Genomic DNA, 144,179 nt, shown 5'->3' with positions numbered 1-144,179 from the left:
TGATAAATCTTACCCAGAGTTTAGTGTGACCAAATACTTTCGCCATCCTGAAAATGGCCAAAGTGGGTAAGAATAGCCTTGAGAACTTTTATCCACTTGGTTAGAGCATGCCTAGGAATCATTTTCACCCATTAGCTTGTGCCAGGCATGAATGTGGCACCTCCAGCAACAGACTTCAGAACACTTTTTGCATCTGAGGAAAAACATAAGAGGACTGAGGTCTGTGGTCTGAGCATGGTCCTGAAGGACACGGCCTGCTCCCCCTTGTACGTAGGATAAAGAAGTAGACTTCAAGGATCCGTTGGCTCTCTTGTGTATGCTACAGGGCCATAACAAGCTGCAAGAGACCTTTTCCTGAAAGTACCCATCTGACAAGTGCCAGCTGGACCTGGAGTAGACCCTGCAGTTGACCTCTGCCTGACACACTATTAGTCTCTAACTGCCTGCACTGAGGTCCTTAGGAGTGTATTCCTGTGGTTGGTTGGGACTTAAGACCTTGTCAGACTGTAAATTCTTTGACCAGGACGAGCCTGGTTGGTGTATCTAACCCGTGCTGCATCACAGTTTGCCCCAAATTGTGCCTTGGTCCTGGGCTACTGTGATCATTGATTATAATTGTCGCTTTGTGCTTACTGGCACTATTTCTATTTAATATATTTTTTTTTAACCCCTTCGACGCTGATGACGAGCTGGGCTCGTCATGGCGTAGCCTCCTCGCACGCTGATGACGAGCCCAGCTCGTCACGCAAAGTGCGATTTAGAAAAACTCAGCGCAGGAGTGGAATTCCGCTAGCGCGCATGGAGTTAAATCACATCGCTCATTGCCTATTTAGGATATTTGCCATTTTGTTCATAACATTTTACTCCATTCTTCTAATTTAGCTTGGGATTTTTATTGTTTTTCATTTTGACTTTGTTGCTGTTTTTGTATGCATAAATACTTTAAACATTGCCCTAAGGTGAGCCTGTTTGCTCTTTGTTATGGCTCCCAGTGGGTGGAGCTCAGGTTAATTTAGTGACTTTGAGGGTTTGCAGTGACACTGGCTGTGATTATTCATTTAATATGATAGTGACCCACTCGAAATAATAATCCAATTTCTTACACCCACCAAGTAATTGTTGTAAAAGAACCATAGCAGTGACAGGATTTGCAAAGAAAATGAAAGGTATACAGTGCTGGTAATGGGAGCAAGCATTGGTAAATGCAACAGGTTTCGCCCATATGATTAATAATAAGCTGTTTATTTGTTGTAAGTTGTAGCTTGGTGAGCAGTTGTGCAACATAAGTTACTGAAACTCTGTTAAAGTGTTATGGCTTGTATAGTGAGAAAGGCAATATATTATGCTGTTACTGGCTGTATTATAGTTTGGGAAAGTTAGGTAAATGGGGGAGAACAAAGAAAACAATCATGTACCTGATTAGTACAGTGTGAATGCAGATGGGGGCAGGGGCCTAGATTAGGTGAGACTGTGCCGCATGTCACTGGCTGTGCCTTGCTCTGACTGGAAAGACATCTTGCAGCGATAAGTGCTAAGTTTTGCCACAAGGACTTAATGTTTATCACTGTAGTCTGAAGGGAAACTATTAAAAAGAGAACTAGAGATTTGTTTTTTGAATGAGGGCAAATTATGTCAAAATGATGGGAGCTGTATCTGTGGAAACAAAAATAAATAAAACCAGGGGGGAAGCAATGAGGAGTGATGTGGGAGGAGGGTTCAAGACACAGGGAGGAGAGAAATGGCCTGCATATGCACCTGTCAGCAGTGCTTGTTGCGAAATTCAAACAAGAAACACAAGTGAAGACGCTAAGTGGGCTTCTGGAGGGAATTCTTTGTTCTTGGTTCTCCCAGAACACACATTAACGAGTAGAGAATAAGATGCGGTGTAGCTGCCAGAACTACTGACTTCGGACTTCAGACTTGGTGGCCATGGTTCAACTGTCGGCATCAGCTCAACATCCTTTGATTCTGGGCAAATCATTTACTCTACCTACAACTACAAAAAAATGAATGTGTAATGTAACTGGTGCTCAAGTGAAAGCACATAGTACATGTTACAAAACTGCAAGCATGAGAATTTAACTCATTATGAATGCATAACAACTACCCCTTCCTCACACGACAAACCACAGAAAACGTGGTGAAATCAAATTACTTGCCGGAGGCTGTAAACGGTGCTTTTTTAAATGACAGCCCATTTTTGGGAGTTTTGCAGTCGCATCTTTTGGTTTTTAGCATTGTGTAACAGCTCGGGTGGACTGAGTAAACAGTTTGAAAGAGGTGTGATTTGGGTTGAAGGAGCACTGCATAATAAAGGTGTAAAACAGCCTACCTTGGCACTCGCAGCACGATCATGCCACAGCTGAATCCAAATCTACCAAAAGGGCTGAGTTCCGTGTTGGGTGGAGGGCGAGCAAAAGGCATGGAGTGGGCAGGGTAAGAGGAATGCACGTACCAACAATGAGGAAGCAAAGATGACAGGGGAAACAAGAAGAAAAAGCGCTTGCTGATGGATGCTGCTCAAACAAAGTGCTTATCAGAAGGGGACAAAGCTGTTTTTTTCGCAAATTCACATGATGCCAAAACTCTAACAGCCTTATTCATGAAGGGGCCGTTTTGCGAGCCCCTAATAGCGAATCATAGCGATTCGCTATTAAGGACTCGCAAAACGGTAATCATGTAGGAATCGCATAATAAAATGCGATTCCTACTGATTCCTTATTTGCGATTAGCAAATTGCTAATCGCAAATAAGGAATAACTCGCCATTCATTCCTATGGGCCAAAAGGCCCATAGGAATGAATGGGGAGTATTCCTTATTTGCGATTAGCAATTAGCTAATCGCAAATAAGATTGCGATTTGAAGGGTGCCAGGGGTGTCCACAGGACACCCTGTAGCACCCCTCAAATGAAATTTCACACAGGTGTTGCACACACACATGTCCAAAGGACATGTGTGTGTGTAACATGCAACTCAGAAAAATGCATTTAAATGCATTTTTCTGAGTTATCGCAATTTACCGCGAGGTCTGACCTCGCGGTAAATTGCGGCAAGAAATTGCGAATTCGCAAATTTAAATTGGATGTTGAATTGCATTTAAGGAATCTCTAATAGAGATTCCTTAAATGTAATTCCTCGCACATTTGCGACATCGCAATTAGCGATTTTTGCATTTGGGATGCTGAATCCCAAATGCAAAAATCGCACTCGCAAAGGGCCGGATTCTCAGAATCCGGCCCTTTGCGAGCCGATTTAGCCTTCATGAATAAGGCTGTAAGTTGTTTTGAAGTTCAAAATGTAGCCAGCTGTAGCCATTTATAAGCCACTGTAGAAGTCTTGTCTTGGGGATAGATGTTATAAACGCCTAAGAGCAATTTAAAATAAAATAATGTTCACTTGCTAGGCAATTGGTTTGGTTATGTGCAAATCCACTGAAATTAAAGGGCGTCCCATGATGCAGTTGAGTGGATTGTATTTAGGGCGTATGACATCCTTGCCATGCCTCTGATTGATTTGCCTAAAGCACCCTCCATTCTGACAGCTGAAGAAAGAAAGGCTTAGAGAGATGGGAGAGGATGTGGTGTTGTGGCAAGGGCTGTAGACTGGATAGCTGGGGAACCCGATTCATGATTAGGCTTCTGCCCAACATCCTGTAAGCAAATCGCTTAATCTTCCCATGCCTACAAATATAAAAGCACAGTGTCACCAAGAAGTAGGTCGAAAAAAGTGGTGTGCTTTCTCGAAATCAAAATAACAAAGAAGTTCAAGCAGATGGAAAGGTCTACTTCGGGCTTGGGACACTGATAAGAAGAAGACACAGAGAACAACAGAGAATGGTATGCTACAACCAGTAGAAATGGATAGAAAGTAAGTGGCATGCACACAAACGAATGAAAAGGAAGTTCAGGATGCCTCTTTTAAGATTTATATTAAATACAATAGATTTCACAAGCACAGCACAAGCGAAACCTAAAAAGTACCTTTGTTACTCACAATGGCAAAAAGGGATTGTTGGAGGCTGCTAAGGACAAAAACAACAACCAACACTACACAGCAGAGCCATGGTCAGACTGGGACTTAGCCTTGGTAAACATGCTTAGACTAACTCCAACATGCAGTGCTCAAGTGAAAAAAGCAAGTTTGACACTCCCTGGTTATCTCAAAGACACTCCCCTCAAAACCTGTAGGGGAAAAAAAATCAATTTTACAGCCATATTTTTAAATATTTTGTTTAAAAATAACTAGGTTAGACAGACCATTCTCAAGGAGAGCCAAGGACATTCTGTATTATTTCAGAGTCTGCCAGACTCCTTTGGACCACTATGTCTCACTAGCATCATATCATGCATGTTCCTGTGAGAAAATGTTATAGCACTACAAAATACTGGGTGCACAGTTGATTACTATATTTGTGCCACAGAAAAGCATTGCCTCTGAGAAGAAAATCACTATCAAGAAGCCAGTGCAAGGAGCAATAATACCAAACTACGCATTTTGCTCTTTGCTGTACCAGTTAATGCTCACATATGTGAGGCTGGTTACCAGACAATAGGACTGCTCACTGTGTGGTGTTGCCGGTGGACATACGTGAGTTGCCCCATGCCACAAATGCTAGGGCATTGCATGTAATACACTATCCTCATGTTATTAATCATAGAGGCTCAGGCGTTGCTGTGAAATTATCATGGCAGTGGAAAATAGGTGGCACATTAGCATCTATGCTACCCGCCACCTGTATATAATATACTCATGGTCAAGCTAGTATTCACATTTCTCCACAATGTTCCAAGCATTTATCCTTGTTACTATATATTGTCATACTTGTTTCAACTCTGCATTTTCCCTGTTAAGCACAAATGTACATTCTTTCCCCCATATAAGTCCTAGAATTGAAATCTTCTTTATCTTCCAGCTTGTAAAGCATTGGTGTCATAACAGTGTCTTTTTACCTATAGTGTGTAAAGCTCAACCACCCCCTTCTAACATATAAATCTCCAATTCGGAATCAATTTTCTAAATATCTGTGGTGAGAAGTTTGACATGAGTATGTGGTAACCGCCTGGAAAAGGACTTTGACTGTCTAGAGTGGGGTTACCTGTCGTCGGTGTTGGAGAGATATGAGCTGGACGTAAACTTCCTGCAGATGGTTGACCTCCTGTGTCGAAGCCCAGTGGTTCGTGTGAGACTGGGGCCATATGTCTCGGAAGGCAGTTGCGGGGGCAGGGGCACCAGCCAGGGGTGCCCTCTGTCCCTATTGCTTTTCGCACTGGCCATGGAACCTCTGGCTGCGGCCATGAGACAGACCCTGGGTGATGGCATCCATCAGGTATCACTATATGTTGACGACCTGTTGGTATTCTTCAGGGATGTGGGTCACATACCGGAGCAGCTGCCCAACTACTGTGCGTTTCGCTGATCTCTCCGGGCTCCAGGCGAACGCAGGCAAGTCCTGCCTCTATGCATTCAGCAGTGAGGTTGACGATCCAGAATACCACCTCCATGGCATGAGAGTCCAATGGGAAGCAGACACATTTAAGTACCTGGGGATCCAGATTTACCATCAGCCGGCTGATCTATTTGACGGGAACTTGGGACGAGCGGTGGCAGCCCTCAGATCTGCTTCTGGTCCATGCTCCTGCTAACGCCCAAGGGTAGAGTGGCCCTTGCCAAAATGGTCATGCTCCCCCGCCATCTGTACCACTTTGCTAACCTGCCCTTATTTATACCTGCTTCATTTTTCTCCATGCTTAACAAGGTCCTGCGTGACTTCATTTGGGGCACGTCCCAACACCGGCTGGCGCTTGGGAAGCTATTCCTACCCACAGACAGAGGTGGATTAGCCTCTCCCTGTTTTGAGCATTATTACTTGGCTGTGCAACTCCAATGGATCGCCCGCTGGTTAACAGACAGGGAGAGAGGACACTGCCACGGGCACGCCGCCCTACACCCTGAAGCGGGTCACTACGCTCTTCCACCCACTAACGACGCCAGCGCGTCCTGCCACCGCTACTGCTGGCGGTGGCATACAAATGCATCCGTAGGGCACTGCTACTCACGTGAACAGTGCTCCCCTACGCACCTGCGGTGCCACTGGAAGGCTCGCCGGGAGATGAGGGGGTTCTCACGCGCCACATGTTGGAGCAATATTTACAACAAGGGGTGGTGAGGGACAGAGTCTCTGAATTAAACAGAATACTCTCACCCAGTCAAGAGATCAGGGCTAGATCCAACACCGTTTTTTAGCTCACTGCACCATCCCAGTTTCAGAACCTGGCTGTATGCAAATTAGTCTGTTCCTGTCCCAGTGCATGATGGGAACAGGGCAAACCAAACTACAAAAGCCAATTCTTACACTGGGAAGGAAACAAGCTACCGGGGACCGGTTTCTGGCATTTCAGCCTCTTCGGCCCGGCTTGCTTGAATCCTGATGGTGCAATGAGCAAGGGACTCACATCTGAGTATACCCTTCCACGCTTAGGGTGGACAAAAATATTTACAACAAGGGGTGGTGAGGGACAGAGTCTCTGAATTAAACAGAATACTCTCACCCAGTCAAGAGATCAGGGCTAGATCCAACACCGTTTTTTAGCTCACTGCACCATCCCAGTTTCAGAACCTGGCTGTATGCAAATTAGTCTGTTCCTGTCCCAGTGCATGATGGGAACAGGGCAAACCAAACTACAAAAGCCAATTCTTACACTGGGAAGGAAACAAGCTACCGGGGACCGGTTTCTGGCATTTCAGCCTCTTCGGCCCGGCTTGCTTGAATCCTGATGGTGCAATGAGCAAGGGACTCACATCTGAGTATACCCTTCCACGCTTAGGGTGGACAAAAATATTTACAACAAGGGGTGGTGAGGGACAGAGTCTCTGAATTAAACAGAATACTCTCACCCAGTCAAGAGATCAGGGCTAGATCCAACACCGTTTTTTAGCTCACTGCACCATCCCAGTTTCAGAACCTGGCTGTATGCAAATTAGTCTGTTCCTGTCCCAGTGCATGATGGGAACAGGGCAAACCAAACTACAAAAGCCAATTCTTACACTGGGAAGGAAACAAGCTACCGGGGACCGGTTTCTGGCATTTCAGCCTCTTCGGCCCGGCTTGCTTGAATCCTGATGGTGCAATGAGCAAGGGACTCACATCTGAGTATACCCTTCCACGCTTAGGGTGGACAAAAATATTTACAACAAGGGGTGGTGAGGGACAGAGTCTCTGAATTAAACAGAATACTCTCACCCAGTCAAGAGATCAGGGCTAGATCCAACACCGTTTTTTAGCTCACTGCACCATCCCAGTTTCAGAACCTGGCTGTATGCAAATTAGTCTGTTCCTGTCCCAGTGCATGATGGGAACAGGGCAAACCAAACTACAAAAGCCAATTCTTACACTGGGAAGGAAACAAGCTACCGGGGACCGGTTTCTGGCATTTCAGCCTCTTCGGCCCGGCTTGCTTGAATCCTGATGGTGCAATGAGCAAGGGACTCACATCTGAGTATACCCTTCCACGCTTAGGGTGGACAAAAATATTTACAACAAGGGGTGGTGAGGGACAGAGTCTCTGAATTAAACAGAATACTCTCACCCAGTCAAGAGATCAGGGCTAGATCCAACACCGTTTTTTAGCTCACTGCACCATCCCAGTTTCAGAACCTGGCTGTATGCAAATTAGTCTGTTCCTGTCCCAGTGCATGATGGGAACAGGGCAAACCAAACTACAAAAGTAAATCGATTTTGGCCACTATAGGTGTGGCAGGGTATACTCAGACATGAGTCCCTTTCTCACTGCTCCATCAGGATTCAAGCAAGCCGGGCCGAAGAGGCTGAAATGCCAGAAACCGGTCCCCGGTAGCTTGCCTCCTTTCTGGTAAAGAATTGGCTTGGTAGTTTAGTCTGCCCTGTTCCCATGATGCACTGGGCCAGGGACAGACTGATTTGCATATAGCCAGGTTCTGAGCTGGGATGGGGCAGTGAGATAAATAACGGTGATGGATCAAGCCCTGATCTTTGGACTGGGTAAGAGTGGTCTGCTCAATTCAGACACTCTGTTCATCACCACCCCCTTTTGTAAATCTACATGTTGGAGCAATGGCATGAAGCAGACGTCCAGACGCTGGGCGACCTATACAGAGATGGAACACTGATACCATACGAGGCACTGGTTGCTGATGATGGGCTTCCCACCGGGGGGTTCCTAATGCATCGCTCCCTTATGGCACACATGGCGGCTAAGTGGGGGGATATTACGGTGGAACCTAAGCAACACCTGACCATGCAATACCTTCACGTGATGGGTAGGGGTTGGCACGTGATTAGGTGGTTCGCCGCATCCTTGAGGGCGCATACAGAACTGGATCTGGCCCCACTGCGAGGCAAATGGGAGCAGGACTTAGGGCGAGCACTCGCCGTTAAAGAGTGGGAAAAAATCCTTACAAGTCCAGTGCGTATTCCAAGAAATATGCGCTTTCGCCAAATCCAAGTCTATATTGTTCACAGAGCCTATCTCACTTCTGACTTAATAAACAAATACTTCCACAGAACCGATGCGTCCTGTCCCAGATGCGGTGAGGTAAACGCAGATCTTCTCCATCTTCTGGGGAGCTGTCCAGGGCTGGGCACTTACTGGAGGGACATTGGCGAGCTACTTAGGCAGTGTACCGGACGCACCATCCCCTGTAATTGGCCTGAATAACTCTTGCATCATTTTAAGAGAACACCCAAAGATATGGTATCGTCTCGCTTCCTAAATCTGGGGATGGTAGTGGCGATGCAGCTCCTCACGAAGAGGTGGAAGGCGCACGATCCACGTAGCGTGCGGGCATGGACCCTGTCCCTCCAAGCTTGGGCGGAATGGACTGCCATACGACGGGGAGAAACAGTGGGGCTCCGCAGGGAACCTATTGCGGAGCACTGGGAGCGCATGCTTAACGCCCTACAATCAGCAGGAAGAACTGTGAGTGAGGGGGTGGCAGGGGATTAGAAGGGCACATTGGGCGATGGGGGGGTGCGCTGCGGGTAGAACACCTGGCTTCTTGATTGGTGCACTACACAGTGCTGCAGCGCAGGGAAAATGGAAGTTGGAGACGCGGGGGAGGAGGGGGGGGGGGTTGACGAGGGGCCGGGTGGGGGAAGGGGTTACCACGCAATGTATATTTGTGCACATGCCGCTGTTTGCTTGTTCGGATTTGATACAAATTTTCTACAGTTATATAAAAATCACTTTTGTACACAAGGCTGGGGTATTTAGGCTCCCCTATGTGGTGGACATGCCCAGGCGCATACTCCAAACCTTGTAATATCTATGTGGAACGCTGCAGCGCCTACAGAACATATTGTTCTGCCCATGCACGGACGTTTGAAATAACTAATTAGATGTGATGTATGAACTGTCGCACTTATTGTAATGCCTAAATAACATAAATGCCAATAAACAGATTTGACAACAAAAAAAAATCTCTTCCTGACCGCCTCTAAATGACCGGGACAAGAGCAGAGGCTACTGGTACATTAAATGTTATGGACTGGAACTGCTAAAGGATATTGCGGTCCTCCCGATTCATATTGAAACATCACTGTAGGACCTGCTCTCCTCTCCACCCTCTCTAGCACACAAAGAGGCACCCAAACCAGCTGCCATCCCAGCAGCCCCACAGAAGTGCAGCTTGACTGGCAGGACATTAAGATCATGAAGTGGATGGCATTGCTTTATAGGACTGTGCAAACATTCTTAGGAGGACTGTTATTCTTGTCATTGACAGTACCAGCACTTGCCAGTTGTGCTGCCTTACTTAAAATAGCAGTAGCACAGTATTACAATTTGAAGTGTGACTCAGCATATGAGATTTCCGCTAAAGGTTGCCTTAACTTGTACCATAATGGCATAGCTGTGCATGGCACTTAATCCCACGCTGCAGTGTTCCTTGTTGGCTAGTACTGGTATTATTACCAGATTTAAAGGTACCCAATTTAACAAACTGAAAAATATGGAAGTCAGAGAGGCATTGTCAGGATTTGAACCTGTTATCTGCAGGTCATATCAGATGGATGTCAGGGGTTTGTTAGGCTCTTTTCCAACGTTATTAAGACAACATGGACCACCCCTTCTCAGCAACGGCTGCAGTACCTTTTCATACACAGTATCAGTTCTGCCCAAAAGGGTTGCTATGCTTTCATGGATTATATTACAACTTTTCATATGGGCTACAAAAAGTGTTCATGAATAGTAGAAACACCTATCAGAAGGCTACTGTTCTGTTTGGGACAGTGTCTTCAGTTCCAAACATGGTGGCTAATCATACAATGGGACCACAATGCCATTGTTTAATAGGAGATTATAGGAATAAAAATCCCTAAACATAAATACATTTTTGATAGTACTCATGGATAAAAATAATCATTTCAACTGAAAGTTCCAATGATCAGAAAATGTTTAAAATGTATTTAAAAAAATATATTCAAACAGAAAAACATATATAGAAAAACCAACCCACTAGAGTGAATTGCGAGCAGGTATTTAAAAACTAACAAAACAATAAATTTACAAAACATACAGGCAAGAGACTGTGACCAATAAACATGTACAACACTCGTGTCACTTATTTAGACAAAATAATACACTTCTACACCTAAAAATGAAAAAGGTTTTAACATAATCTAGGGGGTCAGAGTGTGTGTCAATAAAAGCGTGCCCGGGCAAAGCCCGTCTGCGCCCTTCGGATGCTGGGCTGGGCCAGGTCTCTTGGCTCATCTTTTCAGGACCCCTGTGGTCAGGCGAAGATTTTCCTAGAACACGGTTCGTTGGATTGAGGCCTTAAGGATAGGAACAAGGTATTTGCATGACTCCTTTCAATGGTGATCGTTGACTGTGTTCTTTTTAGTACTGTTTTTAGCCCTATGATTTAAGCCCAAGAAGTGCCCCCTGTAACCCTATTTGTAGCTGAAGAGTCTAAAAATGTGTATTGCGGGTTTACTTAAGTCAAAGCGACTCTTGACTAATTAGCAATGGGCAAAAGGAAATTCGTCGTTGGGGGCCCTCCAGGGTCTAATGTAGTAGGGTCAGTAGGGACGATAGACTCCTTTTTAACCAGAGCGGCAAATGTCATTATGAAGGAGATATCTCTGACTGAGATAAGGCTCTCCATGGAAACTGAGAAATTAGCAAAGGGGCTCTGTTGGGCATGGAGTAACACAGGAGGAAATCAGGGCTCCAGTAAGAGAAAGGTGCCCCACTATACCTCATTGACGGAAGGCCCAATGGATGATCTGGAATCATTTACTTGTACTACTGCAGCCACCTTGACAGTAGGTGATGATCTGGACTGCCCTCCAACCAGAAGAAAGCGAACCAGTGGCAATAGACCCCTGAGGAAGTCTCTGCGGACAAAAACAATCCCGCCACCAGCTGAATATAGCTTGAAACTGCTGTTGGATAGTCTCTTTGTAAGGCTAGATACTATGACCAAAGATTTGTTAGCACAGAAAGGATTGAGCTAAAATTGTATTCTTTCGTCTCCACACATAATAAGTGGCTTTCAGGGCACGACATAGCAGTCGGAGGGAGGGGGGGGGGGGGCTGTCTGGCATCTGGTGGCTTTGCCCATGTTCCTCAGGCAAGTAGTACCCAAGTCCTCCGGACAATCAGTACTCAGGTCCCAGTGGGGTGTCTCAGCCTAGCAATAGACACTAATCACATTCCAGGGGAGCGGGGGCGATCATTGCATCTCGGGTGGCCCACAGGGAAGGGCAGGAAACTGCCCATGAGGATCCAGCACCCACACATACCCTTTCCCACCCTAAACTGGTTATGAATGAAAACCAATGTATACTTGATCTCCCTCCCCAATCAGCACCCTTAGTTGCTGTTTTATTAGGGTTCCTCCACTCACACTGGGCAACAAGGAAACTTCCTTGGACCTTATCCACAAGACCACTCACTGGTGTAATAATAATGTGATCAATGTTTCTAATATATCTCCCATCGTTATGGCCAGAAGAGTGGGTTGGATTGGCCACGAGACTAGGAAAAACGTTGCGGGGGACTGCATAATTGTCAACCTTAGGCATTCCGCGCAGGTTAAAGCGCTAGCAGGTTGCCAATACAAGAATGGCTCCAAAACTAAAATTAGAACAGTCTCCCTACAGTCTTTTTATCCTATTTAATATCCCCTAGTAAATTGCGAATGGCAGTTGCCATTCAAGCTGATCAAGTCCCATCAAGACAGAACTGTGAACCCTACACTACTTTTAATTAATCAATACCTACCCCTAGCCAACCCCCAGGGCCTTGACGCAAACGAATGACTAGTGACCACAGCAGGAAAAATACAGGTTAAGAAGTCGCCATCTAAGGCTTCTACTGAGCCAATTGTACCTACTCCCATATTCCAACCCCCGCTGGTTAATCTCCAAAATCCCATCCTTACCCTAGCAATACTAGATGATCCTCCCATGAATTGCAATGTATACTGGAAACACGTTCTTGCTACACACCATATTATTGCCTTACAAGAAGCGTGGCAGTCCAATTATTGTTTTTATTTGGATGGCTTTATTTCATTTTGCAAACATGCAATTTCTTCTAACATGGGAAGAGCTGGGAGGGGGTCTTCTTTTAATGTTCTCTCTTAAATTTTCCCACCAAGCCAAATTGATTGACTCCCGTTCACCCCATGTGCTAGCAGTGGAATTGTCAGGAAAGAATCTCCCCACTTTGTGAGTGGTAAATTTCTACAATTCCTTCTCCAGAACTCATGAGACAGAACATCTGCTGGCCTTAGAGGATTTTCTGGAAAGCTATGGAGAAGGAAGAAAAGCCTAGCATGACACGTTAATCTTAGGGGATTTTAACACCCACCAATGATGCCTTAATTGCTTCTCAACGTTTGAGGAGGAGGATGGCTCACAGTTGTCAAATCAATTTGAGCACACACCATCAGGCATCTTTTTAGAAGGCCTCCTCTCAACCCATAATCTGCACTGTCTACAGCAATCAGATGCGTCTACCCTGGTCCCTACCTACGCAGGCAATGGTAGCTCAAGCACAATTGACCACATTATTAACGCCGGCTGTAAAGAACTTAAGCGTTACGTGGAACTGCCATAGTGATCACAATCCTCTAATACTGGTTCGCCTCCTCTCGACTGTCCTAAAAGGGGGGGTTGAGAGTCAAATCTCTAATATTAACATTAGCTTCAAAGACTAAGCACGAAGATTGAAGTGGGAAAGTATTACCCCAGAGAGCTTTTTAGAGACTTTGTATACTACCTGCGCTCCGGAGTTTTAAGAATGTATGGATCCCGCCCCACAAGCCAGAGCTATCCTAGATGCCTTTGATATAATTACCAAGCAGGTAGCCTCCAACCTAACCATCAAAACCAGAGCAAGATGCCCAAAACTTATAAGGTGGTTTGATGACACTTGTTCGGTTGCCCATAAGGAGCTAATGCAGGCCCTTAAGCGAAACCTGAGGGACGTAACATTAACTAGGAGCTGTAGGAAGGCCCACAAATCTGCAGTTCAGGAGAGGAAAAAGCACATGAGGGAGCAGGCTTAGAAGGAGCTCAGTCAAGCCAGTGTCTTGGCAGACAGCTCTAGATATTGGTCTGTGGTCAATAGTCCTCTCTTCTCTGACTCTGCAAATTCCAGCAGAGACTGCACTATACCTGCCGAGAAATGGGTCCAGAATTTGGCAATATTTATAGTGATGCTAACTCAGCAGAAACCGTGGGACAAACAGTTCCCGGTCTAGCAAGTACCTCCCTCCATTCTAGAACAGACGAGGTTCACAAAGCTATCACTTCAACATCCGGTGAAAAGGCCCCTGGCCCTGATGGGGTATCAGCGGACTTTTACAAGGCCGATCCTAAAGTCTGGGTCAAGATCTTAACTCACGTTTTTAACGCAGCATGCTCCTGTGGACTCCCCTTGTCATGGGCAAAGACGGTCATTATCCCCATTTTTAAAAAGGGCGCCCGGGATGACCCGGCATGCTATAGACCGATTTCGCTCTTAGATACCGCTGCAAAAATCATGGGGATCGCCTAACAGTCTGGCTTGATCACTCTGATATTATTTCCGATCTCCAGTATGGATTCAGACAGAGGAAAGGGACACTGGACCAATACCTTAACCTCCATCTGGTGATCGGGAAGTATACTTTTGCCAATGGGGGGTGGGAGGTTACATCGGACCTTCATGACTCTAACCTCAGCTTTTGACTTTGTTAATGGGTCTAAGCTGTGACTGATCCTACGGGACATGGGGCCAGATGTAGAACTGATTTCTTTCCTGCACACTGCCGACATGAACACCATGGCTGTGGTACGGTTCAACATAGACGGCAGCCAGACAGATTCCTGAGTAGTAGAAAGGGAGGTCTGGCAGGGATGCATTCTGGCCCCCTTGCTGTTTACGCTATATATCAACAAATTGTGGGACTCTCTAATATCCAGTTGTAAAGACATACCCAGAGCTGGTACTAAGATGATCCCCGTACTCCTGTATACTGATGATGCGGTTTTACTGTCCAGAACCGCAATGGGTCTGCAACAACTTTTAAATTGTTTTATAGATTTTATGGATTCACTAGATTTAAAAACAAATTTTAGGAAGTTACATGCTATGACCATAGGTTCTTGAAGGGCGGCCAAGGCCAAATTTTATTGTAAGGGGTCCAAACTAACCAAGGTGTCCACGTACCCATACCTAGGGGTACTTTATGATGACCAAGGCTCTTGGTGCGCGCATAGAGCACTTAAAAAGAACATTTAAGCCAGAGGTGCGGGGGCTACTGTGGACTACAAAAGATTAGGGTCAAAGCCCCTTCCTGCACTATTGAGGGTTTATAACGCAAAATGTATCCCCATGGCTACGTATGGATGTGACTTCTGGGGCTACAAGGATGCAAAGGGAATTCAGGGGGCCGAGAATAATTTTATGCATAAACTCCTTGCAGTCCCTACCGCTACACCTGTTTTTAGGTTTAAAGCATTTTATTAAGCATTCACAAATGAAAAGAAAAATAAACAGTTGTCACAAAGAAGCAGTGCATAGGATGCAACCATATAGTAGCGCACCAGCGCGTCAGGGCTCTGCAAAACGTAACGTTCATCCAAATGTGATGGTTGGTGCGTATGCTGCAACAAGATGCTCCAAAATGAACAAACCCCCCCAAACTTCCCCACTCCTCCCCGACCCCACAAAGCCCCCCCCCCCTCCACCCCCGTCCAGTGCCTCAAACCTTCACCCCCTCAGCCCCCCAAACCGCCCCTCCTCCCCAGCTGCTCCCGGGTCTAGGCACGCTGGCCATCTGAATCTGCTAATGTAGTCAACCTCAACAAGCGGAGATATCTGGGGCATGTAAGTTCTGTGAATTCCCCTACAAGCAGTGAGTGAATCGGTTGCCACAGGTCATTAAACTGCTCCACCTCTCCCGCCACCATAAGCGACAATTTTTCCATTCCCAGGACATGCCATAATCTATGCAACCACCCTGTAGTGGAGGGGAGTGTGGTGGTGCGCCAGTGAATAAGTATATTTTGCACAGCAGAGCCCAGTGCTATCGCAATTTGCCTCCCTCTACGAGACCTCAGAGGATACATCAGCCCATTGGGTAAGCCCAACAGTACGTATGCTGGCAAGCGGGGCAATTCAATATTGAAATTGGAGTCAATCTCATCCAGGACCTCTTTCCAGTAGGGGGACAGCAGTGGGCAGTCCCATAAAACATGAGTGAGGGTGCCTATCTGCCCGCAGGCCCGCCAGCAGGTGTCGTCGATATTGCGATTCATCTCATGCAGTCTCTGAGGCGTGTAATACCAGTATGTGGACACTTTAGTGAATGTTTCCGTAAGCCCAGTGTGATATGCGGAGTGGCGAGCTCGATAGGCGATGTGGTCCCAGTCCTTGTGGCTTAAGGGTCTCCCCAGTTCTCTTTCCCAGCGTTCCCTACCAGGGTTATAGAGGTCAAAGGAGGAAGGCTGCAAGAATTTATACAAATCTGAGATAAGTTTTGTATTTGAGGTGCGTGTTACGAGCCATTTCTCGTAGGGAAGGAGCTTCCTATCTGCCGACTCACGTACCTGTGGCTGCAGCGCCCAATGGCGCACCTGCATGTAGCGCAACCATTCCACTTCAGGCAATTGATATTCCTTCCTGAGATCTGGAAACGGAATGATGCTGTCCTGACCATATACATGAAATAGTGCTCTGCATCCCGTAGCCCGCCAGCGCGCGAAGGCCCCTGGTTCCATCCCAGGATGGAAATCCGGGTTGTCGATCAGTGGTGTGAACGGTGAGGGGAAGGTGGTGAATGCGTGAGTCGCGTTTGTGGCGTCCCACACTCATCGGGACCCGTGTGATAAAAGACGCGTATAAGTTGGGTGGGCGATGTGTCCTACGTAAAAAGGGCACCTCCTGCAGAGTCCGGCCCGCCACCGCCTGGTCTTGGAAAAGCAAGTGTTTGTCGGACTCCCACTTGCTCCACTCCACTAGGTATCGTAATTGTGCTGCCTGAAAATATTTGCGCAGGCCCGGTACTCCCAGTCCTCCCGCCTCAGGTGCCAGTGTAGTCAGGGACCTCTTAAACCTGGGTTTGCGACCCTGCCATATAAAGCGCGCAATGTCCGCCTGAATCTGCAGTAGCCATCCTTTCGGGGGCTGCAGCGGCAGGGCACGAAACAGGTATAGCGCCTGCGGCAAGATGGTCATCTTCACCGCCGCAATTCTGCCCAGCCAGGACAAGGTGCCTTTGCTACAGCGACCCAGTTCCTCCTTTATTTTCGTACCTAGGGCGGTATAATTCGCGGTCACCATAGCGTGCAATGTGGGTGCCAGAAGTATGCCCAGGTAGGGCACCAGATCTTTAGACCAGTGCATGGGGAACCGGACCTGCAAGTCAGTTCTGGTGGCCGCAGTCAGCGAAAACTTAAAGGGCCGCCGATTTCCCCATGTTCATCTTGAAGCCTGCGATGGCAGCAAAGGCCTCCAGTTCATCAATGCACGCAGGGAGTGCCCTCTCTGGATCAGCTAGTGTCAGTATGATGTCATCTGCATAGAGACTAATGGTATGAGTGTACTCCCCCATCTTAATTCCCAGCGCATTCGGGTTCTGGCGTATCCTCTGGGCCAGGGGTTCCATATAAAGTGCGAATAGGAGCGGGGACAGCGGACAACCCTGCCTAGTGCCCCTTTCTATCGCGAACTGTTGGGAGCTGAAGCCGTTAACTCGCACCACTGCCGATGGGAACTTGTAGCAATTGAACACTAGGGTGCGAAATTTCTCGCCGATACCGGCTTTTGCTAGAACCTTCTCTAGATATGGCCAATGCACCAAGTCAAAGGCTTTCTCCGCATCAACTGCTAGCAGCATCCTCTCCCCGGGTATCCGGGAGGCTTTCTCTAGTATATGGACCACCCTCTTGGTGTTATCCACCGTTTGCCTCCCGGGGACAAATCCGGCCTGATCCGGGTCCACCAGTCCCGGTAGATGAAGCGCCAGACGGGCCGCCAGGATCCCAGTATACAACTTGAGATCGATATTCAAGAGAGAGATCAGTCTGTAGGAACTACATTGCGTCTGATCTTTCCCCGGTTTAGGGATGACCGAAACCGTTGCTTGCAGCAGATCTGGGGGGATGGCTCCAGGAGCGGAGAAGGAATTAAAGAGGCGCGTGAGGATCGGGGCTAACGCAGGGCAGAATGTTTTATAGAAGAGGGATGTGTAACCGTCCGGGCCCGGAGCCTTCTCGTGTTTAAGCCTGGAAATGGCTGTAATCACCTCCTCAACTTGAATGTCCCTTTTGAGGTATTCCGCCTGTTCCGGAGTGAGAGAGGGAAGGTCAACCGAGGCTAGATGGTCCGCCTCTGCTTGTGCCGACGGGGGTTCGCCTTTATAGAGGTCAGCATAGAATCGGCGAAAGCCCTCAGCTATTTGGCTGTCCTCTGTAACCGATACCCCCGTAGGTGTCGATAGCTCCTTCACCAAGTGCCTCTGATGTGCTTCCCTGAGTTTGTGTGCCAGAAGCCTGCCACACTTGTCCCCACCCGTATAATATGCATGCTTCAAGCGTAATGCAGCATATTCCGCCATGTCCATATCTAAGGCTGACAAAAGTTTCCTCGCAGCCTTAAGTTGCTTCCAGATTCTGGGAGCTCCCGTCCTCTGGTGAACCTGTTCCAACTCTCACACTTTGCTGGTGAGTTCATCCCGCTTCTGCTGTCGTTCCCTATTCTCCGCGGAGGATATGGCAATAAATTCCCCTCGGAGCACTGCTTTCAATGCCGCCCATTGTGTCGCCTGGGTGGTGTCATTATTATCATTGTGCTCCTGGTAATCCCGTATCGAATCATGAATATGCTTCACCACCATCTTTTTATGCAACAGGGTATCCCTGAGGCGCCATACCCCACGCTTGGGCGACATCGGTGGCAATTGAAACGTCCCCGTAACAGGGGCGTGGTCCGACAGAGAGAGAACCCCTATCTCAGAAGCTGTGGCCAAGTCGCAGACCGGCCTTGTGACTAATAGGTGGTCAAGACGTGCATAGGTCTTGTGTGCATTGGCGTTTGCCCGTCTGCGAGATCTCCCCAGTCTGCGGGTACCTCTGCATTGACCTGTCCAAGGAAGAATCGAAGACCATGTTCAGGTCTCCCCCTATGATTATGTGCCTGTCTGGTGTGGCGGTGACATCCACCACGACCAAGTGAAGGAATCGTTCTTGGTTTTCATTGGGGCTATACATCGATCCGATGGTGAATATCAATCCTCCGTATTTGACCCTATAAGCGAGGAGTCTACCTTTCTGTTCAGCAAACTTATGGAGGACCTCTCCTTTAAATGTTCTGGACACTAGAATTGCTACCCCAGCGGTCTTAGTAGTATTGCAAGAGAAAAATTGCGTGGGGAACTTGTGGGAGCGCATCCTCTGACAGTCTCTGGCTAGGAGATGAGTCTCCTGTAGGAGACAAATGTCCACGCGGGTATTTTCCAGTAAGGAGAGCACTGCCTTCCTCTTGACAGGGTTATTTAACCCCTTTACATTAAGGGTGACTACTGTAAGAGCTGTCATCTGTGTGAGTGAAACCAAAGTTCAAGCAGTGGGTCACAGCCCAAGAGGGGCGGGTGCGGTGCAGATAATGTGTAGGAGCTCGGCGAAGCTGTAACGGCTGGTTCAATAGCACTGGACGATCCCTGTTCCTCCCCCCCAACCCCCCTCGAACTTCCCCCAAACCACCTACCCTCTCCCTCCCTCTTCCCCAAACCCCCTCTACACCCCAACAAACCCCTCATGCAAACAACCAAGCACCCTCCTCCCCTTCCCTCCAGCAAACCCCTGAAATCCCAACAATTGTCAGTCCCAGTCATGCCCAGCGGGAAAGTCTGTGGTGATTTACTAAAGTGGACGTCCGGCCACTTACTCCCTCTCCCTCCTCCCCTCCACCCCCCTCCCTCCAAGACCCGAACCTGCTGCATCAGTAAGGCTGTGGTGTTCTCCCCCCGGAGCGTCATTATGCTGTCAGCGCCACATCACCGTTGGAAGCATCGTCTCTGGCTGCTTTGGAGATTGCATTTGACATGCCAGCTCTAATGGTGAGCGAGTCCGGCCTTCTGGAGCCGGCAGACACTCGTCTCCGTGATACCCTCTGCCAGCCGTCTCTGGGGCCGCGTCTCTGGTTTGGTGTGGCCATGTCTTCCTCCTCCGCCGTGATCCCCAGAACCTCACACGTGTCTTGTAGCGATCTAAGTTGATGCATCGTGCCATTCCATCTAAAGATAAGGCGGAAGGGGTGACCCCAGGCATAGGACGTTTCATGCTCTCTCAGAAAGTCAGTGGCGATCTTAAATGATTTCCGTTTTTGAAGAGTGATGGCGGACAAGTCCTGATACAGTCCCATAAAGTGAACGCGGGTTGTTTCCGGGCCTCTGCCATGATGCGTTCCTTCAGTGGGAAGTCTGGGAGGAACGCTAGGATGTCCGGAGGTGGTGCTGATGCTCGTCGCGGCGGTCCTACCCTGTGCGCTCTATCGATCTGGACTGGGAACTCCGGCGGTTCACCCAGGATAGCCCGAAACAGGTCTCTCAGGTAACCAGCCGCATCCGAGCCTTCTTCTGCGGACGGAATTCCCCGGACTCGGATGTTGTTTCGTCGAGACCGGTTCTCAAGGTCCTCATTGTGCGTTTGCAGGTCTAAATGCTGGTCTCTGAGGTGCAACACCTCCTGTTGCAGCAGTACGATGTCCTCATTGAGACGGTGGTTTGTGCTCTCCACTGTGGCCACTCGCTCCCCCAATTCTTCCACCTCTCTGCGCACCTCCCGAACTTCACCCGCTACTTCCTGTTTCAATGTCTGAAAATCGTCTCTGAGGGTGCTGAACAGCGAATCAAGGAACGATCTGGTGACAGGCGGTTCCCCTCCATTCGCACTCTGCGACCCTCTGGCTGGGCTTGAGGATGGTTGCCCCCTGTGTCCTCTTTGCTGGGACCTGTTGAGCATTTCGGGGAGGGTGCGCTCTCCCCGCTTGGTGCCTCTGCCTGACGCCATCTTGGATCGAGTGTAGGCCAGCTCTCCCGTCCCCTCGATTCGACACTCCCTGCTCTGCCGGTGCTGTCCTGGGCCAAGCAGGGGACTGTCGCCCCACTAGGCTCCAGGCGTGGCCACTATGGCAGGCGCCATTACGCCGTTCACTCTTCCCGTAGGCCCTGCCGGTCTTCGACTGCCGCGGGTTCTGCCAGGCGCGGGTGTCGCCCCCGTGATCATCTCCTCCGCATGACCTCGATCACACCGGACGGGGGAAGCGCTATGTGGCCCTTCGGTTCGACTCAGGACCTCGCAGCCTTGGTCGCCAACGTAGGCCTCTCAGGCTGTCCCCGCCATCTTCCACCTCCGCCCAGTCATGCCGCGTGTGACGGAACCAGCGGCTGAGGATCGTTCAGTAGGCATCAATGCAAGCTCCGGGACCTCCAAGGCCACCGGATTTTCTTCAGTGCTTTATGGGCGCCCGCCGAGCTGGGGGACCCCCTCTCTGGGGGGACCGGGGAAGCAAGACGCAGCGTGGGGCTCCAGGCCTATACCCTTCCCACTCCGGTTCTCTCCCAGCGGGTGCTCAGTCGAGTAGGCCGAAGCTCATGCACTGCTCACCGCTGCTCCCACGGGGCCGGCCCGGTGGTCTCCGCCGGCATTCAGGGCCGTCCGGGCGTGATGGTGCAATACCTCCTCTGGCTGCGCACTCCAAGCGGCAATGGGCGCAGCGTGCGTCCGGCCGACGTGCTTCGGGATCGGCCTCCTCCTCCTTCAGCTTCCCGGGCCGGACCACCAACGCCGTCCGGCGGGCTGTCCTGAGGCTAAACGGAGATTAGGACCAGACCAAGGTCTTCACGTCTGGTTCCGCCACCTCTCCCAGTGCCGTTAAGCTCCGGCGGGGGGAGAAAAGGCTATATTTCAAGGCTCGGGCCTAGTCGGATCAGGGAGCTGTGAGAAGAAGCGTCCTCTCACTCCGCCATCTTGGCCACGCCCCCCTACACCTGTTTTTAATCTACATGAAGAATTGGTGGTGGGTTACATCTCGGATCAGACTGCGGTCGCCCCCCTATTACGCTGGCTGAGAATCTGGGCCCGACTGATCCTAAATTTAAACCAACTTATAATATCTGATTGCACTGCGCTGGAGGGGGCTTTACACATTCCCTGGTTGAAATATATAAAGGAATAGACAAGATGTCTCTGCCGTCCCGAGTTGTTCCTGACCCCCGGGCCCCTGGGCAGGACCGCCATTAGAGATTTTAAACAGCAGTTTATAGACAGGCAGCAGTAAATACTTTTTCCCAAACTATGAAATGTACTTTTAATGAGACAATATTTATGGTCCTGGTTCACTGTAAAGCACTGCTGCACTTTACATGATGTATCATTTGTAGGTTTTTTATGTGACCATTGAAACAGTAATGTTAGATGCCTTTTATCGCCTAGTATAGATATTTTTAAATTTTTTTTTTAAACTGTTTGCTTTTATGGCTCTTGGCTGCTGAATAAAATACTTCTGACTTGACTTGCATGGTAATCTGCATACGCGTGATAAAGAATACCATTATGGGGCACCCTTAGTTATGTGGTGTAAAACCGGTCACCCATATCATCCTTAAATGACCCAAAACTGCTAGTCATCCTGAGGTTCGTGGTATTATAATGTCATTGATGATTTGGCAACTGAAATGTATAATGTTTTAGATGTCTGGATCATCTTACAAAGCTGCCCCATGGGATATAATGTCTTTTTTGAGTTTAGACACCCATTGTTGCTCTTTTATATAATGGGCTGACATCTTTGTAGTAGTCCTCTCGCAGCGTACATTGCTCCGTTGCTCGCAAATCCAGTCTTAACTGTCCTGATGGTCATCCCAATGTAATTGAGACCACACGGGCAAGTAACCATGTACATTACTCTCTCAGCGTTGAAGTTCGTAAATTTTCTGAGCTGCCACTTTATTTTGTTGCTTAGTGTCAAGATCTTGATTGGTGGCAGACATTGCCATTACCACAGGGGTAATGACCCATCATGGGAGCTAGGGTCCCTTGAGTGGTCATCCTTGTGTTTGAGTTCTTATTTGGACGTGTATGCACCAGGTTGTCTTTCAAACCTTTGCCTCTTCTGTGGGAGAACATTGGGCGTGGTATTGTCATGGAGCCACTGTTCAGAATATCCCCGTGCTTATTGATGATTTTGAAGACCGCATTTGCTGCTATGTTGTAAGTCATTATACAAATGGGCCTGTCCTCCTTCTCTTTTGAGACAGTTGGCTCTAGGAGAGACTCTTTGTTATTGTTTTATGCCCTCTTTTTTCGCTCGTGAGATCATCTTGCTGGGATATCTCCACACAAGTAGCTTTTCAGCCAGATGATTTGCCTGAGCCTTGTAGTCTCGTAATTCAGAACAGTTTCTCCTGAGTCTCAGGAACTGTCCAAAGGGAAGATTCTCCTGGAGGGGGCGGGTGGAGCTGTCCTAGAGTAGAAGACAGTTTTTTGCAGAGGCCTTTTCATGTGTTGTTGTTCTCAATCTCCCATTTCCTTCCACTATGATGTTTAGGTCCAAAAAGACCAGTTCTTTTCTGCTCATAGTACAGTTCAATTTCAGGAACTCATTCTGTGCCAAACTAATAAGTTCCAAGCCGTTTTCTTGTCGCCTTCCCAGACCACCAGCACATTATCAATATACCTCTTCTAAAGCTTTATATGGTGCAAAAAGTGTTGGGAGGTACGAGTATCTTGTGGTTTTCCAGATGATGAACATAGAGTCCTGCTATGCTTGGGGCAAAGGTACTGCCCATACTGGTCCCGTGTTGTTGGAGATACACTGTGTCTTCGAAGAAGTTCTGGGTAAGTGCCCACTTGCAGCATGCCATGATCAGGTTTCTAGGTGTCTGATAGGTCCACTCTTCCTCAAATTGTACCTCTTCAATATTGTTATGGGTTTCTGTATGCGGGAGACTTGTATAAAGGCTTTCCACATCCAAAACCATAAGGAGATGTATGTCAGGGTTGTACTGTAGATCTTTTAATAGATTTAGCACTGCCTTGATGTCTTTCAAATATGTCCCTGTTTTCTGTAGCATGGGTCTGAGGAACGCATCTGCAAATTTTGAGAGAGGTTCCAAAATCGAATCAATCCCCGACACAATGGGGCGTCCAGGAGGTTTTCTCCAAATCTTTATGGATCTTAGGTATTTTTCAGAAATAGGGGGGTTCTAGGGTTCTTGTTGTTTAGAAACTCCCCCTCCATTGCTATGATTCAATCGTGTACTAAAGCCTCCTCAATTATACTGGTGAACTTAATCCTGAGGAATTCCATCGGAACTAGCGTAAGTGGCATGTAATTCCTTCTGTCCCCAAGAAGTCGTGGGCACTCCTCTCTGTATGCTACGGTAGTCTGTATCACTGTTGCACCCCCTTTATCCGCTGGCTTGATCACAATGCTGTCATCTCTTGACAAATCATGTATTGCTTTTTCCTCTTCTCTGGAGGTGTTATGAAATACCCGTATTGTTCTGTAAGGTTGCGATATGGGACTCAATCTACATGTTTACAAAGCACCACTGCCTTGATAGTTTGGTCTGGTAGAGGGGAACTTAGTGTGTTTTGTCCTGCAGGACTATTTAGTTTGAGCCACTACACAGACCCACCACCTTAAGAGGTATTGCTTTGATATCTATTCACAAGGTGAGGAATCTGCGATTAGAAGTATCCATCAAAAAAACAAATTAACTACCTCCCATAATACTCTTTATTGTGGAAACCCAGTTTAACCACAGATTCATAACCACCCTCCCACATTCCTCATTCTGTGGCATGGCCTCTTTTTTAAACTATAAAAAGGTCCCAAGGTACAGATCTACACACGATCACATCTGTTCAATTATTGGGCTCCATGTCCGATGGCATGGATAGAGTCAAAAAAGAAACTAACATCAGTATGCAGGGGTGGTGCTTATATGCGGCTCAGATGTCCCATTTGGGGTAGGACAAAAATGCATGGCACCACCTGCTGGCATGCAGGAGCAATGCTAAGAAACATCTCTAGATCCAGGAGATTTACAATGTGAGTAATCTGTGATTATATGGAGTATCCCCCCAGAAAGAGCATTACAGGAGGTAAGTAACTTGTTTGATGAGGTAATCAGGACCATCACAAAAGAAAACCATTTGTTAAAGAGCATTCTTTGAGGTGCCTTGTGACAAGCCTTTGTTTCAGTTTACATGGTTCCTGGGAGTCAGAGTTATACCTCCTCTAGGCTTACATACGAAATAGACATTTGAAAGGGTGTCATCGCCCTTGCTTAAAATGAGCATGCGTTAAAGACATATTCTGGAATGTGGACAAATTAATAATTGCTTTGTCACTTTTTTCCAAGAAAGTTTTTATGAAAGGATTCTGTTTTTAAATAATGGCATTCCAGTTCAAGAGAGGCAGATTATTAAACTGATGTACAATGGGCTAAACGGCATAAGAAATCATCTAAAATGTAAGGGCTTTCATCGTGAGCTTCTTCATAGGGTGTTTGTCAAAAGTAGAATGTTTTGCCTGCTTTTTCAAAACATTGCATGATTTGACCAAGTTGTTTTTATTTGGAATATGGGTTATGTCACACTAAACTGCTAGGTTCTTTCTACAGATGCAGTGGCATAAGTAGATTCACCCATGATAGTGAGGGAGGGTAGGTTACTGACTGGCCTGATCATCTTGAGAGTTAGACACGTAGTTGATGGAGAACCCATTTGTTCTCCTTTTGGTAAGTTTAAATATTCAAATATTATATTTTCCCTGCCCAGCTCCTGCCTAACATCCCATCTGGCAGCCATCGAAACACGTCTAGGAATGCAGATGATACACTCAAGGGACTCCTGCCTGTAGACACATACAGGCTCTGAAATGGAAACTGACTTACACGACTCCTGTGAAACATCACAAACTGTGAGTGAGAGACGGTGAAAAAAAACTAGCTAGTTTGACCTGTTGTGCATTTGGCAATAAAAAGGCAAAACAAATTTAATGATGTTTTACACAATTCAAATCCTCTTTTCTATAGTCGGAGGTAGGTGGCCAGTAGTAAGTACCAAGTGTGTCACACAAGTTCAAGACCACAATCGCTGTCCGCTCACCATCCTAAAGCAAGGATTCCCTTCGGTCTTTTAGCACGGATTCTCTGCCATGGTTTGATATGAATACTCATTGTTTAATGCACAGTAGTTTGATGCACCTCTTCTATGGGAACCCTGATTTGTATGCAACCTACATTTTATCCCTTTACCTACTGAAGCACCTTCTGCGCTTTCAGCAATAGATTACTGATGGATGCATGGGGGACTGTTACAGTTACCAGCAGTATTTTCACCTGCATCAGTTAGGGACCTTTCAAAGAAGAAAAAAGAAAAAGCTTTTGGTACTAGCTTCATTATATCCTTAGCTGCTGTTTCACTAAATGGTGTCAACCATTGGGGGCCTCTGGGACGAGAGCTTGTTACCCTATTTTTGGAGGGTTTAACTGTGTTCCTTGTTCTAACCTAAAAGTAGGTTGCTATGCAGTTTAACAAGTCCATTAAAGTGTGTATTTTGTTCCTGAACTCCTTTTGGAAGGTCCTAAAATCTTATTATGTTACCCTCCAGCAAGAATGTTATGCTTAGTTACAAAAAGAATTAATTGATTTGTTTCAAAATTTGAGTAGAGTTATGCTGCTGAGCCTCCGCATAGTTACACCCCCTCCTTTCCCACTGGATGAGCACCTGTGATGTTTACTCCTGCCGTCTTCCTGAAGGCTGTATGCTTCTTTCTGATAGAGACTTCTAACTGCAGATTCCTCGCCTTGTAAATTTCCCATGTGTCAGACTGCACCCAGAAACGTTAATAGCAATTTCCTTGCAGGTGGCATTGCCAGGTGGCATTGTGCGGTTCTGCCGGTCTCGGATGTGACGTCAGGGCCACTATATGACTGCCACCTCTGTACAATGATGTCATTTCCTTTCATTCCGAGTCTTCCAGCTGTCTCTTAATAGGTACTATTCCGCAATAAAATTCGTTTTCCCCCCACAAAACTCTTCAAAGTGTGGAGATATGGACCCAATACCATAGGGTTTAAAACTGTTGTGACGGACACACAGGAAGTCTGCCTCTAGTGCCTCAGCGCCATGAATGACATGAAGTTTGTGTCACTTTTTGGTGCCTAAGAAGGGTGGAGCCATCCTTCCCATTTCAGATTGTTGCCCTCTGAACATTTTCCTCTGCAAGAGGACACAGTCAAGATACTCATGCTGGCCCAAGTTCTGTCTGCTCTGGATCCAGGGGACTGGATGGTGGTGCTCGTCTTACATTAACATACTTTTCACATCCTTGACCTGCAGTCCCACAAGGGTTGCCTGTCATTTCAATTAAGTCATGAGTACTTTCAGTTTTCCCTGCTCCGCTTTGGCTTGACCAGGGCACCTCAGGTGTTTACAAAGGTGATGGTCGCAGCCCATTTGCAGAGGTTGGTTATGCCAGTCTTCTCATACCTCAATGAGTAACTACTGAAGGGGGCATTGCCTTAGACAGTTGCAAACCACCATCAGACTACAGCCAACTTGTTAACATAGTTGGGTTTCTCCACAATGTACATAAGGAATCGCCTTGATGACACCCTGAGGACTTTTACAATTCCTACCTAGACGTGGTTTAATCACTTCAAGGCCCAGGGCCGGTCCTAGAACTCCTGGGGCCCCGGGCGAAAGGGAAGATGTGAGGCCCCTCTAATTTGCATGTAACTTCCAGTCGCAACCAGCATGACTCGCGTGTGGAGGGTCTTGCGGGAGTTCGGGAGGTAGGGAACAGGAAGCAGGCAGCCTCCCTCCCCTCCCCTAAGCCAATCCCAATGCTGCAATGGCATTGCAGCCTACATAGAGAAAGGCCAGAGTGTGCATGACTGGTTTGGTCGAACAGTCAGCACCCTTAGCAGTTGGCAAGTCACTCCTCCCCTGCCCTGAAGCAGACCCGCCCCCAACCAAACACTTCTGCTTTCTCGCAGTGCTAGAAGTAGAAACATAAAACGGTCATTTTAGCATTTTGTGTTTCTGCTTTTGCGAGAAAGTAGTGGGGCGACGCTCCTCCGCCCTAGTGGAGGTCCCGCCATTGGTAACATCACAAGAAGTGACATCTCAGAAAGTGACATCGCAGGACTATTGATCTTATTTGACATCACTGAAGAGACCTAACGTGGATATCAGTAACATGGACAAAACGCTAAATATACAAATGAAATAAGTCCATATATTTTAAAACTGTTAAATGGATTACATTTGTCTCATTAGATGGAAAAGATAGGTGCAGGTCTCACAAAGATGTATATTATTTACTCCTCGTTAACTGATTGTTTCCAGATGAGCGCATGATACACTTTCCAGTTCTGCCTCATAAAGGGGGAGATCCTGTTGAGGTAATGAGGGGCGGGATCATTCAAAATATAAAATTACACAAGAAAAAACCTCTCACACCATGGATATAATTGCACATTTCAAAAGGCTCCCTTATCTTTCTGTGCCATTATTGTGCTACCTTAGGGTGACATTAATACTTCGTAATTTGTTTTAACGTAAGTCCTCTCACCAGAATCCCACACTCCCATGCTAAGGGACGTAGGGCAATTTTTTTTGTGTGTGTGGCCAGAATTATGTTAAGTGCAAAAACACAACACATATAGTACAAAATTACAAGACACCATTGCAAACAAATAAAGATTGTACATAAACAAAAAAAGACTTAGAACAACCTAGACCACTGCTAAATCATACATTGACATGAAGGTATGCTACAGATTCAAGGGGTTGTCAAATCAACGTTTTTGATTTGGTGGTAGAACTGTAGGAAGTAGAAGTGGCCAGCTTTAGCACTGGTGGAGCCCTGTGCGACAATGTTGGTGCCCCCAATGACTTGCTCTGCCACGGATTCCCTCACTACCACCCATTAACAGTGCCCCTCAAGTCTCCATAACTACACTCTCTCTCTGATGCATTTAATTTGCACCGTCCCTCGTTTTAGCTCTGTGCGCCATGCACGCACCTTAGCACTGAAGCGCTAGGGTGTGTGCATGAGTGTAGCATAGGTTTTGTACAGAAGGGTACCCTTCTTGTGCAAAATACTATGCTGGGTATGATACAAAGCTTTTCCCACTTTGCATACGTGCTGCGCAGTGTAGCGCGCATGCAAAGTTGTAAAAGCATGGAGAAATGAAAGCATTTCTCTTGTTAGCTCCTCCTTTGAAGAGGCGTTAACTTTTGTCGCAAAACCATGTTCATAGATCTTTGTAAATATGGTTTTGCGTCAAAGGGTATGGGTGGTTACATGGGAACGCCCATGTACCACTCCCTCGGCGCAAAGTAACGCAAAGCAGTGCTTTGCACTACTTAGAGGGTGCTTTCCAGTGCAAAACAAGTTTTCACTGGAAAGAAAATAGCAGCAAAAAAAAATTGCGCTGGTTAGCGTCACTCTTGTGATGTTTGTGAAGGTTTGAAAATCTCCCCCTTCATGTTTTATCTCTCTCTCACCTCTAGCCTCCATTCACTGTTTCTGCCTCTCAAGCTTCCACCTCTCCCCTACATCCCTTGCTATTCACCACTCTTCTCTCCGGCCTCTTACCTTGCTTCACCTCTTGTGCCAGGACGCAATAGAACAAATAACAAAAGAAATGCCAGTGCTGATGACATTTATTCAATTATCACTCTTAGCATCCACACTAAGAAAGCTAATTCAAAATGGGGTATTTGCTTATTACTTGCACTTTTTATTTGAAAATTAACAATTTTTTACACAATTTTTTATTTTATAAAAAGAGAAGCATATAAGAAATTAGGACACATCAACAAACTACATTCGATAGAAACTTCATGCATTCTAAGCCTTCAATCATATCACAATCGCCGCAACATTCCTCACAATCATACCTCAATCAATCATACCACATACTACCACTATAGTAAAACAGAAAGTCTACTGGATCAGCATAAATTTGTCAAACATTTAGTGCTGTTTTAAGAAGTCACATTCCTATCTGTAAGTGAATTTAGACTCATACATTAGAACTTTATACAGTCCAAGGTAATGTGCATGGGATGGTGAGAGATCAGGGAGAGAGATGCCCCCTAGATACTCGAGCAGACCAGTAGAACAGGGGCCTACGCGTTTCAAATCCCTTATTGGTCGTCAGGGATTCTCATCAGGGCCTCAGGCACCAATGACTGAATTTATGGCCTAATGAAGGCATAGACTGGAGGCTTCTCAGGAGGGAAGGGACCTTTTTAAATGCAGGGCACTCGCCAGAAATGAAAGGACTGTGGCTTGGATGGCGCTTCGTGTTAAAATTTAGTCTTTTATAATTCGCTGGTCGATGTTCTAAAAAGGAACATTTATCTTAGAAGACTGACATCAGTTTGTAGCGTGTTATGCAGGGGCAGCGTCAGCACATACCAGTCTGGTCAGCGTGTGCTTAAGAATATAATCCTGTCGAGTCGCTCACGGGTTGAGTGGCCGGGCGTTACATATTCACACTGAAGTGTTCGCAGTGAACAAGGGGCAGCGTCAGCACATCCCCGTGTAATCGGAGGTTGCTTAGAGAGTCAATCCGGACGGCTTCTCCACAGTCTGGCGGCGTGTACCGGGGTGCTATTCTCCTGCGCAGTCGCGTTCAATAGAGGCTCCTGCAGCACAGATGGGCCCACAACAATTCTGAGGGCCCCATATCACCAGGGGGCTCCCATTCAGCCTAGGGCCAATGAATATCTGTGAGATGTGGGAGACTCTGGGGCTTATCACATTCTGCAGAACGGGGACCCCATCATTTTGTGTTACACAACTGCTCTTGTGTTACTTTTCAGATGTGTAAAGCAATGAATGGTGAGTGGCTTGAGGGGTTTTATTACTTTGGTGTATCTTGGAGGGTTCATTGCACTCCCCTTGGGGTGATAAGGATGAGTGTGGGATCACCCCCCATCCCTCCCCCTAACTGAATGTTCGCATCTCCAATAAACTTTTAAAGACCAAATTGCTCATTCCTTGAATTCATGTAAATTACATGAAAATAAAAAACCAAGCGCTTATAACTATAACTGGAGTTTATTATTTATGTTTAACTCCTTTTATGTTTGTTTTGTGTGAACATGCTTGTTTGAGAAAAAAACCCAGTTGCAAAAAAGAGAAACAAATAATAAGCCCTTTATCCATTTTCTGTCTTCTCCCTTCCATGGAAGGAGCAGCGCCTTTTGTGATGTGTGATCACTCTGTGTTTTTGTGTTGTGAGCCCTGCAGGATGCTCTGCGTTTCATTCATGCAGGGCTCACTTCACACCTCGCAGTTCAAGTAGCTGCCTAACTGCTGGTATGGAGATGCAGCGATTAGGCTGATCACGGCCACAAACACAAACCCGCCTTGCCCACACTGCAGCATCTGAAAGGATGAGGTGTCATATTGCTTTTTCATTCCATGGCAGCCGGGTGAGGTCAGGGCGGCCCCGCCGTGGGCCTCGCACACTACACCATGGCTGCAAACCCCAAGGAAGGCGGCTCCCTCCTTGTCACTCTTACAATGGCACAATTTCAAAAGGTTGATGGGCTCGTGGGGGGCCCCATCACAGTTAGACAGCCGCGAGGCCCTGGGCAGCCGCCCACTCTGCCCATGCCTAGCGCCGGCCCTGTCAAGGCCCTATACTCAGCAGTAGAAGGGCCAATCAATGAGCCATTCTCCCTTCCCCCATTTTCACTGGATAGAGCCACCGACCCCTTTACTGCGCGGGAGGTTACGAACATTATTAAATCCTTGGTACCCCTGAAAGCAGCTGGCCCTGATGGGCTTCCAGGAGACTTACTTCGAGCCTATCGAGTGAATGGGGCACAATGGTTTCTGCTCTCCTGAACGCCATCTTAGAGGGAGGTCCATGTCCCAGAGTCTTGGAAAGGGGCAGAGGTTGTTCCAATTTTCAAAAAGGGCTGTCGGGACCAACCAGGGAACTACAGGCCGATAAGCCTCATAGACTCAACCCAGAAAGTGGCGGGAAAGGCGATCCTGGGGAGGATTCTTCATTGGGTGGACGAAACCCACATATTGTCCGACCTTCAGGCAGGCTTTCAATCCAGTACGGGAACTATTGAGCAAGTGTTCAGACTGATGCTTCTCTATTGGAAGGTGGTGGAGCTGGGCAAAGGCAGTCTCTACTTGGCTTTTATAGACTTAAAGACTGCCTTTGACCTGGTTCCTAGGGAGGAACTTTGGAGGGTCCTGCAGGGTCTCGGGCTGCCCCCTTACATTCTGTTGCTCCTCATTAAATTACTTAATGAAAACTATGCACAGGTGCGATGGGGCCAGAATGGGGAAAAGACCGATAGGATCCCGGTCAACAGGGGCATCCGACAGGGATGTGTATTAGCTCCCACACTATTTCCCCTGTATGTGAATGGTGTGGTAGAGCACCTGCTTGACGAACCAGCAGATGCACCCTCCCTGGGGGGCGTGCGGATTCCAACCCTGTTGTTTGCCGACAACACCCTCCTCATTTCAAAGACTCCCCAGGGCCTACAGAAGCTTTTGAACCGCTTCCAGGATTTTTGCTCAAAAAGAGGGCTGGTCATAAATGTGGATAAAACGAAATATTTGATCATGCACCCTCCACGTAAACTTGGTCGTCCACCTGTCCTGAATTCTGTTCCTCTTGAGAGAGTCTCCGAATTTGACTATTTGGGGATTCGCATGAGCGATGCCATGAGCTGGTCACCCCACATTAACAAAATGACCCTTAGCCACAAAAGAGTGGGGGGCGCATTGTTAAGGGAGTATCACAACTCATCTAAGCAATGTGTAGCTCCAGTAATTGACATTTATAAAGCTAGAGCTGTCACGGCATCACTTTACGGGGCTGAGTTATGGGGCCTTGGTAACTCGGAGGCTCTATCCAAGGCAGAGAATACATTTTTGAAGGACCTTCTGGCCATCCCCCTGAGCACCCCAACAGTCCCGGTGCTTTTGGATGCGGGATGCAAATCAATTAAGGACCAGGCTCGCCTCCGGCCCCTCCTCTTATGGGCTCGCCTGTGGAGGGTCCCTGAACTGAAAACTTATGCGGATGGGCTGCTGGCATAAGATCAAGTGGCTAAGGGACATCAAAAACCTCTTGGGGGACTTGGGTCTGGGGTCCTGTTGGACTACAAAATCTGCCCCACCGAAGGCAACCCTAAAAAAACTATATTGGGAGTGGGTCTCTGCCCAGCTCATCAGCAATCCACGTCACTGCAACTCCACCGCAGCCTATTTGAAAATTAAAGACGTTGTTGCCCTTGAGCCTTATTTGGACCTGATTACAATACCTCTTGACCGGGCACTTTACATCAAATTTAGAGTGGGTACCTTACCCTTAGGAGACCTGCTCTCAAGATGGAATATGCCTGTGCAGGTATCACCACACTGTGCCCTCTGATCAACTAGCCCCGAAACTGTCGCACATTTCTTCTTTGAGTGCCCTGATTACTCTCACCCAAGAAGACGCTGGCTCAAACCTCTTTGCCGACAATTGGGTACTCGCCAGCATACGGTGGCTTTACGGATTTTACTAACTGACACTTCCTCCCCCATAGTCTGTGGTGTTTCTAAATTTTTTAAATGGGCATGGTTGATCCGCTTAAAAAGACTGTCTATTTCAATTTAATTCCATTTAATTAATTTATTTGATGTACAAACAGAACTCTTTTATCTCACCTGTCTTTTAACTTGTAATAGTTTTTTTCTTCTTTTTTTACGATGTGCTGTTTTATATACCCTTGTAATGCTTTTATGATATCTGCATATCGAAATAAAGCTATCAACCAACCATAAGCAATTCCTGACTATTTCACACCGGCTTCTTTTCATTGGATTCATCCTGGATACGGTCCTCTTCAGAGCTATGCTTCCACGTCAATGAGCCTAGAATATTCGGGCAATGAGGCTGATATTTTAACCATTGACTCTGGTTTCAGTGCGTGCGGTTCTGAGATTTCACGTGGAACATGCGGGCTCTGCAGTGGGATCTGAAGTCTCAGTGGGCTCCGCACCAAGGGGATCTATAAGAGTCCATCCAGTTATCGAAGGAGACTGCAAAAGATCTACAGCGATGAATGCTCGGCCACAATTGAATTCACGGCAGACCTCTCTCTGTACCTCACCCAGAGATAAAGGTTGTGACGAAAGGATAGTTCTTATGTTGGGGAGGCCATCTGCGAGAGGAGGAGATCAGAGGACTTTGGTCTCCAGCAGTAGCTCGACTCCACATCAACTGGTCACTGAAAGCATTCTTCTCAACCATCAAGTGAGAACAGGTGCAGGCTATCATGGACAACACAACCGCTATGTGGTGCTGCAACAAACAGGGCAGAGTGAGTTGTGGGTCCTGTGCCAGGAGGCTCTCTGCCTGTGGAAGTGGCTGTACGCTACTGACCACCCAGCTCCTGGCAGGATTTTTAAACACTAGGACATACAAACTCAGCTGCTGTTAATTAGCAGACACAATTGGCAGTTACACTCAAATGTTGCACTGGTAATTCCAGCACTGGGGAGAACCCTTGCTCCATCTATTTGTCATTGCATAGAATGCTGTGTTCAAACTTTTGTGCGCTGGAGTTCCCAAGGCCGTCCTCCCTGGGAGATGTCTTCCACCAGCATTGGGGATTGGGACTACTGTATGCCTTTCGCTGCTCCTTCTCCTGCCCAGAGGGCTGAAAAAGACAGGAAATACTGTGCCCACCTACCCCATGCTAGTGGCCCAGACTGGGCAAGAAGAATCTAGTACCCACATTTTTTGGCCATGAGCACCTGTCCTCCAATCTGGCTGCCCTTTTCAAGAGAACCTCCTATTGACGCAGCAGGGTCGGGTCCTTCATCCAAGCCTACCCAACCTATACCTCCTGGCATGGAGAATGAGTGGTGATAGTTGATGGCTTTTGATCTTCCTCCTAAAGTAATTGGTGTCATTCTAGCAGCCAGGTAACCTTCCACTAAGGCACTGGGAGTCCGTTGCTTGGTGTTTCCCTGTCATGTTCTACCCCATGCAAGCAAGTTTGTCAGCCATCCTTCTGTTTTGTCTTTCATTGGTCCAGCATCCCTCTCTGTGGCCACAGTTAAAGGTAATTTATCCGCCCTTTCAGCCTTCTTATGACTACTGGATCGGCCATCCCTTTTTAAGTCACCTGTTGTGATGTGTTTTTTTAAAGAACTGATCCACATGTTCCCACCAACACCTTTTGTGATGCAGCTGGATCTTAATTTAGTTCTCACTTATCTAATGTGTGCGCAAATCAAACCTATGCACAGTCGCCCTTTACACTTGTGAACAATCAAGTTGGTGTTCCTTGTCGCAATCATATCTGTTAGACAAGTGAGTGAACTCCAGGCATTGTGTGTCCACCAACCAAATAGTTAATTACAGACAAACTAATCCTTTAGAGAAATGAAGCTTCATTGCTAACTCTAGAGAAACAAGGAAGGGAGCATTAGTATATCGACCCCCAGGTCCACCCGGGAATTTTTCTCTCCAACTTGTTGAAATACTGGCCCCACATATACAGATGGACTCTGATTTCATCTTGGTAGGGGACTTCAATGTCCATAGTGAACTTTCCTCCTGTGTGGAGGCACAGACACTCTTGGCAGATCTAACCACCTTAGGTCTGCACCAAGTTAATCAGGGACCCACGCATATAGCCGGTCACACTTTGGACCTTGTGCTATATAATTCCACTTCTATAAAGTGTCTACCTCCCTGCCAAGTGGATTGGACTGACCACTCGATCATTGAGTTCTATACTCGACCCAATCAGGTGTCTAAGGGTGTACAGAAAACCTTGGCCGATGTTAGAAGACCTTGGAATAAACTAACGCCTGAGAACTTCAGGGAGAAATATATCGAACCTAATTGGGTTGAATGTGGCGACAATGTCACTGCGGCACTGGCCGCTCTCAACGAAGCGGTAACTATCTCCATTAATCATGTTGTTCCTTTTAGAACATACAAACCCCGACCTGCCCCAAGACAAGAAGTCTGGTACACAGACGGTCTCAGGCAATTAAAAATCACGGCACGGAAATTGGAAAAACGATGGAGACTCACACATAAGGCTGAGGATAAAGACATTTATAGGACCTCCCAGAAAAATTACCATAAAGCCATTCGATCTGCCCGGAAACATCATATAGCAGACCAAATAACAGCTGCGGGTAAAAATGCGAAAGTCCTTTATCAGATACTACAGACCTTTGTCAAGCCTGCAGCCTGTGAAACAGAGGGGATTGAGTCCCAAGAACTCTGTAATAACATCTCGCAGTTCTTTGTAAGGAAAATAGAAGGCATTTATGCAAAGATCTTAGCCCCGAACTCCTCCTCTAACATCCTGAGAACTGTTGATAGTATGGCTCCCCCACACCTCTGTTCAACAGAAAATAATGCTAACAAGCTTGTTGAATTCCCCCCCATATCAATCGAGGATATAGGCACTCTAATTAATCAAACCAAGAGTGGATGCCCGTCAGATACTGTTCCAGCTCGTATCATGTCTCTCTTAAGGGATGATCTAGGAGCAGGGATTCAACGGGTGCTTAATCTATCCTTAGGATCAGGTGAAGTTCCTCCTGATTGGAAGCGTGCTTTGGTGAGGCCTCTACGGAAGAACAACTCCATTCCATGGACTGACCTCACTAACCTGAGACCCATCTCGCTTCTCCCTTTCCTAGGGAAGCTTGCCGAGAAGTTTGTTAACCGGCACTTATCTAATTACATCGAGAGTGCAGGGGGACTAGATCCCTCTCAATCGGGTTTCAGACCTAGGCACAGCACCGAGACCGCCTTGCTGTCCGTCGCTGACAATCTCCATATGCTTCAGGATAAGGGGTACTCTGTGATCCTGGTGTTATTAGATTTGTCAGCGGCGTTTGACACGGTGTCACATGAGATCATGACCTCCAGACTAGTTAACATCGGTCTGGGTGGCAAGGCGCTGGCATGGCTAAGGAGCTTCTTCAGCAAACGCACTCAGAGAGTAATACTGGGCCCCTACCAGTCAGAGGAGGTGGAGATCTCAAAGGGGGTGCCACAGGGCTCCTGCTTAAGCCCAACGTTATTTAACATCTATGTGGCACCCCTAGCTAACATCATGAGATCCCACGGGTTTATCCCTGTATCGTATGCAGACGATACACAACTCCTCTTCCCGTTTAAAACCATGACTCCTGAAGTGCGTCACTCCTTTGCCCAAGGGATGAAAGAAGTAGCACATTGGATGGCAGCAAACCTCCTTCAGTGCAACGTCTCCAAGACGGAGGTGATGCTCTTTGGGGAAGCCAAACGACTGTGGACTCCGGACTGGTGGCCTTGTGATCTTGGCCCAGTCCCTGAGCCAAAAATGGTAGTAAAAGATCTGGGAGTCAAACTGGATCAGGAGCTCACCCTAAAACATCATGCTACTCATGTAGTAAGCTCCTGTTTCCATGTTATTGGACTTCTCCGAAGGGTGTTCCCATTGCTACCTGATTCCACCAAGAAAACTTTAGTTCAGTCGCTCGTGCTGAGTAGACTGGACTACTGTAATGGTCTGCTGCTAGCCACCAATGAAGGGGTCATCGCTAGACTTCAAGTCGTGCAGAACACGGCTGCCCGCCTTGTTCTCAATGCCCCGGCCAGGACTCCTTCAAAGCCGCTCCTCAAAAAACTCCACTGGCTCACCATAAAACGAAGAGTGCTGTTTAAAACTTGTTGCACTATTCACAAGTGCTTGTCTGGTAGAGGCCCAGAGGACTTAAATAAGAAATTCATTCCATATATTCCAGCAAGAACCCTGAGATCCGGAGACCATGAACTATTATGTGTCCCCAGATTTCGGAAGACACGACAAGGTGGAAGAGCTCTGTCAGTGGCAGGCCCGAAACTTTGGAATGAACTTCCACTGGAAATCAGAACATGCAGGGAACATTTTCCCTTCAGGAAAAAGCTAAAAACTTTCCTGTTTAATTACTGATACTGTTGAATAAAAATACACATGACAGGGCTATCTGTTTTCTGATGTTGCCAATGGCGCGGAGATACTCCCAAGGGAGTCGATTCCCAGCGCGGTATAAGCTTGCAAAATAAATAAATAAAATAAAGGTGGTTACACCCTTTCATATAGCTCAATCTATTACTCGATTAAAGAAAAAGGGGTAACCCTGTGTCCCTCAGGACCTAGGTAGGTAACTGTTAAATACAATAGTGGTTCTGTTGGGTAAGACAAATCACTTTGATAATGCTAATAAATGCACATTAATGTTTAGAAACTCTCTGAGACACATAGGCAATGAGAAAATAAATGCTCAAGCAATCTACTGATAAAGTTCATATAGCCAAGTGATGATTTCATGTGATTTTATATCGGAATGCATTCATGTTACATCTGAATTGATTCATTCAATGATGACATTGGATTCCTAATAAGACCGTCAATCACAGGTGAAAATTATGTGACAATTGGTGAAAGGTGCTCAGTGCATGAAGCAATGTACAGTGAAATAAAGTAATACATATATACAATTATATACAAGGGTTAAATTGGCCCGAATCTATTTCACTCTAGAAGAAGGTACTACGTCCTTCCTCTCCGCTCTGTAACTAAAGCGTTTTAGTTACAGAGCGGAGAGGAAGAACATAGAACCTTCTTCTAGAGTGACCGGTTTTTCTACAGTACGGAACACGGATTTGACCGTTCGGCACCCCATCAGGCAGAGGCCTGTCCTCCTGATTATCATACTGTCCACCCACACACACCTGTCTTGAAAAAGACCCGGCGCTACCACCAACCGGGGGGCATTTGGGTCGAAACGTCGACGCTCACCTGTGGTCCAGAAACTCCAGGATCTATTACATGAACACTAGGACTCCTTGGATGTGAAATATGTACTCCTCAGCTGTCTTGGATGCCGAACTATGATGATTTAGTGGTGCTCGTGAAAAATAGTCAGCAGGGTTCTGGTCTTTACCCGGCTTGTGTACAATTGTTTAATCATACTCTTGCAGACTCAGAGCCCATATCTCAATGCGAGATGGCTTCTTGGCAATTGGATTTCCAAAGATAGAGATTAGCACTTGGTGATATTGTTCGTGAAATGTTTCCCATACAGACACACATAAAAATGTTTGCAGGCCCACACTGCAGCTAGAATCTCCTTCTGTGGCTGAGAATTAGCACGTTTGGAGTCAGACAGGCTCCGACTGGCATAGACCCAAATGTGTCCCTGAGCATTCGGATGACCATTAGGTTGAGCCAGGATAGCTCCCAGCCCCACTGGCCTTGCATCCACTGTTATCTCAGTGCATAGTTTGAGTCAAAGTAGGTCATCTCAGTTGCATTCTCAATTGCATGTTTTATTCCTTTGAAACACAGATCACATTCAACAGACCATTGAAATGGGACATTTTTTTTTGTTAACTCTCTTAATGGAGCACTTTCAGTAACAAAATCGTGAATGTACCTTGAGTAATAACTGGCCATACTTAGAAAGGATCACAGCGGGGGTGTGGCCAACCACGAGAGACATGGCCACTTTCGGAGGCTGCTCCGACCGAGCGCACCTGTTCCAGTGCATATCTGCCCAATAATCCGCTCCTACACTGGTAGAAAAAGATATTGTTAAGAGTCGGAATCCACCACAGATCGAAGGAGCCATGAGACTGCTGATTCCAGCTGGTGGTTCCAGCTCTCGTCCTGACGACGCACATCGCGGCCCGGTGGAGGCGTAGCAGGGACTGCACATGCGAGGAACCTGAACTGCTGACTGAGGCTCCGCTCTGGGCAATCAGTTCTGCCGGAGTCGGCCGCGTCTACAACTGCTTGCAGCACCGGGGACTGAGTGGAGGCTGGGCGGGAGCCCTGGGGAGAAAGCTGTGACGAGCGGTGGCCGGCTGTGCCTATAGTAGTTGCATCGGGACACCTCGTCCCACAACCCTCACCACCCAAATGATACACAGACAAGCATGTTGGGATGAAGAAGTTGCAGGTTTATTTGTGATACAAATAACAGAACGGGTTAACTGACAGGCGACCCCCTATGCCCGCAACCCCTTGTTGCAGGGCGCCTGAAGTTGAGCCAAAGAAGCGGACACCAGTGGCCATAGTCCGGTGTGGAACTTGGGAGGAAAACCTCCCACCGGCGGACCTATCGTCCACCCGCCCCACCCTCCCGACAAGGGAGAGTCAACTCACACCTTGCCCAGCCAGGCGGGGCGTTATTGGCAAACCCCCGGTTGCTCAGGCTTACAACCGCCTTAAGGACTAACGGGGTGCCGTCGAAACCAAGTCCCCAAGAAGGGCCCCTTGGATTATGTATGACTCAGCAAGGTGCGTTTCGCACCGGGGCTTCAGGTCCTGTTCCTGCGCCTGTCCTGTATGGGGATCACCTTGTAACTCCTCCTGCAACCTAGAAAACACAAATACATCATTAAATTTCCCCCTCCCCACTTCCCCCCTTTCAGCGGGTGAGCGGTAGGGAGGGGAGTGAAGGCGCGGGCCTCGCGTCCGGGGGAAAGAGAGGGGGGGGGGATGCCCTAATGGACCTAAGGGCTGACGAGGACAGCCTAGCACGACCGGCTGATAAGAGTGGGCAGCAGCAAAGAGGCCGCCAGGAGGGGGGGCTCCCCTATATATGTCTCCTACGGGGGGCGGCCTTTCTTAGGGTGACTCCGCCCCCTGGCCCAACTCCCTCCCCTGGGCTGGCCAGAGGTTCCCCACGCCCTACTACGGGGTTTGCCCTCCTATGGGGTCCCTTGCAGGGACCTCGGGCATCCCGCATAGTAGTTGCATCGGTACACGTCGTCCCACAACCCTCACCACCCAAATGATACACAGACAAGCATGTTGGGATGAAGAAGTTGCAGGTTTATTTGTGATACAAATAACAGAACGGGTTAACTGACAGGCGACCCCCTATGCCCCGCAACCCCTTGTTGCAGGGCGCCTGAAGTTGAGCCAAAGAAGTGGACACCAGTGGCCATAGTCCGGTGTGGAACTTGGGAGGAAAACCTCCCACCGGCGGACCTATCGTCCACCCGCCCCACCCTCCGGACAAGGGAGAGTCAACTCACACCTTGCCCAGCCAGGCGGGGCGTTATTGGCAAAACCCCGGTTGCTCAGGCTTACAACCGCCCTAAGGACTAACAGGGTGCCGTCGAAACCAAGTCCCCGAAAAGGGCCCCTTGGATTATGTATGACTCAGCAAGGTGCGTTTCGCACCGGGGCTTCAGGTCCTGTTCCTGCGCCTGTCCTGTATGGGGATCGCCTTGTTTTTTCCACAGCCCTGGGCGTGGTACCCGCTGCGCCCAGAGCCCCCACTACCTAGCCCTTAGTTCTCTTTTATCTGCATCCGGCTGTTTCTAGCGCCTCCCCTAGATCTAATAGGAAAATCGCCATGCCTACTTTGGACAAGTGTACCCCGTCAGATTCCCAGCAGCCAATGGATTTGGCGTGCAGCAAGCCATGCCTGATGAAACCTACCCCTCTCTGTTCGCTGAATTTGCACATTGATGCGTTTACGCACCTGCGAGTCACGTCTAATGCCTCCTGCGATGTTGCCCCATGCCAAATTGGTCTGGGGGATATTTCTGACCAATATATGTTGCACTGTCCCAATTCGCCACTCAAGATGCTCAAATCTTTCCTCATTATGTCTAACAACCGCCTTTTTCCTAAAGCCACCAGGTCGTTCCCCCTAGGTGTACTACCAGGATGTTTGGCCTTCGCCTGTACTCCCTCAATAATCTACGCAGCGTCCCTATCAGTGCCGCCCAATGCATCCCAGGGAAGCCAAACCACGATATATTGGTGTTGATAAAGCCGTGCTTCCAGTGTTGGCATTCACCCATCTCGCCAGTCTTTTGACATAAGAGTGCCCCATCACCCATACCTCTGTCCCTGCAATGAAACACAGTATTGTTGTAAGATTAAAGTTTATTGACACACTTAAAATCACTGCAAAACAAAGCACCACCAAGTGGCGACAGGAATTTGAAACACCTCATATTAATCCTGTAATGGCTTACAAATTATTTTCTAAATTACACGTTGTCAACCGTATGTCTGTTGACAGGGCGTATTACACTCATAGGCCTGACATATCTTCTATAGCAGTTTGAATCCCACCGACCTACTTTTTTAATAGCTTCGTCAGGAAGACCTACCCTAAATGCAGTAGTAGCCGCACCTATCCTGAAGGAATGGGAGCTAAACTTGGCCCCTTTTGTTGTGTATCCTGCCAGGAAAAGGCACCCCTGCATCACATGATCTACCTGATACTTTGTGACCGGGGAGCCATCAGAGTGTATAAGTAGTAACCCTTCTGTATGTGGGCGGCAGGACAGGAAAGCGGCGAGCAGAGCCACCGGGCAGTACTTGTCGTTGCCCAGCCGCTGTAATGAGATGTTCCTACCCTTGCCTGTCTGGTCTGTCTTGGAAGATAGTAAGAGGATCTCTGCTGACTGCGCTGTCAAGCGAACGTCCTTCATCAGAAGGGCCCTGGAGTTGACCTCTTTTTTGGACCGGGCTACCAATTCGCCTATCCTAAAGGCTCCAAAAAATGCTAAGCTAAAAGTCACTGCAAAGAGGGCTGCCTGATAGGCGGAATGTGTGACAGTAGGCAGGGCGTCTAGCATGTAGTATCATAATCTATGGGGGCCCTTTGATCTGCTAGTTTGGGCATCACTCTTGCCCAGCCTTTGAGTGCCGCCCTTGTTGAAAATAACGTCGTTGGGTCCTTCTGACCCAGAAGCCGGGCGTGGTGCCCGATGGCGGACAAGTGCCCGGCCATCCATAAGTGGCTCTTCCCTTCATCCTTCGCCCAGACCATGAATGCCTGCACTCTTTCCACTTGTCTCGAAGCCTCCCACTCCCATGGGCCCATGATTTCGCAGAATGTTTTTACACAAGTCTGGTATCTCCTCATAGTCCGAGGTGCCAAGGACATCTGGCCTAGTTCTCTGATGCGCTGCGCCACCGCAGCAGATGCCAAAGCCGAGCCGGGAAAGGCGTCATCTCTTCCCTCGCACTTGGCCAAGCCTCTCGAAACCGCTGCCAATGGAAACGTGAAAGTGCGTCAGCAGCCGTGTTTTGGACTCCCGGGATGTGCCTAGCCTTACATTCCACAATATTGTATAAACATACTTTGACCAGTTCTCTGAGTAAGCATAAAACAAGTGCACAAGCGGCGGGAGAAGGACGCAACCCTGATAGTCCCTGAGCGCCTGGGCCTAGCTTACCACCTTCCTGGCCGATCGTGGTCCCGGTCCGAGGCCACCAAAAGAAGCAGGGGCGGCTGCAGCTACAAGCTGGGCAAACGACGAGTTCACCCCCGGGGTGGCATGGTAAGCCGCAGGATTGTGCTTCCAGCAGGTGAAGGGGGCTGAAGCAAACAACAATGGAAGGTGAAGCCTGGCCGCCATTGCTATTTTTGGTGCGTAGAGCTGGCATTCTTTTAGTGGCCACAAGAAAGACAGGCCCAACGTGGAGCTGTACAATGCCACCTCCCATCTGTAGATGGATAAAGTCTCTACAGAAAAGGTGTTACTTAAGGTACCTGACAGGATATCTATGTGCCCTAGCCACCTCAATAAAGCAGTGATCTGGCACAGAAATTAGCTATGGCCAGTATTACCCACCCAGTCCAGCATATGTTCCTCAGAATGGGGGACGTATTTGACCTACAGTTGGAACCTGACATCATATAGCATATTTTGCATCTTCTAATACATTAGATTGTCTGTAGCATCATTTAAATATTGAAATGTCATAGTCTGATAATCTGTGTAATTTTTCTTGAAATATAGTTTCATATCCAATAGGTACATAAATCAGGGAATATTTATTGCTTAACTGGGAACCTAAGTAAACTTAGTGACTATGACTAACACCATCTATTGCAGTACCTATGATTAAACAATGTGTACGGATTTATATAGTCATCTACCCGTCCCCCTTTACATGGTTTGGAAAGTCCAGTTCCCAGGTGAAGTCCTGCACCTGAGGGCTTACTGCAATATGACATGTAAATGATACCAGGTCATTCTTGCTATTTCCCACGTCTTCCCTCTTGTAAGTGTACCATCTACTCATTGGTTGTGAAATCTCAGGATCGAGTCAACTAGTGAATGCACACCCATCCAAATTGCTGCTGTCCATGCTGCTTTTCCAACCTTCTTCATTCCTCCTGTCAATAAGCGTTTAACTTGGCTTACTGAAAAGGTGTCACGATCCATACGCATGATAGACACTACCACTATTTTGGGGCATGTCACTATCAGGTGCCATCCTTTCCTTCCACTCACAGTTCTCTCAGTTACATCCGGATTTCTGAGAGGGTGAATGAAGCCTGTAATCAGTTTGATTATGCTCTAACAGACGTGGATGGGAACATAGAACTATGTGATGAATCAGATATAATGTAATCCGATCTGTCTCCTGTTGGATAATGTTCCTTCTCCTGCTATTTATCTTTCCATGCCGCCCTGTATAACTGAGGTTTTGCATCTGTCTTTAGTGATTATTGATTGTTCATTTCTGGCCAATACAAATATCGTGCACACGCAGGTTTCATCCATCATGTTAATATTCTACCACAATATGGAGTTTTAAATATTGTCCTGCCAAAATATTGACTACCATAATATTGTGAGAGTAAGACTATATAGGTAAGTATAGATGTATCTCTATTTCAGAACTCTTTCTCATAGTATTTACCCCAAAGGCCCCTTAGGTCATCTACTTCTCATTTAGCAAAGATCCCTAAAATAAAGAAATCTAGATGGGGCGGCAGAAATTTTACCAATCTCGTCATTAAGCTATGGAATTCTCTCTCTTTACCCTTGAGATCCCAACATAGTCTTCCTTGTTTCAGAAAGTAACTAAAAACCTGGTTATTTCCACTATCAGCGATTTCATATTTTTTTGCTCCTTTCCTGCTGTTTCTAAAGACCCACTTCGGTATAAGAGAACTTCATAAACTCTCATTCATTCATTCATTCATTATCTCCACATCTAGGTACCTTAATAATATGTACTGTCAAGGAGTACATCTAATCTTACTCATTACCTTCACAATGTTCTGGTATATCATATTCTGGATGCAATTTATTGCAAGACCACATTTTGCCATTTGATATTGTGACACATTTCCATCATGTTCCTTCAGGTTGGATTTATGCAGTGCTCTTCAATTCTGGACCATTTTATTGAATATAAACACACTTTTAAGATAGATAAGAACATTGGGAAGCATTATTGCAACTACTGTTTGACAGGGGAGTTTGCTTGTAGTGTTTGCCCATGTCAATCGCCTCCCCTCACCAGCATTCGTTATTTCAGAGCAGCCATCATGAAATGTTCAAACTTCTCTAGATCACATTTCTTCATCAAGAACGCTTTATGTTTTTTCTTCAGTTGGTCCCTTACATCAAGGACCAGCATTCCCCGGGTAAATTCTCCCCGCAAATCCACATGCACGCCACACTCCAGGTACTCGGTGATGATGCTGTCATCAATAGCAGCAGCCATGGCATAAGAATCAAAGCACACAAAGCCTAAAGCACTCAGTTGTGCCTTAGTTATTATTCTTTTCATGAACTTGGCTTTCACACTATCTTGGTTTATCCAATTTTCAAAAAATTCCTGCAACAAGCAAAGGATAAAGAGGGTCATACATCGACTGGGTACCTACAGTTACTTTGTTTTCTGCAAATGCTTTGACATTTCACTGGCAATAAGTGATTTGCTTCAATTGTTCTTGATTTGAAATAGGCATGAAATGCACCTTTATCAGTCAGTCAGTCAGTCAAACAAGCTTTATTCAACATAGTCATAAAAGCATTACATATATAAATTTGTTATATAAGAATAGAGTTAGAATTTATACAGAAGTTTAAAACAGGGAATTCATTATAGTAATAATTAAAAATAATCAGGTTAAGATACATCAAGTATTCAGGTATAAAGTGCATTTTCAAAGACCTACCCCTTTACATTTTTGTTTCTAATAATCCAGGCCCATCCTAAATATTTCGCCACAGCTATATATATTACAGGGCTTGGGTTTGTACAGATGATTCTAGTAGCCACAATTCCACTCCGAGTGCCTTTATCAATAACTCCTCAAAGAACACATCAATGAACTATTCTGATTGTACATACAAAAGACAAAGCAATAACTACATAAAGTGTTACAGAAAAGATAATCGCCTGTGCACATGAAGTGGGATCTGGCCTCTTTAAAATGTAAAAAGCATAAGAGAAAGCAACTTTACAATTTAAAAAGCATAAGAGAATGCAACAAATGAGTTAGCGGGCTGTGGAAAGAAGCCAGCACTGAGTTACATCGAGCACTTATAACAGTTGGTCATGCTCACCATTCCAGCAGTGGCCTCAGTGTGCCTCGTGTGTTGCTTACATGTAACATGTACTCTTCCTTATTAATCACACTCAAATCAGCTAATCTGAATAGCTATTACAGATTACACAAAGTGTAAAAGATTTATAACAGTCCACATGACTATTGTGTGGCTAACAACAAACACAATTACCCTCACTTGAATTGGTGCAAAGAAATAATACAGAGTGTATTGCATCTAAATTGTAGACCAGGCTTAGGACTCCGAGGGTGAACCCTTGAAGATTGTGTGTACATCACAGTGAAAATCCATAGAGTAAATACGTGATTTTCTCATATACCTACCTCTGATGCTAAACTGGTTTGTACTGTTGTGTCTTTTTTGCTTAGAACCAAAGGGGCCTAATTAGCCAGAGTACTAGAATCTAAGAAACAAGCATTGGCAATGCAATAGGCCTGGCTTTAAAGGAATGTTATATGGCAATACAAAACATTACAAGTAAGTAGCATTGGAATGAATATGTATTTCTGTGGAAGCAAAGAACTGTAGAATTATATTGCTGTAGGTTAAAAAGCCAGGAGATAGCTGCACTCTCAAACTAGACATAAAACTCCATGTAGGTTAAGGACTGCCCTCTTCCCATTTATGTTGCTAAAAGAGAAAAGCAACATAAATTACGTAGTTATCTAAGACACTAAACAGCATTCCAATGTCATGTGTGTGTCCCTGAAAGTCCTAGCTGACACCACTGGAAAAATAAACAAAATGATCACAACTGCGTGGAGGGCAAGCCCATTTTTATGGAAGAACACAAATTCTGCCCAATCAGAACATGTACTTCTGGCTCACAAAATGTGGGCGGAGTCAAAGCCCCTCTCTAGTAATGCTCAGAACAATATCTGGTGACAGCTGTGCTGTCAAGCCAGACCCAAAAACGGGAGGGCACTTGAATCTTTAGGTTGAATGCCTATCAGACGAGTAGTTCTATGACTCTTTCACATCCTTGTGTGACTATTCATTTTGTTTTTGTTTGCAATTGGGTACGATTCTTTTTGTAGCGGAATGCGGTTCAAAAAGGCCGTACAATTCTTTACGTAACAAAGTGAGACTCAGACAGCTGACACGCGTTTCCCTCCGTCTGGGTCATTTGGCCTGGAGTTTCTGGAGGCTGTCAAACAGTCTCTAAATATTTTTCATATTGGGGTTAATCTAGTGGTTCAGTACCTATTTCGTGGATTCTCCGTTGAAGTAAAGTGAAGAGCTATATCATGCATTTACTATGTGGCACAAGTATGTGGATAATCATAAATTCAAAGGTCTTTACTTACTATGGAGTCGTAAAATCCAGACTCAAATTAACAGAGCATACCTGGCACAGTGGGCAACTGACGGGTCCATGACACTTGTGGGCACCTGGCATTTATTGCCATGTACGCCATACCGAACCGAGGAAGGCTTTTATGGGACAAGTGAATTTAAAGCACAAGCTTATAACTACTATGTTACTTCTGGTTTGAATATATATATATATATATATATATATATATATACATATATATATATACATATATATATATATATATATATATATATATATATATATATATATATATATATACCGAAAACACATTTTCATTTTCACATTAATGTGCATCCGAAATGGAGACCAGAAACGTGCACATTAACATGTACCACTTGATCACAGTGATCTAATCAATCATTGCCTCATTTGACACTGCTGCTAGTGGTTTGCTACCATGGCCCATCACAAACTGAAAATGATCAGGAAGATTCGCCCCTTTCTTCCGGATGCAGCAATTAAAACATTGGTTAGTGCTTTAGTTCTGTCATCGTTAGACTATTGTAATGGTCTATTTCTCAATGCCCAGGTCAGGGTCACAAAAAAGTTACAGTCCATACAGAACGCGGCTGCACGACTGCTTTCTGGAACCTCTAAGTTCAACCCTATATCGGATACGATAAGGCAGTTTCACTGGCTACCGATCCAAAACAGAATAAAGTTTAAGTCCTTGTGTATAGTCTACAAGGCACTTAACAACCAACGGCCGCACTCTCTTAAAGACCAACTGACACCTTACATACCTCGTAGACAGCTACGCTCCTCTACCTTACACCAATTAGTAATCCCACGAACAAAAACAGTGTCTTGGGGTGACCGCCGCTTTTCAGTGGCGGCACCCAAACTCTGGAATCCCCTCCCAATACATCAGGATGAGTCCCTCACTCTACCAGTTCCGAAAACTTTTAAAGACATGGCTCTTTAATCAATGAGTCGGTGATTACAAGTAGGAAACAGATGAATTTTAGCGCCGAGACGCCTGCGGGTATTTGCTGCGCTCTATAAATGCCAAAAATAAAATAATAAATAAATAAAATAAACCCCGGTTAAAGTTAACTCGAGCCTCAGCATCACAAAATGGATGCTGCCACCACAGACACAAGTCTGACCTCCTGCTGCTGGGAGTCCTTCCAGCGAGGAGAGCTTGGACAAAGGGTTTCCTGTCAGGGGCGGTGCTAGCACCATCCCAGACAGGGCTTTGTGTATCCCAGGTAGGCAGGGCTCAGGAGGAAGGTGACTGCAAGTGGCACCCCGGTGCTCACTATGCATCTGCCGGTTTGAACCAGTTCCAGGGGCACACCAGCCCCTGAGCTGGGGAAAGTCCGGGCAGGGGAGAGGGGTGTAACCACCCCCCTTCCTGGTCCCACCCATGGGCAGGACCTAGTCGCGTGCCAGCCCCTTTCTTTAGAATAAAGGTAGGAGCGGGGACCCTTCCAAACTAGATCATCTTTGAATCCTGAAACTACTTTCCACGAAAGGAACTCAAGACGTCTTCTCAAGATTTCTCCCTTGTGACTAAGGAGTAGTCACCCTGCATCAGCAGGCACCAACTAAGTATCTTGCGGTTTGCTGCACGTCCTTCCTCCGGAACCAGACCGACCAGCACGACGAGACCAGGACTCCCTGCCATCTCTGACCTCTACCTGCCTCTACAGCACAGCTGAGAACCGTGGGTGCGACGAGACCAGAGGAACCGGCGACCATCAGAACCAGCACGACACTGATCCAGCACGACCGCCGAGGGACCCTCGAGTGGGTGCACTGGCGTAAGAGAAGCTCCAACCCCAAGCAGCACGAGCACCGAAGACCAGCCCCCCAGCATCCACCAGATCTGCGTGGGGCCCTTTTTCTTCTGCGTTGCTTGCCACGTTGTCCGGTCACTTGCCCGTTGGCTAGTGACCCTCCAGACGACGTCCTACGTTGTTTCCCCGCTGATCTAGTTCCTCTAGACTAGCCCTTGTCTCCTCTTGAAGGGGAACTTCCTCGGACCCTCCTGGTCCACTCCAGACGCCATTTTGTGTCACCACGTGGGCTTGCCGTAGCCAAGGCTTGTTGCCTCCTTCAACGGATCCAGCATCGCCAGCAGCAGACATCCGACGTGGGACAGCTCGCAGACCTCCAGCCTGGTCGACATCAGCGCCCTGGTCCGTGCAGCAGCAGAATCCAGTGTCACCTCTTCACCTGGCTGAGTGACCTTGTCCGGTGCCATCCTGGTGCCCACCTAATCACTGGCTAGTGATTCAGAACTCGGTCCCCTCTGCTTACAGGTATCCTTCTTCACTGATCCGTCCCTGGATCAGCCCGGAACATCTTCACTGGTCGCCTGCCAACAACTTTTACTTCAGGCTCCTGGTTAGTCAACGAGGATTCCCGACGTCACTTGAACCCTATGCAGCCGCAGCCCCTGGGCTAGGTAAACCGAGTACCACGGTGCTCCAGCGTAGAACCACTCTCTAAGTGTCTAGATCCACTTTCGTTTTTGACCTACCTAGTCGGGTTCGCCCGAGAACACTAACTTTGCATTTGCTAGCATCCATAGACTTTGTCCCGCATTGCGCGTGAGAGTTTCCACTCTGCACCCGGCGCCCCTAGGCCTCCTGCTTCTAATCTAAGGGTTCAGCATCGTAGGCCTAGCGATTCTAAAGTCTCTGAGAACTGTTACTTACCTGCTAGTGATTCGCATTCCACTTCCATGGTATATGGTTTTTCGTGCCCCTCGGGCATTTGAGTAAATTGTGCGACTTTCAGTATTTCTTTAAGAGTTTTGTATTGTGCTTAGCACCCTGTCCTCATAAAGAGTCCAGGGTTGTTGTGTTATAAATAAATATCCTTTTATTTTCATAACAACTTGTGTGGTGTCCTTTCACTTGGTGTTCAAGGGGTATATGTGATGGTATAACAGCTGGCTTAACACGCCCTCTAGAGTTTAGCCTAAAGACTGCTCTTGCCCATGCTACTAGGATAGCTGGTCTATAAGGTTGACTTACAACCAATCATCAATAAGGGTTGTTTGGACTGATACATAGTGATCACTAGAATAGTGAGCACTGCATATCAGGCCAACTTCTCACACTGATCATCAAGCGTTACCGACCCTATTTGGAAATACAAAGGCAAAAATTCCTCCTTGCATTGAACGATGGGTACCACAGTTACAGGAGCAAGCTAATACCATTATGCACTGTCCAGGGAAGGATCAGAACCCTGCTAACTACTTTTCCAGAGTGCCCATACAGGGTTACGGTTACTCCATCCAAGGCGGCTGTGCCTAGATCAACTTCATTGTAAAATCCAATGCACCAGCTGTCATTTTGTTACCCCAGATAATTACTGCCACAATAGTGACATGTTAAAGCGGAAAGATATAATTGCACATCAGTCATGGGACCAACATACCGCTCATCTGTGATGGTGAATTTCAAAAGTACAAAAATGTAAAGGATGAACTATCCATAACTCAGGAAGGAGTTATATTGTCAGGGTCGAGAATCCTCATACTAGAGAGTCTGAGACAGAAAATATTTGAGATAGCCTATGAAGGACAACATGGAATTGTTGCCACAAAACGATCTCTCCAAGACAGAGTTTAGTTTCCTTACATTGATGATAGGGTTTAAAAGTAATTAAAGGCATGTCATTTATGCAAATGCCTTTCTACAAAAACTATTAATCACACCTTGAACATATCAGACCTCCCGAAGCATCATGGGAGAGAATAGGCACTGACATTGTTGGTCCACTTGACAATGGACATTATCTATTGGTGATTACTGACCTACATGTGTGAATGATATTGATTAGTGTTCTTCAAACAATCTACCGTCATTATACAGTTTCTAAAAAGCTCTTTGGAATCTTTGCAAATCCCTGGAAAGCTGGATATTCGCTCCTAATGTAGGATGAAATCTTCAAGAGGAAATGTCAGATTTTTTCCACCATTGCAATTGTGATCAGGACCTTAAAATGCAGGTAACCCAACATAACAGTGGTAGGCTAATGCAAGCACGATCAACAGTTAGATCGATATCCACGTTCTTACCTTACTCAGGGCGTGTTTATAAGCAAAGTCCATAGCAGCGATGTACGTGGGGCATGTGAATTCATTCAGTACTATCTGGGCTGCTTCCGGATCTAAACAGAAGTTAAACTCTGCACAGACAGTTTTGTTGCCTCTTCCTGTTATGGAAAAACAAACATTATTTTGTAGTCATTAGAGCAATTCCTACATAGGATTAGTGTATACATTTTATGGGATGATCTATTTATTTATTTATTCTTTTACTCATTTGTAGGGTGCAACGAATCATTTCCGGGGGGATCTCTCGGCCTGAGAGAGGAACGCCCAAATGCAGTAGGAACCATTTAAAACATTCATACTTTCCAATACTGTGCCCTTGCGGTCTGGCATTACAGCTCAGCTATATACTAGTACTACTGCTTCAAATATATAAAGAGTACACTTTGGGTCAGCTCTTTCAGACAATGCTCTGAGACGTTTGATCAGCATGGCAAAGTCCCATCTAAGCTCTATGCAGAGGATTCTCTTCGTAGGGACTATTTGCCATTTCCAGTGTAGCAGCAAGGCCAGGACATTCAGGAAATGTTCCCAAGGTTTCTTGTTCACTCCTGGGTCTCAGTAAGGATGGTTCTGAGGCTTCTTGGGCTCCTGGCCTAATGCATATTCCTTGTTGCATACACCAGAATCCACATGTTAATCTTACAATAAAACCTAAGGTTTCAAGCAGGGTTCGGTGGGGTCCTCTATTCTGTGCCTGGATGCACAATGTCTCTGGAGGTGGCCAGCAGAAAATATTTTTGGTAGTCATCCGCCTAGTGGGTCCTTGAATGCTAGACTGGATGATCTAAACAGGCTTCAGTGATTGGCCGTGAGTTGGGTCTCCCTTCAGAGGTGGTACAGGGCATTTTCAGACTGTAAGGTATGACCTGGCTAAATCTGTTTGCCACTGTTGAGCACGTGCAATGCCAAAGCTTCTGTGCACTAGTGTTTCTTCCAATAAGGTCAATGGCAGACACATTCCATCTGCAATGGGACTGAGGACTCCTGTACATGTTCTTGTCATACCTCTCCTGCCTTGAGTTCTGAGGAGAGTCAGAACAGACCAGACCATCATCATCTCAATAGCCCTGGACCAGGAGACTGTTGTACCCAGAGATCCTAAGTCTGAATATTTGCCCTTCAATCTGGCTCCCACTTCAAAATAACCTTCTTTCTCAGCAAAAGGAGAGGGTTCTACACTCAGATCTCCACAATCTACAATTCTGTGCATGGATATTGAGTGGCAACAGTTCACCTACAACCTGAAGTAGTAGATATTATTCTTGCAGCCAGATGCCCATCCACAAAGTCCAGCTGCTGTGGATTCTAAGAAGGGTATGTGGCCAGGTGTGGGGCCAGTATTCTTGACACTCTGCAAGGAACACATTCTGATGTATTGTTTGTTTTGTTGTTGGCCCTGCAGTGGGTACAGATAAGGGTTACTAGTGGCCCTTTCAGCCTTTTTATGCTTGCCTGATCAGCCCTCTTCATTTAAATCTTTATTGGATGAATTTTCTGAAGGGCCTACCGCATTTGTCTCCTCAAAGGTCATTTGCCATGCCGTAGTGGGACCTGAATCTAATCCTGAATGTGTTATGTGCACAGCTTTAAGTCTAGGCGCAATTGTTCACTGTGGCTCCTGACAATCAAGGTAGTCTTTCCTATCACCATTACGTCTGTACACTGCATGAGTCACCCACAGGCACTCTCTGTGCAATCTCCCGACACCACTTACTTACCAGACAAATTAGTACTTGGAACGTGGGCTTCCTTCCTGCCAAAGGTGTTATCACCCTTTCATGTCATCCATCGATTACCCTGGCAACATTTTGTTGCTCTGCCAGAGTGGACCAAGAAAGGCAACATGGTGCAAAAGAGAACTCTGTCAAGGTGCATAGTCCTCTGCATTAACATCTGCTATGTGCTAGCTAAAAATAAACCTTCAGAAGGGATGTGGGGTCATTCTGCCGGGGCCAAGGTCACTACAATTGCACTTGCATGTAGTGGCCAGTTCTGATATCTGCCATGCCGAAATATGAACACCAGTGCACATATTCACCAAACACTACTGCTTTGACAGTCATGTCCAAAGGGGGGCAGTTAGCTTGCTCAGTCCCGCAAGACTTTCTAACCTGTGTATCCATCAGAAAAACAAGTTACTTACCTTCAGTAATGCTTTTTCTGGAGGGTACTCTCTCTAACTGGAGATTCCTCTCTGCCCTCCCACCTGCCCATTCTGTACATCGTATTAAGGTTCCAAGTTAAATTTTGGCACAATATCGTTTGCCATTTGTTTGAAGTGCTCTGCATCCGAAGACAAGAAAGGAGAACGATTAAGAAACTGGCAGCACAGGGGTGAAGATTATATGCGGCTCCGCTACTTCACTTCCCGAGTGGTATGAAGTCACTGTGGAGCCTACGGGCACATGCAGAGCACTGCTGAAAAATCTCTGGATACACTCTGGCTCCTGGGAACATCCTAAACATGAGGAATCTGGAGTTAGAGAGACCTCCCAGAAAAAGCATCACCAAAGTTAAGTAACTAGTTCATCTTATTTTTCCTCCTCTTTACATCCCAGTCCACCTCTCCTCACCCACTTCCCACTTTTGTTTCATTTCCTACATACATTTTGAAGTAATAACATGTGCAGGGCTAATCTTATAATACAGTTCAAATAGATCAGAACCCCTGGAATTCTGCAAATAGGAGAACAAATTATTCACCAGATTTGGCTGAATTATTTAGCAAAGAAAAGCAAATAATGCCTTCTCTTCAGAAGACTACTCAAGAATTGGCTCCTCCCCAAATAGCCACCATACTCAAACATAAATATACAGCATATCCTTTTGCATATAAGCATTTATTTGGACTACAGATGTGTACCTACATATGTGTATTGATTTGAATAAACGTGTATAATAATTATGTTTTTAAAGATATTGATATTCATTAGTTCTGATTAACAAATGTACATATTAATGATAGTTGCATTATTCTTTGTTTAACACGTATATAAGTGACTGCATATATAAGTAAATCCTTTATCATAACTATTTATCTACAGCTGCTTCACTATTGAATGAAAAAGGTACAGTAAAACTTGAAAGTCTGAGTTTATTCAATGCAACTTTAATCTACATATATTCCCTTCCTTATACATATATACCTTCCACGTACTTATGTATCTTTACATTCATTACTTTGCTTTTAATTCAGCATATCGAATGCACTACCCTATATCTCACTCTATAGCTCTGGCAATATATCCTCTACTTCCACTCTGACTCATCTCAAACCTCATTCTACTACTCTTTCCAATACACTACCCTATTTCTCACCCTATACCTCTACGATTGACTGGGAAGGACTGGGTGGCGAAGAGATACCTAGTATGGGGCAATTGGTAAGCCTCCAGGGTAATCCGTAGCAGTATTAAGCTGCCTTGCCACTAAAGCCTGGAACAACCTGCCCAAAAATCTGAGACAACAAACCCAGGAAAAACCTTTCAGAAAACTCCCAAAGACCTGGATTTTTAACCTTTCCGACGACTACACTAAAGCAGCCATCTAATCTCATACCGTCACCATGACTGTCCTACCAGGAATTTCAGCGCCAAGATGCTCCCTCCGGAGCGAACGCCGCGCTTTAGAAATACCCCCACAAATATCACAAATATCACTTGAGTAATCCTTCGTGAAGTGAAGAGACGGCCTGTGTCCGGCCACCTCAGTCAATGTACGCCTTTATCTGGAGTGAGGACTTAAGGGCACTGGCCCTAGACCATAGGCCTCAACTGTGGACTATATGTCCTTCTACACGAAACCCTAGTGACTTTATTCATTGCTGGTACCCACATACGGATTTGTGAATCTGGCTACCATATATTGCCCTGAAGAAGCCTTTGTGAAGGGTGAAACGCGTTGGATGTTCTCCACATGTACAAAAAGGACTTTTGAAAAGTAAAAGACTTGCAATCAACATCTGACGACTTAACTTTATGTTGTGTACACTATAATCTGTTGATTTTGTGTGTTGTCTCATCACCTTTTTCTGATTATAACATTCACTGTTGGGTTTGCTACCGAAAATACATCAATTGGGTCAATCTCCTGCCTTCCGCCTTACAGACTGCTAAATTTACCCACAGGAAGAGGGCACTATATAAGTAATCACACTTAGCCAGTGCTTAGTTTGTAAAATAATAAATGCAGGGTCCAAAGTTCAGCTTAGAAGACCGAGGCCAGGGCTATCAAATGCCACTTTTGTCTAATACCAAGGATGTGTAGTCTTGATTTCACCTTGTGCCTCTTTCAACCACCGACAGACACTCCCTGTCCCTTTATCTCACTCTTGCAGGTTCTTTGTAATCCCTGCTCTCTCTCTTTGACGTTCCGTTTTCCTCTTCCTCTATTTTGTGTTTTTCTCTCTTTTGTTCTGGGTCAAAGTCTGATGAGGAAAAATAATTGCCAGTCCTCAAAAATAAATGCTGGTGGCCCCACCTGCAATCACTGTCTCAAATTAAACACTACATTCAGCATGCAGAATTGCCTGCTAAACTGATGTAATTCAACGTCATAATGCAATAAAAAAAACAACACACTGCTCAATTTTTAGGATTTGCCTGTACAGCGCTTGCGCTGTGCTTGAGAAATCTATTGTTTTAATATAAACCTAAAAGGGACATACATCCATCCTCCTCTCTTTACAGGCTTCTCATTGGTTTCTGTGCATGCTACTTACTTTTCCTCCATTTAATATTGGTTGTAGCATACTTTCCTGCATTGACCAATGCTTGTTCCTCATCTGCTTCTTCTACCAGGTCTCCGTAGCCAAAATACTGTTTACATCCGCCTTGCTGGAACTATTTGTTTATAAAGTTTTGCCTCTTTATGTTTTTTACTCTTGCAGCATATTCATATATTAAATCATCAGAGAGATTAGGTGATTTGCATAGAATCACAGGATGTTGACTCACCGAGACTTGAACCAGGATCCCCATCTATCGAGTCAGTAGCTCGCCACACCATCACCACTCCTGTGTTATTTGTCAGGGAGCTCTTTCCTTCTCCCAAATGATGATTGATAAAAACAGCACTTTATTCATCACATAGGTAAAATTGATGCATGACCAATGCTTGTTCTCACTGCAATATTGTGCCCCTTTGACTGACAGGAGTGATAGATGCCCCGCCAGTTACCTTCCAAATTTCCTCCCATGATGTACAAATTCTTTAACTTCTTGGGTAGGTCCCGATCCAATTTCACTGCCAAAGCCAGGTTAGTTAGTGGTGCTGTTGCTACCAATGAGATCTTAGGAAAAGCAGATGCAACACAGTTAGTGTACATACATGCATACAAGTAAAATGAAGCTAGGGTCCAGTTTTACAGCCAAATCCAGGCTAGTTAGTGTCTCAGTAGCTACTCAAGGAAATATAGGTAACAGTGCTTAACCATGAACGTAAATTTAAGCCCTTAGCACATCCGTGGTATGTCAGCCATTTTAAGACACCCAACATTTCAAGCAATATTATGTTGGTACTATTTAACTCTTGTATTGGACACCATTTTGGGTGTTAGCATAGTGTGAAATCTACAGCTCACAACTTCACAGCTCTAGCTGTAAGACGAGAGTTAGGGTGCACATGCATATAAATACACAAAACTGTGACATGCAAAAATAATAAACACAGAGGGCGCCGTTGAAGAATAAACTGCATTCCAGTGTATGTTAAATTATCCATATGGACCTGGTGTTGATCAGGTCATAGGTCGAAGCAAGAAGCAAGCACGGCTGTTGAGTACCTATGTTGGACACCAGAGCATTGCTGGGAGAGACTGATAGGGGTTTGTGCCTTATATCCTTGTGTACCAGTCGAGGTATTTTGAGTCTAACCTTCTGCCTTATACTCAATGAGTGTGATGATTTTAGTGTAAGGTATATATATATATATGGTCTCCATGTACTAAACTCAAAAGGATTCTGGGTGGCTTCTGAGTGGCTTGTAATTTATGTTACCGATTCGCCTAGGAATTCATCACACCGATCACTGCTGCATCCATATTAGTCATCAAAGTCTGGCATTGCTGTGGAGAGCACAACCAGCATTCCTTGAGTTAGACAAAGGTATGGATACATGTTCTTATGTGTGTGGGACAAGACAGAACCAAATTGCACTTACAAATTATTGGGATTTTCTGAATTGGTGGGAATCTAAACAATATGCTTGTTTCACAAATGTGAGATTTTTTAAATCTCTTAAACGTCTAGTGTCGCAACTGTTTTTTGTGAGTGCAGTCCTGAATAGTAACATGCATGTCTTAGTCGCAACCAGTTTTATTTAAAAAAGTTGGCTGGTTGTCAAACTGCTGCCAGACTTACTAAGGCTGAACTACAATCTCATTTTCAATACTGTGCCAAATGAGTGCTTTGTAGTTCAACCATTTCCACTTATAAATCCAAACATGTGAAAGTCAACGATTTGAACAGTAAATATGAAAGAAAAGTAACATATAGGAACACTCAGACCCTCATAATGCTTGCTGTGTTAAAACTACAAGGGTAATTCTGCACCTGGAATTACTGTCACCACCGGGTAAGGTCATTCCAGGAAGCAGAATGACCACACTCATACAGAATTATAATGGAAAGCTGTGTTTATGAATCATATATCAGTGGCAATTCCTCAGTTTCTCTCCCTTTTCCTCAGACCTTTTACCAGGTTTTTCCTGCGGTAATGTCTGTGATGGAAAAGCCTGATGGTACAGTTTTCCTGTTACAATTGAATTTTTGATTTAGATAAAAACTATTACTTTATCCCAAAATCAGAACTACAACTGAAACCCTAACGAAAGCAGTTGGGTTTTACTAATAATAATGTTGATTGAATCAATCTTAGAGATGTTGTAGTACATTTAGAGCTTTGGATAAGGCTATTATCAATTTAGTTTTAGTTTTCAAGAAAAATGATTTAGGGCCTGGTTTAGAGTTTGGCAGACACAGGACTCCATTACAAACTCAACAGAGTACCCTGCTCGCCAAACTGTTAGTTCCTGCTTCTCATTTAGAGGTGGGCCAACCGAAAGCTTTCCTTCGACGGAGCCCCCACAGGCTCTTTCACCGGAAAACTTCCTCCAACAGCCCAATGGAGTAGGGGTGAATGTAGGAAGGGCATTACACTGCCCACCATTTTGTTTTCTTCAAAATGTCTTTATTTACATTTTGCAAATGTTACGGCATATACAAATGCAGAAAATTAAACCTTCAGGATATGGCCTGACACACAACGAAGAATAATCAAACAAAACTGCAGCATAGTAACGTCTTGTCCCCTCCAAATGTGAACTGCTTCTCAGTAGCAAACAATAAGCTGACCTGAATGGGCCGGGATCAGGGTATGAGTCGGGGGTCCACGCGGGTGGGCGGCGTCCCCCCACTTCTTTCATAGAGTGGATGCCGTCCACCCTGCCAAGAAGTTGGGCCCCACTAAAAAGGTTGCTGAATTCGTCCCGGTATAATTTCCAAACACCGGCACATATTCAGCAGTGCCTGCACATTGTTGCTTTTCACTTTGTTCAGTCTCTGTTTATGAGACTTGCATGCACTGTTAGAATTTCAGATGTGTTGATCTTTCCCAGTATTTGCACAAAATAAATTGCATTTATATACACTTATTACCCTTGAGGAGGCGTTGTAATAATTTAAATATCACGAGTTCTTTTAAAGCTCTACAGCTATAGAAAGCTTAACGCTGACAAAAGGTAACATTATTTTATATGTAGCGTACAAAAGTGTGAATCTTCTGCCTAAATCAGGAGGGTTTGCAAGTATACTCGAAATGTGCTCAAATGTACTCATGTTACACCTCCTAAACATATATGCGAGGGCTTAAGATCTGATATTACTCCTTGTGATGCCAGTTCCTGTGACGTCACGCGATGTGATGTCACGCGCCGTGATGTCACGTGCTGCGATGCCACTTGCATACTGATTAACTAGGTTAGTCCCCCCACTTCTTTTTTTAGGACTTGTGCCCTGGCCGGGATGACTCATCTGAACCACATCCAATTTGCAGGGTGGGGGCCGCAAGTATCCTTTTTGATATTACAATGTCAAATCAAGCTTGACAGGTCAGCTGGGTTGACATATAATACATTGAGGTGTACTTAAAAGGCAGAGAACAGGATGGCAAGACAATACTTGTGTATCCACTATTTGGTTGCTGATGAACCCAGCTTTGCCCTACCAGACTTCTGTCTTTGGGTTTTACATACAGCACTAGGGCACACTTGAAAGAAAGAAAACAGGGTTCCAAAACAATGCTTCTGTATCCATTGCCTGGTTGCTGGAACACCCTACTTTTGTTCTACCAGACTTCTGTCTTTGGCTTTATTGTGGGTACAGTGGCAGTCTCAAACTGGATTTTAGTATTATATGTGGGAGGTCACTATGATTACCATAGTACACTGCCCACACCCACCCTGAGCCCTCAGAGTTCAAGTTCAGTGTGGCTGAAGGATTTCCCCATTTTAAAAATGCTCAAAGTTGGTAGGGTTGATCCTGAGAACTTCTACACCATTGGCTAGGGTGGGCCCAGGAGTCCCTTTGTCCCACTAGCTTGAGCGAGAAATACATGTGGAACCTCCAGGCACCCACTTTAGACTACTCCTGGAAGAGAGGAAGATCACAAGAGGAGTGAACCTGCTGTCAGCAACCTGAGGAGAGCCACTGAAGGACTGGACAAGCTCTTTTTTGTACCCAGACAAAGAAATGGACTCCAAGGGTCATAAGGCTGACCTCCTGTTCAAGCTACAGAGATACAACAAGCTACAAGAGGCCTTTCTTGCAATTGCCCAGCTGACTAGTGGCACCTGGAAATGAACTGGACCATGCTATTGGCCTCTACCCGACACCCTGTGAGTCTCTAAGAGCCTCCCCTGAGCCATGAGGGGCTTTAGAAGAGTACTCCTGTGGTTGTTTGAGACTTAAAGGACTAAAGTCAGAAGGCAATCCTTCGACCAGAACAAACCTGGTAGTTTGACCCGTCCTCTTTCGTGGTCAGTGTCAAATTGTGCCTTGGTCCCTATCTACTGTTACCATTGCCTATCATTGGCCCTTTATACTTCTATGGGCTATTCCTAGTTAAAGCTTTAGAAACTCATAACAAAACAGGTGATGGACCGAATGTGGATCAATGTCACACATTCACCCCAGTCCAAGGATCTGGGCCCAAATCCATCGTTTTTTTGCACTCCACTCCACCCTGGGTTAGACAATGGCGATATGCAAATCAGCTCTGACCCTGTGCCCCATGGGAACAGTCCAGTCCGAACTACAAAAGCCATGTCCTTCCCAGAACGGAATCAAGCATCCGAGGACCGGACCGGTTTCGAGGTAACACCTCTCATCAGCCCGGCTAGCTTGACTCCAGTGGTGTGGAGTGCCTGGGACCCACGTCTGGGCATCCCCAGCGCACTTATGGCGGCAATTGCAAACAAAACAGGTGATGGACCGAATGTGGATCAATGTCACACATTCACCCCAGTCCAAGGATCTGGGCCCAAATCCATCGTTTTTTGCACTCCACACCACCCTGGGATAGACAATGGCGATATGCAAATCAGCTCTGACCCTGTGCCCCATGGGAACAGTCCAGTCCGAACTACAAAAGCCATGTCCTTCCCAGAACGGAATCAAGCATCCGAGGACCGGACCGGTTTCGAGGTAACACCTCTCATCAGCCCGGCTAGCTTGACTCCAGTGGTGTGGAGTGCCTGGGACCCACGTCTGGGCATCCCCAGCGCACTTATGGCGGCAATTGCAAACAAAACAGGTGATGGACCGAATGTGGATCAATGTCACACATTCACCCCAGTCCAAGGATCTGGGCCCAAATCCATCGTTTTTTTTGCACTCCACACCACCCTGGGTTAGACAATGGCGATATGCAAATCAGCTCTGACCCTGTGCCCCATGGGAACAGTCCAGTCCGAACTACAAAAGCCATGTCCTTCCCAGAACGGAATCAAGCATCCGAGGACCGGACCGGTTTCGAGGTAACACCTCTCATCAGCCCGGCTAGCTTGACTCCAGTGGTGTGGAGTGCCTGGGACCCACGTCTGGGCATCCCCAGCGCACTTATGGCGGCAATTGCAAACAAAACAGGTGATGGACCGAATGTGGATCAATGTCACACATTCACCCCAGTCCAAGGATCTGGGCCCAAATCCATCGTTTTTTTGCACTCCACACCACCCTGGGTTAGACAATGGCGATATGCAAATCAGCTCTGACCCTGTGCCCCATGGGAACAGTCCAGTCCGAACTACAAAAGCCATGTCCTTCCCAGAACGGAATCAAGCATCCGAGGACCGGACAGGTTTCGAGGTAACACCTCTCATCAGCCCGGCTAGCTTGACTCCAGTGGTGTGGAGTGCCTGGGACCCACGTCTGGGCATCCCCAGCGCACTTATGGCGGCAATTGCAAACAAAACAGGTGATGGACCGAATGTGGATCAATGTCACACATACACCCCAGTCCAAGGATCTGGGCCCAAATCCATCGTTTTTTTGCACTCCACACCACCCTGGGTTAGACAATGGCGATATGCAAATCAGCTCTGACCCTGTGCTCCATGGGAACAGTCCAGTCCGAACTACAAAAGCCATGTCCTTCCCAGAACTGAATCAAGCATCCGAGGACCGGACCGGTTTCGAGGTAACACCTCTCATCAGCCCGGCTAGCTTGACTCCAGTGGTGTGGAGTGCCTGGGACCCACGTCTGGGCATCCCCAGCGCACTTATGGCGGCAATTGCAAACAAAACAGGTGATGGACCGAATGTGGATCAATGTCACACATTCACCCCACCCCAGTCCAAGGATCTGGGCCCAAATCCATCGTTTTTTTGCACTCCACACCACCCTGGGTTAGACAATGGCGATATGCAAATCAGCTCTGACCCTGTGCCCCATGGGAACAGTCCAGTCCGAACTACAAAAGCCATGTCCTTCCCAGAACAGAATCAAGCATCCGAGGACCGGACCGGTTTCGAGGTAACACCTCTCATCAGCCTGGCTAGCTTGACTCCAGTGGTGTGGAGTGCCTGGGACCCACGTCTGGGCATCCCCAGCGCACTTATGGCGGCAATTGCAAACAAAACAGGTGATGGACCGAATGTGGATCAATGTCACACATTCACCCCAGTCCAAGGATCTGGGCCCAAATCCATCGTTTTTTTGCACTCCACACCACCCTGGGTTAGACAATGGCGATATGCAAATCAGCTCTGACCCTGTGCCCCATGGGAACAGTCCAGTCCGAACTACAAAAGCCATGTCCTTCCCAGAACGGAATCAAGCATCCGAGGACCGGACCGGTTTCGAGGTAACACCTCTCATCAGCCCGGCTAGCTTGACTCCAGTGGTGTGGAGTGCCTGGGACCCACGTCTGGGCATCCTCAGCGCACTTATGGCGGCAATTGCAAACAAAACAGGTGATGGACCGAATGTGGATCAATGTCACACATTCACCCCAGTCCTAGGATCTGGGTGGTGTGGAGTGCAAAAAAACGATGGATTTGGGCCCAGATCCTTGGACTGGGGTGAATGTGTGACATTGATCCACATTCGGTCCATCACCTGTTTTGTTTGCAATTGCCGCCATAAGTGCGCTGGGGATGCCCAGACGTGGGTCCCAGGCACTCCACACCACTGGAGTCAAGCTAGCCGGGCTGATGAGAGGTGTTACCTCGAAACCGGTCCGGTCCTCGGATGCTTGATTCCGTTCTGGGAAGGACATGGCTTTTGTAGTTCGGACTGGACTGTTCCCATGGGGCACATGGTCAGAGCTGATTTGCATATCGCCATTGTCTAACCCAGGGTGGTGTGGAGTGCAAAAAAACGATGGATTTGGGCCCAGATCCTTGGACTGGGGTGAATGTGTGACATTGATCCACATTCGGTCCATCACCTGTTTTGTTTGCAATTGCCGCCATAAGTGCGCTGGGGATGCCCAGACGTGGGTCCAAGGCACTCCACACCACTGGAGTCAAGCTAGCCGGGCTGATGAGAGGTGTTACCTCGAAACCGGTCCGGTCCTCGGATGCTTGATTCCGTTCTGGGAAGGACATGGCTTTTGTAGTTCGGACTGGACTGTTCCCATGGGGCACAGGGTCAGAGCTGATTTGCATATCGCCATTGTCTAACCCAGGGTGGTGTGGAGTGCAAAAAAAGATGGATTTGGGCCCAGATCTTTGGACTGGGGTGAATGTGTGACATTGATCCACATTCGGTCCATCACCTGTTTTGTTTCCAATTGCCGCCCTAAATGCGCTGGGGATGCCCAGACGTGGGTCCCAGGCACTCCACACAACTGGAGTCAAGCTAGCCGGGCTGATGAGAGGTGTTACCTCGAAACCGGTCCGGTCCTCGGATGCTTGATTCCGTTCTGGGAAGGACATGGCTTTTGTAGTTCGGACTGGACTGTTCCCATGGGGCACAGGGTCAGAGCTGATTTGCATATCGCCATTGTCTAACCCAGGGTGGTGTGGAGTGCAAAAAAACGATGGATTTGGGCCCAGATCTTTGGACTGGGGTGAATGTGTGACATTGATCCACATTCGGTCCATCACCTGTTTTGTTTGCAATTGCCGCCCTAAGTGCGCTGGGGATGCCCAGACGTGGGTCCCAGGCACTCCACACCACTGGAGTCAAGCTAGCCGGGCTGATGAGAGGTGTTACCTCGAAACCGGTCCGGTCCTCGGATGCTTGATTCCGTTCTGGGAAGGACATGGCTTTTGTAGTTCAGACTGGACTGTTCCCATGGGGCACAGGGTCAGAGCTGATTTGCATATCGCCATTGTCTAACCCAGGGTGGTGTGGAGTGCAAAAAAACGATGGATTTGGGCCCAGATCTTTGGACTGGGGTGAATGTGTGACATTGATCCACATTCGGTCCATCACCTGTTTTGTTTGCAATTGCCACCCTAAGTGCGCTGGGGATGCCCAGACGTGGGTCCCAGGCACTCCACACCACTGGAGTCAAGCTAGCCGGGCTGATGAGAGGTGTTACCTAGAAACCGGTCCGGTCCTCGGATGCTTGATTCCGTTCTGGGAAGGACATGGCTTTTGTAGTTCGGACTGGACTGTTCCCATGGGGCACAGGGTCAGAGCTGATTTGCATATCGCCATTGTCTAACCCAGGGTGGTGTGGAGTGCAAAAAAACGATAGATTTGGGCCCAGATCTTTGGACTGGGGTGAATGTGTGACATTGATCCACATTCGGTCCATCACCTGTTTTGTTTGCAATTGCCGCCCTAAGTGCGCTGGGGATGCCCAGACGTGGGTCCCAGGCACTCCACACCACTGGAGTCAAGCTAGCCGGGCTGATGAGAGGTGTTACCTCGAAACCGGTCCGGTCCTCGGATGCTTGATTCCGTTCTGGGAAGGACATGGCTTTTGTAGTTCGGACTGGACTGTTCCCATGGGGCACAGGGTCAGAGCTGATTTGCATATCGCCATTGTCTAACCCAGGGTGGTGTGGAGTGCAAAAAAACGATGGATTTGGGCCCAGATCTTTGGACTGGGGTGAATGTGTGACATTGATCCACATTCGGTCCATCACCTGTTTTGTTTGCAATTGCCGCCCTAAGTGCGCTGGGGATGCCTAGACGTGGGTCCCAGGCACTCCACACCACTGGAGTCAAGCTAGCCGGGCTGATGAGAGGTGTTACCTCGAAACCGGTCCGGTCCTCGGATGCTTGATTCCGTTCTGGGAAGGACATGGCTTTTGTAGTTCGGACTGGACTGTTCCCATGGGGCACAGGGTCAGAGCTGATTTGCATATCGCCATTGTCTAACCCAGGGTGGTGTGGAGTGCAAAAAAACGAAGGATTTGGGCCCAGATCTTTGGACTGGGGTGAATGTGTGACATTAATCCACATTCGGTCCATCACCTGTTTTGTTTGCAATTGCCGCCCTAAGTGCGCTGGGGATGCCCAGACGTGGGTCCCAGGCACTCCACACCACTGGAGTCAAGCTAGCCGGGCTGATGAGAGGTGTTACCTCGAAACCGGTCCGGTCCTCGGATGCTTGATTCCGTTCTGGGAAGGACATGGCTTTTGTAGTTCGGACTGGACTGTTCCCATGGGGCACAGGGTCAGAGCTGATTTGCATATCGCCATTGTCTAACCCAGGGTGGTGTGGAGTGCAAAAAAACGATGGATTTGGGCCCAGATCTTTGGACTGGGGTGAATGTGTGACATTGATCCACATTCGGTCCATCACCTGTTTTGTTTGCAATTGCCACCCTAAGTGCGCTGGGGATGCCCAGACGTGGGTCCCAGGCACTCCACACCACTGGAGTCAAGCTAGCCGGGCTGATGAGAGGTGTTACCTAGAAACCGGTCCGGTCCTCGGATGCTTGATTCCGTTCTGGGAAGGACATGGCTTTTGTAGTTCGGACTGGACTGTTCCCATGGGGCACAGGGTCAGAGCTGATTTGCATATCGCCATTGTCTAACCCAGGGTGGTGTGGAGTGCAAAAAAACGATAGATTTGGGCCCAGATCTTTGGACTGGGGTGAATGTGTGACATTGATCCACATTCGGTCCATCACCTGTTTTGTTTGCAATTGCCGCCCTAAGTGCGCTGGGGATGCCCAGACGTGGGTCCCAGGCACTCCACACCACTGGAGTCAAGCTAGCCGGGCTGATGAGAGGTGTTACCTCGAAACCGGTCCGGTCCTCGGATGCTTGATTCCGTTCTGGGAAGGACATGGCTTTTGTAGTTCGGACTGGACTGTTCCCATGGGGCACAGGGTCAGAGCTGATTTGCATATCGCCATTGTCTAACCCAGGGTGGTGTGGAGTGCAAAAAAACGATGGATTTGGGCCCAGATCTTTGGACTGGGGTGAATGTGTGACATTGATCCACATTCGGTCCATCACCTGTTTTGTTTGCAATTGCCGCCCTAAGTGCGCTGGGGATGCCCAGACGTGGGTCCCAGGCACTCCACACCACTGGAGTCAAGCTAGCCGGGCTGATGAGAGGTGTTACCTCGAAACCGGTCCGGTCCTCGGATGCTTGATTCCGTTCTGGGAAGGACATGGCTTTTGTAGTTCGGACTGGACTGTTCCCATGGGGCACAGGGTCAGAGCTGATTTGCATATCGCCATTGTCTAACCCAGGGTGGTGTGGAGTGCAAAAAAACGAAGGATTTGGGCCCAGATCTTTGGACTGGGGTGAATGTGTGACATTAATCCACATTCGGTCCATCACCTGTTTTGTTTGCAATTGCCGCCCTAAGTGCGCTGGGGATGCCCAGACGTGGGTCCCAGGCACTCCACACCACTGGAGTCAAGCTAGCCGGGCTGATGAGAGGTGTTACCTCGAAACCGGTCCGGTCCTCGGATGCTTGATTCCGTTCTGGGAAGGACATGGCTTTTGTAGTTCGGACTGGACTGTTCCCATGGGGCACAGGGTCAGAGCTGATTTGCATATCGCCATTGTCTAACCCAGGGTGGTGTGGAGTGCAAAAAAACGAAGGATTTGGGCCCAGATCTTTGGACTGGGGTGAATGTGTGACATTGATCCACATTCGGTCCATCACCTGTTTTGTTTGCAATTGCCGCCCTAAGTGCGCTGGGGATGCCCAGACGTGGGTCCCAGGCACTCCACACCACTGGAGTCAAGCTAGCCGGGCTGATGAGAGGTGTTACCTCGAAACCGGTCCGGTCCTCGGATGCTTGATTCCGTTCTGGGAAGGACATGGCTTTTGTAGTTCGGACTGGACTGTTCCCATGGGGCACAGGGTCAGAGCTGATTTGCATATCGCCATTGTCTAACCCAGGGTGGTGTGGAGTGCAAAAAAACGATGGATTTGGGCCCAGATCTTTGGACTGGGGTGAATGTGTGACATTGATCCACATTCGGTCCATCACCTGTTTTGTTTGCAATTGCCGCCCTAAGTGTGCTGGGGATGCCCAGACGTGGGTCCCAGGCACTCCACACCACTGGAGTCAAGCTAGCCGGGCTGATGAGAGGTGTTACCTCGAAACCGGTCCGGTCCTCGGATGCTTGATTCCGTTCTGGGAAGGACATGGCTTTTGTAGTTCGGACTGGACTGTTCCCATGGGGCACAGGGTCAGAGCTGATTTGCATATCGCCATTGTCTAACCCAGGGTGGTGTGGAGTGCAAAAAAACGATGGATTTGGGCCCAGATCTTTGGACTGGGGTGAATGTGTGACATTGATCCACATTCGGTCCATCACCTGTTTTGTTTGCAATTGCCGCCCTAAGTGCGCTGGGGATGCCCAGACGTGGGTCCCAGGCACTCCACACCACTGGAGTCAAGCTAGCCGGGCTGATGAGAGGTGTTACCTCGAAACCGGTCCGGTCCTCGGATGCTTGATTCCGTTCTGGGAAGGACATGGCTTTTGTAGTTCGGACTGGACTGTTCCCATGGGGCACAGGGTCAGAGCTGATTTGCATATCGCCATTGTCTAACCCAGGGTGGTGTGGAGTGCAAAAAAACGATGGATTTGGGCCCAGATCTTTGGACTGGGGTGAATGTGTGACATTGATCCACATTCGGTCCATCACCTGTTTTGTTTGCAATTGCCACCCTAAGTGCGCTGGGGATGCCCAGACGTGGGTCCCAGGCACTCCACACCACTGGAGTCAAGGTAGCCGGGCTGATGAGAGGTGTTACCTAGAAACCGGTCCGGTCCTCGGATGCTTGATTCCGTTCTGGGAAGGACATGGCTTTTGTAGTTCGGACTGGACTGTTCCCATGGGGCACAGGGTCAGAGCTGATTTGCATATCGCCATTGTCTAACCCAGGGTGGTGTGGAGTGCAAAAAAACGATAGATTTGGGCCCAGATCTTTGGACTGGGGTGAATGTGTGACATTGATCCACATTCGGTCCATCACCTGTTTTGTTTGCAATTGCCGCCCTAAGTGCGCTGGGGATGCCCAGACGTGGGTCCCAGGCACTCCACACCACTGGAGTCAAGCTAGCCGGGCTGATGAGAGGTGTTACCTCGAAACCGGTCCGGTCCTCGGATGCTTGATTCCGTTCTGGGAAGGACATGGCTTTTGTAGTTCGGACTGGACTGTTCCCATGGGGCACAGGGTCAGAGCTGATTTGCATATCGCCATTGTCTAACCCAGGGTGGTGTGGAGTGCAAAAAAACGATGGATTTGGGCCCAGATCTTTGGACTGGGGTGAATGTGTGACATTGATCCACATTCGGTCCATCACCTGTTTTGTTTGCAATTGCCGCCCTAAGTGCGCTGGGGATGCCCAGACGTGGGTCCCAGGCACTCCACACCACTGGAGTCAAGCTAGCCGGGCTGATGAGAGGTGTTACCTCGAAACCGGTCCGGTCCTCGGATGCTTGATTCCGTTCTGGGAAGGACATGGCTTTTGTAGTTCGGACTGGACTGTTCCCATGGGGCACAGGGTCAGAGCTGATTTGCATATCGCCATTGTCTAACCCAGGGTGGTGTGGAGTGCAAAAAAACGAAGGATTTGGGCCCAGATCTTTGGACTGGGGTGAATGTGTGACATTAATCCACATTCGGTCCATCACCTGTTTTGTTTGCAATTGCCGCCCTAAGTGCGCTGGGGATGCCCAGACGTGGGTCCCAGGCACTCCACACCACTGGAGTCAAGCTAGCCGGGCTGATGAGAGGTGTTACCTCGAAACCGGTCCGGTCCTCGGATGCTTGATTCCGTTCTGGGAAGGACATGGCTTTTGTAGTTCGGACTGGACTGTTCCCATGGGGCACAGGGTCAGAGCTGATTTGCATATCGCCATTGTCTAACCCAGGGTGGTGTGGAGTGCAAAAAAACGAAGGATTTGGGCCCAGATCTTTGGACTGGGGTGAATGTGTGACATTGATCCACATTCGGTCCATCACCTGTTTTGTTTGCAATTGCCGCCCTAAGTGCGCTGGGGATGCCCAGACGTGGGTCCCAGGCACTCCACACCACTGGAGTCAAGCTAGCCGGGCTGATGAGAGGTGTTACCTCGAAACCGGTCCGGTCCTCGGATGCTTGATTCCGTTCTGGGAAGGACATGGCTTTTGTAGTTCGGACTGGACTGTTCCCATGGGGCACAGGGTCAGAGCTGATTTGCATATCGCCATTGTCTAACCCAGGGTGGTGTGGAGTGCAAAAAAACGATGGATTTGGGCCCAGATCTTTGGACTGGGGTGAATGTGTGACATTGATCCACATTCGGTCCATCACCTGTTTTGTTTGCAATTGCCGCCCTAAGTGTGCTGGGGATGCCCAGACGTGGGTCCCAGGCACTCCACACCACTGGAGTCAAGCTAGCCGGGCTGATGAGAGGTGTTACCTCGAAACCGGTCCGGTCCTCGGATGCTTGATTCCGTTCTGGGAAGGACATGGCTTTTGTAGTTCGGACTGGACTGTTCCCATGGGGCACAGGGTCAGAGCTGATTTGCATATCGCCATTGTCTAACCCAGGGTGGTGTGGAGTGCAAAAAAACGATGGATTTGGGCCCAGATCTTTGGACTGGGGTGAATGTGTGACATTGATCCACATTCGGTCCATCACCTGTTTTGTTAGAAATTCATAGCCATGGTTCAAATTTTGGATTTTTGTCATTTTGGTGTCTTTTATTTATTACAATTCTCCCTATTTTTCTTATTTGGTGTGAGATGTTTATTGTATTGTTTTTCAAATGTATCACTGTTTTGGTACTGCATAGATTCATGTAGCAACTTTTGAACTATGTAGCAATCCTGGTCCTGATGTATATATAACTTGTTTAAATATTGTTCTCTCAATCGCAATGTAATCCCAAACACGCTAACAAAGTTAGAATATAACGCTCCCTTATACAATTGGTCCTGGTGAGCTATATAATAAAATAATTACAACCGCAATAATAATTATAATAAACCCATGCTTTTCTATGACGTTGAGTTACCCCTCAAGCGTATTTGGTGCTGGCTAATGGCCATGGAATTTTACATTGATGATCTCTTTGCTTGACTGACTGACATGGTTTAAATAAGTCAATTCTACCACACCGGCATTACTGAAATATTTACTTTTGTCCTTACCTCTCCAACATGTTCATTAATAATTCTGATAATAGCATTTACAGCATGCTCTTTCTGTGCGTGTTCCAGTCGAACGTTGGCAGTTTCGCCAACATCTCCCAAACCATCACTTCCAAAGTGAACAAACGTAGGGTTAACTTCCCCAAGAAGGGAGTTTGAGGCACCAGGGAATACTGGAATCTGTAGGGAGAAATTTAGGGTGTATATTAGATGAGTAATTAATGGTCCCCTTGCCGAGTATCTGCTTTTAATTGGAACTATAAGGGAAAGAAGTATAAAAGATGTATTCCATGATGTCCTTCAGAGCAAAGGCAAATACATTAAATCATAAAACGTTTTGTAAAAGATAAACACTTATTTACCTTTAGACCAAATGACAAACTTTAAACTGCCCAGTCCGGTTTAACTCCATTATTTGTTAAACCTGATTATGTGCATTTTTTCCCAAAATGTATTTTTGTTGACAATTCAGGGTGTAAAGGCATTCAACGGTTGGATATCATTTATGCTGATACAACAGCTTTCAGTTATGCCATTTGGCAATCAGGGGTAGTAGGACATGCATGGGAGGGACGATGGCCAAATGTCAGCTAACAGTGTTCAACAGGAACCTGATTATGTGCATTTGTATTTTTATTCTAAGGTGGCGTAACATGACTACCCTACTCAAAATGCCTAGTGAACAAGTCAGTTAATACATGTGTATTTAGTTAGACTTCTGCAAACAGATGAACAAGCAATTAAGATTCCAATGAGTATTGGACATATAGGGAAAAATGTAATCTATCCAGCAGTTTGTGTAGTAAACATTTTTTTTTCATGCAAGGAACGAGAATGGTTATTTCAGGCCGACAAAAAATGTCTGCTAGGTTAAGCTTGTCCAATAGTATGTCATTCCGGTGTATTCGTCTACGGATGATAGGGGTCATGTCTCTGATGTTCACAGGACCACCTTTACTGTGATCCCTAAAAAGGTATAATAATCAATAACCAAATCAGAGCTCAACATCCAAAACAAAAGAGGGAAAGCCTATGTGTTTCTGCAGAGTCATACATTGCATACAGTCGGTGGTAATCTCTGAACGGATATACTGAGTTATACACATTTGAAAGATCAACATGACATGTTATATGACAAAGAGACCAGGTCAAGCTCAAGTTAACGTTAATGCAAAGATATAAAAAACCAAGAGAAACTGTCCTTCATGAATACATAGGTCACTGTGAGACTCGCTGGGAAATATCACCTCTAATTTTACAGAAAGCAAAATTGAGGTTTGCTACAATTGATTAACAATACTAAATTAATATATTGGAGAATGATCATAGGTAGAAGGGCATTGCTTTTAGACTATATTGTTATAACGTAACTGGTGCTCATGTAAAGCGCTCTTGACACCTTCAGGTCTAGTTTGCGCTATATAAAACTCCACAAAAAAAATCTTAATACTGGAGTATTTTAACCTGGTGACAGATCTAACAGTATGGATGCTAGGTAGCAGTGACTATTGGATAGAAATACTTCAAATAGCTTTCATCATGACTCAACATGCAAATGGTTAGAACTGCTGGTTTTTTTTTTTTTTTTTACTGATTAAGCTTTTAATGCCCTCGGCACTTTAAAAGGTGTCTGAGCATTTCCACCTAAAGTACATTGTAAACAAATACAAAGACTGTTTTATGCTACAGTGGCATTTTTTGTATAACAGGCCCCAATGGGTCTGCAATGTCTTTTGAAAATGTTAATGTATTTTGTCAGCATAATTATTTGAAAATGTATATACATTGTAGATTACAGAAAATACATGTTTAACTGGTGAATAGACGATCCCCCTTTGGAGGTGGTGCCTAATTACATTTATCTAGGAGTTAACTTTGCTTAGAATTTGACATATGCCTCTCCTATAAATCAGATTATAATCTGAACAGAGGTGGTTGCTTGGGCCCTGAATAAAGTGGATGCAAAATGATCATAGCTAAATTTAAGGCCTAATCCGTGCCTATCAACTGACGATTACATAGATGATGATGTGTGGCTTGGTGTTTTGGAGACAATAGTATATTAAATGTACAAACATCTAAAATAGGCACCTGGATGTCAAGGTTACAGTTGCTTAAAGGTAGTCCTGTTGTTGTTTTACATTTAAAATTCGTTTTTATGACTATTTTTAATATTTATCTAGCAAGGCTGATCTTACTAAAATATAACTTCCAGCTACCAGATGAAGAATAACTAAAATGAAGGAGAAATTCAGCTTTGAATTGAATTGAATTGAATATGCTCTCATATAACGCATGGCTACCCGGAGGCATCCCAGCGCTACGATACGGAGCAGATGGAATTTATGGGAAAAGCCATGTCACAGTTGTCTGCGGAACGAGAGGTGGTTGGTTTCCTGACGGATGGGAAGAGGCAGGGAGTCCCAAAGCCTGGAGGCGCTGTAGGAGAAAAGGCGTCCTCCTGTGCAGGTCTTCCTGATTCTGGGGACATCGGCCAGATGTAATTCATTAGACCGAAGACTCCTGGTTGCTTTGTAGGGTTTGATACGGTTGTTAAGAATAGGAGGACCTTTGCCCTGCAAATTTTTATGTGCGATTCAAAGAGCTTTAAAGTATATTCGCTCTTGCATCGGGAGCCAGTGGAGTGTTTTTAGGGCTGGTTTAGCTGAGGAGAGGTTGTTTGTGCCTGTAAGGAGTCTTGCTGCCGAGTTCTGGACCACCTGAAGTTTGTGGATAACTGAGGTGGAGGCTCCTAAATAAAGGGCGTTTCCATAATCCAGCCTCAATAGAATGAGCGCTTGGATTAGGATCTTTTTTGAGCTCTCAGGTAGGAGGGGCAGTATTTTGCGTGTTGACCGGAGCAGGCTGAAGCAGATGGCAGCTGTTTTTCTGGCTTGGGCTCTAAAAGTGAGCTTGTGGTCAAGCCAGAAGCCCAGGCTCTTTCTTTCCTTTTTAGGAATTGGAGCGGGTCCCACACACGACGGCCACAGAGTATGTGGGTTGAAAATTGCTTGGTTATCCAGTAACATGAGCTCCGTCTTGTCACCATTGAGTTTAAGGTGGGACAGACTCATCCAGCTGGCGACTTCTTTAAGACAGGAGCTCAGGTTAATGTGAGCCTACTCTGCCTGGTTCAGTGCCACAATAAGCTGCTTATCGTCCGCATAGCTGATAAGTTGAATTCCAAAAGGTGCAACTATCTCAGCCAATGGGGACATATACACGTTAAAAAGTGTGGGGCTCAGCGAAGTCCCCTGAGGAACCCCGCACTGCAGTGGTAGTGGTTGTGAATAGGTGCTACCTTCAAACACCTGGAAGTATCTTCCTTCAAAGAATGATTCCAGCCAGGAAAGGGCCCTGCCTGTCACTCCCAGCTTTTTGAACCAGTGTACCAGGGAGCGGTGGTTCACCGTAACAAAGGCTGCACTAAGGTCTAGGAGTATGATGGCTACGGCCCCTCCAGTGTCCAAGATCTTTCTAGACTCCTCCACCACCGCCATTAGTGCAGTCTCCATGCCCTGGCCAGTCTGGGAGCAATGGAGTAGTTTGAAGGTTTCAAGATGTGCAGAGAGTTGGCGGTTCACATATCTTTCCGCAACCTTACTAATACCAGGGAGTAGGGAAATGGGACGGTAATTGGCCAGCTCCCTGGCATCTAGATGGGGTTTTTTCAATAATGCTTTCACCATAGCGATCTTCCAGTCCTGGGGGACTAAACCAGATGCTAGAGAGGCGTTGACTAGATTAACAATGGGAGGGATGATGATAGGCATGGGGACTTGAGAATATTAAATGGGGCCGAATCCAGCGGGGAGCCACTCTTGATCATATTAAGGCTAGGAGGAAGGAGTTCCTCAGTGAGTGGAACAAAGGATTCAATCTGGGGGGCATTATTCAGAAGTTCTACTCTGAGCTGCGCGGAAAGGTGTTCTTTATTAACCGGTGGAAGGAGGTTCAGTATGAGCTGAATTTTGGTGGAGGAAAAAATCCGCTAGCTCCTCGCAACGGAGGCCTGAAGAATCAGGTGCCAGGGGAGGGGGTGGGGGTGGTCTGGGACTTTCATACGTTTTTTTATGATCCTGAATATTATTATACGATATTTTTTCTTCGTAGTAGGATGCCTGTGCTGCTTTAATTGCGGCTTTATAGGAGATGAAATATGCCCTATAGTCAGATTTTTTTATCCGTTGAGAAATCTTTCCTCCATATTCTTTCTAATCTTTTGCACCGCTGTTTTAGTTGGCGGAGTTCGGTGTAAACCAGGGTGAGTTGTTTGAGACAGCTTTTTGTATTATGGATCTCCTGGGTAGTATTGTGTCTAGTGAGTTCTCGATCCATGAGTGGAACTCGCCGCTAGCTATTAAGGGATCAGGATTGAAGTTCCTGAGTCCATTCCTCTATACTTAATTTAGGCCATTGGGGGCTTGAGGGCGGGAGGTTAGCACAGTCGGGCGTGGGGAAGATGACTGCCATGCGAAAGGGAATAGGAAATGATCTGACCAGCAGAGGGGCACAGGCTCCTTTCCTTTTAGTTTTGCTATATTTGAGAAGATCGGGTCCAGGAGGTGCCCTTTAGTGTGGGTGGCTTGATGGATCTTTAGAAGCATCTCGTATGCTGCAAGATCATTGGCTATTATGTCCTGGGGGTTATCGAAATGAAGGTTAAAGTCTCCCTAAAGATTACAATTGGGTGAGGTACTGGCTAAGTTTACCACAGATTCAAGCAGTGAACTACAGAATGGTCCCAGGGCTCCTGGGGGGCGATAGAGGAGAATGCTGGTGAACGTGATTAAGGGGGTGAGCGCAATGGAGAAATGGGCATTCTCACAGTCTGAGAGGGAGCTACCCAGAATGCGGCAAACTAGGTGGTCTTCATAGATAATAGCAATCCCTCCCCCTTTGCTGCCTATTCTATCAACACGCTGAATCAGATAGCCCGGGGGTAGCGCTTGGACAACATCTGGGTCGGAGTTAGGTACCAACCAAGTTTCCGTGAGGAATAACACATCATGTGCGGTGTCTTGTAATAAAATGGAGATTTCTGTGGCATGCTTTGGCATGGATCTACAGTTGAGCAGTGCCATGTTAAGCTGATTCCCACCCATCGATTGCCATTGAAGATAATTCATATGGACAGTGAGAGCACTTCTGTTGCCTTTCCTCCAAGGCAATGGAATGTTTACACGGTGAAGTTAAGGTTATCCTAATTTGAAGGAGTATGTCCTGTGAGTATTGGAGGGGAGCGGAGGAAGAGAGGGCAGGTGTTCTGGGCCCAGGGCCCGGTCTGGCGCGGACGGGCGCAGACAGGCTTGCCTTTGGCAGGCCTCCAGCGCGCCACCAGAGCAACCGCTGTGCACGTCCGCTGCGCGCTCCGCTCTGCATGTGTTTTTATCAGGTGGGGTGGAAAGAACTAGACCGCCAACCTGCGGTAGCCGCAAGTCAACTCCCTCCACTTATTCGGGATGGGGATCCGTGGTGGACCGAGGAGGTATCCGTTACGCTAATTATCTAGCTCGTCGCAGCACAGTGAGTGTTCGCACATACAATTCCAGTTATTTTAAAAATAAGTGCACAGTGAGTTAAAAGTTCAAGCGGGCATCAACAGCTAGCGCGGGCAGTGTGATCGCAGAGCTTGAAACAGGCGCCACATCTACCTTCCACGCGTCCATCTTACAGCTTTGAAGGTCATGCTGGAATCCATAATATTTACTATACATTTCAATATTTAAAGTTCAATGCAAACAAAAGCCAAAAAATTAGAATATAAACACACATGGTACTTTTCATGAATTGCAGATTTATCGCAATAATATTCTCTATATAATCAAGTCAAAGGATGGAAATTAAAATGAAGAAGAAACAAGTTACTAATAATGGAATGGAAGAGCTTGGGCAAAACTGCTCTTAGAAAAGAGAATCAGTCCATTTTTCAAACAAGGAGTACAAACAGTGTTAAACATCTTATAGTTTTCTGAAATTTTAGTTCTCTTGAAGTGTATTTTGTTACTGCCAAGTTTTACAGTAATTGAAAACAGAAAGAATCTTCTACATAAAACTAGCTATGTAGATATTTGTTTCTGTTGTCAATTAGGAACCTATTTGAAAGTTTTTAAATAAGTAATTAAATGCTAGATTTTGATGTGGACCCTGTGAATGGAGGTATCAGTGCCCTGTGGTTCGTTTGAACTACAAACCAATGGACATAAAGATGAAGGTGAAAATGGCAAAACCCTCAGTGGAACACAGTGGGTTCCTTCTCAATAGTAACGCTGCTCCGTATCTGTAAGAGCAAGAGTAGTGCACACCACGGGGGCCCATTCACCGTTGTCCTGTTTTTGAAAGACAATCGCCCGAGGCCAGTAGGGCTGGCGTCCACGGACACATCTGATTCACGGCAAAGTTCAAAGTAAGGGTTTAGTGCTGACAAAGCTTGTTTTTTGCTTGAAATGCTTCTTTCCCAAATTGTATTTGTTTTAGTCAGTTCTTGAAGAGGAGCTGTGAGTGTGGTCAAATTTTGAATGAATCGGCCACAGTATGTGACCATCCCCAAGCAACTGCATACGCCTGTAACGCTGGTTGGCCCCAGGGCTGACTAAATGTCCAGAAGTTTTGCAGGATCAGGCATGACCCCATGTTCAGAGAAATGGCAGCAGAAGAAACTAATTTCTTCAGAAAGAATATTACACTTTTCACGGTGCAGGGTAAGTCCACTGCCCTGAAATCGCTTGAACAATGCCTTCGGCCAGTCATGATATTGTTTGGTGGTTGAAGCATGCATTAGGATGTCATCACTGGCATGGATGACCCCTTCAAGACCAGCCAGCATGCCCCTGATGGTATGTTTAGGCTTGCGGGCTACTACAATTGGGGATACCCATGGTGTGGGACCTTCTACTTTCTCAATGATGTCTGCTTGGTTCAGTTTTCTCAGTTCGTCCTCTACCTTTGGGCACAGATGGAATGCCAATCGGCGATGTCTTAGTGCAACCGGCTGGATCGACTTGTCTATATGGAGGTATATGAGACGGTCTTTTAGACAACCAATGCCTTGCAATAGCGGCGAGAACTTACTTAGATCATCTACACTTCACAAATGCACACTGAGAGTAAAAGTGAGTAGATGAAGTCGTTCTGCTGTGCGACAACTCAGTAACATTCCAGAGCCAGTATTGGTGATGTATATCTTTGCACATGTGGAATGTGATTCATGAGAGATTTCTGTAGTAAAGACCCTGCCAGTGGTGCTGAAGAACCAGAGGCAAACACCTGGTTGACAGCGGGCGCAGGACAGGCTGTAGCGGGAGAGTCATCAGTAGAGACTGCACAAGAATGTTTCAATAAGGGCCAGAACTTGGTGGCCCAATAGGAGGATTATGCATTTGGGAATGCGCCGTGGAGGGTAGTCTCCTGGCTGCATACCGTGTATCACATGAACCGCCACAACCACATCATCTTCATCATCTATTCCTTCCTCGTCATCTGGGGCCTCTGGGGTCTGCATAACATTAATAGATTTGGGTTTTGGTGCCTTTTGAGGGGCGGCAGAGATGTATATTTTGGCAAAATGATTTAGATCATTGCAGGCAGTACATCTCTTGCCCTGAGCAGGGCATGACACCTGATGAGGGTATGGTCCAACGCACATGTAACACACCTTGGCTTGAGGCGGATCTTTTTTTTTTACAATTCCACAGCTGTTACTGCAGTGACAGGTTCAGTCTTTACTTGTCGTTGGAGAGTCACTTCCATATGCACAGCATGCACTTTAGAGAGTTCCATTGACCTCCCCATCATGAGTATATCAGCCATGGACATCCCCGGGACCTGTAGAATGTTCTCCCATAGTTTGACAGATATGCAACCCTGTATAAACTCAGTGCGAAGTGTTCCAGGCAGCGTGCAAGCGTGAGCAAGTTCTTTCAGTCGGGCTTAAAAGGTGTCCATTGATTCCTCAGGAAGCTGTCTGGCTTGGCGTTGTAGGAATCGTTCATAGTTGGTATTCACAATTTACTCAAAATGCACAGTGAGGGGTTGTTTCAGAGTTGCATGTGTAAATGGTGTGCCAACCTCCACTACCAATTTCCCTAGCTTGTGACTGGTGGCACCCCCAAGATGTAGGAGCATGGGGCGGCAGCTGTCATTTTCCAAGGCTACTGCAACAAAATACATTTCCAGTCTCTCTACTCAGTCTGTTCGTCGTGATGCCTGTGCAGATGGGGGGGCCTTCTATGATAAAAGGCTCAAGTGAAGGTACTGGTCAAGCAGGTAGCAGTTTATTCAGAGTATGAAGGTGGAGCAAAAGTAGGAGCCAAGCAACTTGTGATGAGAAAGGCACCATCAGGCGAAAGTCATACGGTGGGGCTAGGGGGTTGGGCCCCCAAGACACCACTACCAGGAACCATTCCGTTTGTTTGCCTTAAGGGGCAGTAGCAGCACCATAGAGGTTGGGAAGGCTCTCACCTTCTCATTGATGGAGGCAGCAGGAGACTTTGCTCAGCCCAGAAGACAAAAGAAACTTGCCAGTGCAGGCAAAAACAGCTGGACCCTCTAGGCAGCTTGCCCTGTGCAGGAGACAAAAGGGCAGCCGCAGCATGCTCTGGACACAGAGCTGAAGGCGGCAAAGAAATGTCACCTGGTGGGCCTGCCAGGAGAAGGACAAACGTCCTCCACTGGTCAGAAGGACAATCGATGAAGCCCACCTCAATCCGCAGGAGCAGCTTCAGACCGTGGTGTGTGGCAAGGCCGGAGAGGAGAAAGGATAGGCGTGCAAACGCTAACAGCATCAGCAGGAGGCGGACAATTTGTGGATGCTCTGCAGGGCAAGATCGGGTGCATGGGTGGGAAACAAACCACCCTTGTTGCCAGTTTGTCATGTATTAAGGCACCGCCTGAAGCTGGAGGCGATCGTGTAGTTTAAATAAAGAGTAAACACTGGTTTTCATGAACTATCTGACCATGAGGTCCGGGCCTCGGGTCATTTTATTATCTCCCGATCACGTCACGGACAATACCACTTGGGCCATGCATGACGGGTTCCTCTACTTTTTCCCCCTTCACTTGCACATAAGAATAAGATGCTCCAAAGTTCCAAACAAAACATACACCAGGGCACATTTACAGGCACACAGATAAAAAGTCTCTAAATCTGCTATTTTGCTGAACATTGACACTTTAAAACAATATGTCTTTACTTGATTTTGCCCCCATAGATGCTGTTTGAGGAGTCACTACAAAATTACTAGTGCTACCAGCACTAATAATTTAACAGAGCAACCAATCTGAAAGATTTCAAAAGGGGTTCTAAAAATGACCAAATAATGTTCCCAACCTTCTTCATTGTGTAGTTTATGGTATATTTCCTGATTGTTCTTGCTTATTATATCACTTATGTCTTGACTGGCGTTTCAAAAACACCACATTTTAAATATTTAGCTTTTACATTTTGAAATGAGGTAACCATAAACTTAAGCTTCTTTATACATGGTTCCACTATGTTTTACCACAGTCTTCTTTCTCACTATATTCTATTCAGTTACAATGCAAGAATTCCCCAAAACACCAGACACAAGGACAGTTTGCCTTTTGGCTACTCGGTCTCCACTAGCAACAAGATGATGTTGACGCAATGTGGTGCCTGTGTACGGCCTCTTAGGTTGGCACCAAAAGGAGATTCTCATAATGGTCTTAATGTAGCAATGACACTGGTTCTTTTTGTGCCTTTGCCATTTTCTTCCTTGGAAACGTACACATTAGTGGCAGGCAAATTCACTGCTATGCATGGCCTTCTTCAGAAGTTGACCCCTTCCTTTCCTTAATGCTGCTTACCTCAGTCCTTTCACAGACTTCTAACAAGCGCAGTACGTTCTTGCACACATTATCAATGGTTGTGTTTCCAAAGCAGCATGTGATCCCCAAGATTTCCACATTAGGATCTGCCAGGGCCATCATGAGTGCTTGGGCATCATCCAACCCGCAATCAACATCAACCAGAAGCAACTTCTTAGCCATAGTGGACCTAAGAAATGACAGAGAAATGTGTAAGTCTATGAAAGATGCAACAGCTGCAAATTTGTGATATGAGCAGCAATTCACAGATGATCTCTTAGGGGCTGATTTATTAAAACAGTGAAATCTCCAAATCATAGTCTAACACATCCATATTCTAGATTGTACGTGTACACAACCACATTTTTTTTTTTAAAACATATATCATTGTGTTTTTATGGTACCGCTTGGGCTGTTGCCTGACATGTACCAATTTAAGACAGGACAATGGCAAAGGACCAAACTTATAAACATCATTGGCTACCATTTGTATATATAACAACAACAAAAACAAGAACTTTGCGCAGACACTTCCACAACACCCACAGTTAGGGGCATGATTAAGTATCTGTGATCGCCACAATGGGAAATACAATATGCAGTGTGTTATGCCACGGGACGTCTGATGAAGACTGCTCATCAAAGGGTTTGAGAGGGAAGGGGGGAAGGTCTATACCTTGATAAGTAGCCCATCTAGACCAAATTTTTCTATGCTTCTGAGTGCAGCCCCTCGCCTGGAGACCAGTATCTCCGCACCCATGCATTTGTCTAATTCAATTTGCCATTTCCCTATTGTCGGGGGGAGGTCCCCTTCCACAGCTGACCAATGTCGCATTTGGCAATAGTGATGGGAAGGAAAAGCAGGTGTTGTTTGTATCGATTTCCCCCATGTCGTCAGTGCTATGAAGTAAGAACAGTCTAGGGGTTGTGTGGGAGATCCCAGGACAGCACCTCTTTTAGACAAGCCAAGACTTTACGCCAGAAGGGCTGTATAGCGGTATAACTGCTTCCAAATTGTGGAATTCACTCCCTCTGGACATGCGTGCTCAACCCAATCTAGCCTCCTTCCGTAAACTCCTAAAGACTTGGCTGTTCCCTCAATTCTCCTCATTTGTCCACGCCTGTTCTCATCATTAGCGCTTGGACGCTCACGGGCAGCCATGTGCTCTAGAAATCCTTAAACATAAACATACTGTGTGGAAAAACGTCCCCTCCTCTTTTCCACAGCATAAGCACTAGGGGGATGTTATCACCCCATCTTCAAAAGACAGAGGCGTGTATAATAAACGCAGAGAAGTATTTAAATTGAATGAGATGGTATCTAAGGTACACCACCGCACCCCGGGGACTAGCTATAGCCTCAGCCCAGTCATCGTCGATCACGCCTGGGATATCTTCTTACCACACTTTCTGGTCCTGTGTAGGGTCTTAGTGGAGTGCGTTCAGCGGCGTCACTAGGGGGGTGCGGGGGGTGCGGACCGCACCGGGTGACACCATTTGATGGGGGTGACACCGTGCAGTCCCACCCAGTATTATGCATCAGGTGTGTGACAGTCACGCATTTTAAAAACTCGTGCTGACTTGTGTGCCAGCTCTGCTGCTCCCGGGCGCTGCAGGCCCACTTGCCAGCAGCTGGCTCAGATAGTTAACAAACAGTTAAATCTCTCTGGCTCTGAGAGTCAGTGAGGTGCTACAATGTTAGAATCTGCGTCGGACTGCCCTGGCTAGATTTAATGCCGTGGCGCGGTTTTGGCGCTGGGGGGGCTTATAATCGGATGTGACCTCACGTTTTGCTGCCTGAACACAGGAAGTGAGGTCCCTGGTCGTCAGAAGCGGCGGGGGACTCGAGATAGACAGTGAGCTGCTGCCTCCCGTGGATCGTGTCAAAACCGGCAGGTACTGGTAACACACTAGCATTCTTAAAACCTACGGCTGGTTAGGATCAAGGTTGTGTGACAGTTCGTTGTTTATTGTGATTAATTGTTGATATGGAGAGTAAGTGGAAAGAGAAAGGTCAGGTTAAGTCTAGGAGGTCCTAGGAAAGGTGTAGGAGCAGAGAGAAACGGGAAAATAATTTTTAAAATGAGAAGAAACGGATACAGCTTGGTGCTATTACAGGCTGGCCGTGAAGAAAGGCACTAGAGCTCTATAGTTAAAGATTCGTTTATTAAGTACCTGTTAGAAATGTTTAGCATTAAGGAAAGGGAAGGAAATGTTGAACTTTAAGGGGAGGATAACGGTGAGAGGGAGGGGCTAGAATTCATGTTATTACAGTGTTAGAGTGACAGGGTGTAAGGCTAAAGCAAAGGGTGATGTGTTGGAATCTTTGATTGCTTCAAGATATAGCTGCCTTTTTCATAAATAAAAGTATTGAGGGGCTTCCCATCCCTATGCCATACAAGACCAGTCACGCTGTTTATTGTCGGATGTGACCCCCCAGGTGCCAGCTGAGCCAGGGGCGTAGTTGCCATAGTCCAGCCAGTGCAGCTGTACAGTTGGCGCTGGGGCCAAGAAGAGGGTAGGGGCCCTCGCCTTCCTGCGCGAGCTGCTGTTTACGAGCACTCAATTCACTTCGCCGTTGGGCGTCTTCTGTCTGTATTCTCTGTCCGTGGCTCTGCAGAAGGGCCTGGATTTCAGCTTCTTGTTTGTTTTTCTAAGGGCTCGAAGATGGCGCATTGCCGTCACTGACAGGCTCAGCCGGGTGGGAGTAGCAGTTGTAACTCATAATGCAGGGCCACTTTGCCTCAGGAGTAAACTGCCTGGCTAGTTGATTGTAAGTGCCTGCTGAAAGTTTGTATAAAATTAAAATAATCATTAGAAGTGGCAAAAACTCCGTCCAGCCAGTAAGCCGACCTTAAGAGTCTTGTTACTCTGATCCCTGTGGCCTGTCGGGAGAGGGCGGAGATGTACATTGGGCAGCGGTGCAAAGCCTACCACTAGCCAAGGAGTAGTTCTGTCTCGCCTCATGCTATTTATTGGCTGTATCATACTGCCTCCTACCAGTGTACGAGGGACTATACAATGTCACAAAAGCACACTGAATCATCACCCATAGGATTCTTTATCATGTCTGCAGACTGTGCAGACAGCCACACCCATACACTGCGTCATCACATATAGCATTCTTTATTTCATACATGCATACTATGCAGAATGCCACTCACATCATTCTCGCATATAACATTCTATATTTCATACATTATTATTTCAAACCTGCATCCTATACAGAAAGTCACACACGTACATATATATGTTCACGCATACACATAAGCACACCATCCACCTGCTTAAAACAAAACAAGCGTTGGCAAAGCCAGTACTTCTGGCTTTAATGTGGAAATACATGAAAACAGACTGCCACGCACTAAGCTCTGGTTGATCCCTGCTGGAAAGTCAGAACATGTATGTGTACAATGAGTCATGCTGTATATTCGCAAACTGTATTTTATGAGGTTTGATGATAGCTGTGTTGCTTTTCTCACAGAGATAGTTTATTTCACTTGTGTAACTTGTACTTTCGTATAACTATGTTTGAATAGGTGCATGCTCGGGTACAGGGGCTCGTCGGGCGCGGGGTGGGAGCTCATGTTAAACCGGCCAGGCCAGCGGGGAAGCTCACCTTATTTCGCTGTTTGCACCTTAAGTAAAGAGCTTGCATCGGGCTGCCTGCCTTTAAATTCTGCATTCTCCGGGGACGGTGTTTCCCAAATCCTGCTCCCTCACAAACCGCAAACGCCGCCTTGTGTATCCCAGCATGGGTCTCTTACCCCCCCTGAATTGTTCTCCGGCTCCAGGGGTAAGTCGTGAGGGGGTGACACCATGAGTTACCGCACTGGGTGACACCAACCCTAGTGACGCCACTGAGTGCGTTGTCAATGTCTGGGAGATCTGTCCAATTTTGTGGGCACCCAAATCACCCATGAGGAGGCGACCATCCAGAGGGTGAAACTCTGGAAGGTTGTTCGAGGTGAGAAGCATGGGGGTGAGAGCATGACGCAATTGAAGGTACTTGTAGAAGTGGGTTTTATGGAGTTGGAATTCTTTCTGCAACTGTTGGATGCATTTTAGAGTAGTGCCCCGCTCAACGTCCCCAAGTGTGGATATGCTGACCAGCTCTTACATGCGAAACCCCTTTAACGTTGCCACCTGGCGCAAGTACGTACCATGCCACAGGGGTGTTACCTGATTCAGACGCCCATGCCACCCCATCCACCGAACGGTATACTGCCAGAGTCGAATCGTTGTTCTGCTAGCATGGGGTCGAAAATCGAGGCTCTGTGTACTTTATAATAACTGGAGAAGGGGAACCCCCTCCATGGCTACATGTTCTAGAGCAAGAGCCGGATCTGTAGATATATTGTACCACCATTCGTTAATGACCAATAGGTGAGATGCCACATGGTATGAGTACACGTCTGCCGCAGCAACGCTACCGCAGTAGGTAGTTTTGTACACGTCTGTAGCACCACTCTAACAGCCCCCCCACCCCCCAAGAATTTATTATGTATGTCTTTTTTTGCGCAAACCATGAGCGCGGTATATGATAAAGGAAGTTTTGTAACCAATAAAGCACTCTGGAGAGATAGACCATTTTAAAAATCGCAGAGCGCCCATACAGCGAGAGAGGTAGAGATGACCATATTGTTGTCTCGGAGGCCAGCAAGAAGTGGATTAATGTTGTGCGCCCATGCGATCGTTGGACAAGGAGGCATAAAGATACCGAGATATTGGAATCCCTCTGTCCACTTACCACTTTTTTGGCAGATATTTGTTTCACACCGTTTTATGCATCAGTCCTATAAAGTGCTAAAAGTCATGCCCCTGTTAAGGATAACAGTAGAAAAAAAAGATGTAATCAGTGATGTCACTGACCATGTCATGAGTGATGTAATACGTGATGTCATCAGCAGTGCATTGCGGGGGCGCGATTTATAGTTAGCTCAACTAACTATATTCTCTGGTTTTGTACAAGTGAAATGTCCAACTAACTATAACGTCCTTGAAACCTGTGGTTTTTTCAGTGAATTTCGAAGGTTTTTAAATGCCAATTTCTAACTATAACGTCCCTGAAACCTATGGTTTTTCTACTGAATTTCAAAGCTGTTTTAAATGAAAATTTCTAACTATAGCATCCCTGAAACCTATGTTTTTTACAGTCAATTTCAAAGGTTTTTTAAATGCTAATTTATAACTAATACGTCCTTGAAACCTATGGTTTTTTCAGTGAATTTCAAAGGTTTTTTAAATGCTAATTTCTAACTATTCCTACATAAGTAGGACATTTGCAGAAAGAGGCACGAGGGGTACAGAAAGAAGCAAGAGAGGTGCAGAAATAAGCAAGAGAAGTGCATAAAGCAACAGAGATGCATAAAGGGGGAAGTGGGGAGGAGAAAGAGTGATACAGAAAGAAGCAAGAGAGGCGCAGAAAGAAACAAAAGAAGTGCAGAAAGAAGGGAGAGAGGTACAGAAAGAGGCAAGAGGGAAGCAGAAAGAAGGAAGAAGGGTGCAGAAAGAGGCACAAGGGTTGCAGAAACAAGGGACAGAGGTGCAGAAAGAAGCTCAAGTGCTGCAGAAAGAAGCACAAGTGCTGCAGAAAGAAGCAAGAGTAGTGCATAAAGAAGCAACAGAAGTGCTGAAAGAGGCAAGAATGAGGGAAGAGGGGTGCGTAAAGAGGAACAAGTGGTGCAGGAAGAAGCAAGAAATGCGTAAACAAACAAAAGAAGTGCAGAAAGAACAGAGGTGCAGAAAGAGGCACATGGGTAAAGAAAGAGGGAACAGAGGAGCAGAAAGAGGCAAGAGGAGTGCAAAAAGAGGGAAGAGGGGTGCACGAAGAGGCACGAGGGGTGCAGAAAAAAGCAAGAGAGGTGCACATAGAAACAAAAGTGCAGAAGGAAGCAACAAAGGTACAGATAAAGACAAGAGGGGAGCAGAAAGAGGGGTGCAGAAAGAGGCACAAGGGTTGCAGAAAAAAAGGAGATAAGTGCAAAAAGAAGCATGAGTGCTGCAGAAGGAAGCAAGAGAGGTGTAGAAAGAAGCAAGAGCAGTGCAGAAAGAAGCAACAGAATTGCAGAAAGAGGCAGCAGGGATGCAAAAAGAGGGATGCATAAAGAGGCACAAGCAATGCAGAAAGAAGCAAGGGATGTGCAAAAAGAAATATAAGAAGTGCAGAAAGAAGGATCGGGGTGCACAAAGAGGCAAGAGGAGTGCAAAAATAGGGAAGTGGGGTGCAGAAAAAGGCACAAGGGTTGCAGAAAAAATGTACAGAGGTGCAGAAAGAAGCACAAGTGCAGCAGAATAAAGAAAGAGAGATGCACAAAGAAGAGTAGTGCAGAAAGAAGCAATGGAAGTACAGAAAGAAGCAACAGGCAAGAGGAGTGCAAAATGAGGGAAGAGGGGTGCATAAAAGGCATGAGCAGTGCAGAAAGAAGGAACAGAGGTGCAGAAAGAGGCAAGAGGAGTGCAGAAAGAAGCAAGAGAGGTGCACAAAGAAACAAAAGAAGTGCAGAAAAAGCAACAGAGGTGCAGAAAGAGACAAGAGGGGAGCGGGAAGAGGGGTGCAGAAGGGGGCACAAGGGTTGCAAAAAGAAGGGACAGAGGTGCAGAAAGAAGCACATGTGCTGCAGAAAGAAACAAGAGAGGTGCAGAAAGAAGCAAGAGAGGTGCAGAAAGAAACAAAAGAAGTGCAGAAAGAAGTGCAAAAAGAGGCAAAAGGGGTGAAGAAAGAGAACAAAGGAGGATAAAGACGCAAGAGGAGTGCAAAAAGAGGAAAGAGTGGTGCAGAAAGAGGCACTAGGGGTGCATAAAGAAGCACAAGAGGAGCACAAAGAAACAAAATAAGTGCAGAAAGAAGGAACAGAGGTACAGAAAGAGGCAAGAGGTGTGCAGAAAGAGGCAAACGGGGTGCAGTGAGAAGTGCAGAAAGAAACAAAAGAAGTGCAGAAAGAAGGAACACAGGTGTATAAAGAGGCAAGAGGGGTGTGAAAGAGGCACGAGGGGTGCAGAAAGAAGCAACAGAGGTGAGAAAGAGGGAAGAGGGGTGGAGAAAGAGACAAGAGAGGTTCAGAAAGAAGGAACAGAGGTGCAGAAAGAGGCAACATGGGTGAGGAAATAGGCAAGAGGGGTGGAGAAAAAGGCAAGGGGCGCAGAAAGAATCAAGAGAGCTGCAGAAAAAAGAAAAGAAGTGCAGATAGAAAGAACAGAGGTGCTGAAAGAGGCAAGAGGGGTGCAGAAAGAAACAAAAAATGCAGAACGAAGCAACGGAGGCACACGTCCTAACCAACCACAATACCTAAAATAGACCACAGACTGTAAAACCCACTACACATCTACAATATCTGAAACTGATCAGAAAGATGGAAGATGACCACAATACATCAAACTGACCATAACACCTGAACTTTAAATCAATGCATGAAACCAGGGCCTGTGCCTGAAACTGATAATAGTATACCTGAAATCAGCAGTATTACCTGAGACCAACCACAGGAAATGAAACAATACCTGCCAACCATCAAGATACAGGAAATTGACCTCAAACCTGAAATAAAGCACACTACATGAAACCCATTGATGATGGTGACTGCAGTATCTGAAACTGACAGCTGTACCTGAAAAAGGTTATTATATTTTGAAATTGGCACCAGTACCGAATACTTACCTTAGTGCCTAATCCTGGCTTCAATCCCTGAAACCCACTAGAATATCTGACCCCCAGCTACAATACCTGAAAAACACCCGACTGCATCAAACTAACTACACAACATAAAATGGACCACAGTTCTTCAAATCAGCCACAATACCTGAAAGTGATCACAGTACATGAAACTAACTGCAATGCCTGAAAATGAGTAGGATATCTGAAACTGACCACAGCCCTTGGGGAAAAAAATGACAACAGAAAGAAAACGCAGTTTCTGAATGAGACTGCAACATATCAAACTCATCAGAGTACCTGAACTTGACTACAATAGCTGAAAATGACTACAATACATAACAAGCATTAGAAATGCAATCGGGCTCGGATTTATTTGAGTTTGAGCTAATGGCATTGTAAATGCCAATGTATTGTTGCTATGTGTTATGGAGTGTGTTCATGTGATGTGTACTGCCAGTGATCTCCTTGTGAGTGTGAGAATATTGCACCGTTACTGCCTGTGATGTCCTTCTTGTGAGTGTGAGAAGCTTGCACCTCTGCTGCCTGTGGTCACCTTGTGAGTGTAAGAAGCTTGCACTGCTGCTGCCTGTGATGTCGTTCTTGTGAGTGGGAGAAGATTGCACCTCAGCTGCCTGTGGTCTCCTTGTGAGTGTAAGAAGCTTGCACAGCTGCTGCCTGTGATGTCCTACTCACTACTCTACTCACTACTCTACTCACTACTCTGCACTCACTACTCACTACTCTACTCACTACTCTGCACTCACTACTCACTACTCTACTCACTACTCTGCACTCACTACTCTACTCACTACTCTGCACTCACTACTCCACTCACTACTCACTACTCCACTCACTACTCTACTCACTACTCTACTCACTACTCTACTCACTACTCTACTCACTACTCTGCACTCACTACTCTGCACTCACTACTCACTACTCTACTCACTACTCTCTACTCTACTCACTACTCTACTCACTACTCTACTCACTACTCTACTCACTACTCTGCACCCACTACTCACTACTCTGCTCACTACTCACTACTCTACTCACTACTCTACTCACTACTCACTACTCTACTCATTACTCTACTCACTACTCTACTCACTACTCTACTCACTACTCTGCACTCACTACTCACTACTCACTACTCTACTCACTACTCTACTCACTACTCACCTCACTACTCACTACTGTACTCACTACTCTGCACTCACTACTCTACTCACTACTCTACTCACTACTCTACTCACTACTCTACTCACTACTCTGCACTCACTACTCACTACTCTACTCACTACTCACTACTCTACTCACTACTCTACTCACTACTCTACTCACTAATCCACTCACTACTCTACTCACTACTCACTACTCTACTCACTACTCTACTCACTACTCACTACTCTACTCACAACTCTACTCACTACTCACTACTCTACTCACTACTCTACTCACTACTCTACTCACTACTCTACTCACTACTCTACTCACTACTCACTACTCTACTCACTACTCACTACTCTACTCACTACTCACTACTCTACTCACTACTCTACTTACTACTCTACTTACTACTCACTACTCTACTCACTACTCACTACTCTACTCACTACTCTACTCACTACTCTACTCTACTCTACTCACTACTCTGCACCCACTACTCACTACTCTGCTCACTACTCACTACTCTACTCACTACTCTACTCACTACTCTACTCACTACTCTACTCACTACTCTACTCACTACTCACTACTCTACTCACTACTCACTACTCTACTCACTACTCTACTTACTACTCTACTTACTACTCACTACTCTACTCACTACTCACTACTCTACTCACTACTCTACTCACTACTCTACTCTACTCTACTCACTACTCTGCACCCACTACTCACTACTCTGCTCACTACTCACTACTCTACTCACTACTCTACTCACTACTCTACTCACTACTCTACTCACTACTCTGCACTAACTACTCTACTCACTACTCACTACTCTACTCACTACTCACTACTCTACTCACTACTCTGCACTAACTACTCTACTCACTACTCTACTCACTACTCTACTCACTACTGTACTCACTACTCACCTCACTACTCTGCACTCACTACTCTACTCACTACTCACTACTCAACTCACTACTCTACTCACTACTCTGCACTCACTACTCACTACTCTACTCACTACTCTACTCACTACTCTGCACTCACTACTCTACTCACTACTCTACTCACTATTCACTACTCTACTCACTACTCTGCACTCACTACTCACTACTCTACTCACTACTCTACTCACTATTCTGCACTCACTACTCACTACTCTACTCACTACTCTGCACTACTCTACTCTACTCACTACTGTACTCACTACTCTGCACTCACTACTCTACTCACTACTCCACTCACTACTCACTACTCTACTCACTACTCTACTCACTACTCTACTCACTACTCACTACTCTACTCACTACTCTGCACTCACTACTCTACTCACTACTCACTACTCTACTCACTACTCTACTCACTACTCTGCACTCACTACTCTACTCACTACTCTACTCACTACTCTACTCACTACTCACTACTCTACTCACTACTCACTACTCTACTCACTACTCACTACTCCACTCACTACTCTACTCACTACTCTGCACTCACTACTCTACTCACTACTCCACTCACTACTCCACTCACTACTCACTACTCTACTCACTACTCTACTCACTACTCTACTCACTACTCACTACTCTACTCACTACTCACTACTCTACTCACTACTCTGCACTCACTACTCTACTCACTACTCCACTCACTACTCACTACTCTACTCACTACTCTACTCACTACTCTACTCACTACTCTACTCACTACTCTACTCACTACTCTACTCACTACTCTGCACTCACTACTCTACTCACTACTCACTACTCTACTCACTACTCTACTCACTACTCTGCACTCACTACTCTACTCACTACTCTACTCACTACTCTACTCACTACTCTACTCACTACTCTGCACTCACAACTCTCACTACTCACTACTCTACTCACTACTCTACTCACTACTCTACTCACTACTTACTACTCACTACTCACTACTCTGCACTCACTACTCACTAATCTGCACTCACTACTCTACTCACTACTCTACTCACTACTCTACTCACTACTCTACTCACTACTCTACTCACTACTCACTACTCTACTCACTACTCTGCACTAACTACTCTACTCACTACTCTACTCACTACTCTACTCACTACTCACTACTCTACTCACTACTCACTACTCTACTCACTACTCACTACTCTACTCACTACTATACTCACTACTCTACTCACTACTCTGCACTCACAACTCTCACTACTCACTACTCTACTCACTACTCTACTCACTACTCACTACTCTACTCACTGCTCTGCACTAACTACTCTACTCACTACTCTACTCACTACTCTACTCACTACTCTACTCACTACTGTACTCACTACTCCCCTCACTACTCTGCACTCACTACTCTACTCACTACTCAACTCACTACTCTACTCACTACTCTGCACTCACTACTCAACTTACTACTCTGCACTCACTACTCTACTCACTACTCTACTCACTATTCACTACTCTACTCACTACTCTGGACTCACTACTCACTATTCTACTCACTACTCTACTCACTACTCTGCACTCACTACTCTACTCACTACTCTACTCACTGCTCTACTCACTACTCTGCACTCACGACTCACTACTCTACTCTACTCACTACTCTACTCACTACTCACTACTCTACTCACTACTCACTACTCTACTCACTACTCTACTCACTACTCTACTCACTACTCACTACTCTACTCACTACTCACTACTCACTACTCTACTCACTACTATACTCACTACTCTACTCACTACTCTGCACTCACAACTCTCACTACTCACTACTCTACTCACTACTCTACTCACTACTTACTACTCACTACTCACTACTCTGCACTCACTACTCACTAATCTGCACTCACTACTCTACTCACTACTCTACTCACTACTCTACTCACTACTCTACTCACTACTCACTACTCTACTCACTACTCTGCACTAACTACTCTACTCACTACTCTACTCACTACTCTACTCACTACTCACTACTGTACTCACTACTCACCTCACTACTCTGCACTCACTACTCTACTCACTACTCACTACTCAACTCACTACTCTACTCACTACTCTGCACTCACTACTCACTACTCTACTCACTACTCTACTCACTACTCTGCACTCACTACTCTACTCACTACTCTACTCACTATTCACTACTCTACTCACTACTCTGCACTCACTACTCACTACTCTACTCACTACTCTACTCACTATTCTGCACTCACTACTCACTACTCTACTCACTACTCTGCACTACTCTACTCTACTCACTACTGTACTCACTACTCTGCACTCACTACTCTACTCACTACTCCACTCACTACTCACTACTCTACTCACTACTCTACTCACTACTCTACTCACTACTCACTACTCTACTCACTACTCTACTCACTACTCACTACTCTACTCACTACTCTACTCACTACTCTGCACTCACTACTCTACTCACTACTCTACTCACTACTCTACTCACTACTCACTACTCTACTCACTACTCACTACTCTACTCACTACTCACTACTCCACTCACTACTCTACTCACTACTCTGCACTCACTACTCTACTCACTACTCCACTCACTACTCCACTCACTACTCACTACTCTACTCACTACTCTACTCACTACTCTACTCACTACTCTGCACTCACTACTCACTACTCTACTCACTACTCACTACTCTACTCACTACTCTGCACTCACTACTCTACTCACTACTCACTACTCTACTCACTACTCTACTCACTACTCTGCACTCACTACTCACTACTCTACTCACTACTCTACTCACTACTCTGCACTCACTACTCTACTCACTACTCTACTCACTATTCACTACTCTACTCACTACTCTGCACTCACTACTCACTACTCTACTCACTACTCTACTCACTATTCTGCACTCACTACTCACTACTCTACTCACTACTCTGCACTACTCTACTCTACTCACTACTGTACTCACTACTCTGCACTCACTACTCTACTCACTACTCCACTCACTACTCACTACTCTACTCACTACTCTACTCACTACTCTACTCACTACTCACTACTCTACTCACTACTCTACTCACTACTCACTACTCTACTCACTACTCTACTCACTACTCTGCACTCACTACTCTACTCACTACTCTACTCACTACTCTACTCACTACTCACTACTCTACTCACTACTCACTACTCTACTCACTACTCACTACTCCACTCACTACTCTACTCACTACTCTGCACTCACTACTCTACTCACTACTCCACTCACTACTCCACTCACTACTCACTACTCTACTCACTACTCTACTCACTACTCTACTCACTACTCTGCACTCACTACTCACTACTCTACTCACTACTCACTACTCTACTCACTACTCTGCACTCACTACTCTACTCACTACTCACTACTCTACTCACTACTCTACTCACTACTCTACTCACTACTCTACTCACTACTCTACTCACTACTCTGCACTCACTACTCTACTCACTACTCACTACTCTACTCACTACTCTACTCACTACTCTACTCACTACTCTACTCACTACTCTACTCACTACTCTGCTCACTACTCTACTCACTACTCTGCACCCACTACTCACTACTCTGCTCACTACTCTACTCACTACTCTGCACTCACTACTCACTACTCTACTCACTACTCACTACTCTACTCACTACTCTGCACTCACTACTCTGCTCACTACTCCACTCACTACTCAACTCACTACTCTACTCTACTCCCTACTCTACTCACTACTCTACTCACTACTCTACTCACTACTCTGCACCCACTACTCACTACTCTGCTCACTACTCACTACTCTACTCATTACTCTACTCACTACTCTACTCACTACTCTACTCACTACTCTACTCACTACTCTACTCACTACTCTGCACTCACTACTCTACACACTACTCACTACTCTACTCACTACTCACTACTCTACTCACTACTCACTACTCTACTCACTACTCTACTCACTACTCTACTCACTACTCACTACTCTACTCACTACTCCACTCACTACTCTACTCACTACTCTACTCACTTCTCACTACTCTACTCACTACTCTACTCACTACTCACTACTCTGCACTCACTACTCTACTCACTACTCTACTCACTACTCACTACTCTGCACTCACTACTCTACTCACTACTCACTACTCTGCACTCACTACTCTACTCACTACTCACTACTCTACTCACTACTCACTACTCTACTCACTACTCTACTCACTACTCCACTCACTACTCCACTCACTACTCTACTCACTACTGACCTCACTACTGACCTCACTACTCACTACTGTACTCACTACTCTGCACTCACTACTCCACTCACTACTCACTACTCTACTCACTACTCTACTCATTACTCACTACTCTACTCACTACTCACTACTCTACTCACTACTCTGCACTCACTACTCACTACTCTACTCACTACTCTACTCACTACTCTACTCACTACTCACTACTCACTACTCACTACTCTACTCACTACTCACTACTCTACTCACTACTCACTACTCACTACTCTACTCACTACTCTACTCACTACTCTGCACTCACTACTCTACTCACTACTCTACTCACTACTCTACTCACTACTCTACTCACTACTCTGCACTCACTACTCTGCTCACTACTCTACTCACTACTCTGCACTCACTACTCACTACTCTACTCACTACTCACTACTCTACTCACTACTCTGCACTCACTACTCTGCTCACTACTCCACTCACTACTCTACTCACTACTCTACTCTACTCCCTACTCTACTCACTACTCTACTCACTACTCTACTCACTACTCTGCACCCACTACTCACTACTCTGCTCACTACTCACTACTCTACTCATTACTCTACTCACTACTCACTACTCTACTCACTACTCTACTCACTACTCTACTCACTACTCTACTCACTACTCTGCACTCACTACTCTACACACTACTCACTACTCTACTCACTACTCACTACTCTACTCACTACTCACTACTCTACTCACTACTCACTACTCTACTCACTACTCTACTCACTACTCCACTCACTACTCCACTCACTACTCTACTCACTACTGACCTCACTACTGACCTCACTACTCACTACTGTACTCACTACTCTGCACTCACTACTCCACTCACTACTCACTACTCTACTCACTACTCTACTCACTACTCACTACTCTACTCACTACTCACTACTCACTACTCACTACTCTACTCACTACTCACTACTCTACTCACTACTCTACTCACTACTCACTACTCTACTCACTACTCTACTCACTACTCTACTCACTACTCACTACTCTGCACTCACAACACTCACTACTCACTACTCTACTCACTACTCTACTCACTACTTACTACTCACTACTCACTACTCTGCACTCACTACTCACTAATCTGCACTCACTACTCTACTCACTACTCTACTCACTACTCTACTCACTACTCACTACTCTGCACTAACTACTCTACTCACTACTCTACTCACTACTCTACTCACTACTCACTACTCTACTCACTACTCACTACTCTACTCACTACTCTACTCACTACTCACTACTCTACTCACTACTCTACTCACTACTCTGCACTCACTACTCACTACTCTACTCACTACTCTGCACTCACTACTCTACTCACTACTCACTACTCTACACTCACTGCTCAATACTCTACTCACTACTCACTACTCTACTCACTACTCTGCACTCACAACTCACTACTCTACTCACTACTCACTACTCTACTCACTACTCTGCACTCACTACTCTACACACTACTCACTACTCTACTCACTACTCACTACTCTACTCTACTCTACTCACTACTCTACTCACTACTCACTACTCTACTCACTACTCTACTCACTACTCTACTCACTACTCACTACTCTACTCACTACTCTACTCACTTCTCACTACTCTACTCACTACTCTGCACTACTCTACTCTACTCACTACTGTACTCACTACTCTGCACTCACTACTCTACTCACTACTCCACTCACTACTCACTACTCTACTCACTACTCTACTCACTACTCACTACTCTACTCACTACTCTGCACTCACTACTCACTACTCTACTCACTACTCTGCACTCACTACTCTGCACTCACTACTCTACTCACTACTCTACTCACTACTCTACTCACTACTCTACTCACTACTCTACTCACTACTCACTACTCTACTCACTACTCTGCACTCACTACTCACTACTCTACTCACTACTCTGCACTCACTACTCACTACTCCACTCACTACTCTACTCACTACTCTACTCACTACTCTACTCACTACTCTGCACTCACTACTCACTACTCTACTCACTACTCACTACTCTACTCACTACTCTGCACTCACTACTCTACTCACTACTCCACTCACTACTCTACTCACTACTCTACTCACTACTCTACTCACTACTCTACTCACTACTCTGCACTCACTACTCTACTCACTACTCACTACTCTACTCACTACTCTGCACTCACTACTCTACTCACTACTCTACTCACTACTCTACTCACTACTCTACTCACTACTCTACTCACTACTCACTACTCTGCACTAACTACTCTACTCACTACTCTACTCACTACTCTACTCACTACTCACTACTCTACTCACTACTCACTACTCTACTCACTACTCTACTCACTACTCACTACTCTACTCACTACTCTACTCACTACTCTGCACTCACTACTCACTACTCTACTCACTACTCTACTCACTACTCTGCACTCACTACTCTACTCACTACTCACTACTCTACACTCACTGCTCAATACTCTACTCACTACTCACTACTCTACTCACTACTCTGCACTCACAACTCACTACTCTACTCACTACTCACTACTCTACTCACTACTCTGCACTCACTACTCTACACACTACTCACTACTCTACTCACTACTCACTACTCTACTCTACTCTACTCACTACTCTACTCACTACTCACTACTCTACTCACTACTCTACTCACTACTCTACTCACTACTCACTACTCTACTCACTACTCTACTCACTTCTCACTACTCTACTCACTACTCTGCACTACTCTACTCTACTCACTACTGTACTCACTACTCTGCACTCACTACTCTACTCACTACTCCACTCACTACTCACTACTCTACTCACTACTCTACTCACTACTCTGCACTCACTACTCACTACTCTACTCACTACTCTGCACTCACTACTCTGCACTCACTACTCTACTCACTACTCTACTCACTACTCTACTCACTACTCTACTCACTACTCTACTCACTACTCACTACTCTACTCACTACTCTGCACTCACTACTCACTACTCTACTCACTACTCTGCACTCACTACTCACTACTCCACTCACTACTCTACTCACTACTCTACTCACTACTCTACTCACTACTCTGCACTCACTACTCACTACTCTACTCACTACTCACTACTCTACTCACTACTCTGCACTCACTACTCTACTCACTACTCCACTCACTACTCACTACTCTACTCACTACTCTACTCACTACTCTACTCACTACTCTACTCACTACTCTACTCACTACTCTGCACTCACTACTCTACTCACTACTCACTACTCTACTCACTACTCTGCACTCACTACTCTACTCACTACTCTACTCACTACTCTACTCACTACTCTACTCACTACTCTGCACCCACTACTCACTACTCTGCTCACTACTCTACTCACTACTCTGCACTCACTACTCACTACTCTACTCTGCACTCACTACTCTACTCACTACTCACTACTCTACTCACTACTCACTACTCTACTCACTACTCTACTCACTACTCCACTCACTACTCCACTCACTACTCTACTCACTACTGACCTCACTACTGACCTCACTACTCACTACTGTACTCACTACTCTGCACTCACTACTCCACTCACTACTCACTACTCTACTCACTACTCTACTCATTACTCACTACTCTACTCACTACTCACTACTCTACTCACTACTCTGCACTCACTACTCACTACTCTACTCACTACTCTGCACTCACTACTCACTACTCTACTCACTACTCTACTCACTACTCTACTCACTACTCACTACTCACTACTCTACTCACTACTCACTACTCTACTCACTACTCACTACTCACTACTCTACTCACTACTCTACTCACTACTCTGCACTCACTACTCTACTCACTACTCTACTCACTACTCTACTCACTACTATACTCACTACTCTGCACCCACTACTCACTACTCTGCTCACTACTCTACTCACTACTCTGCACTCACTACTCACTACTCTACTCACTACTCACTACTCTACTCACTACTCTGCACTCACTACTCTGCTCACTACTCCACTCACTACTCTACTCACTACTCTACTCTACTCCCTACTCTACTCACTACTCTACTCACTACTCTACTCACTACTCTGCACCCACTACTCACTACTCTGCTCACTACTCACTACTCTACTCATTACTCTACTCACTACTCACTACTCTACTCACTACTCTACTCACTACTCTACTCACTACTCTACTCACTACTCTGCACTCACTACTCTACACACTACTCACTACTCTACTCACTACTCACTACTCTACTCACTACTCACTACTCTACTCACTACTCACTACTCTACTCACTACTCACTACTCTACTCACTACTCTACTCACTACTCACTACTCTACTCACTACTCCACTCACTACTCTACTCACTACTCTACTCACTTCTCACTACTCTACTCACTACTCTACTCACTACTCACTACTCTGCACTCACTACTCTACTCACTACTCTACTCACTACTCACTACTCTGCACTCACTACTCTACTCACTACTCACTACTCTGCACTCACTACTCTACTCACTACTCACTACTCTACTCACTACTCTACTCACTACTCTACTCACTACTCCACTCACTACTGACCTCACTACTGACCTCACTACTGACCTCACTACTGACCTCACTACTCACTACTGTACTCACTACTCTGCACTCACTACTCCACTCACTACTCACTACTCTACTCACTACTCTACTCATTACTCACTACTCTACTCACTACTCACTACTCTACTCACTACTCTGCACTCACTACTCACTACTCTACTCACTACTCTGCACTCACTACTCACTACTCTACTCACTACTCTACTCACTACTCTACTCACTACTCACTACTCACTACTCTACTCACTACTCACTACTCTACTCACTACTCTACTCACTACTCACTACTCTACTCACTACTCTACTCACTACTCTACTCACTACTCACTACTCTGCACTCACAACTCTCACTACTCACTACTCTACTCACTACTCTACTCACTACTTACTACTCACTACTCACTACTCTGCACTCACTACTCACTAATCTGCACTCACTACTCTACTCACTACTCTACTCACTACTCTACTCACTACTCTACTCACTACTCTGCACCCACTACTCACTACTCTGCTCACTACTCACTACTCTACTCATTACTCTACTCACTACTCACTACTCTACTCACTACTCTACTCACTACTCTACTCACTACTCTACTCACTACTCTGCACTCACTACTCTACACACTACTCACTACTCTACTCACTACTCACTACTCTACTCACTACTCACTACTCTACTCACTACTCACTACTCTACTCACTACTCACTACTCTACTCACTACTCTACTCACTACTCACTACTCTACTCACTACTCCACTCACTACTCTACTCACTACTCTACTCACTTCTCACTACTCTACTCACTACTCTACTCACTACTCACTACTCTGCACTCACTACTCTACTCACTACTCTACTCACTACTCACTACTCTGCACTCACTACTCTACTCACTACTCACTACTCTGCACTCACTACTCTACTCACTACTCACTACTCTACTCACTACTCTACTCACTACTCTACTCACTACTCCACTCACTACTGACCTCACTACTGACCTCACTACTGACCTCACTACTGACCTCACTACTCACTACTGTACTCACTACTCTGCACTCACTACTCCACTCACTACTCTACTCACTACTCTACTCATTACTCACTACTCTACTCACTACTCACTACTCTACTCACTACTCTGCACTCACTACTCACTACTCTACTCACTACTCTGCACTCACTACTCACTACTCTACTCACTACTCTACTCACTACTCTACTCACTACTCACTACTCACTACTCTACTCACTACTCACTACTCTACTCACTACTCTACTCACTACTCACTACTCTACTCACTACTCTACTCACTACTCTACTCACTACTCACTACTCTGCACTCACAACTCTCACTACTCACTACTCTACTCACTACTCTACTCACTACTTACTACTCACTACTCACTACTCTGCACTCACTACTCACTAATCTGCACTCACTACTCTACTCACTACTCTACTCACTACTCTACTCACTACTCACTACTCTGCACTAACTACTCTACTCACTACTCTACTCACTACTCTACTCACTACTCACTACTCTACTCACTACTCACTACTCTACTCACTACTCACTACTCTACTCACTACTCTACTCACTACTCTGCACTCACTACTCACTACTCTACTCACTACTCTACTCACTACTCTGCACTCACTACTCTACTCACTACTCACTACTCTACACTCACTGCTCAATACTCTACTCACTACTCACTACTCTACTCACTACTCTGCACTCACAACTCACTACTCTACTCACTACTCACTACTCTACTCACTACTCTGCACTCACTACTCTACACACTACTCACTACTCTACTCACTACTCACTACTCTACTCTACTCTACTCACTACTCTACTCACTACTCACTACTCTACTCACTACTCTACTCACTACTCTACTCACTACTCACTACTCTACTCACTACTCTACTCACTTCTCACTACTCTACTCACTACTCTGCACTACTCTACTCTACTCACTACTGTACTCACTACTCTGCACTCACTACTCTACTCACTACTCCACTCACTACTCACTACTCTACTCACTACTCTACTCACTACTCACTACTCTACTCACTACTCTGCACTCACTACTCACTACTCTACTCACTACTCTGCACTCACTACTCTGCACTCACTACTCTACTCACTACTCTACTCACTACTCTACTCACTACTCTACTCACTACTCACTACTCTACTCACTACTCTGCACTCACTACTCACTACTCTACTCACTACTCTGCACTCACTACTCACTACTCCACTCACTACTCTACTCACTACTCTACTCACTACTCTACTCACTACTCTGCACTCACTACTCACTACTCTACTCACTACTCACTACTCTACTCACTACTCTGCACTCACTACTCTACTCACTACTCCACTCACTACTCACTACTCTACTCACTACTCTACTCACTACTCTACTCACTACTCTACTCACTACTCTACTCACTACTCTGCACTCACTACTCTACTCACTACTCACTACTCTACTCACTACTCTACTCACTACTCTGCACTCACTACTCTACTCACTACTCTACTCACTACTCTACTCACTACTCTACTCACTACTCTGCACCCACTACTCACTACTCTGCTCACTACTCTACTCACTACTCTGCACTCACTACTCACTACTCTACTCACTACTCACTACTCTACTCACTACTCTGCACTCACTACTCTGCTCACTACTCCACTCACTACTCTACTCACTACTCTACTCTACTCCCTACTCTACTCACTACTCTACTCACTACTCTACTCACTACTCTGCACCCACTACTCACTACTCTGCTCACTACTCACTACTCTACTCATTACTCTACTCACTACTCACTACTCTACTCACTACTCTACTCACTACTCTACTCACTACTCTACTCACTACTCTACTCACTACTCTACTCACTACTCTGCACTCACTACTCTACACACTACTCACTACTCTACTCACTACTCACTACTCACTACTCTACTCACTACTCACTACTCTACTCACTACTCACTACTCTACTCACTACTCACTACTCTACTCACTACTCTACTCACTACTCACTACTCTACTCACTACTCCACTCACTACTCTACTCACTACTCTACTCACTTCTCACTACTCTACTCACTACTCTACTCACTACTCACTACTCTGCACTCACTACTTTACTCACTACTCTACTCACTACTCACTACTCTGCACTCACTACTCTACTCACTACTCACTACTCTGCACTCACTACTCTACTCACTACTCACTACTCTACTCACTACTCACTACTCTACTCACTACTCTACTCACTACTCCACTCACTACTCCACTCACTACTCTACTCACTACTGACCTCACTACTGACCTCACTACTCACTACTGTACTCACTACTCTGCACTCACTACTCCACTCACTACTCACTACTCTACTCACTACTCTACTCATTACTCACTACTCTACTCACTACTCACTACTCTACTCACTACTCTGCACTCACTACTCACTACTCTACTCACTACTCTGCACTCACTACTCACTACTCTACTCACTACTCTACTCACTACTCACTACTCACTACTCTACTCACTACTCACTACTCTACTCACTACTCTACTCACTACTCACTACTCTACTCACTACTCTACTCACTACTTACTACTCACTACTCACTACTCTGCACTCACTACTCACTAATCTGCACTCACTACTCTACTCACTACTCTACTCACTACTCTACTCACTACTCACTACTATACTCACTACTCTGCACTAACTACTCTACTCACTACTCTACTCACTACTCTACTCACTACTCACTACTCTACTCACTACTCACTACTGTACTCACTACTCACCTCACTACTCTGCACTCACTTCTCTACTCACTACTCACTACTCTACTCACTACTCTACTCACTACTCTGCACTCACTACTCACTACTCTACTCACTACTCTACTCACTACTCACTACTCTACTCACTACTCACTACTCTACTCACTACTCTGCACTCACTACTCAATACTCTACTCACTACTCACTACTCTACTCACTACTCTGCACTCACTACTCACTACTCTACTCACTACTCACTACTCTACTCACTACTCTGCACTCACTACTCTACACACTACTCACTACTCTACTCACTACTCACTACTCTACTCACTACTCACTACTCTACTCACTACTCTACTCACTACTCTACTCACTACTCCACTCACTACTCTACTCACTTCTCACTACTCTACTCACTACTCTACTCACTACTCACTACTCTGCACTCACTACTCTACTCACTACTCTACTCACTACTCACTACTCTGCACTCACTACTCTACTCACTACTCACTACTCTGCACTCACTACTCTACTCACTACTCTACTCACTACTCACTACTCTATTCACTACTCTACTCACTACTCCACTCACTACTCTACTCACTACTGACCTCACTACTGACCTCACTACTCACTACTGTACTCACTACTCTGCACTCACTACTCCACTCACTACTCACTACTCTACTCACTACTCTACTCATTACTCTACTCACTACTCACTACTCTACTCACTACTCTGCACTCACTACTCACTACTCTACTCACTACTCTGCACTCACTACTCACTACTCTACTCACTACTCTACTCACTACTCACTACTCACTACTCTACTCACTACTCACTACTCTACTCACTACTCTACTCACTACTCACTACTCTACTCACTACTCTACTCACTACTCTACTCACTACTCTGCACTCAAAACTCTCACTACTCACTACTCTACTCACTACTCTACTCACTACTCTACTCACTACTTACTACTCAGTACTCACTACTCTGCACTCACTACTCACTAATCTGCACTCAATACTCTACTCACTACTCTACTCACTACTCTACTCACTACTCACTACTATACTCACTACTCTGCACTAACTACTCTACTCACTACTCTACTCACTACTCTACTCACTACTCTACTCACTACTCACTACTCACTACTGTACTCACTACTCACCTCACTACTCTGCACTCACTTCTCTACTCACTACTCACTACTCTACTCACTACTCTACTCACTACTCTGCACTCACTACTCACTACTCTACTCACTACTCTACTCACTACTCTACTCACTACTCTGCACTCACTACTCACTACTCTACTCACTACTCTACTCACTACTCTGCACTCACTACTCTACTCACTACTCACTACTCTACTCACTACTCTGCACTCACTACTCAATACTCTACTCACTACTCACTACTCTACTCACTACTCTGCACTCACTACTCACTACTCTACTCACTACTCACTACTCACTACTCTACTCACTACTCTGCACTCACTACTCACTACTCTACTCACTACTCACTACTCTACTCACTACTCTGCACTCACTACTCACTACTCTACTCTACTCACTACTCTACTCACTACTCACTACTCACTACTCTACTCTACTCACTACTCTACTCACTACTCTACTCACTACTCCACTCACTACTCTACTCACTACTACACTCACTACTCACTTCTCTACTCACTACTCTGCACTCACTACTCTACTCACTACTCTACTCACTACTCTACTCACTACTCTGCACTCACTACTCTACTCACTACTCTACTCACTACTCTGCACTCACTACTCTACTCACTACTCACTACTCTGCACTACTCTACTCACTACTCTACTCACTACTCACTACTCTGCACTCTTTACTCTACTCACTACTCTGCACTCACTACTCTACTCACTACTCACTACTCTACTCACTACTCTGCACTCACTACTCACCTCACTACTCTACTCACTACTCACTACTCTACTCACTACTCTACTCACTACTCTGCACTCACTACTCACTACTCTACTCACTACTCTGCACTCACTACTCTACTCACTACTCACTACTCTACTCACTACTCACTACTCTACTCACTACTCTACCCACTACTCTAATCACTACTCTACTCACTACTCTACTCACTACTCTACTCACTACTCTGCACTCACTACTCACTACTCTACTCACTACTCTACTCACTACTCACTACTCTACTCACTACTCTGCACTCACTACTCACTACTGTTACACAGCAATGATGCAGGGGAGGGATAAATACAAGACAAGGATGAAAAGCCATCAAATAAGAATCAAAGAAATAAGATTGACAACAAAGCCAAGCAGTCAAAAGTAAATGGGCTGACCCATACCACAGTCTGTGAACAGTACTGCACACAATAAGTCATCAAACGAAAAACACCTGAAAGGAAAGTAGGTGATGTGAGGTGATTTTAATACAGGAAGATCACAGGTTAGGACGCTGCCATTCTTACCATCCAGCACTCAGAGGATCTGAACCTGTTGCCAACCCTTTTCTTGACTGTTTCATTGACTGAATGTTGTGGTTGGTAATGTTGGAAATTGGAACTTTATGAAAACAGTGTTTGAATAGTGTTGCTATTACTCGTACTGGCGTGCTTTCGCTGTGCTGGTCTCCATATACCAATTGTGGAAAGCTTCCTGCTTACTAGAAAACTAAGGATAAACTGAACTTAAATATTGCTCAATTGATCTCCAGAAGGGCTGGTGATCATTGAGTGTTAACAAGTTTCAACTTGTAATTCCTAACTTTCTGCAACCCTGTCAGTGAAAGGAAGGTGCGCCCGTGTCCCTGAACCTGACAGGTGCCCCTTGAGGTGTACTGAGCTGAGGAGCTAAGAAGAGAGCTTCCATGCTAAGTGGTTTACCATCCCTTGCACCGACCAAGGTGGTGACAACATGTTGCATCCCACCACTAACAGACGTATCTGGCTGACTTATTGCAACCCGCCCATAATAAAAGAATGATTGACATACAGATGGCACAACCTGTTTCATGCTCAAGCCCTCTGAGATTATTTTCACTTCTAAGAGCCCTAAGAAATGTAAGCTATTCCCCTTTAAAGCTGACATGAATGTGAACCACAAAAGCATTCCACATAGTGTGGGAACGAGACGGAGCGACGAGATGGAATAACATTGCTTCGATGGCGTATTTTGAAGATGGCTGAATTGCATGAAAGTTGATCTCTGGATAGGGTTTGGGGGGTTTCTGTAACCACAACAGACATATACTTAAAAGCGATTAAACCACTCTCCGAAAGGGAAATGGCTTGTCTGGGAACCACACATGGGCATCCTTTGCGCTCTGTGTTTGATGCTGGCGAGTGGTTAACAAGGCACCGTAGACTTAGAAAAACAAGGTGATGGCAAATAAAACACGCCGCAATCTACATAGGTGTTTTTGTTTATTGCGACAATCTCTGTTAAACTCTACCATATTGAAGGGAGGAGAAAACAGCTACGGAATTCACTCCTCGCAGAGAAGAGGCAAATGTTCATGCAACAACAGAAATATCTTTTCAGAAATCTTGAAAGACTGCGCACTTTTATTTTAGAACACACGCGGATTGGCAAGGCAAGGGTGCTTGTATGCGAGGTATCTTAAAAAATACTTTGCCTGCCCTTGAAGCTACAGGAAACTTCTTTCCATTATCTCCGCCGTGAACGCGGCACCCTGACAGGTCCTAATTAAAATAAATGGACTGCCGTGCGCGAAAGGTAAATGTTAAACGTGCGCATTGAGGTTCCGTGACAATTGTAAGTGGTGTTTTCGACTCGCACGAATATGGTCGAGTCTGGTATCTATGAACCGCAAATGACGAGTTTAGTAAGTGTGCGCAGTTTCGCTGTGCTAACTTAAACCGTTCGTTTGTTATGTGGGTTTTTCATCTGTACCCACGGGTTCCATCTTAGATACGGCATCCATTTTGTCTCTTGCCCTCAAGTAGTCAGCGAACGGACGCTGTCCGCTTCGCGACCCTGGGACTCCCAAGATATTTGCGGAAGACACATGTTCTTTGTAAGTGTCTTTATGGCAGGGGGGTTGCTGCTGTAAGGCAGGTGGCGCCGCTCGAGGCTCATCTTGCCGCACGGGCTTATTGTCTCAGCCGTGCATCTCATTAGGCACGTCCCTTTGATGCCTGTATCTCGTGTTTCCCGATACCTCCCCTTTTACACCCTTTCCGATCTCCCCACTGTCTCCGTCTTCCTCTGCACCTGTCTTTGTTCCTATTTCGATCTACTTTTACTGCTGATTGGAATTTGCTAATGGTGGGAAGATGGGTTTTTACAGTTGGGAACCGCCAAATGTTTCCGCACTTATGTTCCGGACCTTGTGTGTTTCAAAGCGACCAAAGCGACCCCTCTGGGAGCTAAATGTGGGAACCGGGTTGTAAACCTTTGTGTTCAATGTTATCCTATGGGTAAAAACTGTATAAAAGGAGCGATCCACAGAACCAATTTGAAGCAGTCTCCCCGAACTACACTCGATGTACTTCCTGTGACTTCTGTGTTCCCTGCAGCAAATAAACCTTGAATCTTTGACGCCGAAGGAAGTGTCCCGTGTCTCTGTGACTTGTACGCCGGAGCAGGTTACCCACGAAGGTTTCAGGTGTTGTGCCCTGGCACCGCTGGGTCCAAAAGAACCCAGTCCTTCAGTTGGCGCCCAACGTGGGGCTGCATCAGTGGTACCGGTCCAAGCCCGACGATCGTGAGGAACTTCGTGTGAAATCTCCGAGGGAAGGTGCACCCCGCTTCATCGATCCTGTTGTCGAAATAAGTGGCCCGAAGACTTTTCCCGCGAAGATTCCCGCCTCCTGACGGCTGCGACGGACTGCTGCCCTGACTGTAGACCTGTTTTGGCGCCTGGCGTAGACCTTGGTATAGCGAGACGATTGACGGGCCTTCCTGAGGACGCCATCGATCTTTGAGTTAAGTATTTGTGGGTCGCTCCCAGAGTTCTTGGTTGTTGACACTTTAGCGAGTGTTTTTGTTGTACACGCTGTGTGAGTGTTTTTGTCGGTGACACTTTGCTAGCGTACTTTGTTGTTGTATTTGTTTGACGACTGCAGCCGCCAAAAACCGAGGGTTTTGTTCTTTGCTGGGACTTGGTAAATCCCGTAACCCTTGAAGTTTGTGAAACTCGGCTAGTGTGCAAGATGCCTGGTCGCAGTACTTTGTTCAGTTGTTTTAGACCTTGTGGTGCGGATTCCCTGCTGGAGGACTCGTGTCCGATACCTCCGGTTGGAACTCCTACTTATGACCTATATAGCAAACATGGGCTAGGCCCGATTGCTTTTAACGATTATTGGATAAAATATACAAAGAAAGACGGCGATCTTCGTTGGCCACCTCACGGTAGCTTCGAAGCGTCGATCTTAGATAATTTGGAAATAAAGTTGTTCGAACGTAAATCAAGGCCGGCCATGTTTGATGCCTTTCGGTTGTGGCGCAAAGAAGCCCGACAGAAAGAAATCAGACAAAATAAACGTAGTCAGCGAGATAATGTTGCTACCATAGTGAAGAAAGCTGAGCAGTTCCAGCGTGATAAGGAGGATAAGGATAAGGAAGTGTTTGAGAGGCTACAGCGTATGTCCATAGACAAATGCTATCCTGCTTTGCCTACGGAGTCGGATAAGAAGGAAGAGGCAGTTGAGGATCCTTTAATGTCCTATCTTATGAAGTCGCCACCTCCGTACGTACAGGGTACCGCAGCTCCTGTGGTCCCTGCCGTACCTGTTCTTCCACCTATTGTTCCTCCGCCTGTTCCTCAACCTGCACCCGCTCTTCTGACTGTTCCTGCTCCTTTGTCTGTTTCTATTCCTACTGCTCCTCCGCTTCCACATACTCCTGCTCCCGCTACTGCTCCTGTGTTGTTAACCCCTGTTGTTGCTACTGTTTCTACTCCTTCTCTTGTTAGTCCTGTGTCTTACTCTTCTCCCTCTACTCGTAATCGTAATTCTCCCCTTGCGACAAACTTCTTTCAGTCGCTCGGACCTGTTTTTGGGTCTGCTGGTTCTGATGGTCCTCAGAGACGTAGTCAGCTTCCTGGAAACAGAGAACGCGTTGCGCTATATAATATGGCGATGGGTTGGATGGTAAACCCTCTTAGAAATCCACCTCGTGTTGTCCTCGAAACGTTTAATCAATTCAACATACCGACTCAGAGATATGTGTTTGACGAAATGTGCAAGTTCCTTCATGATCAGATAGTGGCCGATGCGCCTGACGAGGTGCTGACCGCCCTGTCTGAACTTCGGCTTCAGTTCGCAACTGGACTGATAGTAGACACTAATGTTCGACGTGCTATTGAGCGGTTGCTATCTCTTCGTCCCGCTCCTATTCCTCATGCATTGTTCGTTGAGGACATTGAAAAGCAAGACGAGTCTGGCCAATATCCTATGCGTGAAGTTCCGCCGGTTTGGATACCAGCTGATGCTAATGCTAATCCTCCGGTAGTGGCGCACTTTGAGAGAGTGTGGATACACCTCCCATGGAAACGATCGGAAGTGCTTCAGGTGAAACAATCTTTGCCCGATCCTCGTAAAAATCCTACTGGGTATTACAAGGAACTATCGCAGCTCGTGGATGCTACGGTAATGAATCTTGCCGATATCGACATGTTGTTTGGCAATGTCGTACCGCAACCGGTATGGGCTAAGATTCGTCACCAAGATCACGCTAATGAATTAGGTGGTGATTGGGCTGCCATTACAGCGGCAGATGCTGGACAAGTGGCTGCTACTAAACCCGATCCATTGATTACTGCCCTTCCTCAGCGAATAATAACATTAATGAAAACACTTATGCCAGCCATGAGAGTCAATTGGGACAAGTTGTCAGCCTGTAAGCAGAAGAAAGATGAGAGTGTATCAGACTTCTTTACGAGGTTCGAGGAAGCATTCATTGATCATAGTGGGCAAGATATGGGTACTGAGGGTGGACAACGGTTGTTTGTGGATAAATTTGTGTCGAACTTGTTGCCCGATCTCAGCAATAAATTAAAGAATTCAGAAAGTGCATGGGCCGTTTCTACCTCAGCTCAGATATTGGCTACGGCACAATATTACGAGAATAGAGAGAAAGAAGAAAATGACCGTGCTGATAAGAAGACGAAAGAGCTGAAAACTAAAGTGTTGTTGCAACAAGCGTATCCGCCGCGTTCTAATCAGAATGCGCCTCAACAGAATAGATCGCAGTCGCAATCGAATCGATCGCAGTCGCGTAATGATTCCTCTTTCCAAAGATCTTCGTTAGGGTACAATCAATGTGCTTATTGTAGACAGGAGGGACACATTAAATTCAATTGTCCTGCTTTAAACGAACGTAATAGTGGTAATTCATCCAAAGGAGGCCGTGGTGGTTCACAACAGGCATCACGTGGTAGAGGTCGTGGTGCTCAGAACGACCGCTCAGACAATTCATCAAATTCTAATAACTGTTTCGATCAACGTGGATCATCGCAAGGACGATCTGCGCAGTACAATGTTGACGATTATTACGTCGATCAGGGGACTGACGACAGTAATTACTAGGACAGCCAAAGACAAGGAGAGGGAGTGGTATCAGTTCCGGTTGATCAGAGAGGGCCTTACGTCGCAGTTGCTACATCGGGCGTCGTTGAGCCTTTTCTGTTGGACACTGGTGCAGCGAAAAGTTCTATCATGCATTCGAAACTCCCTGGCGCACCTTTGTCTGGCTTAACAAATGTTTCCGTTGGATTCTCTGGCGCCCCCGTTAGCAATCCAGTTTCGCGCCCTTTGCCCCTTAAAATTGGGCCTCGTGAGCTTGCAGCTCCGTTGATTTTGACTACTGGTTGTGGTGAAAATCTTTTGGGTCTGGATTTGCTTAAACGTTTGTATGCAACTTTGTATTGTTCTCCTGCGGGTGTAAAGCTTACGTTAGGAGAGAGAGTAGTCTCTCCCATGTATTTGTCCCTCGATAAGCTTCCACCGGAATTGGATTCTCTTCCTGCGTCTTTGTGGGCAACGGGTCCAAATGATGTGGGCCTACTTGATATCTCCCCTTATGTTGTACAATTGAAATCTAATGTGCGATTGCCACGTATTCCCCAATACCGTATCTCCCTTGATGGTGAACGAGCTTTGTTAGCGATCATCTATGATTTGATCGAGAAAGATGTTATTGAGGAGACTCGGGGAAACGTGTGCAACAGCCCTGTACTGCCCATTCTTAAACGTACTGATCCTACCAAACCGCCTGTTTATCGTTTTGTTATCGATTTACGGGAGGTAAATAAAATTGTGGTTCCTCAATTTCCTGTTGTGCCTGACATCACGGCGCTACTGACTCTGATTCCAGCTACTGCATCATGGTTTTCGGTGATTGATTTGAAAAATGCATTTTTCAGCATCCCGATTGCCGAAGAGAGCAGGGACCTTTTCGGTTTCTCTCTTGGTGGACGTAGCTTCCGGTTTAAACGCGCTCCTCAGGGCTACTGTGAAAGTCCATCGATTTACAGTCAAGCCTTGAAGGGTCAACTGGATGCGTTTAGGTTGCCGGTTGGTGCGGCTTTAATCCAATATGTCGACGACTTATTGGTGGCTGCTGATACTCAGGACATTTGCAAAATTGCTACAGTGTCGTTGCTGCAACATCTCTGTGAGTTAAATCACAAGGTGTCACCTTCTAAACTCCAATATTGTTGTCAAGAAGTAACCTATCTAGGTCACTTATTGTCAAAGGAGGGAAGGAGATTGACCCCTGAGAGAATTGCAGCGATTGCGCGAATGGCTGTGCCACAAACCCAAAGAGATGTGCGTGCCTTTCTAGGTATCACGTCGTACTGCAGGCAGTGGATTCCTAATTTTTCATTGCTAGCGAAACCATTGGTGGCTCTTACGTGCAAGGATGTTTCAACTCCTTTACCATGGACGGAAGAATGTCAGAAAAGTTTTTCTGAATTACGTGATTCATTGTGTTCGGCTCCTGTGTTAGGTACCCCTGATTACAGCAAGCCGTTCACGTTATATGTTCACGAGAGGGAAGGTTGTGCTTTGAGTGTCTTAACGCAACCTTTTGGTGGTAAGCAACGTCCATGTGCATATTTTTCCTCGACCTTAGACCCAGTAGCTAGAGCATTGCCGAGTTGTTTGAGAGCAACTGCGGCAGCTGCGGTCTCCATCCGACAATCAGCAGGATTGGTCATGGATAATATGCTTACGGTGATGGTTCCGCATGCAGTCGATACTCTTTTGAATCGAACGAAAACTCAGCACTTGACGAGTGCGAGGTTGTCTGGGTACGAATTGACGCTCTTGGCAAGCCACATTCAGATAAAACGTTGTAATGTCCTAAATCCGGCAACTTTGTTACCAATCAGTGCAGAGTCAGATGAAGTAGCAGAACATGACTGTTACTTGCGGACAGAAGAGGAAACAAAAGGTCGAGTGGACCTTAAAAACACCCCATTGGAAGACCCGGATGGCACTCTGTATGTGGATGGGTCATGTTTTAAGTTGCCGAATGGTGATGTGACTACTGCTTATGCTGTTGTAACATTGAATACTGTTGTGGAGACTGCGAGATTGAATCAGAATTCTGCCCAAGCTGCAGAACTGATTGCTCTCACTAGAGCATGTGTGTTAGCAAAAGGGAAACGTGTGAATGTGTACACCGATAGCCAGTATGCTTTCGGTGTAGCGCATAGTTTTGGACGGTTGTGGCGAGAGCGTGGTTTCTTGACGTCGCATGGCACGAAAATACAGCATGGCCAGCTTGTGAACGATCTTTTGGATGCATTGACTTTGCCTGCACAAGTTGCAATTGTTAAGTGTAGTGCGCATCGTAAAGTGACGGATGATGTTGGTCGTGGTAATGCGTTTGCAGATGAGATTGCTAAGGAGACTGCCCGGAACCTTAGCACTCGAATGTATGTGACGAGTTCGGTTAGGTGGCCTACAGAATCAAGTATGTGCGAAGATACCATAGAGAGCGTGAAAGCAATTCAGAATGAGGCCACTGAGACTGAAAAGACGAAGTGGAAAGAAAGTACGGGAAAGTTGGATGTGAATGGTTGCTGGATTGATTTGTCAGATCAGAAAAGATGGATGTTGCCTGATGCGTATGTGCTGGCCGTTGTGACAATGGCACATGGGTTAGCACATATTAGCGCGAAAGGCATTTGCAAGTTGCTGGCTGATGTGTGGAAGAATGATGGCATTACAAAGTGTGCTGAACGTCTGGTGAAGAACTGTATGGTGTGTATAATGTACAATCCTGGCAAAGGAACCCCAACTCCCCCTGGCAGTTTTGCTCCTCCTTCGTATCCCTTTGAGGTGATCCAATTGGACTTCATCCATATGGAGCGATGCAATAACCTGAAATACGTTTTGGTTGTGGTTTGCGCATTCTCCCGATGGATCGAGGCCTATCCCCTCAAAGACAATACTGCTTTGTCTACTGCGAAAATCCTACTGAAGGAATACTTTCCTCGGTATGGAATGCCTAGAGTCGTGTGGTCAGATAACGGAAGTGAGTTTGTTGGAAGTGTGATGAAGAGTGTGTGTAAGGGTCTTGGGATTAATCAAAAATTCCATAGCGCCAATCATCCCCAGTCAGCTGGATTGGTTGAGGGTTACAATGGTACCCTTAAGCTAAAACTAGCGAAGATTCAGGCTACGACTGGACTTTCGTGGCCTGATGCTTTGCCTCTAGCACTACTGTCAACTAGGGCGACTGTACACTCCCGAATAGGGCTTAGCCCCTATGAGATAGTGTTCGGCCGTCCTGCGAATGTGTGGGGGGTTCCTAGGCCAGGAATATTCTCTGATCTTGAGTATCCGATGTTGATTGACTACTTACATGACTTGACTGCTAAACTGAGGTTAATTCACCAACAGGTTTACGACGCCTTGCCGACGCAGACGGAGGGTCCAGGCCACCAGCTCCAGCCCGGAGACTGGGTGGTTACTCGTAACTTCTCACGCAAGAACAATCTGGACCCCCGATTCACCGGACCTTACCAGGTGCTCCTGGCCACGAGGACTGCCGTTCGTCTTGAGGGGCGGAAAAATTGGGTACATGCTACCCATTGTAAGCGAGTCCCTATTCCTTTGCCGGCAGACCCGTGGGTAAGGAAAGGCATTGCGTCAACAGAAACAGAAACATTGCCGGCGTTTGTACCTTTTAGCGACGCACAGCTTGTTGGAGAACCCTCAGCGCAGCAGAAAGCCACTGTTGAACACTTGTCAGCAAAAGACTCAAGACCAGATCAACCAACTGATCAGCAGGACGCTGTCTCTTCAACGGATCCTTTGTTCGACGATCAGACACGTCCCGGGAAACATCGATATTCTTTGCGATCTCACACTAAGGACAAATAAAAATTTTCTTGCTTTGCTGAAATTGACAACTGCAATATCCTCGTTTCCCATGATCAATTTTGAACATTCGTATCATTGAAATTTTTTGTACATATATCAAGCTTCCTTCCTTGTATCTTTTTCCTTCAACAGCTGAGAGACATTGTGCTAATATATACATATTGTGTATTAAGGGCCGTAGGGCCGCGCGCGTACTTCCTTCTGGACAGTAGGTCTTGACGCTAGGTTAAAGGCCGTCGGTTCCTAGGAACTCCTGGGGATTGACTATTGCTGTACAGAACGAAGTGCGTCAAGAAACGTTGCGGACGGTCGTAGGGAATGGCATTCTCGAAGCTGAATGATTTGGAAGGGGCTCAAGTCTATAGATTCAAGCTGCAGCAACTCAGTCGTACCAAATGTTTTATACTTCAATTGTTTGTGTTGTTTCTGACTGCTTCTGCATTATTGGCGGGTGGGGTGTATTACACTATGTCTTACTTCTTACCTGCTACCCCTACTCCTACTCCTCACCCTAACCTTACTTCTACTGCTTCTCCTCATTCCTTTCATATGTTACCGGAACACGAGCAGGCTCGACGTGTAGAATTCCGCAACAATTCCTTTATTCAGCTCCTCCATCAGCATCAGTTAGTGGTTAACACTACTAATTGTTGGGTGTGTGGGTTGATGCCACATACTGCGGGTAAGGGAATTCCATATCTGGTGTTACCGTATAGTTCCCAAGGGTCAGCTCGAGCATTTCAAACAATGTTTCGAAGCACACTGGGTTTCCACCCCATTCAAGAACAACGTTCCCCCAACTCTGGTCCTACCTCGTATCAGAGGCTGCTATCGATGGCAATAGAGGATATGGAAGATGAGATCCATGATCCTTTTCTCATCCCTGAAGAAGAGGTACGAGCCTATAGGGTCCTAAGTAGAGGGGAATATAGTATGTTCACTAGTGAAAAGCAGCTTAAAAGCTCGCCTCCAATATGGGTCGTACCCCACACTGGTAATCTTTGTCTTGTAGGTCGTGGTTCGCAAGCCACACTTGGAGCAAGTGCTTGCACTGAAAGTTACGTTCTGCCAATGTTCTCGTCCCCTGTGTTTCTGGCTGCCAAGGGTACATACTTTATCTGTTATGATCGTGCATATACATGGTTGCCCGCAGACTTCATGGGCTCATGTTTTATTGCAAATCTGTTGCCTCCGACGTTCACTGTAGATGCCGATTATCATAAGACTAGAGTTGTACGAGGCGTAATTAGCGAAGAGGATACTGCCGGTCAAGAGGCAGGAGACTTTTTCAAGGGTTTCCTCCCGTTTTGGGGACCTATGGTTAATAGTAGGAACCTGAGACAGTTGACTCGAGTGGTAGAATCAACAGCTAATATTACTGCCAGTGCCCTTGGTAATATCACCACAGAACTTCAGGCGGAGAGACTTATGACGTTACAAAACCGTATGGTTTTAGATGTCATCTTAGCAGATCGCGGTGGGGTATGTAGGGTGATCCATTCGAGCTGCTGCATTTTCATTCCAGATAATGCTCCTACTGTCTATCAAGCCATCTCGAAGTTGCATAAGATCTCCGAATCCATACACGTGGATGTAGGGGATTGGACGCTACTTGGATGGTTTTGGGGCCTGATGTCGACTTGGGGTTGGAAGATTCTGATGATCATCGGAGTTGTGGTAGTGTTCCTGTTCACGTGTTGCCTTTGCGTGCAGTGTGGTCCTGCCTTATGTGGCCTTTGTGCTACAACGTGTATGAGACAACCATCTGTTACCAAGGGGACTCGATTGGACAGAGCTATGCTACAACGACATCTTGATGGTCTGATGAATATCGAATATGATTCCGACTAGTGCTTGCCTACATGAGGGCAAAAGGAGCGTCTGAGGTTCCGTGACAATTGTAAGTGGTGTTTTCGACTCGCACGAATATGGTCGAGTCTGGTATCTATGAACCGCAAATGACGAGTTTAGTAAGTGTGCGCAGTTTCGCTGTGCTAACTTAAACCGTTCGTTTGTTATGTGGGTTTTTCATCTGTACCCACGGGTTCCATCTTAGATACGGCATCCATTTTGTCTCTTGCCCTCAAGTAGTCAGCGAACGGACGCTGTCCGCTTCGCGACCCTGGGACTCCCAAGATATTTGCGGAAGACACATGTTCTTTGTAAGTGTCTTTATGGCAGGGGGGTTGCTGCTGTAAGGCAGGTGGCGCCGCTCGAGGCTCATCTTGCCGCACGGGCTTATTGTCTCAGCCGTGCATCTCATTAGGCACGTCCCTTTGATGCCTGTATCTCGTGTTTCCCGATACCTCCCCTTTTACACCCTTTCCGATCTCCCCACTGTCTCCGTCTTCCTCTGCACCTGTCTTTGTTCCTATTTCGATCTACTTTTACTGCTGATTGGAATTTGCTAATGGTGGGAAGATGGGTTTTTACAGTTGGGAACCGCCAAATGTTTCCGCACTTATGTTCCGGACCTTGTGTGTTTCAAAGCGACCAAAGCGACCCCTCTGGGAGCTAAATGTGGGAACCGGGTTGTAAACCTTTGTGTTCAATGTTATCCTATGGGTAAAAACTGTATAAAAGGAGCGATCCACAGAACCAATTTGAAGCAGTCTCCCCGAACTACACTCGATGTACTTCCTGTGACTTCTGTGTTCCCTGCAGCAAATAAACCTTGAATCTTTGACGCCGAAGGAAGTGTCCCGTGTCTCTGTGACTTGTACGCCGGAGCAGGTTACCCACGAAGGTTTCAGGTGTTGTGCCCTGGCACCGCTGGGTCCAAAAGAACCCAGTCCTTCAGCATGATACATGCAATGCAATGGTGAACGCGCTCGCACCATCTGGATTGCATTACACGGGCACTCTGACAGCTCCTAATTAAGATTAATCACTCTGCCGTGCTCGTTCGCGCACAGAATATGCCATGAAACTAACATCAATGACGGACGAAAAGTAAATATAGCCTATCACGTCAAGGCTACTAAATAGACAGCACAGCGAAGACGAATCACTAGGCACATGCCATAAAACACTAAGCAATGTGTCTGGCCAGAGCCCTAGAGATACTTATTTTTTTTCTTTAACATTAGGAGCTCGAAGCTCCGCCCCACTTCGTGTTGCGTAGGCCGAGCCCTAAAAACTGACAATGGGACATAAAACTTACTATACTGTCTATAACTGATTATAATACCCCAAAACCGACAGAAATACATGCACCTCACTAGAACGTCTGGAGCTGACCATATTATCTTAGGTGACTACAGTACATGAAACTGACCACAACACCGGAACCAGTTAAGCATGTGAAACCAACTCCAATATAACAAAAAGATTTTTTTTAAATGCAATGTTATGTTACAACAGACTACAATATCTCGCGCAATCACAGTAGCTAACTAATCACAATGTCTTACTGTGCCTGAAACCGACTATAATACTCAACCACACACCCTAAAACTGAACACACTGCCTGAAACTAACCAGATTGCTTGTTACTGACCATGCAACGAAAACCAACCTCACTGCATCAACCTACTGTGGCTGATCATTAAACTGGAACTTAGCACAGTTCCAGAATTGTCCACACTAACTGAAAGGGTCCACAATATGTGAAATTAACCACACTACTCAAATGCCGCCACAATTTGAAACGGACCACACTAGCTGAAAATGTCTACAGTGCCTCACACTTGCCACAAAACGTAAAGAGATGTTAATACTGAAAAATGACCATGCGCCTGTAAATATGCCCTAAGCTTAACTTGCCCACTTCTCCAGGAAATGGCGTCAGCTCGACCTGCTCAACCCAATTTCACTCAAGCTTCAGATGGTTCAATGAAGTAATAACTGTATAGGTTTTTGAATTTGGAGGAGCCTCCCGGGGGCCCAAATAAACAAAAGCGCAGGAGCCCATGCTTCGTTTAAAAAAAAGTTTGGCTAGATTTGCACACCCTGCGCCAATTCGGCCAAAAATATTTTTTTTAAATGCCCCTGAACAGGCCTAGAGGGTCAGGGCGTTTCTTCCCTGCCCCCTTTTCTTGTTTTTTTAATTGTTTTCTTGTGACTCGGTTACCGAGTCAAAAGATGGCTGCCAACACATTCTGGTTTGGAGTGTTGGAAGGCTGCCAACACATTCTGGTTTGGAGTGTTGGAAGCCAATCAGAATGAAGCTCGTGCTCGGAAGGAATTGCAAATCTTCCTCGGTGCTCATATATCAATATTTTTATTTTTTGAACTACCGAACTGATTTATACCATTTAAAAAAAGGTCGCTTTCTGAACCAAGAGCAACCTTTTTTGTCAAATTTGGTGTAATTCCGTTCAGCAGTGGGGGCTGTAGCCTGTTCCAAAAATTCCTATGGAAATGAACATAGGGAAAACACGTTTTGGGGCCTCCTTATTTCAGAGCCCCCGCTTGACGAATTATCTCAAAATTTTCAAGACAGGAGCTGACCTGAGTGAACCATTCGTTTTGAAAATTTTGCAAAGATTCGTCAAACGGCGCCAAAGATATTGGCAAAAGAAAAATGCTTTTTCAATAGAAACAAGGTCCTAACAATTTCTACCTACTGGCGGCCCGCCAGTAGGAGATATATATATAATCTTGGCGCTAGCGAGACAAGATATGTTACTCTGTAGTAGGGGAGAAACCAGGTTGAGATACTAAAATCAAGGGATTAAATGAGAGATAAAACAGTGTCGTCTGGTATGGTAAAAATTCAGGCCTTTAAGACCTTCTTAAAAGTGGGTTTAATGTGTGTATGTCTAAGCTGGGTGGTCAGGGAATTCCATGCTTTAGTTCCTAATACCGGCATTGTCTTGCCCCCTCTCCTTTTCAGTGTAAAGGAGGGGTTGCTAACAGATTCTCCGCGGATGACCGCAGGACGCTATTGGTAGTGTACGGCGTGATTCTTGATCTTAGGTATCCTGGTCCTGTGGCTCTTGAGGCTCTGTAAGTGATAGTCAGGATTTTGAAGAGAATCCTTTTGTGAATAGACAGCCAGTGAAAAGATCTCAGTGCTGCTGCTGAGGAGGAGACTTTTGGCAATTTCAGGACCAGCCTCACTGCAGCATTCTGGACAATCTGCAGTCATTTTAGGACTGTCTTTTTCGTTCCTGCATACAGACTATTACAATAGTCCAAACGAGATAGAATTAAGGCAGCTGTAACCGTTTTCCTAGCGGGTAACTGAAGAAGATCAAAAAACTTTCTCAGCGTTTTTATCGTTTGGAAGCAGGTACCTGCCACCGCAAGTGATTTCTTGTGGAAGGATAGAGTGGAGTCAAACTTGATCCGTAAATTTCTCACCTTATCCACTGTATTGGGAGGCGGGGCTGAATTAGAAGGCCACCGCTGAATTGGGGAAAATGAGTTAGATTTTCCAAACAACATAATTTCTGTTTTTGAACTGTTGATTTAAGATGATTCAGTTTCATCCAGTCCATCGCTGTTGTTAGGCAGTGATTAAATTTCTCTTCCACTGCTGAAGAGTTTTTGTCAAGAGTAAAAATCAACTGTGTATCATCTGCATAGGCTATGGATTCAACATCAAATGTGGATAGCAGAGTGAGGAGTAGTGCCATATAGATATTAAAAAGATTTGGACTCAGGGATGAGCCCTGAGGTACCCCTGATGACACCCGTTTTTCCTCAGATTTATAACTACCCAGTGTTATCTGGTGCCTGCTTTCCAAAAAAGAATTCCGCTATGAGCAAGCCTATCTCTCAAAATATTGTGAGAGACAGTATCGAACGCGGACGACAAGTCCAACAGAACCAGCACTGCTTCCTTGCCTTGATCAAAGGCCAATTTCAAAGTCTCGGATGTATGGAGCAGCACTGACTCTGTTGAATGGCCAGGTCTAAAACCTGATTGCTTGGGGTGTAATATATTGGCTTTTTGCAAGAAATCATTTATTTGTATATTTACTAATTTCTCAGTGATTTTATTCAGGCAGGGCAGTAGTGAGATTGGTCTAAGATTGGAAAGAGTGGTAGGTGCAATCTCCATATTACTAAAATGTACACTTTGAAAACACTTTTTTGATTTTAACATATATTTATGCCTGTATTTTGTAGCAGCCTATCTTATACTGTGTGTAATGCATATTTAAAATAATGACTTTCACATACACAGTCCTTTCTGGGACGGGCAGGGACCTACAAACACTAAATATGCACAAGTCACTATTCCCTGCTCAACCAAACAAAATTCAGTTCCATTGGCTTCTGGTTGCACACACATACATCTGCAGTGATCACATTAACCAACAAAGGTTTCCTCACATAACATTGTGTAGTTCCCACTGATTTTTCAAACCTGCATTTACTTTTCATTTATGGTTTGCATTATTTTATATGCAATTACTTGATGGTGAAAGATCAAAAAAATAAATCACAGACTATTGAATTTGTTTTAGCTATGCCTTTGATTCTGCCTCCACGCTCACTAAACACATCCCAATTGCACTCAGGATCACAGTATCCATACTTTTCTTAATGCCCTTCGACCACTGAGAAAGCCAGGGATGTTAGCATATGTTGTCCTGCAGTCCCTAACCTTCACTATAAAATATTATTGGCCGTGACAAAAGCGACACCTGACAATTTGTACGCTTTGTTCACTCATGGATTTATCAGGAGGAATGGGTGAATAAATGTTTTAAAGTTCATGTTTGGAAACTTCCAATTCAAATAAATGTTAGTGCAATGTTGTAATCTACTATGCTAATTTGAGACCCTTCTATGTGTTAGAGATACACTTTCTACATTTTAAAGTCTTTATCATGTTCTTATATTTTGTTTGTTGTGTAATTTGTATCCCAAATATTTTAAAGGTTCTTCATGCTATTAGGTACTTAGGGAAGAACCAGACCACTGATTCGGGCTTGGCTCGACTGCAGAGCAATTTTAAGACATGGACAGAGTGGCCAATTGCCCAGGGACAACACTGCAAGGTGCCATTCCCAACAAGCTTTCCATTAGCACTACCAATGGACCATTGCACCTGCAGAGTTTTCCAGGGTGGGAGGGTGCTATTTATTCAACCAATTGAACGTGCCTCTTCTGTTTCTGGCTTCTCTGTTGAGACTATACTCCATTTTTCCAGTACTCATGGAGGGCCTATCTGATTTTAGGAACTGTCCCGCCTTGTTCTTCTCTTTCTTATTTATCTGGTTCTTAGCAATTAAGCTTTGAATCAGTTGCTGTGGATCTCCCATCTGATCTAGACTTCATCCTGCTCTTTAACTCTCTGTCTGGTGGTTGGCCTCTCCGTTCTGAAATAAATATAGAGTCCCTGATGCACACTCTAATGCAGCAGTCAGGCCTTCTTGGTACTGTGAGACTACAGACAAGTGGTAGGTACCTCACATCCTGACATTTGGTGTGAGGTGGTCATTCACATCATCTTCTCTGCCTCAACTCTTTTAAGTTTGGCATCTAGCGAAAGGGTCAGGTGAGCCTGATGTGCTTGTCCACATTGCCTGAACTAGAAGACGCAAAAAAAGTCACTTACATAATGTTTCCCAAACTGTTTGCCATGTGTATTGAACTGTTTAGAAACAAACAGCATGTTGCTGTTGCTTTCTTTCCAAGAAAGATATACTATATATGTGGGAAGAAGTGATTCCCTTGGCACAGTACTCAAGGGCATTAATTTACTATTGAACAAGGATGAAGGGCCACATGTATGACAGTTTTTAGCAGTCGCACAGCAAAACGGGCCTATTGTATGTATAACCCTATTTTGTGTTTCCGTAACCTGTTACCGACTCGCAAAATAGGGTTTGCGAGTCGCTATTAGGAAAGAGCATGCCAAGGGTGTCCCTTCCTAATAACGAGTCTTGCAGGGGGTGTATGATTGTTTTGCGAACGAGAAGCAGTCACAAAACAATCACAGTTTGCCACCTACTTGAAGTTAGTGGTAAGCCAGTCCCAAATGGAAAGCCGTCCTCAGGGGACCCCTTCCCCATAGTGATTGGCAGCAAAAAGTTTTTTTAACTCCTTCGGTGCTGATGACTAGCCCAGCTCGATTGATTCCCCGCCTGTGCGGGATAATTAATCAGTGGGTGGAGTTGTGACGAGTCCAGCTTGTCATGAGCACAGCTCCACTGTGACTCATGACAAGCTGGGCTTGTCACGAGCACAGCGGCGCCGTGGTCACCCCCCGCCCCACCGCACCATGGGGGTATTACCCCTGCATCGAAGGGGTTAAGAGCAGGCAGTGGTCCCACAGACCACTGACTATTCCTATAAAATAAAACAGAAACATTTCATTTTTCCTTTTTTAATGCATCCCCTTTTCCATTAAGGAAAACAGGCTGCATTTAACAAAATAAAAACTGCTTTATTGAAAAAGCAGTCACTGATATGTTGGTCTGCTGACCCAAGCAGGCCACCATCCCTGTGAGTGCCTACCAATCCCAATGGGTCGTAAATTACGACCTGCCTCATGAATATTAATAAAGCAGGCCCCTTGCAACCCATTTGGGAATCTTAAATAGTGTCTGAGACACTGTTGTACATTTCATTTTGCGACACGCTAATTGCGAGTTGAAAAAAACAAAACACTATTTGCGAGTCACGCCATTTGAATGTAGCATACTTAGAGGCAATCTCATACATGGCACCGTGAATAATCAGTGCAATATAAAAAACTGTAAATTAATGTATTGATAAACCAGTGGGGTATGGCGCTCCTCCTGTTGTGCTGAATTTCTGTCCTGAATTTTGATCATTTGTCCTGAATTTTTTACAATCCCGTCCTGACTTTGCCTCAATGCCAGGTAGTCAACCTACCAGGCCTGGCTCCAGGAATTTTTATCTGGATGGCCCAACGGTGCATTGAGGTAGGCCATGGTGGGTCCAATTTTGTCCGCTTCTTGAGGTAACTGTCAAGCCCTAGATGACATCATATCTACTTTCAAACAGATATTATGAGGCAAACATTAGACTCTGTGTGTATACAGAGCGTGGGTAGTGGTAAAGGGATGTAAAAGTGAATATAGGGTTTAGGGGTGGGTAGCGGTAAAGGGATATAAGCATTTTGTGCATTGTAGCCTTAGTTTGCTTCTATCAAAGTAATTAGACAAACACCCGGAATATCAATGATTTGTGAGTTTAAAGAGTAGGACTGTAAACAATGGCCATGATTGCATGGAGGGAAGTTGTCAACCTACCCAAAGGTGACTGGTTCTGATACCTCCAAATGTGCGTTTAATTGGAATGACTTAGAACATACAAAAGTGGTCTGTACGTGCTTAATTGATGATTATATCAAGTACGTAAGCACGTCCAAACCACTTTTATATGTTCTAAGTTAGACTGTGGCCTAGTTTGGATGCTGGTACAGGCCCAACCTCTTGTTTGTACAAATCTTAATTGGAATGAGGCCTAAACAGAACTGCTGCAATATGGATTGAAATCACCAACTCCCCAGGCAACAATCCTCTTGTCCTTTGCACAGGAGCAGAGTAGGGGACTCTTTTATGTGGAAGTGTTAAAACTGCGTTTCTACCATCTCAGACAAGTGAGTAAAAGGAGTGGAAGGTAATCAAGAATAGGTTAATATGACAGAAATCTGCAAGTACTGGTAGCAAAGTAGAGACTCAAAAAGTGAAGATGGGCAGAAGGCAATCCTCGAGATCAAATTAAGTGGGTGAACTCAGAATAACTACGGTCGACCTCCAAAGAGCTCCTATCCCATGAGATTCAGGAGGTCATTTAGTCATAATTTCCAGATGAGGCCCCTCAATAGGATGCCACCTTTTATCCAACACAGACTGGAATCTGGTTGCGGGCAGCGTAGCACACAGCCATCCGATTCATGGTAACTCACTCTGGGTTTATTAGAACAACTACACAAAACTTTGCAGTGAAGCTGGCTTTCGAGTAGAACAAAAGGCAACTCATCACTACAAGCACCAGACATGCATTTGGCTCACAAGTCAGCCTATATCAACTTTAGGGTGTTTGCCTCTTTCACAAGAGTTGGTTGCCACTTACCACAGGAGATCAAACCCTAATCAGAATCTCTGCTCCTTCTTCCAGATTCAAGCAACCTCCCCCAGTATAGAATTATGTACAAGTGGTGACTACTGATACTGTTGTACTTATGACGGTGTGTCAAACTTTTCATTTATAAACTCCAATTTTCCTTTTGTAATTTAGATCTGAGAGCTGTGCCCCAGAGCACTTTAATTCTGCATATTTCTATGCTGGTCATATCTTAGAATAGAATGCGTAAGGGTGTAACCAGCAATCTGCAGCACCTGTGGGGTGGGGGCCCCAACCCTCTTTGGGGGCCCTCAACCCTTCAGAGGGCCCCATATATCGCACGGCAAATGAATATCTATGAGATATGGGAGGCTATGGGGCCCTTCACTGCATTTTGCAGCTGGAACCCATCATTTTATGTTACACCACTATGAATGATCTGGCTCCATCAGGGTCCAGGCGATCCCACCACACCGGTCTGAAGACCCCACTTCAGTCCTGAGAAAGTTGTTCTCACATCACGAGGTCTCCAATAGTTGAGGAAGAAATTACAATGTTTGGGTATAATTATAGACTTGAAAAAAAAAGTAAAAAGCCTCACTTTCAAGAGTCTTCATCCCTGGTGTCTGTCTGTGGTGAAGCCAATGTGTCATTGGCCATAGTGCAAGAAACAAAATGAGCCCCTGTTTGAACTGTGAAATACTGCAATAATCAGGGATCTGGGCCCCTTCCTGCCTCTGGCCCCCAGTGTCACTGCACCTACTGCACCCTGGTATCTATTGTCATCTGCATACAAGGGTACCTGTCCTCCAGAGTTAGACTGGGACGAAATAAAAACGACCCGGGCACTAAAATGAAAGTGGCCCCCTTAGCGAACCAGATAGTTAAAATATGTGGACCACATTTTCAAATAATGACAGTTTTGAACTTGTAAAGACACAATGTATGGGTATTTTGCAAGGTATAAGAGATTGCATGGATTTGTGTTTATTGCTGGCAATATTTGTGGTAATATTGGGGAAATCAATAGTAAAAACCAGCCCACCAGACCATAAAATAGATCCACAAACTGCTATAAAACTATCCCACACATTGATCTGTCAGACTAGCCCATCGGGCACTACTTGATTGCCCTGTAGGCTAGTCTGATCCTGCTGTCCTATCCTCAATCCAACATCCCTACCTTCCACTCAAAGTATCTAATGTCTCTAAAACAGATCACTGCCTTACTGTTTATATCCTGCAGCTTAAGATTCAAACATTTGGGGTGTTACATCCCCCACATAGGGTTGTAACATTGCCTGTTTTATGCAAGCCTCAGGTGGAATTGTAATGCCCAGGCTAGTACAAAAATTAGTAACATCACCTAAAGTTGGTATTTTTTCCCCTTTTATACTAGAATAGTATGGGCCATAGGGTTGCCACATAGCCTGTTTTTTGCAAGCCTCAGTAGAATTGTAATGCCCTGGGCTAGTACAAAAATTAGTAACATCACCTAAAGTGTGTATTTTTCCCCCTTTCATACTTAAAATAGTAAATATAAGAAGAATGCAATTTAAAATGTGTTCACAGTTCCGCATATGACCTGATTTATAATTAAAGTAAACAATATCACAAAGGGAATGTTTAAAATGAAAACAAATTAGTTTACATGTAAGTTATATTCAGGGCACAAGTCCTAAAAAAGAAGTGGGGGGACGCTGTCACCGGAAGTGACGTCACGACAGGAAGTGACATCACGAAAGGTAACTTGCACCATCGGGCTCATTGCCTCCCCTCGCTCACTCCTTAGATGCGATTGCATCTGAGAAGTCAGCGCGTAAGCAGCGTGCTGTGAGCTCTGAAAACCCGTCCCAGAGAGGTCAAAGAGTGAAGTCCAGCTGTTTGGCGGGGGGGGGGGGGGGGGGGGGGGGGCGTCCACCCGGTAAAGTGAGTGGCGGGACGCAGTCCACCCGCGTGGTACCCCGACTTGAGCCCTGGTTATATTTATGGAATTCTGCAGAATCTCAAAAACGTGAACAAATGGTCAGTATTTTTCTGTGGGAAAGGTGTCAGCCCGACCCACGCACCACGCATGATCTTATTTAGCAGTAGCTGCAGGGCTCAGGAGAGGTGCAAGGCTATCACATGCTTAATTTCTGTCCTCTAGGACTGGAGAGAAAAGGTGAGGCCCACAGGGGTAGCATGTGAGGCAGGATGGAGCCCCCAAAAGTCAGTAAAAGTTGCTCTATGCCGAAAAAAACAGAGCAGCTGAAAATCCAAATCATCCGTTTCCAAGAGAGGACATGATTTATTCCCCTCAACATGTGTGCCTCCACTAGTGGGTGGAGATAAAGCCCACCCCTCCAAAAATGAGCTGCCTGATTAGGTCGCCTTCGACGCAGAGACTCTGGTCCAATCTATTATCTCCAGTACCAAGAAACAGGATTTGGTTAAACACCACAACGTTCAGCCTACAGGGCGAAGATGAATTTTGCAGGTGAATTTTTCACCGTGACTGGGAGGGTCAAGGATCATGTTTGGGTGGGCCTGGCCCACCCGCTAGAACCGGGCCTGCGACCTACATTGAGTTGTTAGATTAATGAAAGCATAACACCGGAAATCGAGTCAATTGGTAACAGTATAAAAACAAAGGGAACAATTTAGTTAGTAGTAGCAAAAATAACGTAAAAAATGTAAAGGCATTGGTACAATTCTTACTCACTTTCTGACAATTTAATTTACATGAAGGGAAAAGTCCTCGATGTAAGCAAGGTACTGACCCTGGTTCTTTCTCGTCCTTAGTTCCGTGTAAGCCGTCTGCACTCTCTCGCTCGACGGCGCCGAACAACTTGCTCAGCGTTCCTTGTCGTTTGTTTGTGGCAGGTTGCTCTTTGTACCGTAGATAAAATACACAATTAATTATCAACACCGAGTCTTTACCTTTAACGTCAGCTTCTCTTTTTAAGCATGGTTCCGCAAGCTTAGTGGCAACAATGTTTATTTGTGTTTACTTTACACGAGGAAGCGAGTTTCCAGTCTGAGTGGCTGATACGCGGGCAGCTGATTTTCGTTTTCCAATTCGTGGCCAAACAGCACAATTCCGCAGTTAAAGTCTTAAAGGGGAAAGCCTGCTTTTTTCTTCAGTCTGTATTACTTGTTCTGAAAAAACGTACTTCTTGACTAAACAAGTAACAAAAGATGTGTTTCCATACAGCCCTGCAGAGGGCGAGCGTGCGTTGTTTTCATAAAAGTGTCCTGGTAAAACCCTTTCCATGACTCTTTTATCGGCTGTGCGATACGCTGAAGAAAAGAATGCAAACTGAAGAACACCGCTACCATTATTAATTGCTTCGAAACAGTGTTGCTGTTAGTTAAAATGAACAATGTACATGTTAGAATACATGTAATCTGAAATGCCTGTATAACAACCGCACGTCTCTATTTTCCTTATTACAGAATTGTGATGTTCCTAGTCGCCTGCAATAAATAGGTTATTACATTTGAGTTATGACCCTGCCTTGTGCCAGTAGCCAAGGTGAAACGTAGGTCAATGTTAGCATCATTATAGTTGCAGTTTAAATAAAACAACTAAAACTGGCTTTTCATTCTTCTGATCTGTTTTTCTAAATCGAACAACCTTGAGCAGAATGGAGATATTTATGGTAACATCTTTATTTTTGGCACACTTAATTCTATGTCAGGACAGGAGGCTCCGATTATGCTTTCTCATTTCTTTAATGAAATGCTCAGCAGCCAATAAAAACAACCAAAAAACTACATTTCCCATGAACACCAGGGAGTAACCATAGATGGTAGCGTATAAAAGGTCCCAACATTAGTCTGTCTTCCTCTTTCTTTGCTGCTCCGCAGCCAGTTAAGTGCATATTTTCTCTCCTAAGCATATTGTTACTCTGTTAACTTTGTTGTTTTTCTTACCTGTTGTGCTTTGCGCATTTGAGGTTCACGTGTTTGGGGCTTTGTCTCCGTGTTACTTACGTGGTTTTTTCTTCAGCTGCTAGTCGGCTTTTCTCTTCCGTTGGAGCGTGTGGTCACCTCCGTTGTCCCGTGCGCTGTCTCGCGCTCGTGTCCTCTTGTGGAGTGGGAGCAGGGGTTTCCTTGGGGGAGCGCGAGCGCTCTCGAGACGGTGTTTGGTGACAGGTGACAGTCGCGCGTGCGCGCTGTCCTATTTCCGGTTTCAGGGTTTCTCCTCAGAACTGGTTGAGTGACGACGTCTTTGGCGTACTGCCCACAACCTGTCTTCAAACTTTAACCCCGTCAGACGCCGTGGTTTCTTGAGGACTGCGGTTGCAACATTGTGGCATAGGCTTTGCCTAGAGTGTGGTGTTGTGCAGGCTTTGGCTCCCTCCACGCTTGAATTGTTTTCTTCAAGTCCGGACCCGGTTCCTGCTTCTTTCAAAGCCTGCTTTGGGGTTTACGCACTCCCCCTTGACTGGTGTTTTGACACTCTGAACTTTAGTCGTCTTGTGGGCATTACTTTTCTACTTGGTAGAATGGCTGAATATTATGACTCTGACGACGACTACTACTACGATGGCGAGGAGGAAGACTCCTTGGAGCAGAATTTGGTGGAGCAGTTGGACAAGGGGGTCCAACAGTCTGTTAACAAGGCACTGGTGCGTGCAATTAACCCCCTGAAGCGTCACCTAAATCTGTACGCCCAACAGCAGGGTTGGTTGCCTGCTGCCAAGAAATCGGCTAAGTCGCCGGTGAATCCTCATAAGGCGGACTTTCAGCGCCTTGCGAAGAGTTTGGCGGCCACTCCTTCCGCTTCTTCAGCTCCTCATGAGTCGGAGTCGGATAATGCCCACTCTTCCTGTAGTGTAGTTCCTAGTTTCCCACTAGGCCCTGCGCATTGGAATAACATAAACAGTAGTATCGACGTGGAACTGCTTATATTTCAGGCCTCCACTGACTATGCTAAACTTAATTGGGTTGTGTTACCAACTAGCTCAGAGGTCACTGGAAACTTTCTTCTCTGCATAGGAAGTGATCAGCTTCCTTGGCACAGACAAGAAGGGATTCAGTTTTCCAACAACCGTGCAACATGACAACTTTGCTCCTCAGATCAAGAGTCGATTTCTAGGGTCGTGTGAAACAATAGACATAGATTTCACTCAGTCAGTCTAGTGCAGTTTACTTTCACGAGATGTAGAGAAAAGAGAGACGGGCGTTAGTCAATAAAGGTTTAACATTTATTGAACAGTCTTTCTTCTCGTACAAGAGAAATGTATTGCCACAATTGCAATAATTGTTATTATAAAAAGTACGTACAGTAAGATAAGAATTGCGAAATAGAACTGTAAAAGCATTGATATGGTTTCTTAGCCATACAATGGTTTAAAAGTAATAAAACATATATACAGTCATATATACATTAGGCTAACATACTCAACTGGTGCTTCTAACTAAGCCTACCCCAGTGTGCCTGACCTAAGCCTAACACGTGAGAAGGGGAGTAAGTAAGTAGCTTAAGTTAAGTTGGTTTTGCCAAGGTTTGTTTCAAGAATTCTCGTCTAAGGGTTTAGTCAACACCATACCTCTGAATAGAATGATGGAGGATTGGTATCTCCTTCAGGGGTCTCTCTCGATATCCCAGTCACCCGCGAGGGTAAACCGGAAGCGCCGCGACTGGATTTCTCTGCACGAGAAAGGCAGCGGCTCTCTTCAGCGCGTCGAGGAAGGAGGGGTGACAGCGTCCGCGGGCAGTTGGAATCTGCTGGATGTCTTCGCAGAGGACGGCTGTTCAGCTCCTTAAGCGTACTGCACCATAGTTCGCGATGTAGCGGCGATAATGGTAATCAGCAGCTTCACCACCACAGGATAGCAGGCTGCAGCGACAGAGTGCTAGTTTTTACCAACACAGGGTCATGCAGGCAGCCAGCATCAGCAACAGTAGCTTGCAGCTCACAGCTCACAGCTCACATTGCTTAAGGCAACGTTGGTGATATTTATACCTGACAGGTGCCGGGTTTGACGCAAGTTTGCTGGACATAAGACGTCAATTAAAGATGTCACTAGGAAGTGACAGTTATCAGTTGCTCATTAGAGTTCCATTACTAATCAAAACATAGCAAGCGGGGATTTCCAGGTTTGCTAAGTTTTTATCTTGTTGAAGAACTCAGAGTGTTATCTAGGAATATCAGATAGTGACTACTGCTCTGTCATTGCACTAATTGGTCGCAAAGGAAGTAGCAGAGAGTCATGCTGGAATGTGGCTTTGTTCGTGTGAGGCCAGAGATGACTTTTCAGAAAATCGCACTTGAACGGTTATGCCAATATAGGGAATAAAGGGATTTATAGCCGAATAGGGGCATAAGGTCACAGTATCGATCAGGAACCTAGATAAGCACGCAACACCCACTCCACGTTTTCATGTCCATCAAAATTACTAAAACTAAGCAATAAGATGCATGTGTAACATTGCCCACCCCAAAATACATAAATGCATTCGAAATAGGCGTACTTGTAATACATGGATTTTAGGTACTGTACGTTTTTTTAAAGCATAGTAATCATTCAAAAAATTATTGCATATGAAATCAATGAACGATTATGCAAAAGGAATTACACATGAAGTATCTCTGACAGAAGAAATGCGAGATAAATCATCACATAAAAATGCATTGTAATATCATGTGTGCTAGAGGCTGGTGTTATGTTGTTATGTCTCTAGATGTGTTTAGAAAAAGAAGTGTGAAGCTTCTGTTCTCTAAGAATAGTTTTTACATTAAGCAAAGAATTGTTCGTGCCAGAAAAAGGCCAATATTAGAAAAATTGTCCAATTCAAAGAAAATAGATATCCAAAGCTCCTGGCAGTTTTTGTTGATCAAAACTGAAGGCCGAATTCAGAGTTCATGGGAACGCTGTGTGTCGGAAAGCTTCTAAAAAAGTTATTGTTTCTCTGTGGGTGAGAACATCGTATCAGACAGGCTCGCAAAGAATTGGTCTACAAAATCAGGTGATAGTTCAACCAAATTAGATAGCGCTGTAACTTGGCAGGTGTGAGAATGATTGCTGTCATCGAAGGCAGGACCAGCAATGCTCACAGAACGTTGTACCTGGATGATGTTGCTTTTGTCACTCGCTCCACTGTTACCACTTGGCTGTAGCACAGGAGTCTCCATGAATGCCGTCATCAGGATTGGTAGCCGCTGGGGACAACACAATGCGTGAGCCGTTATTGGACTGAGCAAAGTATCGACGTCCATTGGTACTGCTGATGGAAGTGAAAGACAGATGTCCAACACGCATTCATCGCCGCATAGCATACATCGTAGCACAGGTAAAATGTAATTTTGCCATATCGGTCTGAATGAAAGGAACCAGGTCATGTTTAGATCTCTCAGCCTGGCCAATCCGAGGACGTTAGTTATCCTGTCCCGGTAGCGCATTGCTAGGATTGTCTCTTCCATTCCCATGGGAGCTTTGTCTGAGCCGAGGCTTGCCATAACGAAGCAGGAGGGTCAAAAATAAAATCCCTGCAACGAGTCCCAAAAATAGTGGTATGCCGCCAAAAATGGAGTGCACAAAATTAGGAAAGATTCCCAAAATTGCCTGGAAGGGTGTTAGCAGTCCCGTAAAGACTGTCTTAAATATGCCTGGGATGCTTGTTGCACTAGACATGTTAAGGAGTTGGCTGAACATTTCTACGAAATGCACGGGGCAATTTGTTGAGAAAAGGTCATGGACTTCAGTAGCCGTCCTTGCGACTAGAAGATCATACGTCTCTTTAGATGACGTTATAGGCACTGTTGTCTGAAAAAGCACAGATTTCATTTTGCTTAATGTATCAATTCGAATAGAATAGAGATTCAGACGAGGCCAGATGGGAGTCACTATGTCTGGAGGCCCGCTCGGGAACAATGCTTGCATACAACATTTGACCATGGACGTTACTTGTACTAGATAACTTTTCCCTGGCGCGAGGCCACAACACCTGTGATCCGTTCTTAGAATGTAACTCCCGTTTGCGAGTTGCATAAAGAAGGGCTCTATCTGAGTTGCAGGTGTGACTAGCTGGTGGCATGAAAGGTTGTTTGAATTTCCATCACATGCTCCGTGTAAATTAATACCCTGACACAAAAATATACCGCTTAGTGAATGTTTACAATTCTCACCACTAAGAAATACATTTTTGTCGCTGTCACTATAGCAAGAATGAGTGTATGGTAATTTCCATTCAGATTTTACATATCCTTTACCCAATTGTTCATACTGGCCAGCAGGTATGTATTCAAGGCACTTTTTAAATCGGAAAGTTGTTATCGGAATAGTGATAATTCCGTGTATTATCCATTCAATGACAGGACTCTCTGACATTGTCAATGGTAATCGCTCGAGTTTTTCGATGCTCAGGATTGTATAGTCTGCTCCTCTCTGTGCCAAACTGATCTGTTTATCAGTAAGGTTAAAACTGGAAAATAATGACGTTGTGTTGATTAAACGCCAAGGCACAAAGCCTGAACGAAGATTTTGCAGCGTCCAGCCTAATTCTATAATAGAGCGCAATTGAGACTGGCCATGTTGTAACATTAGCAAATCTCTGTCTATCACATCAAAGGCAGAGGATACAATATTGTCCAAAGAATATATTCTGGAAGACAGAGTCATTAACCCATTGTCTACTACAGAAAGTGATTTTTCCAAATTAATACGATCAATTTCTCGTATTTTTTCAGCAGTTTCAATTTGCTTTACTTTCCAAGCCTCGTTGTAAGCAGCATAGATGCTGGTCGCTATGAAACGCTTTTGACGCTGTTTGCGTGGTCCAAGAATGAAATTGCGCAAATCAGCACCATCTTTTAATAAAGACAAGTGTTGCTTAATTTCAGCCAGTGTGGATGTAGCTAGCCATTCTAGGCAGAGTTTCCCTACACTGTATGTTGTTATAATCCCTGGATGCTGTCTCTGGGAGTATCTTGAGTCTAATCTGGTCATTTTTAAACCCTGTGTTTTGTTCAGGAATCTATCTTGACAGCTGTTTGTGTCTGTAGGCCAGATTAACCACTTTTTCCAATCAGGATGTGTTCTGTTGAAATGTAAAATTTGTGACACGTCTAACTCAATATCTGCAGTTATATTCTCAGGTATCGGCTTTGGAATAGACGGTGTTTTAAGGTCTTTGTTCTTAGCTAGGCCAAGACAAGATGTTTGGTGTACTGTGTCATTTAAAAATAACATTTGTTCTGGTATCATGCAGGTTCTAAATAGTGCTTCTATGCCTTGCACCTGTCAATCTTTTGTACCCCCAAATTGTTTTCGTTTCAATATTATTTTTCCAATAATCAAAACCAAATGTCATCATTTTGTCATAAAATGCTTCTGAATATATCAATTTAGAATTTGTCAGCATTGTTTTCATTCCTGTTTTATCTAACAGTTTGTAATAAAACGTTTCTGCATCACTGGTGTTAAACCCTGAGAAGTATTTGAATTTCTCAAAAAATCCTTTAGAACTGCTTTTAGGTAGTGTAGAACAATGTTTCCATTGATTATACATAAAAACATTTCTAGGCTGTGCAGATTTATGCAAGTAATGATCCCCATAGTGGGTGTAACGGAATAACTGCTCATAACTAGATGAACCTTGTAAGTAATCATGATCTGTGAATCTAGCTGACATTACTAAATCAGACATCATGTCATTAATACTGTTAAAGTCCCAATCATCAGAGAATGTACTAGGTGTCACAAAGTCACTTAAGGAAACCTTTAGTTGATGAGGATACTTCAGGATTTCGACCGGACCATAGATCTCATAGTCTGTTTTCTCCCATACTACCCCACCAGGTATTGGAATTGCTGTGACATTTACTGTTGACAGTTCTCTTTTCTTTACGTGTGATGATCTGTGTGGTTTCAGGACTAGGTTGATGTTCTGACTTGCTGTGTCCATTGTAATATATTTTCCCTCAATGAATTTTCCCAAACACAGTAGCATGATGAGCCAAAGCAGGAGAAAAAATACACCTAGACCGAACCAGAACTCTAGCCAAGGGGAAATAAGGTAGATTTCCTTCAGTTGATGAAAGAGTTCCGTTGCTTTTTCTTTAAAAGACTTTTTTGTTTCTGGCATCACTTCGGGGTTGTTTAAATCTTCAGAGAAGTTGTCGAAGTTGATGAAATAACCAGAGGCAGTTCTGTCAATTGATGGGATTGTTCTTTCAATCTGTCTCTCGGTAGCACTTTCTGATGCCACATTAGTGTAGACTGGTGTTGTTTCTTGACGAACTGTTTCAATCTGTGTTTCAAGAGGCACGAGTTCCATGGCATTATTGCATAGTCCTTCATTATGCACTGCAGGCTGATCGAATGTGATGAGTCTTTCAGTTTGAACCTCTTGGATAGTTGCAAGATTGGGTATTCTGTTGTTTCTTGGGAGTCCACTGGGCCTACTGTTGATTATAGGCCACATGCTTGTGGTTTTACCAGATCGATGGACACGATTCTGTTCTCCTTTTTACCAGCAAGGGGCGGTAGCACAACTGATCTTGTTCCGGTGACTGCCAAGACAGGTACTGCTTTTCTGTAAGAAGGCCCAAATTCCTTCTTAACCGCGATCTTTTCTCTGACTAGATCCCCAATCTTTGGAATCCAGACAGGCCTTGCTGGGGCTGTTGCGGGTGGTGCCTCGTCAGTGGTACTTGGCTGTTGCTTTAACTTTATGTTGCTTAATGATTTTCTTGTTTCATTCAGTTCCTGTAAAACAGCCAAACGGTCTTTCACATCAAACTGCGTTGTTTCTTCTTGTACCACTGACATCTGACTATCAAGGTCCTGAACGCTCATTCTAATTCCGAACAATAGTTCGTATGGGCTGAAACCTTTTAGAGAATTTCTTGGCATGTTGTTAAGACTAGTCTGGACACTTATTATATGTTTGACCCACCCAGCGCCTGAACCTAATACCTTCGCTGTTATAGATTGCTTTATGTCACAGTTTTTTCTTTCTACCACACTATTCCCTTCGGGGTGCGACGGACAAGAATACCGCAACCCAATTCCCATGCTGGCCATGGCCTCCTTATAAGCTCGAGAGCTGAAAGCAGGACCCTGGTCAGAATGGAACGTGGTAATTGCGTATGTGCCGATAAAGACCCGCAAATCTTTTATAACCGTTCTAGCGTCAGCCGAGCGCTGGGGCCACATCCATATGAACCTCGTACAGGAATCCACTGCTACCATGATATATCTATAGTTACCGTCCCTTTGTAGGGGACCACAGTGGTCCAGGTAAACGCATGCAAATGGTTTATCCGAGATGAGAAGGAGTGTCTGCGCTGGTCGTTTCACTGTTGATACTTTTATCCTTTGGCATATGTCGCATTCTAATACATACTTTTTAGTTTGTATTCTCAAACGAGGCCACCAATATCTCTGTTTTAATAGTGATACTGTTGCGGAAACGCCAGCGTGTGCAGAAGCAAGCCCTTCGTGTGCCGCTTTGATTAGTCCTAGTCTGTGTTCCCTGTTTGGAATTACTCTATCCCCCACTCCAGGGATTCGAGCAAAAGGAACATTATTTGTATCCGTTAAGTACAAGTACTTTTTAGGAAAGCCTTTTGGGAGTGTTTTCTTATCATTTTTTACTGACGTACTGACAGCTTGTAGAATATCGCTGTCTATTTTTGTTTGTGACCGAGTTATCGCAGCTACGGAAGCCGTTTGCACAGCTGCCTTCGCGGCTTCATCAGCCAATGAATTCCCTGCAACGTGAACGCCATCACGTTGATGACTCAGTGTATGTATCACGTGAGTCTTTTGTAGTTCTTTCTGTAAAAGAACTACCTGTTCCCAAAGCATTTTATGCTTTATTGTGCCACCTTTTGCATCTTTGAAACCATTTTCCACCCAATTCTGCAAGTATTCATTATAAGATTGTACGCAATAAAAAGAATCGCACACTATTAGTGTGGGGAATTCGCGATCGGTATTTTCTAGCGCCATCTTAAATGCTACTAATTCAGCTCGTTGAGCCGAGCAATCTCCTAGAGATTGTGTTTTAGTGACCAGTGGTCTGAATTTTCCTTTGTGCCAGCGACCTTTTACAATTGCGCACGCAGCACTGTAAGCTTGCTTACCCCCAACTGCGGGTTGTGCTGATCCGTCAGTATATATAATACTTCCGTATTCTTCGAGAGGCAGGATTTCAATCGGCAGAGGACATTTGTATTCATATTGTAAAAATTCCTGTGTTTTTAAGTTAGGATCAAATTCGTAAACTACGTCTGTTGCAGCAAGAGAATTAACCCACTGAATCCATCTCGGATGCAAAGCTTTAGCATTAGGAATGCTTGCTTTAGTTACCGCTTCTAAAGCCGGTATGGGTGTTACGATTATTATTCGTTTACCTTGTGCTAGGGGCCTTTCTTTCGCTACAGCAGTCTGAACCGCAGTTAGAATTTTCTCCGTTGAACTGAATTTTATTTCAGCCTTTGTGTACAAATGTGATTTGTAAGCTATTGGTACCTTTTCTCCCTCATTAGAGGTTAGGTATGTGAATCTGCATCTTCCTGGGATGACTCGGATTACAAGATCACGTGTGTTGTCACGGTAATCTAATTTTGTTTTTGCTAACATGTCTGTTTGCAGTGATCTCAAAATTTCTGTGTGTTTTTGAGTCCAATTGATTTGTTTTAAATCAGGTTTAATTAGTTCGTAGAGAGGTTTAACCCTCTCTGCGTAATTTAGAATGTAAGTTCTTCCGAAATTCAGAAAACCTAGTATTGATTGTAAATTCTTCAGCGTTTTTGGAGCTTGGAGTACAGCGCACTTCTCTAAGAAGTTGTCCGCTAGGCTTTTCCCTTCACTTGATAATTCGTACCCTAAGAATAGTACTGTCAGATGGGCAATTCGGGACTTTTTAAAGTTGAATTTGTAACCCTCTGCTGCGAACCCAAGTATAATGGTGTTCACTCTTTTCAAGTGAGTATCCAAGTCGTCGTCTGTGAGATAAATATCATCTACGTAAGACAATGCTTCATCATCATAGATTTGTAGTAACTCTGTTACCCTAGCTGAGAATAGTCCTGGGCTGTTCTTGAACCCCTGTGGGAGTCGACAGAATTTTTTCTGCGACCCAAATGCGGAGAAAGCGGTCAAATATCTGCTTTCTGGTGCAATGTTTTGACAAAAGAAACCATTAGATATGTCTAATGTCGTTTTATATTTTTTCCTAACTATATTATTCATTAGGGCTGCACTATGCGAGTTTTGTACTGCAAAAGTTTTGCAACATGTATTAAGATGTCTGTAGTCCAAAACTAGACGATATGAATTGTCTGGCTTGGAGACAGGAAACAAAGGATTGTTCATTTGAGAGGTGCATGTTTCAATCACCCCCTGGTACTCAAGTTGATCTAAGATCTCCCTGACTTGTTTTTTAGCTTCTTGCTTTATGGGATACTGCCGTTGGGCAGTTGGTTCACTTTTTAGTTGGATTTTGTGAGGCGTTGAATCCTCATCCCATCCTACATGATTTTTATACAATGCAGGTGCCTGGGCCACTGCCCATTTCCTTGCATATGTGTATTTTTTGTGAATCGGTATGTGATTCGAGAAGGCAGGCATAATCACTTCTTCGCCACGAGGGCACTCCCTGACAAACTTCGGGGGCCAGTCTTTTTCAGCTAACAGAATATCATAGCCTTTTGAGAGCTTATCCCAAAATAGACCCTTAATTTTCCTAGTCTTATCACCCTCCATACGCAATGTTATTTCGTATATTTTATGGGGCTCGCTAAGTCTGGCGTCGGCAGTTTCAACTTGAATGTATTCATTCGTGTCCACTGTCTCCAGATGACTCATCAAGATCTTCCGCGCTATACTGATTTCTGCTGCACTGTCCAACATTGTCAATGCCCACTCCCCGTTTTTCAACTGTGTCCTCAGTATTCTCGGCATGGTTGATTATTCTAATACTGGCTACCTTCTTTTTCTGAAATTGAGATTTTTTATTTTGAGCAGGTTCCTTGTCTTTGGACTTGGTGTGCTCTCCTGGGTCTGACCGTCCTCTTCTTTCCGAATTCTGTGGAAGAGATCGAGAGGGACGTGTATCAATACTTTGATATCTATCAGGTTTTTTTAGATTATCCCTATTTCTAAGGTTATATTTTTTCTCAGAGGGCTCCCGCTGGGGAGACTGGCGTTCTCGAGTCGGAGTTCTTTCCCTCCGTCGAGGAGACCTTCCTCTGGACTGGAAAACTTTTTCCTTGGGAGTGGATTGTTTATTTCCATCCCAGCTCTTTTTAGGAGTGTTTAAATTATTTTTAATAAATAATTTTTCAGGATTTTCGAGCAGTTGGGGCTTTACTGGTTTCCCACCCAAGCTGTCTCTACCTAATTCTTCATAGCACTTTTCTATGATTTTTGCAAGCTCAACAGGATCTTTTATATCTGTTTCCCTCAACTTCTGGCGGATCGCCACAGATGCTGCTTCTCCTCTAATGTTGGCTAATAATATAGCCGAGACCTGCTTGAAGTCTTTCAGTAATTTCATACCTAGATTTAAAGCGGGCTCTGGACCGTATTCATTTTGAATCTGTTTTAGCACTTCTGGTATTACCGCCATAGACGGAACACCGTGTGTTTTTGTGTAAATGGAAGCAAAGACTGTACCCCAAGTGTCGCAGTCCTCCACGTGTGGTGCGATTCCCATAGGAAGGCAGATGGTCAAGATTCTGTGTTTCTCTATAGGGGTAGTATCAGGAAATACTGCCTCTATTTGAGTGATTTTCTGTGCTAACCAGAAAGGAATTTGTTCCCGTTTTACGGGTGTTTTACCAAGACATGACTGTATGTTCTGTGGTGTAATTTTATTTGTGTTCCCCTGATGAGGGGTCAGCTGTGGTACATTAACAGCTGGTTGGACTGTTGCAGTCCGCATTACATATTGGACTAATTGCCTATGTATTTTTATTAATGTGTTCAGCTGTGCTAACAGCTCTTCCTTAGACATTCTTACAATGTCAGGATGTGGTGTGTAGCTGGCTAGAACCGGCCACGTGGCACCTGGTCTACCTAGTGGACCGAGCCTGGTAATGTGATCATTGTGTTTTAGGGCGCCATTAAACCAGAGCAGGTGCTCTTGAAATTTAAGAGGAATTTCAATCTCCTCGAAAGGAGCGTACTCATCCGGTGGTTTCTCTATTTTGTAATAGTGAAACTCTTGTGTTATAGCGTTTACCGCTGGAAAGTTTATCCATGAATAGAATACCTCTGTCTGCCGATACTCGTGAGCCTCTATCACGAAAATTACTGTACCACCTTGAGGTGTCAGTCCGTGTTCTATAAGCTTTAAAGTTATAGATCTTCTTAACTGGACCGGGATGATAATAGCATCCGGGTCTGTGTATTCGGGACCTTGCTGAGTCGCATCTGCTGCGCCCCCAGTGGTTCCGTTATTTTCTCCTGGCATTGTAAAAATGCAGGTTTTGCAGAGTAGGTCTCCAAGGAGACAAAGATTAGGTGCACAATATTTTGGAACACTGTATCCTTCAACGTTGAATAAACCAGAGCTTTACATAGGAATCTCTTCCTACTAAGGTCGGGCGGATTTTAACCTTTCACCCACTCCAGACGTCTATTGGAGTATTTACGGGAGAAAGGGGTCTGTGAAATATGCATGACTGAGTTACTCTATAAGTCTTGCGTTAGTTTATCGCCTTACCAAACGTTTGGGCGCCATGTAGTGTAGTTCCTAGTTTCCCACTAGGCCCTGCGCATTGGAATAACATAAACAGTAGTATCGACGTGGAACTGCTTATATTCCAGGCCTCCACTGACTATGCTAAACTTAATTGGGTTGTGTTACTAACTAGCTCAGAGGTCACTGGAAACTTTCTTCTCTGCATAGGAAGTGATCAGCTTCCTTGGCACAGACAAGAAGGGATTCAGTTTTCCAACAACCGTGCAACATGACAACTTTGCTCCTCAGATCAAGAGTCGATCTCTAGGGTCGTGTGAAACAATAGACATAGATTTCACTCAGTCAGTCTAGTGCAGTTTACTTTCACGAGATGTAGAGAATAGAGAGACGGGCGTTAGTCAATAAAGGTTTAACATTTATTGAACAGTCTTTCTTCTCGTACAAGAGAAATGTATTGCCACAATTGCAATAATTGTTATTATAAAAAGTACGTACAGTAAGATAAGAATTGCGAAATAGAACTGTAAAAGCATTGATATGGTTTCTTAGCCATACAATGGTTTAAAAGTAATAAAACATATATACAGTCATATATACATTAGGCTAACATACTCAACTGGTGCTTCTAACTAAGCCTACCCCAGTGTGCCTGACCTAAGCCTAACACGTGAGAAGGGGAGTAAGTAAGTAGCTTAAGTTAAGTTGGTTTTGCCAAGGTTTGTTTCAAGAATTCTCGTCTAAGGGTTTAGTCAACACCATACCTCTGAATAGAATGATGGAGGATTGGTATCTCCTTCAGGGGTCTCTCTCGATATCCCAGTCACCCGCGAGGGTAAACCGGAAGCGCCGCGACTGGATTTCTCTGCACGAGAAAGGCAGCGGCTCTCTTCAGCGCGTCGAGGAAGGAGGGGTGACAGCGTCCGCGGGCAGTTGGAATCTGCTGGATGTCTTCGCAGAGGACGGCTGTTCAGCTCCTTAAGCGTACTGCACCATAGTTCGCGCTGTAGCGGCGATAATGGTAATCAGCAGCTTCACCACCACAGGATAGCAGGCTGCAGCGACAGAGTGCTAGTTTTTACCAACACAGGGTCATGCAGGCAGCCAGCATCAGCAACAGTAGCTTGCAGCTCACAGCTCACAGCTCACATTGCTTAAGGCAACGTTGGTGATATTTATACCTGACAGGTGCTGGGTTTGACGCAAGTTTGCTGGACATAAGACGTCAATTAAAGATGTCACTAGGAAGTGACAGTTATCAGTTGCTCATTAGAGTTCCATTACTAATCAAAACATAGCAAGCGGGGATTTCCAGGTTTGCTAAGTTTTTATCTTGTTGAAGAACTCGGAGTGTTATCTAGGAATATCAGATAGTGACTACTGCTCTGTCATTGCACTAATTGGTCGCAAAGGAAGTAGCAGAGAGTCATGCTGGAATGTGGCTCTGTTCGTGTGAGGCCAGAGATGACTTTTCAGAAAATCGCACTTGAACGGTTATGCCAATATAGGGAATAAAGGGATTTATAGCCGAATAGGGGCATAAGGTCACAGTATCGATCAGGAACCTAGATAAGCACGCAACATTCCGCTTCTTCTGACCATGCTTCACCGCCCCCTCGGAAGAGGGTCTGTAAAGAACACTTTGTGGACGCCCCTGAGCGTCCTTCAGTCCTGAATTTCGAGCCGGCGGACATTGTCCACCCGAACTCTTCATCGTGGACGCCTTCACCTGCTGTGGCGGCTTATATTGAATCCCACATTCGCCAGCCTTTTGAGGCCTCGGTTCGGGCACGGTTGCGCTCCGAGTGCCTGAGACCGGACTTGGCTGACCATCTGGCCGACACCCCAGAGGTTGACCCCATGATGGTCACGTACTTAAAAAAGTACGCGAAAGACCCTAAGAAAGGTTTGGACAGATCTTGGAAGTCCTGTCAGGACAAGATGCTCGACTTATTGGCTCCCCTCACCAAACTCTTGGACCTTGGTTATAAGGCTGACGAGGCTTCGGCTCTGGTGAATCCCAAGGAATTGATTGAATGGGCCCAACGGGCGATTTGCTATCTAGGCAATGCAAATTGCGCGATGTCGACTGAACGTCGCAGGTCCATACTCTTAAAGTTGGATCCAAAGCTTTCGGAATTGGCAACGTCTGAATCAGGCCCTGAAGCTCAAGGATTGTTGTTCGGCCAACCGTTCCTGAAGGAACTCACTCGTTTTGTATCAACGTTTAGCGGCATTGACAAGGCGCAGGCCTCTTTGAGACGGGCCATGCGCCCGGTTTTTGCTAAGGCCGGACGTGGAAGGGGACGCTCGTTCGGCCGAGGCTCTGCGAACCAGTCCCAGAGGGGAAATTCCTCTCAGCAGAGAGGCTCCTATGACTCCGGCTACTCCACCCGAGCCAACTTTTATCCTTCCAGAAAAGGAAAAGGCCAGTATGGGAAAGGCCGATCTGGTGGTCAACAAGGACAGTACCATGATGCCTCCTCTACAGGTGAGCCTAATAAATGCATGCGATGTGATGTTGGGGGGTCGCATTCAATTTTTCCTGCACAATTGGCACATGCTCTCAAGCGATGCATGGGTTCTGCAAACTGTTCAAGGGTTCAGAATAGAGTTTTATCATCCAGTGCATCAAACTCGTCCTCCCCCTTGTTTGCATTTTCCTCTGAAGGACCAAGAGTGTCTCTCCGAGGAAATAGCCACCCTCCTCAAGAAAGGGGCGATTGTTCCCACGACTCGTCATCCCTTGGGGTTTGCCAGTTCTGTCTTTCTGGTCGAGAAGAAAGGAGGCGGCTCTCGCCTTGTTCTCAATCTGAAAGATTTCAACGGGGTGGTAGTCTACCGTCATTTCAAGATGGAGGGCATCTGGGGGCGCTAGAGGGCGCACTGCGGAATGGCTGGCTAGTTAGACAGCTCCGCCGGACGGTCCCGCTTATCAGCAAAAACGACATGTATGGAGTCACGGAACCTGCTGCCAAACAGTAAATACAGACAGCTGGCAATGAGCGACGCTGATTGATGTGCTTCTCGTCGCTCTACGAGCTACTGGGATGACAAAATTCGACCTATAAGGATTGCTGTGGGCCGCGAGCTGGACAGGCAAGATGGCGACTGCCTATGCAGAACAGTAACAGCCAGGATCGAGTGGCCACGCTGCGGTCCGACCAAGGTCCCGTGAGTAACAGAGAACTTATTATGCGTAGTGGGCGTCCATAAGAACACTTTCTAAAGAGGAGAGCACCGCTAATGGTAATAGGGAGAGATCGGCACTAGCTTTCCGCCGCCCGCTGGAGGTACATTACATGCAAGCATAAGCACGGCATCGGCACTGAGCTCAGCATACCGCACTACTGCGTTCACGGACGCTGACATAAATGTCGGTAACCTGCGATGCGGAGATCCACCGGCTGCAGCTTGCATTGCTGAAACACCCCTCCATCTGACGGCGCGAAAACGATCTCCCAAACATGGCGGCGCCCGCACTGGGGTAATGTAAAGCCAGCGCTGTAACGTTCATGAGGGCGGCGGATTTTGGATGCAACATTTGCCCGCACGAAGGAAATATTGGAAGTCCGTGTGTCCCACTAACATACCAATACACACAATCTGCATACTGGCAAGCGTAACGATCGCATCGGTAGTGCAAGTACTGCAGCTCTGACTGTACGAGGCACATTGCCCAGGTCACCAGGATTGCCGTATCAACACACACTGCAATTCTCAATTGCACGGCTGCAGTACACACCTACCCCACAGCTATCTCAATTGGTGATAACAGGCATTGCACTACATGAGAAGCGAAAGCAGTATAACCCAAGCTACAGGTCCGGCTGCATGAATCATACTGATAACGTGTGGGACAGGTGCTGGATCTGCTGAGCCACTACACGGTGTCCACTACAACCCACTTGATTTTGCCAGATGTCGCTGCTTTGCCGCATAACAGTGCCTTGTACCATTATTTACACATATGGTGGGCGGAAGCGAACATTATAACGAATGCAGCGCAAATCAGTGGATTGCTGACTAACATAGCGTGTTTCTGTCAAAATGGCTGTTCTACAACGTATTATGTACGAAGACTAACCAGGGATTCCCATACCAATTTGCGGTGTTCACGCATACCACCTACAGGAGGCGCCAGCGGCTTTGTGCGCCATCTACGTACCCTCTA

General features: G+C 45.8%; 1 protein-coding gene across 3 annotated transcripts; it reads right to left on the bottom strand.

Moving 5' to 3' along the window:
* Window positions 1–44,751: 44,751 nt before the first annotated feature.
* LOC147697094 (inosine-uridine preferring nucleoside hydrolase-like) lies at window positions 44,752–127,523 on the bottom strand. 3 transcript variants are annotated; one of them, XM_086934170.1, is made up of 6 exons: window positions 127,122–127,523; window positions 80,265–80,454; window positions 70,440–70,619; window positions 56,540–56,651; window positions 51,323–51,459; window positions 44,752–45,207 (listed from the first exon to the last, which is right to left on the bottom strand). In XM_086934170.1, the coding sequence occupies exons 2-6, from the start codon at window positions 80,445–80,447 to the stop codon at window positions 44,896–44,898; spliced, it is 924 nt and encodes a 307-aa protein (XP_086790296.1). In that variant the 5' UTR covers window positions 80,448–80,454; window positions 127,122–127,523; the 3' UTR covers window positions 44,752–44,895. The 3 variants fall into 3 exon arrangements, with proteins under 3 accessions (XP_086790296.1, XP_086790298.1, XP_086790297.1); XM_086934172.1 differs by having other exon boundaries at window positions 127,282–127,388; XM_086934171.1 differs by having other exon boundaries at window positions 127,064–127,359.
* Between the last annotated feature and the right edge of the window lie 16,656 nt (window positions 127,524–144,179).

The sequence above is a fragment of the Lissotriton vulgaris genome, chromosome 8 (genome assembly GCF_964263255.1).
Source record: "Lissotriton vulgaris chromosome 8, aLisVul1.2, whole genome shotgun sequence".
NCBI classification, from domain to species: Eukaryota; Metazoa; Chordata; class Amphibia; order Caudata; family Salamandridae; genus Lissotriton; species Lissotriton vulgaris.
This window is presented reverse-complemented; position numbering and strand designations above follow the sequence as displayed.

What these genes read in the sequence shown, in the direction of transcription:
- LOC147697094 (XM_086934170.1), bottom strand. Translation starts at nt 80,447, where the DNA reads ATGGCTAAGAAGTTGCTTCTGGTTGATGTTGATTGCGGGTTGGATGAT. An exon ending in AAGTCTGTGAAAGGACTGAG is followed by an intron (nt 70,620 to 80,264) that starts GTAAGCAGCATT and finishes TTCTCCCTACAG; the next exon opens with ATTCCAGTATTCCCTGGTGC. An exon ending in TTAATGAACATGTTGGAGAG is followed by an intron (nt 56,652 to 70,439) that starts GTAAGGACAAAA and finishes GCTTTTCCTAAG; the next exon opens with ATCTCATTGGTAGCAACAGC.